Source organism: Panicum hallii, chromosome 1 (genome assembly GCF_002211085.1).
Source record: "Panicum hallii strain FIL2 chromosome 1, PHallii_v3.1, whole genome shotgun sequence".
NCBI lineage: Eukaryota > Viridiplantae > Streptophyta > Magnoliopsida > Poales > Poaceae > Panicum > Panicum hallii.
The window spans coordinates 19,640,901-19,785,079 of NC_038042.1; the positions used below are offsets into that span (position 1 = coordinate 19,640,901).

The window sequence follows — 144,179 nt, forward strand, 5'->3', positions numbered from 1 at the left end:
GGACCATATCGAGCCACGACCACACCTCATTGTCGAGCACCGCCATCGTTGACACTCGGTCGGGATCGTTGACACACCAAATCAAGAATGTCCTCCATGACTTGCTTCCACATCGCCTTCTCAAGAACCTCCACCCGCTCCTTCTCCATAGTAGGGCGCCCCCATGTCCAGCTATCCTTCCTTATGTGGCATGCCACCGTGAATGACGGGAGTGGGTTCCCCGCCGAGTTCCTGATGTAGAACCACTCTTCACGCCACCCCCCGTTCGAGTCCGTGGGGGTGTATGCCGGGTAGTCTCCTGACCGGTGAGCCCTCTTTTGAGGGCCGAAGCCCTCAACCAGCGTGAGCTCTGGGTCCCCCTTCGCCGACAGGGCTCGACCGTAGAAGAAGCCTCGAAATAGATTTGCGTGTGGATCTATTACGAGGAAATCCTCACAGAGCATGACGAAGCCCGTGATGTCCAGCACCCCATTTAGGTTGAGGTGATGCAGCTCCACCCCCCCCCCAACTCGTTAGCAGCCCGAGCAAGAACGGGTGTGCCAGGTACCCAAGACCGCCCTTTTGGAACGCGAGGAAGCTCTCGATCTCGTCGGCTTCAGGCTACAGCTCCTCGTGCTCTGTGCAGAGCGTAGCGCTAGGGACGGAACGTGACTGCCATACCGACTTATCGGCGCACGACCACCCCCCGACCGGCAAAGCACGACGCATAGGGACAACACAGGACAACCCCTCCGCGACATAGGAGTTGGGCGGTGGCCAACCAAGGACTCCGATGAACGGAGTTGGCGGTCCCGACTGACGAAGTTTGCGGCCCTGATCGACGGGGCAAGGAAACTCTCTCTCTATTTTTCTCTCTTTCTCTCGCTATACCAGTCCACCTATTAGGAGGGTGCCCCCTTGGACTATAAAAGGGAGGGTCATCCGCCTAGGAAAGGGAATAGAGATCCAAGAGATTCACTCTGCACTCGAAAGCTTATAACTTTCTAAACTCTCACGAGCACCCGGGCTTAACGAATACATCTGACCGACCCTCGACTGGAGGTAGGGCAAGATTGACTACATCAGTATAAATTGAGTTACTATATGATAGGTCATTTCCGATCACGACACGCGACATACATTTCGAGTAGATTTAGCTGCCGACTATTTCCGAAACCAATAAAACAAGACCGCAATTCAAAAGTTAAACCCAAACTTCAAGCATATGTCCATTCAAAATAAAGAATATTTGGAAGCATTCTGAAAAATCTGTGTGGCTTATTGCTCGGTCGAACAAACAGCCATGCACCCGTATGCTGTGTCCACACGATACTTTGTATTTCTGTAGCGTTAATCTAGGTCCACGAAGAACAAGTGCACGCTACACAACACAGACATGGCTGTAACCGACTCAAAAGCAAAGTACACAGCTGGAGCAGGGATAAGCGCAAGGACAGCGCATCACCGAAAATATCTGCCAATTCTCCCGCCAAAACGGAAGACAGCAGAGCACCAGAGGGGCATTTCCGTCACATTGAGCGATCTACTTGCGGGCCAAGAACCCCGGAGGCATTTCGGCCCGTTTGGACTTTGGACGTACGGGCACGGCACCGTCAGGAGCGCGCTCCGGCCATATAAACCACCCCACCACTCCGTTTTTCCGCAGCAGCCTTTTCCCAGTTGCCACCCACCCGACCGCTTCTCCTCGCCTCGCCTGGAGCCATGGCTGCTCCGGCGTTCCACCTCCTCCTCCCCCTCCCCGTCCTCCTCCTCGCCTCTCTGCTCCTCCCCACCGCAACCGCCGCCTCCCACAACAACAACGGCGCGCCGGCGACCCACGCCCACCTCCTCCACCACCACGGCCACGGCCATGCCCACCACCACCGCTCCCCGTCCACGATGACGGCCACCGCCCGCTTCGACACCGCGCCGTCCATGCACCAGAACCGCATCGAGTCGGAGGAGAACCGCCAGTCGCTGCGCGTCCTAGACCCCTTCTTCACCCCCGCGGCCGCCCAGGCGCCCTCCGGCGAGGAGGCCATGGCGGCGATGGGCGCGGCCGCGGCGGACGTGGACCCGGCGCCGATCGACCAGCCCCAGCCGCCCTCGCCGCCTCCTTCCTTCGTCGCCACTGCGGATCTGCCCCCACTCGCGCCGCAAGCGGAGGACGCGAGGTGGTCCGCGCCTGAGGCCACATCCGCTCCTCCACCCGTCGACGAGCCCATGGCCACCACCACCACGACCCTTCCGCTCCCCAGCCCGTACCGCGAGGTGGCGAGCCCTCCGCCTCCCGCCCACTCCGCAGCGGCGGGGATGGTGTCCTCGGACGACGACCTCGGCCTGCAGCAGCTCGCCAAGGTGCTCGCGTCGCTGGGGTACAACGAGATGGCGTCGGCGGCCACGCTCCTCGCCGACTCGCCGTCCCTCGCGACCTGGCCCGGCGCGATCACCGTCTTCGCGGCCCCCGACATCTTCCTCCAGGCCGCCTGCCCCGGGTGCTCTCGCCGCCACCTCCTCCTCGACCACATGGCCCTGGGCTACTTCCCCTACGCCGAGCTCACCGCCACGCCCACCGTGAAGCTCCCGTCGGCCTCAGTCGGCTTCTGCCTCGACGTCGCCGCAGAGCACGGGCCCTTCTCCGTCCACCACGCCAGGCTGTACGTCGACGGCGTCGAGATCTCGCACCCTGAGCTCTACGACGACGGGCGCTACGTCGTGCACGGCCTCCACGGCATCCTCCCGCCGCTCACCCACGCCTCCTGCATTGAGGGCGCGCACCACCACCAGGTCCATGTCCACCACCACAGCCGCCGCCACCACCACCTCAGCGCCAGATCGGCTGCCGCCTCCGCCGCAACTGCCGCCTCCGTCGTGCGCATCATGATCCGCGACGCCATATCCCGCCTGCGCGACAGCGGCTTTGGCTTCGTGGCGCTGGCCATGCGCGTCAAGTTCGCTGAGCTGGAGAAGCTGGCGAACCTGACGGTGTTCGCGCTCGACGACCAGGCCATCTTCACCGGCGGAGGGCACGGCTACGTCTCTGCGGTGCGCTTCCACATCGTCCCCGGGCACCGCCTCACCCGCGCCGAGCTCCTGCGCCTCCACCCCGGTGCCATCCTCCCCACCCTGGCCGGCGAGGACCAGAAGCTCGTCATCACCCGCGGCGCCGGCTCCGACACCGACGAGGTCCGGATCAACTACATACCCGTGAAGGAACCTGACGCGGTGATCAACTCGCGCGTCGCCGTGCACGGCATCTACGTCCCGTTCCCCCGTCTCCACCTCGTCAACCTCGCCGCCTCGGTGGCCGTCGCCTCCGCCATCCAGATGAACGGCACCTGCGACGTCGGGGGACCCTTCGGCGACTGCGCCTCCACAACGATGACCTCTGCAACGATCCCGGCTGCTCAGGGCTACGGCGAAGGGCAGTGATGCGTGAGCCCGTTCGTTTTCTTCTTCTGAGTTTCTAGTACTTCCAGTAACTAGTAGGATTTTCAGCTTGAAGTTTCGTTGTTAGATGAGAGATGGGTGTTTGGTGGTCTGGTCGATAGATGTTCATGTCGCGTGATGAAATGTACTGCACTCGGCACTTGTTCATGGTGAATGAACCTTGATGGAAATTCTGATGGTGGTGATGTTTTGCTTTGGAAAATTACCAAGTTCAGTTCTGCTCTCTTTCGCATCTGTTTGCTCTGTTCTGTGTTCTATGTCCTGTCATCGTTGCATGTGTGCTGTCTGCATGTCTAATGCTGCTAGCAGCCAGCTGATTTTGCAATCGTAATTGATGACTGTGAATTGATAGATATCAATTTGATCATGATTTTCGTGGAACATTCAAGTTCAAATAGTGAAGTGCTCATATCCTGAAGTATGTTTAGAAGTTAAATCAGTCATCATGTGATTTACCCTTTGCTATTTGCTGATTATGATTATACCTCAATTGTTTGTGGTTTGCTTGGATCTCCATAGTCCTTTGCTCGATGATAAAGTTTGCAGTGAGGTGTGTTGTTGGGATTTGGGGATTAGGATCAGGTAGTCCTACAAGGGTCGAGGTTCATGATGCATATGATGGTTCGTATACAATGTCGTGTTAGATGATTCTTTACTTGGGTCGAGTATTGCGTGATGAATGAAACCTTAGTTGAAATTCGAATTGTAATGCCGTTGTCTTTGTGAAATAACCATGATCTGAAGCGCTCATATTCATGAAGTATCTTCATCGTAAAATCAGTAATCATGTATGTGATTTATCCTTCACCATTACTGATTGTGAATGTATCTCAATTGATTGTGGTTTGCTTGGAGCATCCAGAGTCCTTTGCTCAAAGCCAAGTTCACAGCTTCGCTGCTGAATGAGAGGCCCGTTGTTCAGAATCGGGATCATTTAATCAGAAATAGGTGGATCTTCATGATCCATATGAGAGTTAATGTGAAATGCCATCTTAGAGCATTTCCAACAGATTACCAAAATTTGATCATCTAAATGGACATGTAAGATGATCTCCTATTATAAATAATACAGTTTTTAGCCATCTCTCCCAGCAGATTACCACCAATACTTCATACCCAATATTTTAACAGGTCAGCATCTCAGCCCATTTCACGGGTTCAGCCCATCTTACGAATTTGGCCCACCAAACCCAAACCAAATCTTGCCTTGTCCCTAACTGTTGGATTGGAACCGACGGTTTGGATGCACTGTGTGGCAGAACCAATCCGCTTAAATTATTCCGGCTAAAGTGCGCTAGTCATCACTTTACAAGCGATACTAACTCAACGTACTTCAAACAGAACAAATCATTGGTCTGTCGGGTCACTGCCCGATTCAACCACGGTTACACAGGATTAAGGTAGGTTTACCTCCCACGAAGGTGAGTTTACAATCACACCACAGCTCACCAACTTTTAATTCCTAGAAATATTAAACATTATTACAATCTATTTTAAACTGAAAGTAAACTTATACAACATTGTTTAAAACCACAAGCAAGCTTGTTTAGATTCACAGCGGAAGAAATTAACACGCCACTACACACGTCGCGAAAGTTGGCACCACGCTCAGCTCGAAACATGGCGTCATACCGGAGGGTCATTGCCAGCCGGGGACGGATCCCACTCCACGGACCAGCCAAACGGAACAGAAAATGGCCAGGCTGGACTATCCGTTTGGTTCTCACAGGCCATACCTGAAAGACAGACTAGCAAGACTGAGTATACTAATACTCAGCAAGACTTAATCGAGATTGGATATACTTAGCCGGAAGCTAGACCATGGAGGATCGAGGGGTTCTGGTTTTCTTTTTGCTGAAAAGCAACAAAGAGTATGATCTAACTTTCATATTTTAGCTTTCAGATTCTAATTTCATTAACCATTCTAGGTAAGCATCAGCAAGGTAGAGATTAGCATCCATCAAGATTATTCCAACAATAGTTACTGTTCTTACTCTATGTGGCAGAAGGAGCAAGCCGTCTCAATCTCCGCGAGAAACGGATGATTCTAAATCGAGTTTCATAACCTTACAAGAGATCCTAACTCACACGTTCAGAAACTTAACTTTCTGAATAACCATTCCCATCATATTCCGGGTTATGGATCAGGGCCACTACAAGCGACTGTAGGACCATACGCACATCCAATGTGCAGGACGTACGTATACAGCGCCACTGTATGACCGTACTCCTGTCTGCTATGCAGAACGTATTCCCACACGTTGGTGCGTGTGTGCAACAGAAACCAATATATCGAGTGGTGGGGATAAGTCCATTCACCGGGCAAATCAGGTAATAGGCTTACCGCGTACCATATTTACGGCATGTGGCTAGTACTTTCAAACACTTGACCACAGCTACCACACACTGCGATCTTATCAACTTATCAACATAGACGGGGTAACCTTTCAAGTCATGATACTGCATATGACCCCGTCCATCATCCTTATAGTGATTGCAGAATAGTAAACATTCAAATCCTATATCGCGCGAGTGACAAAAAATCACTCGACTTCTGCCGGTCCTATTAGCAGAGCATCTATTCGATAAGGACTCAGGCATAATATATAGGTTCCTAGGATCCATGCATCTAGGGTTTCATTTCAACTCCTAGACTTAATGCATAATATAGATATATAAGTATAAAACTATATAAGTGTAGTAATTTAAAATACTGGGTTATGCATCGGGGCTTACTTTCTTGAGCGAGGCTAGGGTCAAGGATGTCAAAGACTTCCGAACCTTGGTTCGGGGCTTCAGTTAAATCCTCAGCGACGTTCACCTGGTGTTCAGAAAATCCTTGCTCGGGCTCCTGGATTAGCTCGTAGACTCCGTCATCGAGTGTTGTTTACTCTACATGATATGCAGTGATTTGAATTAGGTGATTATTGAGTTAAGAACTTTACTTCACGATAAAGTTGCAATCTAACAAATTGATAAATACAACTTCATAAAATAAGAAAGTTGAATTCAAACCTACTATTTGTATCTTAATTCAATCATCATAATTAATGGGATTAATTGAATTAGGTTAACAAGTTTGATTTTTATTTTGAAATCCACAAAGGCTATAGACTTGAATTTTTGTGGGTAAGCTTACTTCTAACAGATGGGCTTACTATGAATTTTTCATAAATTTCTGAAAATAGAAACTAAAGCATTTGAATTAAGTTCAAATTTCAAGTTTAAATTCAAACCTTAGGCAAAACAGTGCCATAAATTCTTGAAAGATTTACTATGAACTACTCAATTATAGAACATCACATGGTAAAAAGATCTAAGCATGAAAACCTTAGTAACATGCTTGAATAAATTTAAACCATTTCAAGATTGATTTGCATAAGTTTAAATGAGTTCAAGATAGGGTTCAGCACTGCAGGTGAAACTTGCACACAAGCTCACTCATACCCTAAACAGGCTACACACCAAAAATCACAAGCAATAGAGCTAGCATGCAAAAGTTATACTCAAGATACCCTTTTGCTAAACTTTAAAATAACTCAAAAAACATTTGGTTTCAAATCAGACTCTAATAAACCAAGTTGTAGAGCTAAACTTCTGGAGTACAACAAACCGGTTTGACAATTTTTAGATTTTTCTACAAATTCCTATGGATTTTCAAAGTTGGCTGATTTGAAATGGGGGTACTAATTTTTCATAGAAAGGACCCTGAAAAGATTTGAATCCTTGCAATTGGGTCCTTGGCCGGGTTAAACAGAGAAGCCGATCGATGGTGATCAAATTCCGGCGAGGGGGCTCACCGGTGGTGAGGGGAAAGTGGGGAAAAAGGTTCAGGAGCTCACGGCGGTCACGGGGGTGGCCGGAGTTGAGGAAGAGAGGGGCTGAGGCGGCGAGTCGACAGTGAACAGAGGCGGGCGGCGGGGCTCCGAGGGGCGGCGACGGCGTTCTGGTGGCCAGAGGGGAAGTGACTAAAAAGCTTCCACACGATGACGTGGTGCTGGCAGTGTGCTTGGCTGGGGCTAAGAGGGGATGGAGCGTCGGGATGACGGCGAGACCGAGCGGCGACGGAGCTCGAGCTCACCGGCGCTGTGGTCCGGGCTGCTCGGGTGCGGGAAAGTGAAATTGGATGGGTCTGTGAGCCTCAGTGGGTTGCGGCGGTGCTACTAGAGCACTGGATCGTGGGTGGGAGGCAGCGGAGGCGGCTGACGACGGCGGGCAGGAGCTGCGGCGGAGCTCCGGCGAGGAGTAGCGCTCGGGAAGAAGGAAGATAGTGGAAATGTGAGTGCGTGAAGGCAAGAGTGAGTTCACTGGGATCTCAGGGATGTGCTTCAAGTCGAGGAGGAGGCACGATGAGCGAGAGCTGTTGCTAGCAAGCCGACGGCGTGCGTGGCGGCTCGGGCGGCGGCGGCGCGACGTGGAGGGGCAAGGAGAGGGCCAGCGCGGGTCGGGTGAGCGGCGGGCGCGGCGCTGGAGGGCACGTGGCGTGGAGAAGAGCGGTGCGGGGCAGCTGGGTCTCGGGAAAGTGGCCGGCGAAGGTGGCGGGGTCACGGGCACGAGGCAGAGCAGGAGGGACTGGAGGTAGACAAAGGAGGACTGGTTTAGAATTTTCCAAAAATGTAGGGACTCCACTGTAAAACAAAATTAACTTTCAAACCATAGCTCAAATGAAAATATGCCCAAAAGCAAAAATGTAGAGCTTAACAAGATCTACAACTTTGCTTTAAGGTTCAGTTTCAAAAGAGTTAAGGATTTGAATCTATTTTAAAACTTGGCAAAATTTTAAACTTCGGAGAAATCCTATTTAAAATCTACACTCCAATTGAATCCTTAGAGTAGTTTCACTTCTATCTGTGGTTTAAAAGTAAGTACTTGCTTCTTGCAAAACAACCCTTTACATATTTTGATTTTACCTACCATTCTCACACATTTTGCACCAAAGGACCTAAATTTTCCAGAATTACAAAAAGACCCTTTTGCCTTTGCATTAAAGTTTTTAACACACATACAAAAGATCAAACACACAAACTCATACTAGAATCTATTGTGTTTTAATCCCAAATACCTGAATATCACACACTGTCCACATATCTCGCCAGAGGAAAGGTAGTCTGTGCCGCCGTCGCCGTCCTCCTGCAGCTGCCCTCCCTTGCCTAGCCTCATGTCTGTTGCCTTCTCCACATGGAATCAACGACAACAGCCTCCCTCTCTGCCCTTTTTTCTCCAGGAATAGAAAAGGAAGCTATGCATTGGCGGACCTATAGGGTGGTCCAATATGTCGTGGCATACCGTAAGATCCAGCCCACCCTGGAATCGACCTGCGCAGCTGCCCCTTGGCCTCGGCCTACCTGGACACGGATCGCGTCGTCACCTCCTCAGCTCCTCACGCGAACACCGCTTCCGCCCCGAACTCCCTCTCCTCGGCTCTCGCATCTCGCCCAGCAGCACCGTTCGCCGTCCGCCGGATCCGGCCGGAGCCTGCTCGCCACGCTGGTCGCCTGGTCTGCCTGCTGGCTGCCGCAGTGCCGCCAGCACCGGCCCGCCCTCAGACCCTAGAGGAGGCTTCGCCTACTACTGGCCCGCCCCCAGCCCCCAAATCGGCCAAATCAAAGGTATATCCCCATTCCCCTCCTTAACCCTAGCCAGTAGATCAATAGATCAGTAAATGATAATTGATGTCACATGTACATTAATAGATGCAAGAATTGAAGAATGAGGATACATCATACATGGGTTGATTATTGATGTATTTCATTTTTTTATAGATTCCATGAACAATGAAGAGGGATAGGGATATTGAATCACTTTTTCAGAAGCATATGGCAAAGAAGCTTGCAACAGAGTTGGAAGAGAAAGTTCAAGAGCAAGAGAGAATAATTGAAGAAGATGTGAATCCTAGTCTTGTGGCATCTAGTGTGCTTTCAAAATCAATTGAAGTTGAATATGTCCTACCACCAATCCCACCACCAACTGAAGATGTTTTGCCACCCCGATCACCGATTTATGATATCAATCACCTTTCTCATGATCCAGGTAAAAGGTTCCCCTTTGCAAGTTATCCTTTTAACGCTCAAGATGCAATTAAAAGGTCATATATTCTTAAAGGTCCATTCCAACCTGTCGGTACATACAGACAGGGGTACCTCCTACTAGTGTGTCCAACCCGAGAGGCGCGAGATTATCCGTAACCTCGCACTAAGCTTCTGGGCGATAGGGTGTACGGCCCGGGCCTGATGACTGGGGGCATGGTCTCCGGACCTCCCCTCACGCACTAGCAGGTCCGGCGCCGCCATGTGCCTGCAAGGACAAAGTGCTTAGGAACAGCTACCATGGGCTCGGACCACCGCGGGATGGCCTTGGGCCCCCACGTGAGGAAGCCGGACCCCCAGGGGGCTTGAGCGCTTGGGACAGCTAGGGGGCCCGGACCTCCCATCCCACCGGGAAGGAGGTCTGGTGCCGCCACGTGCCCCTATGGAAGCGGCCGCTAAACCAGCACCGCCACGTGTACGGTGGATTCCAGCCTTCTACGAGAAGCCAGCCCAACTACCGCATTAAATGCGGGTGGTTGGGGTGCGCGTGCCTAAGACAGGGCATGGGCTGCCCTCTAACACGTTGGGCAGGTATGGCTGACATCACGATAAGCCCGCCAGTTACCGAGGCGGCGCATCACGTCACAGTGCTACGTGCGTAGGCGAGGGACGTATGGTCATATCGCAGTGCCGCGCGCATGGGCGAATGGTTATTATGACCTGCTACAGGAAGGCCACGGTGTGTGCTGCTATAGTGCCTAAGGCTACAGCACGACAGGTCAGTATAGCCCCTTCGCCTGTCAGCGGGAGCTGACTCTACAGCGACAGCAGGACTCCCTCTACGCATGTCAGCAGCAGCAGACCCTATGCTAACAAGACAGCACAAGACCATATCCAGACGGAGGATACACACGGAGGCTGATGAGGAAGATCTCAGGATCTGAGGCATTTAAGGCTCCAATGTGTACGTTATTTAATATATCGCCGGATCCACATGTCGGGATCCCGCTCAGTGTACGCGCTCCCCTTGAGCCTATAAAAGGGAGGGCGCGCACGTTAGAACACAAGTTCCACCAACACACAAGTTCACACACACACAAGCAATACAACACACAGTGGACATAGGGTTTTACGCTCCTGCGGCCTGAACCACTCTAAACCCTTGTGTGCTTCTCGTGTTCATACACCTCTAGATTGAGCATTCCTTGACTTGCCCCAAACTCATCCTAGCTAGGATTAGGCGGGTGCACTCCGCCACCCGGCTGGAGAAATCCTCCGACATTTGGCGCGCCAAGTAGGGGTAGGTTTGGTTTGCGCTTGATCAAGGCTCAAGACCACAATGCCACGGGTAGTTGAGCACCATGACCATCCGATGGGGGAGGAAGTGATATCATCCACGCCGCATGCCTCTCGCCATCCTCCATCGAAGGTTGTGGCGGCCAGGGAGCTTCTCTACAACCCGTCGGATGCGGTGGCCTCGCCCACGTGCTGAGGCAATTGCGAGACAACGTCGACTGCCTCCTCAACTTGGGGCAGGTCACCCCAGGCACATCGGGGGATCTGCGTCCAGGCAGCGCCGCTGTCAAGGCGGTGCATCCGGCTCTGTGCACTCCCCAACAGTGAGGAGTGCACGGACCGAAGACCTACGGGCCGAACTCAACCGCAGGCATGCAGGAGAGGACACCCGCGTCACCATGGAGCGGGCGCGTGAGCGCCGGCTCAACATCGAGGGTCAGAACCTCGAGGTCGAGCTCGACACGGGTGTACCAAAGCCGCAGGGACACGTCCAGGCCCCGGTGGCTGGGGTGGGCTGCGCAGCGCTCGCAGACCACCTCCGAGCGGTGGTCTGGCCATCCAAGTTTCGGCCCCACCTACTAGAAAAGTATGAAGGGTCCACCAACCTGTCAGAATTCCTACAAGTCTACATTACCGCTATCATGGCGGCAGGGGGTAATGACACCGTAATGGCAAGTTACTTCCACATAGCCTTGACGGGGCCAGCCCGGACTTGGCTCATGAACCTCACCCTGGGATCCATCCAATCCTGAGGAGAGCTCTGTGCGCTGCGAACTTCGCCAGCGCGTACCAGCAGCACGGCGTGGAGGCCCACCTCCACGCTGTGAGGCAGCAACCCGGGGAAACCCTCCGGGCATTCATCTCCTGCTTCACCAAGGTACTAGGAACCATTCCATGTATTTCCGATGCATCTATTATCACGGCTTTCCGACAGGGGGTCCGTGACGAGAAGATGCTGGAGAAGCTGGTGACCCATCAGGTGGAGACCGTCACCACCTTATTTGCCTAAGCGGACAAGTGCGCCAGGGCTGCTGAGGGCTGTGCATGGCACTCTGCCCCTCAAGGAGGGCCCACCCAGACGGGGGGCTCTAGTGTCGTTGCCCCTGGTGGTAGCAAGAAGAAGAACAAGAAGAACCACGGCGCAAACCACGGCGCAAACAAGCCGCACACTGGAGCTCCGGTCATTGTAGTGGCTGCGGCCGGGGGCCAGAACCCGCACGGCAAGCATCCACGCCAGCAGCGCAGCGACCGTGGGTCATGTCCTGTTCATCTTGGGGCCCGCCACAGCTCTCCAAATGTCGCGAGATCCTGAAACTCGCGGAGCGTGTCAGCAAGAGGCGCGAGCAGGCCTCCAAGGATGACTCCTCCCCGCCGCGGCAGTCCGGCAAGGAGAAGATCTCCGATGGCGATGCTGCCACGGCGGAGGAGTTGGGGTACCAAACCCCAAAGAAGGACCTTAAGGGTCTCTACCAGCAGTCTGACTCCGAGTCCGGGGGTGATGAGCGCCGCAAGAAGCTGTACGTCATGTACAGCGGTAGCTCGGAGCTCGTTTCCCAGGGAGACATCAAGACTCTTCGCCGGGAAGTTTTCTCGGTGAAGCCGGGGGCACCGAAAGCGGCGCCCCACCAATGATGGAGGAGCACCACAATCACCTTCGGGCCAATTGACTGCCCGGAGAACATGGCGGGGGCCGGGGTGCTACCACTTGTCACCGCCCCCACCATCGCCAACATCAAGCTCCACCACATGCTGATCGACGAAGGCGCCGGCCTCAACGTCATCAGCTATGCAGCGTTCAAGCAGCTGCAGATCCCGGAGTCCAAGCTGGACCCGTCTCGCCCATTCTCCGGAGTGGGCCCGCATCCCGTCTACCCGGTGGGGACCATCTCCCTGCCGGTCATGTTCGGGACCGAGGAAAACTTTCGTAGAGAGAACGTACAGTTCGATGTTGCGGAAGTCGACCTCCCATTCAATGCCATCATTGGCAGGCTAGCTCTGTACCGGTTCATGGCCGTTGCCCATAATGGGTATCTGGTCCTCAAGATGCCATCCCCGGTGTCAGACCCGCGGCTACGGGGCTATGTACATAATGTAGTTTAAACAGGGTTAAGAAATAAAGCCCGTCTTATCTCTTAATTATGTTGTTTTCTACTCGTTTGAGTAGGAGATAAAGCTAGTCGGTACAGAAGGAAACTACCCGAGTTATATCCGGGTACGATTCCTTGGCTAGTATTGACTAGATCCCTGTAACCCTGACCTCTCGGATATATAAGGGGGGGCAGGGACCCATTCGAAACACAACATCAACACCCAAGGGAATACAAACCACCATACAGGACGTAGGGTATTACACGCCTCGCGGCCCGAACCTGTCTAAAATCTTGTGTTCCTTGCACCTTCGAGTTCCTGATCTCGGCGTCTCCTCACCTAAACTTACCACCTCGGGTATACCCCTCGGTGGGCAGCCAGTAAAACACCGACAGCTGGCATGCCAGGTAGGGGAGCGCATTGAAGATCCACTGGCGAACTCGATGGCATCTTTCCAGTTCACCAGGTCAGTACCTTCTCAGGGTACAACGTTTATTTTTGGATCGAGGATTTGCATCGCAGATGGTGCGGGCAGTTTCCGTCGGTTCCTTGTTGACATGAAGCCAAAAACTCCTGCGGCGGGTTCTCATAGCGACCTCGACAAGTTCATCGATGATCTCAACGATTTGTCAATCCTTGGATCTGCTACGAGGACCGAGGAGGAGCCTGCTTCCAGCATGACTTCATCCAGCGTTGCAACAACCTTCCTTGGGTTGGACTCGTTCCAATCTGAGGGCTCGTGTAGCCGATCGTGACTCGGTCTACACAATTTGGCCACTGATCTCCTGGAGGCCAACATCTCTGAGTCTCTCTCCACATTGGAGGAAGACTTGGATACTCTACTCCAACTCGGAAAGCCCGAAGCCACCGCATGTCGGGGGGCTTTGGGTTGTTTCGGTGCCAATGGCCTGATGATTACCTCCACTCCGGAGGGGCGTTTCGTGCATTGGAAGGGCATGAAACTTTCCGATCTACTCGAGGCCGAAGACAGACTTGTGGCACACCTCGAGGCTTTGCCTTTTCAGGAGGGCATGCCATTAGCCACCATGGCGGAGGAGTCGACTGAGCTAGTCGACGTGAGCTCTGATGAGCTCATTTCACGCCAGGTGTTGGTGGCGGAAGAAGGCGAGGATGATGGCGACTTGCCCATCATCAAATTCGATACTGTATCCGAAGATGAGGCCACAGCCAACACCGGCGACGAAAACGACGCCGATCGTGAGGCACAGAGGACCTGGAACAGAGCTCGCATAGCTCGCCAAAGGAGGGTCAATGAGCGCATGCGATCCATGCATCGTGAGCTTGTCGCCGAATTCGCTGCCGTAAGCGAGCGAGGCTTCAGGACTCCGGTGGCCAACATCGCCAGGGTTACGGCCATACTTGAGCGCAGTAACGATCCGAACGTGCGTCAAGCACTTCGTTACATGCAGAGGGCCTGGATTCAGCTTGATCAGCAAAACCCGGTGTCTACCCTCAGGGAGGAGCACGTGGGCAAAACCGAAGCCAGGCTCACAGCCGAACGGCAGGCGGCCGTCCTCGACCTCAGCGCAGCAATAACAACAATGCTCACGGGAGTCAGGCCCCTGGCGGGAGGCAGCAGCCACCTCCAGGAGGTAACCCGCGACAGGCCAATCATCGGCCTCCTCTAGAAGACCTGCGCCAGCGCATCAATGAAGGCCGCGATGCGCGGTCCGTGATCGATTCCAGGCGCAAAGTGCGTGAAGAAGTCGAAACAGAAGGTACTGACTGCAGTGACCGTTTCCTAGCTTTCTCCGAATGGTTCAGCAGCTACAAGTACCCTAAGGGCTTCAAGTCGATCGGCATCACCAAGTATGATGGCAAGCAAGCTCCTCAGCAATGGCTACATTGCTACTCCACCGCCATTGAACTTGCAGGGGGCTCCAACATCACCAAGGTCGTCTACTTCCTGATGGCTTTGGACCCTGCGCCGCTCACGTGGTTGGAGAGCCTCAGCAACATCTCGATCGACTCTTGGGAGCAGCTCAAGAAGGTCTTCATCGACAACTTCCAGGGGGCGATAGCTTGTGCAGGTACTCATCACGATCTTGCTCAATGTAAATAGGAATGTAACGAGCTCCTACGATCCTATACACGTTGTTTCTTCGATGTCCGTGCCACCATTGCGAATATCTCGGAGGAGGACATCATCGACTACTTCTACAACGGCATCACCGATCCAGGCATCTCTAGAGACTTCAGGCGGAACAGGTCGAAGACTGTTGCGGGGCTTCACGACATGATGCACGACTAGTCCGAGCAGGAAAAGAAAATGCGGGAGCGGTTCCCGAGGCACAATGATAGCAATCTAAGGCGTCCTCATGACAACCTCAACTACAAGAGCTAGCGGGACTATTAGGGTCCATCCCGAAAATGCAAGCCAGATGATCTCATCGTGGCTGTGGATCGTCCCTCGCAAGGCAAGAAGTCGGTGACATAGGAGGAGTTCGAGAAGCTCCTGCAGAAGAAATGCCCATGGCATCCAGGTGGGAATTACGCGGCAATCGATTGCTACCATCTTCAGAGGACATTCAGCAATTCCAGTGGTGGCAAGAAGAACAAGAATCCAGTGGACAAAGAATCCGAAGACGACGACCAAGGGGACCAAAAGCGCAACGTGAAGTTCCAAGATACTTCAAAGACCGTCAACGTCATCTTCGGGGGAGATGGAGACTTCGGTTCCAGGCGGGAACAAAAACTGTTTCTCCGGGAGATCATGTCCGTCGAGCTGGTGGCACCATGACCACTCCGCTGGTCAGAGGTGCCCATCTCATTCTCCCGTGATGATCAGTGGACAAGCTTTTTGAAGCCCGGTAAGTTCCCCCTGGTTCTGGACCCGGTGGTGGCAGAAGTCAGGCTCACCAAGGTGCTCATCGACGGTGGGAGTGGTCTCAACCTCATCTTCGCCAGCACTTTGAGAAAGATGGGTCTGGACTTCACGGACATGCTGGTTCCAAGCAAATCTCCTTTCTACGGCATTGTCCCAAGTAATGCGGTGCACCCACTTGGCATGGTGGTTCTTCCAGTCACCTTCGGCACGAGGGAGAACTACCGCACCGAGTTCATTAAATTTGAAGTTGCTAACTTTGAATCTTCTTATCATGCCATACTGGGCCGTCTATGATGAGGACATGACTTGTATGGATACAAACATAATAAGAACATATTTGGGGAGAGACATGGATGATGAGTATGTGATATGCTTATGTACAACCATTCATGCTAAAGACAAGGTGAGCTTCTTCCTATGTTATTTATTTACTTATTTTGAGAATAGATTGCTACCTAAAAATATTATTATAATTAGGAATTATGGAGATAATGATGGAGTACTCAAAGATAGGCATGGAGGGGGAGAGGACCAGCAAGGGACGTCCAACCCAAGTTAGAGTCCTAAACAATATCAAATTCGAGTCCACCTTGGATTCCACAACCTTACTTCACCAAAACTGACACCCTGGCAACATACGGAGTCGGATTTGGACGTTCTATATATGGTTGGAACCAGAATTTCATAGATCTTCTAATGGCATTGGTCCCACCTCAAAATACCTTCTGAGTCGATGGGAATCGCCGATACAAGTGGGCATCCAGAATCTAACAGGGTGCTGTGTCACCATCTTTTGGGCCGTTGGCCCGTGTACCGTGTTGAATCCCATTAGGGTTGTGTCCAGGGGACTTGCACGCCATCTTAGGGTTTGGGTTTTGCTTAGATTCAATCTGTCATCGAACAGTGTCACCGTTCATCGGTTTGTGAGACTCCACCTCGTAATCAAGTCTGTTTGATTGCATCTCCTGTTCTTGCTTGTGTTCTTGATTGTACTTGCAGGGATAAGTCTTCGTGGCGAGGTCATTCGTGTGACACGGGTGATAACCAACGGAGCAGTGGTGTAGTGATTGCGGGGTTCTGTTTGTTCGGAGCCTTGGATCATCAACGTCGAGTTCTCCACCAATCAAGTTTACCGTACCTCTCGGAAGATCGGGATTCAACCTTCTATCAAGTAGTATCTGTTATCATGTTGCCCGTGAGGTATTATTGTGTATCCTTTAGATTGATTTTTATTCCTCATCCTAAAGTCCAAAAAATCCTAAAAAGATTTATTTCCCCATCCTACAACCATCGATTACCCTTTGCACTTTCGTTTTTAGAGTCTGCATAGTTGAATTTGTGCCCTAGTCATAGTTTTTTTTGCTAGTTTGGGTCGTGTTTCTGGTTTATTTTACGTTTTGCATGGTCGTATTTTGTCCGTTTCAATCTCGTCGTCGCGTCCAGATTAAATTTGTTTCTGTCTAGTTCGGTATTTTGATCATAACTCTGTCATACAAACACGGATTTGAGTGTTCTTATACTCTATCGAAAGCTTGTGAAATTATCTATAACTTTGTCAATAGTGATATTGTCCAGAAAAATTGATATCAGAGAGTAATATGCATAGGGACATAATCTGTTTGTGACCCAGAAATTGTTGATCAGTCTGTATTTCGGGGCCCATATCTCTAGCTTCCTTATTTCAAAATAGGTGTTCCATATACTGAAATTGAAGAGAAAAAGTAGATCTACAACTTTGGTATTATGCTTTTTGACATTTGAGTCTGTTAAGAAGGTCAGATAGTCTGTTGAATTTGAACCTGAAAATCTATGTTATCAGACGAGGGTTTTGTGATTGTCTTCAATTGTATCTTGTTCTTGCAGCACTTTTGAGAAAACAAGGATATTAAAAAAAAGGTAAGTGCAAAAAAAAAGAGCCGCATAAAAAAATAAGAAAAAAAATCAAAAGTGCTTGCATCCTTTGTGTCCCTTGTGATTCAGTATATGACCTGCTAGCTTGAACTATTCTAGAAATACGTTTAGGCTAGCAACTTTGACAAGTACTTGGGGCACTTATTCATCTTTGCTATCTGTTATCGAATTGTATTCCACCTCACCACTATATTTGGCCTCCAAAAGCTCCACATATATAATCTTCTCTAGACTAGAACAGGTACTTCTTTGCAATCACACCCACGCTCTACGTGTTATCACTCCTGCCACCGTTTGCCACTTGTAGTGCTGGTAAGAACCTTGTGTCAGACCCGGGGCCACGGGACTGTGTACGTAACGTAGTTTAAATAGGTTTAAGAGATTAAGTTCATCTTATCTCTTATTCATCTCATTTATCTCTTATTTATCCTATTTAAATAGGAGATAAAGCTAACCGATACAGAAGGAATCTACTCAAGATATGTTCTGGTACGATTCTTTGGCTAGTGTTGGTTAGGATTTTTGTAACTCTGACCTCCCGAATATATAAGGGGGGACAGGGACCCTCTTAAAACAGGATCATCAGATCATTCTACACCCAAGGCAATACAAACCACCATACAGGACGTAGGGTATTACGCACCTCGCAGCCCGAACCTGTCTAAGTTTTGTGTTCCTTGCACCTTCGAGTTCCTGATCTCGGCATCTCCTCACCTAAAACTTACCACCTTGGGCATATCCCTCGGTGGGCAGTCGGTAAAACACCGACACCTTGTAAGAGCGGGGTATGACACTTCATACTGTGTGATTTCACATCCACTCGCTTGAGTAGTCATAGCGGTCATATCATTGTTGTCTTCTTTTATTTTTACTAAAATGACAGGAACATCCCATCTGGAGCTCCGCGACATGATCAGAGCTCTGTGTGATGCATTCAACATGGGCACCGAAAAATTGAAGAGTGTTTCAGGACTTATTGAACGGATAGACACGATGGCGACTCGTCAACCACAGCCTACAACTTCTTCTGCAGATTATATACAGGATGTTGAGAGCGAGGATGCGAGAGACAACCCGTTGGAGAAGAAAGAACTTGTAAGCAAAGGTAATGATATTGGTGCTACAACTCGAGGTGAGCATAATTTTAATGCGCTAGATTTTCCCACAATTCATGCTACTGTAGAGCAATCTATAGTGAAACATTTTCTTAATTTGTCTTTGTCACAAGATGGTTGTCTTGATATTCCTTGTGATAAAGAAAAATTGTGTGATTATGCTTATGTTGTTTCAGTGCCACATTTTATGACACAGATTGATATTGTTGTTTCTAAAACAACCACATGTGCTGAAAATAATATTTTTGTTCCTATAACTAGTACGCATGATGAGCTCAAATTGTTATCTTCCTTAAATACTTTGGGTCATATTGAATTTGATATGTTGTGTAATCTGAATTATTTGGAGGATACACTTTTTGCATGTTCTAAATTGACACGTTTGCATAATCATACATATCATTTTATTGGAAGGTATAATTATAATGGACAATATATGGTACATCGAGTTTATATTTGTTCAGATCTAAAAGCATCTTTTGTTGAACACCAACAAGATCATATAGAGAGCTACAGTAACACCAATCCTATAATATCAAGTTCCTCTAGTTTAGTTTTTAAGAAACAGGTTCACTTCCAAGAAGGAAAGCATTGTTGGCTATTAAATAGGACCTCTTCAACACCTGCACTCAAACCGAGGACGGTTTGCTTTCAAGAAGGGGAGAATGATGAGGACATGACTCGTATGGATACAAACATAATAAGAACATATTTGGGGAGAGACATGGATGATGAGTATGTGATATGCTTATGTACAACCATTCGTGCTAAAGACAAGGTGAGCTTGTTCCTATGTTATTTATTTACTTATTTTGAGAATAGATTGCTACCTAAAAATATTATTATAATTAGAAATCATGGAGATGATGATGGAGTACTCAAAGATGGGCATGGAGGGGGAGAGGACCAGCAAGGGACGTCCAACCCAAGTTAGAGTCCTAAACAATATCAAATTCGAGTCCACCTCGGATTCCACAACCTTACTTCATCAAAACTGACGCCCTGGCCACATACGGAGTCGGATTTGGACGTTCTATATATGGTTGTGTAACACCCTAATGTAATTTTCTCAAATTTTAATGAATTTATTTGGGCTTAAATAAAATTTCCAGGGTTTTCTCTAATTTATCTTGCATTTAAAGTAATCTTATAATGCAAGTAATTAAAATTTATTATGGGATCAACTTGTTTGTGCATTCATGCTGGAGCATTGTTTAATTGTGTTGAGTTTATAGGATTTGAATTCAAATTTATTTGAATTCAAATAGGTTGTTTGAATGGTTTGAGTGTAGAAAAGAAAAAGGAAAAGAAGAAGGAAAGAAACCAGCTCAACCCTCTCTCAGCCCGGCCCACCTCCTTTCCCTCTCCCTCTCTCCCCTCGGGCCCTTTTCCCCTCCCCTCTCCCCTCCCCGCTTGGGCCGCGCCGGCCCAGCTCTCCCCGTTCCCAAGCCCAGGCGCGCCCCCTCTCCTCTCTCCCTCTGACCTGATGTCCCCACGCATCAGCGCCCCCTTCTCCTTCCTCCCTTTCTTCTCCGGCGCAACTCCCCCCCCCCCCCGAGATCCCCGGCGAGCTGCTTGCCCTGGGCCCGCACACCGAGGCCTTGACCCCCGCTTTTAATTGGCCCCGCAGACCCTCCCCACACCCTCTGCCTTACCCCGCCGCCACCCAAAACCCTAGCGCCGCCGTTCCCTCGCTCCGCCGCGCCAACCTCCTCGGCCTCACCGTGGTCCGGGCGCTCCGCCGTGCTTCGGACCACCACGACCCCCGCAAACGCTCCGCCTCGATCCCTAGAAGCTTCTCGAGCCGGCATTGGAGCCCTAGCCCCCGGCACCGCCGGAATTGAGCCACGACCTCGCCGCCGGTGATCTGCTCCGCCGCCTCAATTCTTCCCCTCCGTTGCGTCCCGGGCTCTCTTAACTTCTTGATCACCTGCGCAGGAGCTTCTTGAGTCGACCCAGAGTGATTAGAGCCCTGGAGTCCGCCTGTGGCCGTCGGACCGCGAGCACCCGATCATCTCCGCCGCCGGCCGTCGTCGTTTTCCCACTTCCGCGGCAGCTCCGGCCACCCCGAGCCCTTGGTGAGCCTCCCCTCCTTCCCCTGGTTCTTTTGCGCCGGATCTCGTAGTCTTTGGCAGCCTGTGGCCTCTGGAACGCCGCTCGCCGGTGATGTCCTCCACCCCGAGCCGCCCTCATCGTCGATTCGCCCTAGCCGTGCCCAAACTCGCCACCACAAGTGCCCAATTGGATTCGTCATGCCAAGCCCTAGCTCCTAGACCTGATCTCGTGCAAAACCGAGCCCGGACGGCCAAGATAGGCCAAGTCCGGTGAGTTGCAGCCGTGCACCGCCGCGGGACTCTCTTCTCCGGTGAACCTCGCCGCCGGCCGTGCCCCTTTGAACCTCAGCCACCCGATCTGCAACCAACGACGGAGATTAGATCGTGCACGCTTAGATCTGAGCCGTGAGATCGAGATCCAAAGGATCCAAATCGCGCATACCGGTTCGAGGTAGGGATGAATCGGAGCCGTCAGATCTGGGATAGGTGGTCTGGATTAGATCCGTTTGAATGTGGGCTCGGTCCGTTCGATCTAGATCCTGCGGCTGTTAGACGCGCATACCGCTTCACGATAAGGATTAGATCTGGGCCGTAGGTGTTAGATCCGGTGGCCCAGATTAAAGCGTACCGGTTCGGTCTGCCAGTTTTGCTAAAGAGTCCCTGCGTTTTTCAAGAATCAACCCGCGGTCCACCCTTAGTTCAAAAGTATTTGCGGTTAAGTCCTGTTTTACCCGTTTAGACCCCTGAGCTTTCCAGTTTTTTGAACCCGCCGTCCAAGCCCCAGGTTCTCACGTGCTAGCCCCTGTGTCTACCCTTTATTTGCATTTAGACCCTCGGTTTTTGCGCAGAACCCCTTAGAAACTCCAGTTTTCTTACAAATAGGTCCCTGGATCTTGTTTCAAGCGTAGATTTCGCGTTTTAGCTCCGTTTTAGGTGTTCTTTATGTCCACGCGATTGTTGTAACATGTAGAATAGTTCTAGGCCAGTTTTGTGTGCTGTTCTATTGTATTGGTGTACTATTTTCTTATAGTTTGCCATTGTCTGTGCATGTGTGTATGTGTGGACCATGCTTGATGATCGTGAGTAGACGCGGAGCCTTTGGACGAGTACCAGGAGCCACCATCTTCTGAAGCTTTTGAGCAGCAGCAGGAGAACTTTGAGGAAGGCAAGTATAACATGAACATCCTACCACTTTTAAATATAGATTTCATACTGCACTTTAATACTGTATGCCTATAAGGACTTTCCTAGCCACTTTATATCCTATATATATCCTTTGGGTTGCATTATGGTTAGTTGTGCTAGGTTGCTGCGCTATAACAAACCTCAGTCCTTTTAATTAATCTGATTAATGGTTATATGCAACTTAATTCTGAGAGTGGCCCTCTGTGCTGTGTGCTTGAGCGGTCCACGTCTCCTTAAAAGGTGCTTTTGTTAGAAACTTGCTTTAGGGGGCCAGCACGGTGCTTAGTGCTTGGTTGGCCACTCTCCATAAGGACCGGTTCATATAGCGACAACCTGAGACAACCGCGCAACCACAAGACTGGAATGGGACGGTCTTGACTTACTAATTAGGTCGCGTTGGTTCGGGAGTAACTTATTGTAACACCCAAAGGTAAAATATCGAGATTTATAATGAATTTAATTGGGCTCCAGTAATTCTTTTCTAAGGATTTATTTTGCCTAGCTGGCATTTATTTATAATTTAATTCACAAAGAATTAAAATTTATTTCTAGGTTCAACATGTTTGTGCATTCATGCTGGTGCATAATTTTTATTTGGTTGGGCGCATAGGAGTTGAATTCAAATTTGAGTTGAATTCAAATAGTTTTGAGTTGGTGCGGGAAAAGAAAAGGAAGGAAACGGAAAAGTAGGTCAGTCTTTCCTTCTTTTCTCTCAGTCATTCCTTATATTCTCAGTCATTCCTTATATCCTTAGTCATTCCTTATATCCTCAGTCATTCCTTATATTTTCAGTCATTCCTTATATTCTCAGTCATTCCTTATATTCTCAGTCATTCCTTATATTCTCAGTCATTTCCCCAGCTCGACCCCACCTGTCCGCCCCTCCTTCCTTCTTCCTCTACCGGCCGCGCAACGGCCCCCGAAACTTCCAGTGAGCTCTCTCGCTTCGGGCCCGCACGCCAATGTGTGCCGCTGCCCTACAAGAAGGTTCCGCGCCCTAGAACCCTAAACCTAGCCGCAGCAGCACCTCTGGAGACCCGCAGCGCCGCCGCCTCCTTCTTCCCTCCGCCGTGCAGACGCCTCGGCCTCACCGCCGACCGGCCGTTCCGCTGCACCCCGGACCACCACAACCCCCAGGTCCGCTTCCTCTCGCCATCCCGAAGCTCCGCGAGCCCAGCATCGAAGCCCTACGCCTCGGCATCGACCGAATTTCCCGAAGGAACCTTCGACGGTGAGCCGCTCCGCCGTCGGAATTCCTCATCGTCGTTGCATCCTGATCCGTCTTAACCCCCTGGTTACCTCCGCAGGGAGTTCCCCGACCGATCCGCGCGTCCAAGGGACTTCGAGCCCCTCTGCAGCAGCCTTCCCCACGAGCGCCGCCGTTTCCGCTGCTCGGACCTCGTCGCCGACCATCTTCCGCTGCCTCTCCAGCCCGTTCAGGCCCTCGGTGAGCATCAGCACGTTCCCCTCTCCCTCTTACGCTAGCAATCATGAACCGTAGGCCGCACCCGAAGTCGCGACGCCATCGCCGGTGTGCGCCGCCGTGCAGACCCGCCGTCCCTGCGAGCCCAACCAGATCGGACCAGTCCGATCCAGATCAGACCGTCCGAACCCCGCTGTTCAGATTGGACCGTCCGACCGGAATGCGTCCGAACCGTTCGATTTAGATCCAACCGCCCGGATTAGAGGCCGCGTACCCCCCCTTCAGCCGTGGCAGTTTTGTTAAAGAGCCCCTGCCCTTTTGAGGAATTAACCCGCCGTCCATCTCTAGTTCAAAAGTTTTCGCAGACAGGTCCTTTCCTTCCATTTTAACCCCTGAGCTTCCTGGAATTAGTGCCCGCAGTCCATGCCTTGCGTTTTCATGTGTTAGCCCCTGCGTCTAGCCTTTAATCACATTTAAGCCCCTGGTTTTTAGGCAGAAACCCCTGGAAGTTCTCTTTTTCTCGCAGATAGGTCCCTGAATCTTGTTTTAGCCCTAGATTTCGCGTCTTAGCTCCGTTTTAGGTGTTCTTTATGTTCACGCGATTGTTGTAACGCGTAGAATAGTTCTAGCATAGTTTTGTATGCGGTTTTGATGAAATGTTGTACTGTTTCTTATCCTTTGTCTTTGTATGCATGTATGTGTATGTGTTGGACCATGTTTTGGCGTTGCGATCGTGAGTAGACGCTTATCCTTTGGACCAGTACCAGGAGCCACCATCTTCTGAAGCTTTTGAGCAGTAGCAGGAGAACTTTGAGGAAGGCAAGTATAACATGAACATCCTATCACTTTTAAATACAATTTCATACTGCATTTTAATACTGTACGCCTATAAGGATTTCCTAGCCACTTTTATCCGGTATATTATACCCTGGGTTGCATTTTGGTTAGTTGTGCTAGGTTGCTGCGCTATAACAAACTTGGTCCTTTTTAATTAAATTTGATTAATGGTCTTATGCAACTTAATCCTGAGCGTGGCCCTCTGTGCTGTGTGCTTGAGTGGCTCACGTCTCCGTAAAAGATGTTTGGTTAGAAACTTGGTTTAGGGGGCCAGCACGGTGCTTAGTGCTTTTTTGGCCACTCTCCATAAGGACCGGTTCATAGAGCGACAACCTGGGACAACTGCGCAACCACAAGACTGGAATGGGACGGTCTTGACTTACTAATTAGGTCGTGTTGGTTTGGGAGTAACTTACCTGCGTGGGCAAGAGGGGTGGTAAGCTTCAATGGTCCCTGCTCCTCCGGCTTGGTCTGTGCTTTGTGTCTTGTACCCCCGGAGGTGGGCCCCATCGTTGCTGATCCAGAATCCTTAGCGGTTACACCTTACCAATGTGATCCTTTGTAACAGTCTCGTAGTGTGCTTGCTAGCCATCTCACCTAAGGAAGTGTGATGAACAACTAGCGTAGCCCACGACTTGTGGGTAAAGTTGTGCAACCTCTCGAGAGTGTAAAACTGATATATCAGCTGTGCTCACAGTCATGAGCGGCCCAGATCCTCCTTTTGATTAGTGGGGTTATCAACCTTTGATTAGGGAGATTTCCCCGGGTGGTTTTGGTTTGGTTGGTTTCTCAGTAGTTCTTAATTAATATTGATTAATTTCTTATGCAATATGGGTTCATGGTAATTCATCCACTTATAGTAAATAGTTTTAATAAAATTTGCCAAGATTAAAAGCTACTGCAGTTGAGTCAGCTAACCCTAGAGCCTCATACTCGTGTTATACTTGTTGAGTACAAGTTGTGTACTCACACTTGCCTTTTCCTCTCTTCTGTTCTCTTTGGGACATCTTCGACTGCTGCCCAGTACCAGGCGACGTGGAGGACTACTTCAGCGGACTCGACGATTTCTAGGCGTTGTCTCCCAGTTGACGTCCCTGTGGCGCCCTACTCTTCATGTATTTATTTTACGCTTCCGCATTCCTTGAACTGATTCTTGATTCAGTTGTAATAAAGATATTCATTTTATAATTTATACGCTTTTATTCGTGACATGTGTTGTGATATCTTGATAATCTGTTGTATATATGCGTGACTTATGTTCTTATAAATCGGGTGTGATAGATTGATATCAGAGCCGTGTTGACTGTAGGACGAAGCCTAGATAGAACTGGTCGAGTTTAGGACTTCTCTCCGCTTGCTCTGCTCCCGCAAAACCCAAACATTCGTTTCTGCTTCCATTCCTTGAGTTCTAAACCTCGTGTTTGCTAATCCTCCCCGCATTTTCCGAGGGTTAGTTTGATATATTCCATAGACGTTGGCCTGCATTCGCTTAACCCTCTAAGTTTAAGCTGTCCCGATGAAAATGCGCTAGAACGAGTGTGTTAGTCGAGTAGTGTGATAAACTCGACTAAGTTGTGAATATTGAATGTTTGTTATTGTGCCAATGTTTGATTTGGATTTTTGGTTGATTGCATAGTTAGAACCAAAACTTGTTCATGCAAAACGACCTTAATATGAACCTGAATTAAATAATCAAAAGCTGAGTTAGAACGTTGGGGGTAAAAACCGTACATTCCTTTCTCTCTATTTTATCCTGTCAGAGTCTTCTTTCCCGAAGTTATACCATACCTATCTCTTATAAATTTCGGTTGTTGCAATCAGATGGTGAACACCAGGAGCACCGGCACCGGTTCTGGCCAGCAGGGGCAGAACACCCAGAGCACTGACCAGCCGCTGCCGATGCCTCCACCCCTGACTCCGGAGCAGTTCTTCCAGCTCCAGATGCATATGATGGCCACCCTGAACAACACCATTCAGACGCTGCAGCAGATCCACGCTCAGCCGCCACCTCCTCCACGGCAGCAGCCCCGCGACCGGCTCGCGGACTTTCTGAGGGGTCACCCGCCGACGTTCTCTCATGCGGCTGATCCACTTCAGGCTGACGACTGGCTTCGTCAGGTGGAGCGCCAGTTGGATGTCGCTCAGTGCGACGACCGGGAGCGAGTCCTGTACGCAGCAGGACAGCTGCGAGGCTCAGCCCTCGATTGGTGGGAGTCCTACCCAGCTCGGGACCGCGACACTCTCACTTGGGCTCAGTTCCGGGAGCGTTTCAGGCACCACCACATCCCTGCTGGTGTGATGAAGATGAAGCACAAGGAGTTCCTTGCGCTTAAGCAGGGAGCTATGACGGTGACTGAGTACCGTGACCGCTTCCTCCAGCTCGCTCGCTACGCCCCCGCTGAGGTCGCCCATGATGGCGATAAGCAGGAGCGCTTCAGGGAGGGACTGGATGACCACCTGGAGTATGCGCTCATGAACCACCGCTTCGACAACTTCAACCAGCTGGTTGATGCTGCCCTCAACACCGAGCGCAAGCACCGGGAGATTGAGGATAAGAAGAGGAAGACGGCTCCTGTTGCATCGGGTAGCAACACTCGGCCTCGATACCAGTACCCGCAGCAGCAGCAGCAGCACCAGAGGCAGGTCCAGCAGTACCAGCAGCGTCAGCAGCAGTACCCACCTCGTTCTCAGCAGCAGCAGCAGGCGGGACCGGGCCAGAGGCTTCCAGCGCCTCCGTTACGCTCTGCTCCACCGGCTCCACCAGCTCCACGGCAGGGAGTACCTACTCCTCCTCCTGGGCAGCAGGCTGCTGCACTTCCTCGAGTGTGCTTCCACTGCGGCGAGCCGGGGCACTACGCCAACGTCTGTCCTCAGAAGGCGCAGGCAGGACAGCAAGGGCGTGCAGCACCGCCCAAGGCCCCAGCTCAGGGCAGGGTGAACCACGTGAGGGCCGAGTCAGCGGCCGAGGCTCCTAACATGGTGATTGGTACGTTCATGGTCAACACCCATCCTGCTACAGTGCTTTTTGATACTGGTGCTACGCATTCTTTCATCACCCAGTCTTTTGTTGAGCATCATGGTATTCATACTAGCACCTTAAAGAGGGGCATGTTAGTATCTTCACTGGGAGGGCAGTTGAGGTCTCATATCTTCTGTCCCAGAGTCAGTATTGTCATAAGGGGGGTAGATTTCAGTGCAAATCTGATGGTGCTGGACACCAAGGGTATTGATGTGATCCTAGGGATGGAGACTCTTGCTAAGTGGGGAGTCCGGATAGCTTGTGCTCAGAGGACGGTTCTTCTGTCAGCACCAGATGGTCAGGAGGTTACTGTGGGTGCCTCGGAGCCTTCTGGATTTCTTCATCAGATGGAGGCTAGACCCACGGATGGTATTCGCGTGGTGTCTGAATTCCCGGATGTCTTTCCAGATGATTTGCCAGGTATGCCGCCTGATCGCGACATTGAGTTTTCCATTGATCTCTTACCTGGCACAGCTCCTATTGCTAAGCGGCCCTATCGTATGGCTCCCGTCGAGCATGAAGAAGTTAAGAAGACAATCGACGGGTTGCTAGCCAAGGGTTATATCCATCACAGTTTCTCTCCTTGGGCCTTTCTTGTATTGCTTGTAGAGAAGAAGGATGGCGCGAAGAGAATGTGCATCGATTATCGGGATCTGAATGCAGTCACTATCAAGAACAAGCATCCATTGCCCCGTATTGAGAATCTTTTTGATCAGCTTCAGGGTGCTTGCGTATTCTCGAAGATTGATCTGCGTTCGGGTTATCATCAGCTGAAGATTCATCCTGAGGATATCCCGAAGACGGCATTCACCTACAAGTATGGGCTATACGAGTATACGGTCATGTCCTTTGGCTTGACCAATGCTCCTGCTTTCTTCATGCATCTTATGAACAAGGTTTTCATGGATTATCTGGACACCTTTGTGGTGATATTCATTGATGATATCCTGATATATTCCAAGTCAGAAGCAGAGCATGAGAAGCATCTGAGGCTTGTGTTGCAGAGGCTCAGAGAACACAAGCTGTATGCCAAGCTCAGCAAGTGCGAATTCTGGATTGACGAGGTTCCATTCCTCGGTCATGTTATCTCCAAGGGAGGTATTGCTATGGACCCCGGGAAGGTGAAGGATGTGCTTGACTGGGTGGTACCATAGACGGTGAAGGAAGTCCGCTCTTTCTTGGGCTTAGCTGGATATTATCGGAGGTTCATTGAGAATTTCTCCAAGATTGCGAAGCCTTTGACTTCTTTGCTAGAGAAGGGTGTGGATTTCTCTTGGACTGATGCGCGTCAGAAGGCCTTCGAGGAGCTGAAGAAGAGGTTAACTACGGCGCCAGTCCTTACTCTGCCAGACCAGAGCAAGAGGTTCACAGTGTATTGTGATGCTTCGAGGGATGGTCTTGGTTGTGTTTTGATGCAGGAAGGCAGAGTGATAGCTTATGCTTCACGGCAGTTGCGCCGGCACGAGCTGAATTATCCCACTCATGATCTGGAGTTAGCCGCAGTTGTGCATGCTCTGAAGATATGGAGGCATTACTTGTTTGGGCAGCAGTGTGACATTTACACTGATCACAAGAGCCTCAAGTATATTTTCACCCAGAATGAGCTGAACATGCGGCAGAGAAGATGGCTAGAGTTGGTCAAGGATTATGACCTGGAGATTCACTATCATCCGGGCAAGGCCAATGTTGTAGCAGATGCTCTGAGCAGGAAGAGCTATGTTAACATGGCCGTGGCTTTTTAGATGCCTCAGGAGTTATGCGAGGAGTTTGAGCAGTTGAGTCTGGGTTTCTTGCACCATACCTCAGGTACATCGTTCGAGGCAGAACCCACTCTAGAGGCAGAGATCAGGCAGCATTAGAAAGAAGATAAGAAGCTGCAGGAGATACGTGAATTGCTTAAGATTGGTAAAGCCCCTCATTTCAGAGAGGATAATCAGGGTACCTTGTGGTACAAGGGTCGGATATGTGTGCCGGATGTAGCGGATCTCAGGAAGTTGATTCTGAGTGAGGCTCATGATACGGCATATTCCATTCATCCAGGCAGCACGAAGATGTATTACGACCTAAAGGAACGATTCTGGTGGTATGGAATGAAGCGTTCCGTTGCGGAGTATGTGGCTATCTGCGACACTTGTCAGCGTGTCAAGGCAGAGCATCAGAGACCAGCAGGTTTATTGCAGCCGTTGAAAATTCCAGAGTGGAAATGGGAGGAGATCACTATGGACTTCATTGTGGGATTGCCTCGTACTCAGAAGGGGTACAACTCTATATGGGTAGTAGTGGATCGGTTGACGAAGGTTGCCCATTTCATTCCGGTGAACACTACTTACTTCGGCGCTAGACTCGCAGAGTTGTACATCTCCAGGATTTTTTGTCTGCATGGTGTTCCGAAGAAGATCATATCTGATCGAGGATCTCAGTTCACTTCACGGTTCTGGGAGCAGTTGCATGATTCGTTGGATACGAAGCTGCGTTTCAGTACCGCCTATCATCCTCAGACAGATGGGCAGACAGAAAGAACCAACCAAGTGTTGGAGGATATGCTTCGAGCCTGTGCTATTCAGTACGGTACCAGCTGGGATAAATGCCTGCCGTATGCAGAGTTTTCGTATAACAACAGCTATCAGGCCAGTCTGAAGAAGTCTCCTTTCGAGGCCTTGTATGGTCGCAAGTGCAGGACTCCGCTGTATTGGGATCAGATTGGCGAGAGGCAGGTATTCGGTCCGGATATTGTTGAGGAGGCAGAACAGTTGGTACAGCAGGTGCGAGAGAATCTGAGGGTCGCTCAGACTCGTCAGAAGAGCTACGCGGATGTTCGTCGTCGAGATCTGACCTTTGCAGTAGGTGATCATGTGTACCTGAAGGTCTCACCGATGAGAGGGATTCGCAGGTTTAATGTAAGAGGGAAGCTGGCCCCTCGATATGTTGGTCCGTTCAAGGTGCTGGAACGGAAAGGTGGGGTGGCAGATCGTTTGGAGTTGCCTCTCAGTCTCTCAGGAGTGCACGATGTGTTTCATGTATCTCAGCTGAAGAAGTGCTTGAGAGTGCCAGAAGAGCAAGCACCGCTGGAAGGGTTAGATGTGCAGGAAGATTTGATTTACATCGAGCATCCGGTGAAGATTCTGGAGACATCTGAGAGAGTTACACGGAACAAGAAAATCAAGATGTGCCGTGTTCAGTGGAGTCATCACACAGAGGATGAAGCTACCTGGGAGCGAGAAGATGAGCTGAGGAAGACATACCCCGATCTCTTTGCTAGCTAGCCTATTCGAATCTCGGGACGAGATTCCTGTAAGGGGGGTAGGTTTGTAACACCCAAAGGTAAAATATCGAGATTTATAATGAATTTAATTGGGCTCCAGTAATTCTTTTCTAAGGATTTATTTTGCCTAGCTGGCATTTATTTATAATTTAATTCACAAAGAATTAAAATTTATTTCTAGGTTCAACATGTTTGTGCATTCATGCTGGTGCATAAGTTTTATTTGGTTGGGCGCATAGGAGTTGAATTCAAATTTGAGTTGAATTCAAATAGTTTTGAGTTGGTGCGGAAAAGAAAAGGAAGGAAACGGAAAAGTAGGTCAGTCTTTCCTTCTTTTCTCTCAGTCATTCCTTATATTCTCAGTCATTCCTTATATCCTTAGTCATTCCTTATATCCTCAGTCATTCCTTATATTCTCAGTCATTCCTTATATTCTCAGTCATTTCCCCAGCTCGACCCCACCTGTCGGCCCCTCCTTCCTTCTTCCTCTACCGGCCGCGCAACGGCCCCCGAAACATCCGGCGAGCTCTCTCGCTTCGGGCCCGCACGCCAATGTGGGCCGCTGCCCTACAAGAAGGTTCCACACCGTAGAACCCTAAACCTAGCCGCAGCAGCACCTCTGGAGACCCGCAGCGCCGCCGCCTCCTTCTTCCCTCCGCCGCGCAGACGCCTCGGCCTCACCGCCGACCGGCCGTTCCGCTGCACCCCGGACCACCACAACCCCCGGGTCCGCTCCCTCTCACCATCCCAAAGCTCCGCGAGCCCAGCATCGAAGCCCTACGCCTCGGCATCGACCGAATTTCCCGAAGGAACCTTCGACGGTGAGCCGCTCCGCCGTCGGAATTCCTCATCGTCGTTGCATCCTGATCCGTCTTAACCCCCTGGTTACCTCCGCAGGGAGTTCCCCGACCGATCCGCGCGTCCAAGGGACTTCAAGCCCCTCTCCAGCAGCCTTCCCCACGAGCGCCGCCGTTTCCGCCGCTCGGACCTCGTCGCCGACCATCTTCCGCTGCCTCTCCGGCCCGTTCAGGCCCTCGGTGAGCATCAGCACGTTCCCCTCTCCCTCTTACGCTAGCAATCATGAACCGTAGGCCGCACACGAAGTCGTGACGCCATCACCGGCGTGCGCCGCCATGCAGACCCGCCGTCCCCGCGAGCCCAATCAGATCGGACCAGTCCGATCCAGATCGGACCGTCCGAACCCCGCTGTTCAGATCGGACCGTCCGACCGGAATGCGTCCGAACCGTTCGATTTAGATCCAACCGCCCGGATTAGAAGCCGCGTACCCCCCCTTCAGCCGTGGCAGTTTTGTTAAAGAGCCCCTGCCCTTTTGAGGAATTAACCCGCCGTCCATCTCTAGTTCAAAAGTTTTCGCAGACAGGTCCTTTCCTTCCATTTTAACCCCTGAGCTTCCTGGAATTAGTGCCTGCAGTCCATGCCTTGCGTTTTCAAGTGTTAGCCCCTACGTCTAGCCTTTAATCACGTTTAAGCCCCTGGTTTTTGCACAGAAACCCCTGGAAGTTCTGTTTTTCTCGCAGATAGGTCCCTGAATCTTGTTTTAGCCCTAGATTTCGCGTCTTAGCTCCGTTTTAGGTGTTCTTTATGTTCACGCGATCATTGTAACACGTAGAATTGTTCTAGCATAGTTTTGTATGCAGTTTTGATGAAATGTTGTACTGTTTCTTATCCTTTGTCTTTGTATGCATGTATGTGTATGTGTTGGACCATGTTTTGGCATTGCGATCGTGAGTAGACGCTGAGCCTTTGGACCAGTACCAGGAGCCACCATCTTCTGAAGCTTTTGAGCAGTAGCAGGAGAACTTTGAGGAAGGCAAGTATAACATGAACATCCTATCACTTTTAAATACAATTTCATACTGCATTTTAATACTGTATGCCTATAAGGATTTCCTAGCCACTTTTATCCGGTATATTATACCCTGGGTTGCATTTTGGTTAGTTGTGCTAGGTTGCTGCGCTATAACAAACTTGGTCCTTTTTAGTTAAATTTGATTAATGGTCTTATGCAACTTAATCCTGAGCGTGGCCCTCTACGATGTGTGCTTGAGTGGCTCACGTCTTCGTAAAAGATGTTTTGTTAGAAACTTGGTTTAGGGGCCAGCACGGTGCTTAGTGCTTGGTTGGCCACTCTCCATAAGGACTGGTTCATAGAGCGACAACCTGGGACAACCGCGCAACCACAAGACTGGAATGGGACGGTCTTGACTTACTAATTAGGTCGTGTTGGTTTGGGAGTAACTTACCTGCGTGGGCAAGAGGGGTGGTAAGCTTCAATGGCCCCTGCTCCTCCGGCTTGGTCTGTGCTGTGTGTCTTGTACCCCCGGAGGTGGGCCCCATCGTTGCTGATCCAGAATCCTTAGCGGTTACACCTTACCAACGTGATCCTTTGTAACAGTCTCGTAGTGTGCTTGCTAGCCATCTCACCTAAGGAAGTGTGATGAACAACTAGCGTAGCCCACGACTTGTGGGCAAAGTTGTGCAACCTCTCGAGAGTGTAAAACTGATATATTAGCTGTGCTCACAGTCATGAGCAGCCCAGATCCTCCTTTTGATTAGTGGGTTTATCAACCTTTGATTAGGGAGATTTCCCCGGGTGGTTTTGGTTTGGTTGGTTTCTCAATAGTTCTTAATTAATATCGATTAATTTCTTACGCAATATGGGTTCATGGTAATTCATCCACTTATAGTAAATAGTTTTAATAAAATTTGCCAAGATTAAAAGCTACTGCAGTTGAGTCAGCTAACCCTAGAGCCTCATACTCGTGTTATACTTGTTGAGTACAAGTTGTGTACTCATACTTGCCTTTTCCTCTCTTCTGTTCTCTTTGGGACATCTTCGACTGCTGCCCAGTACCAGGCGACGTGGAGGACTACTTCAGCGGACTCGACGATTTCTAGGCGTTGTCTCCCAGTTGACGTCCCTGTGGCGCCTTACTCTTCATGTATTTATTTTACGCTTCCGCATTCCTTGAACTGATTCTTGATTCAGTTGTAATAAAGATATTCATTTTATAATTTATACGCTTTTATTCGTGACATGTGTTGTGATATCTTGATAATCTGTTGTATATATGCGTGACTTGATCCTGGCGCATATATGATTGCTCGATTTATGTTCTTATAAATCGGGTGTGACACTTACCTGCGTGGGCAAGAGGGGTGGTAAGCTTCAATGGTCCCTGCTCCTCCGGCTTGGTCTGTGCTGTGTGTCTTGTACCCCCGGAGGTGGGCCCCATCGTCGCTGATCCAGAATGCTTAGCGGTTACACCTTACCAACGTGCTCCTTTGTAACGGTCTCGTAGTGTGCTTACTAGCCATCACACCTAGGAAGTGTGATGAACAACTAGCGTAGCCCACGACTTGTGGGTAAAGTTGTGCAACCTCTCGAGAGTGTAAAACTGATATATCAGCTGTGCTCACAGTCATGAGCGGCCCAGATCCTCCTTTTGATTAGTGGGGTTATCAACGTTTGGTTAGGGAGATTTCCCCGGGTGGTTTTGGTTTGGTTGGTTTCTCAGTAGTTCTTAACTAATATTGATTAATTTCTTATGCGATATGGGTTTATGGTAATTCATCCACTTATAGTAAATAGTTTTAATAAAATTTGCCAAGATTAAAAGCTACTGCAGTTGAGTCAGCTAACCCTAGAGCCTCATACTCGTGTTATACTTGTTGAGTACAAGTTGTGTACTCATACTTGCCTTTTCCTCTCTTCTGTTCTCTTTGGGACATCTTCGACTGCTGCCCAGTACCAGGCGACGTGGAGGACTACTTCAGCGGACTCGACGATTTCTAGGCGTTGTCTCCCAGTTGACGTCCCTGTGGCGCCTTACTCTTCATGTATTTATTTTACGCTTCCGCATTCCTTGAACTGATTCTTGATTCAGTTGTAATAAAGATATTCATTTTATAATTTATACGCTTTTATTCGTGACATGTGTTGTGATATCTTGATAATCTGTTGTATATATGCGTGACTTGATCCTGGCGCATATATGATTGCTCGATTTATGTTCTTATAAATCGGGTGTGACACTTACCTGCGTGGGCAAGAGGGGTGGTAAGCTTCAATGGTCCCTGCTCCTCCGGTTTGGTCTGTGCTGTGTGTCTTGTACCCCCAGAGGTGGGCCTCATCATCGCTGATCCAGAGTGCTTAGCGGTTACACCTTACCAACGTGCTCCTTTGTAACGGTCTCGTAGTGTGCTTGCTAGCCATCACACCTAGGAAGTGTGATGAACAACTAGCGTAGCCCACGACTTGTGGGTAAAGTTGTGCAACCTCTCGAGAGTGTAAAACTGATATATCAGCTGTGCTCACAGTCATGAGCGGCCCAGATCCTCCTTTTGATTAGTGGGGTTATCAACGTTTGGTTAGGGAGATTTCCCCGGGTGGTTTTGGTTTGGTTGGTTTCTCAGTAGTTCTTAACTAATATTGATTAATTTCTTATGCGATATGGGTTTATGGTAATTCATCCACTTATAGTAAATAGTTTTAATAAAATTTGCCAAGATTAAAAGCTACTGCAGTTGAGTCAGCTAACCCTAGAGCCTCATACTCGTGTTATACTTGTTGAGTACAAGTTGTGTACTCACACTTGCCTCTCTACTCTTCTGTTCTATTTCGGACATCTTCGACTGCTGCTCAGTACCAGGCGACGTGGAGGACTACATCGGCGGACTCGACGATTTCTAGGCGTTGTCTCCCAGTTGACGTCCCTGTGGCGCCCTACTCTTCATGTATTCATTTTACGCTTCCGCATTCCTTGAACTGATTCTTGATTCAGTTGTATATATGCGTGACTTGATCCTGGCGCATATATGATTACTCGATTTATGTTCTTATAAATCGGGTGTGACAGGTTGGAACCAGAATTACATAGAGCTTCCAATGATATTGGTCCCACCTCAAAATACCTTCTGAGTCGACAGGAATCGTCAACACAAGTGGGCATCAAGAATCTGACAGGGTGCTGTGTCACCGTCTTTTGGGCTGTTGGCCCATGTACCGTGTTGAAGCCCGTTAGGGTTGCATCCAGGGGACTTGCATGCCCCTAACTCCCTTTTATTCAGTAGCCATCGCCACCTTAGGGTTTGGATTTTGCTTAGATTCAATCTGTCATCAAACAGTGTCGCCGTTCATCGGTTTGTGAGACTCCACCTCGTAATCAAGTCTGTTTGATTGCATCTCCTGTTCTTGCTTGTGTTCTTGATTGCGCTTGCAGGGATAAGCCTTCGTGGCGAGGTCATTCATGTGACACAGGTGATAACCAACGGAGCAGTGGTGTTGTGATTGCAGGGTTCTATTTGTTCGGAGCCTTGGATCATCAACATCGAGTTCTCCACCAATGTAGTTTACTGTATCTCTCGGAAGATCAGGATTCAACCTCCTATCAGTCCGGCACTCGCCAAATTCATGGTGGTGCCGCATTATGTTTATCTACTTCTTAAGATGCCAGGACAAAGTGGAGTACCCACTCTCCGAGGTGACTTGAAGAAGTCATATGATTGCAACCAGGAGGCGATCCAATATGCTTCGACTACACGTGTGCCAGATGCTTCAGGGGAAGTACTCGCGGCCGTGCAATAGCTCTCCCAAGCCAGGCTGGAGATCCCTTCAAGAAAGGCCAGCAAGTCGAGCATCAAGTCGACTGGTGACGTGGCCCTCAAGTCGATCCAGCTCCAGGAGGCTGACTCATCTAAGACCGCCATCATCGGCGCGGGCTTAGATGAGAAACAGGAACTCGCGCTCGTCAGTTTCCTTTGGGCTAACCGAGATATATTCGCGTGGAAACCAGTGGATATGCCAGGGGTGCTCAGGGAACTGATCGAGCATAGTCTAAATGTACACCCACAGGCTATGCCCAAAAAGCAACGCTTTCAAAGATTTGCTCACGATAAGCGTGAGGCAATCAAACAGGAAATAGCTAAACTCCTCGCGGCTGGCTTCATTAAAGAAGTGATTCATCCAGAGTGGGTAGCCAATCCCATCCTTGTAAGGAAAAAGAATAATGAATGGAGAATGTGTGTCGACTACACCGATCTCAACAAGCATTGCCCAAAGGATCACTTCGGGGTACCGCGCATTGATCAAGTCGTCAACTCAACGGCGAGTTGTATACTCCTTTGCTTCCTTGATTGTTATTCAGTATATCACCAGATTGCACTCAAGGAGGAGGATCAAATCAAGACCGCGTTTATCACCCCGTTCGGGACTTACACCTACAAAACTATGTCTTTCGGTTTGAAAAATGCAGAAGCAACCTATCAGCGCGCTATTCAGATGTGCTTTGCTGATCAGCTGCATCGGAACATTGAAGCTTACGTGGATGATGTGGTCATCAAGACCAGGAATCCCGACGGCCTGATTGCAGACTTGGAAGAAACGTTCAGCAGACTACGCAGGTTTCAATGGAAGCTCAACCCAACTAAATGCGTTTTTGGAGTACCATCAGGAAAATTGCTCAGGTTCATCATCAGCAACCAGGGAATTGAAGCCAACCATGTGAAGATTTTAGCCATCATTGATATGGGGGCTCCGGCCACAATCAAAGATGTGCAGAAGCTAACAGGTTGTATGGCAGCCCTGAACAGGTTCATCTCCCGGCTCGGGGAGAGAGGACTACCCTTCTTCAAGCTCCTGAAGCGCCAAGACAAGTTCAGTGGATGGAGGAGGCCGAGAGAGCCTTACAAGACCTGAAGCATCACCTTCAGTCTCCTCCGGTCCTTACAGCACCATTGCCGGGAGAAGATCTACTACTCTACATTGCGGCAACAACTCATGTTGTCAGCAGTGCTATTGTAGTCGAGCGAAGCAAGGACGGCCATGCATTTGGAGTGCAGAGGACTGTGTATTTCATCATCGAGGTACTCTCCGAATCCAAAGTATGATACCCGGCAGTTCAGAAACTTTTATGCAATTCTGATTACATCAAGAAAGTTGCGCCATTACTTCGATGAGTATAGGATCACTGTGATTACGGATTCTCCGTTGGCGGATATTCTCCATAATCAAGATGCCACGGGATGTATATCAAAGTGGGCAGTGGAACTGGGGGCTTTGTCTATCGACTTCAAGCCACGCACTGCAATCAAGTCTCAAGCTCTAGTCGATTTTATGGCTGAGTGGAGGGAGAATCAAATTCCAACTCCAGTTGACAAGCCAGAGCACTGAACCATGTACTTGATGGGTCTCTTAAGCTCGATGGCGGCGGTGTTGGAGTTCTATTTATTTCTCCAAGAGGTGAACAATTGAAGTATGTCCTCCAGATCCTTTGGGAGATATCCAATAATGAATCCGAGTATGAAGCACTCCTTCACGGGCTACGTTTGACGATATCACTAGGCATCAAGCGACTTCTTGTATAAGGTGATTCACTTCTAGTCATTCAGCAAGTCAACAAAGAGTGGGACTGCAACAAGGAGATGATGGATGCTTATATACAAGAAGTGCGCAAGCTGGAAAACAAATTTTCTAGCCTGGAGGTTCATCATATGGTACGGGAGCATAATATTGGTGCAGATATACTATCCAAGCTGGGGTCTACTCGTGCATAGGTTCTAGCGGGAGTCTTTGTCCAGGAGTTAAAGCAGCCATCCATCAAGTCCTCACCTCAGATAACTACCGATGCGGGCCCCCAACAGCCTGATCGGGAGGTTATGATGCTGGGAGAGGACTGGAGAGAGGCTTATATCGATTTCATCCGAGATCACATACTACCAGCAGGGATGGATGCAAGAAGCATAGAGGCAGCTCGTGTCATGCGTAGAAGTAAGGGGTTCGTCCTAGTCGACAACAACCTCTACCGGCGTGGCGCTCGATCAGGTGTCCTCCTGAAGTGCGTCACGAAAGAAGATGGTTACGACATACTGCGGGAGATACATGAGGGCATTTACGGCAACCATGTAGCTTCACGAACGCTGGTGGGGAAAGCATACAGAGCTGGTTTCTGGTGGCCCACCGCAGTGTCCGATGCTGAGGACCTTGTGCAGAAATGCCAAAACTGCCAATTCTTTGGCAAGCAATCTCACATCCCAGCTCACAGTCTCATCACCATACCGCTATCCTGGCTGTTTGCTTGCTGGAGCCTTGATATGATTGGGCCCTTCTCAACGGCGCCAGGCAGTTTCACCCATGTATTGGTGGCTATCGACAAGTTTACCAAGTGGATCGAGTACAAGCCGATAGCCAAGCTCACACCAGATCGAGTTGTTGATTTCATCTCCGATATCTTGCATCACTTCGGCTTCCCGAATACCATCATCACGGACCTGGGATCAAACTTCACGGCCAACCAGTTCTGGGAGTTCTGTGGAAATGCGTGCATCAAGGTCAAATATGTCTCTGTCGCACACCCAAGGGCCAATGGTCAAGTTGAGAGGGCGAACGACATGATAATTGATGGCCTCAAGAAAAGACTCTACGATGAAAACAACAAGAAAGGAGGAAAGTGGATACACGAGTTGCCACATGTCGTCTGGGGGCTCCGGACTCAGCCGTCCAAAGCCACAGGACAAACACCATTCTTGCTCGTCTACGGCTTTGAAGCTATCTTGCCGGCCGACATCATGTGGAAATCCCCAAGGGTTGAAATGTACAATGAAGGCGAGGCAGACGAAACAAGGCAGTTAGAGCTCGATTCTGTCGAAGAGGCTCACTGCACCGCTCTTGTTCAGTCAGCTCGATACCTGCAGGGGTTCTGGCGATATCATGATCGCAATGTGAGGGAACGGTTGTTCAATATAGGTGATCTGGTCCTACGCCGCATCGAAGATGAGTCCGGCTTACACAAGCTCTACTCAAGGTGGGAAGGCCCGTTCGTCATCAAGCAGGTTACAAGACCGGGGTCGTATCGACTACAATACCCCGAGAGCCAAGATGTCCCAAATTCTTGGAACATTTAGAACCTGCACAAGTTCTACCCATGAGGAAGCGTGCGGGGATAGCTGTTCTCCGGACGCCTAGGCGGCCTTTTTCTTCCGAATCAATTTGGAGGCTACGTGTCACAAAATTCGGAATGTAAATTTTTCTGTTAACAGACGGAGGCTCCGGCCACGTTCATGTTTTACCGACTTCATGTTATAAGTTTTGGTAGAGGCTACGGCCACGTTCATGCTTTATATGAATTGACTTTCGCCGTGACCTTTGATGGTCGCTTGCAACGATGATCGCATTTTTCCCAACAAGTTCGATCCGTTCGATTGGTTTATGCCTAACTTGTTGGATGGGCTCGCATAAGGAGCTATGTCTACTATGTCCAGAGTCATTGCACTTGGGGTAATTTTGATTTCTTGCCAAAAGCACGGCAGTCACGCGACGATGCTCGCATTCTTTCCTAACAGGTTAGACCTGCTCGCTTGGGTTACTCCTAACTTGTTGGACGGGCTCACACGAGGAGCTATTTCGACTATGCCCAGAGTCGTTGCACTCGGGGTAGTTTCATTTTTCTTGCCATAAGCACGGTAGTCTCGCGACGATGCTCGCGTTCTTTCCTAACTGGTTAGACCTGCTCGATCGGGTTATATCTAACTTGTTGGATGGGTTCCTACCAGGAGCTCCTACGACTACTTCCAAGGTCGCTGCACCCGGGGTAGTCTCTACTACTTAGCCTTTAAATCTGAATGACAATTCGGTTAAGGCACATGCAAGTAGAGACATCAAATACAAATATATATATATATATATATATATATATACAAGGAAATGATTACTTGTTTTTACATCAATCCTATAGTACACTTTTTACTATTTGTTCTGCTACAGGTTGGGCTTCTTGGAGGTACTCGTTGAATTGTTCTTCGGAACACTCCGCAGCCACACCCTGCACGAACGTCTCTAGTCAAGCTTCCGGCCAAAAGGATTTCACAAAGCTAAGAGCGTGGCTGACACACGCGATCGGGGCTTCAGTGAGGAAATTGAGGACCTTCTGTGGCGCTCCGAGAAGTCGCTCCACCAATGGCCGCTCACCTGCTTCACCATCTTCTTGCAGGTCCACCATGTCCACCAGCTTCTTGGCGGCTCCCCTGAGGTCCTCCAGCTCTTTTTGCCGCTGCTCCTTCTCCTCGCCCAGCGTCTTGATCTGCTGAAGGCAATCGGCGAACTGTTGTTCAGTGTCGGCGATTACCATCTGCAGCTTCTCAATGTCATCTGTACGGTGATACAGCATATTCTTCACGTCAGTAAGCAGCTCTTCTTTATATGTTAAGATTTTCCTAACCTCTGCGGTGAAGATATTTTCAGAATCCAAGATAAATTGTTAAGTGGAAGTACTCGAGGGAAGTAAGGGCTTGCCTTGGTGCACCTTCTTTTGTTCCTTGAGTTGTTCCTCGAGATTGCACAAATCATTCTTGAGGAGCCATATCTCGCGAGTCCGCTCTTGCTTCAGCTTGTCACGTTCTCTCTGAAGATAGCAGTTCTTCGTCCGCTCTTCGGGTAGGCGTTTTTCCTTGGCAGCGAGCTCCTGGTGGCCACTCACGACTGCTTTCAGTTTCTCGGTCTTCTTTTGTGAGTGCTTGATCACATTCGGCATAAGGGGGGAGATTAAGACAAGCAACTCGACAATGTATACTGGCAGAAAAGTAATCATGTCTTACCAGGGTAAAATCGTACAACTCTTTGGAGGCCTTCTTGAAGGTTTTTATGTTGTCGTCCGTCAGCATTGGATCATCCACCAGATCTGTGGTGATGATGTTCTGGTATCCGTGTCCGTCCATCAGTAGGTCTTCAGGGCTCCTTGAGGTCCCTACGGTTTCTTCAGAAGGTGGTTGCTGGGCACCTGCGAGTCAAGATGCATTCAGTGCATACTGTCTATGGTCTAGGCAGCTAGCTGTGGGCGGTCAGACACTTACCTGTGCCATCTGCAAGAGCGGCTTTAGTGGCCTCGACTTGTTCCTCACCACCAGCCCTGGCTTCGGCTCGTTGGGGCTTAGGGGGTGGCAGGTCGGGTAGCGTTGTGTCCGCTTCGGGGGCTGGCTCCTTGGGCATGGGCTCCTCTGAGGCTGGTGGCTCGGGGGCTAGGGCAGTTGCGGTAGGTTTTGACTTGTGCCTCACCTCGCTCGCAGATCTAATGAAGCAGACTGTTATGTTATTGCACAAGTCGAGATGAACAGGGCGTTTATTGTGCAAGGAAAGATCTATACTTACAGCGAAGACTTCTTCATGACAGCCTTCTTCACTCTCAGAGCCTATGGCGTCTCAACCACGGTACTCGTTGCTGGCGGTGGGGTCACATCAGCTACTGGCGAAGTGCCCGCCACGGCAATGGTAACCGCTCCTATCGCAGAAGCTGATGGATCCGTTCCCACCTCTTGGCGCTCGGGCTCAGCAGGAGAAGCAGGTGGACTGCAGAAGGATAATGTCAGCATGCAACAATACCGATATATGACAACAAGGCAGGAAATTCATACCTGCAGGACTCGACTACTTGCGCTTTCCGTTTGCACACAGCCCGACGACCCTGCGGAACCGAAGGCAGAGTTTCGGTCAACTCCACGGATGGTCCGGGGGAGTTGTCCCTTCTCGCCTCCCCCTCGGCTTCCCTTTCCGCCAGGGGGCTCCCGCTTTCCGTGGTCTTGCAGCACGGCAGTGCCTCGGCTGCTCGAGCTCTCTTCGCTTCGGCTGCGGTACTGGGGAGAAGGTGGTCTGGTCGAGGGATGTCGGGTTGGGGAGGGTAGCTCCGGTACAACTCTGTGTGTCCCTGCAGAAGATTTTCAGTTTGCAGTGGCAGAACAAAACTTGTTTTCAACACAAAGTAGTCGAATACTTACCAATTTTGGAGGATTTTGTGCCGAAAATAGCTGCGGGACGTAGGGAACCGCATCCACGTCCAGCAGTACTCGCCTGACCCAGTTGAGTGCGGCGTCATCAGACAGTTCTTCTGCGCACATCCGAGAGGAATCTTCAGCGCCTATATACTCGAAGCCTAAGGTATGGCGTTGTTGGAGTGGCTGGATCCGGCGCTTGAAGAAAGAGAACATTACGGATGCTCCGGTCACCCCTATTTCTTTGTGAGCAGCTATGATGGCTAGCAACTCATCGACTTCGTCCAGCTCTACTCTGGGGAGCTCGGTGTTCCACTCTGGCCTCACGACTGGGGGTTTGCCGGATTTTTCAGGAAGTTGGGGAGCATGGTTTTCGATGTAGAACTAGTGGTTCTTTCATCCAGGAATGTTGGAGGGGAATTTATAGGAGAGGTACCTATCGCCGGCTTACTGTCTAAGCTGGATGCCGGTGCCTCCTACAATGGATAGATTTTTGGATGTGGGTTGTGGTTTTACCCGGAAAAGGAAGCGGAAAAGAACCCAATGGGGTTCAATTCTGAGGAAGGCTTCACAGAAATGGATGTAGATTGCGATATGGCAAATAGAATTTGGGTTGAGATGATGTAGTTCAAGCCTGTAGAAATAAAGAAGGCCACGGAAAAAAGAGCAAGAGAAATATGATGATTTCGTCTACATTCTCCATGAGGAAAGGTTCACAAAAAGAGGGGCGCCAGTTGACAAGACTCTTTTCTTGGACCAATCCCTCGGAAACAAGTTTATTGAGATCGTTGATGGAGCACTTACTGTGAGTCCACTCCCCGGCCGGCGGCTGCGCCTCCTTTTTCCTCCCATCCTTTTCAGGTCTCTTGGGTGCTATTTCCAGATCCACTCGCCACGAGTTGCTCAGGGGCTGCGGGGAAAGGGGCGGGGAGATTTTGGTTGGATTGGGGCTCTCCAAGAAGGTGAAGGTGGAGTGCGGCTCTGTTTGGGGAATTTGGGAAGTTCTTAGCGGACTGCACATTGGAAGCACAGTTTTTACTTGGCGTTACCGCGGGGTTAAATAACCAGCGGCTGGATACAGTTTTACTGTTTTGAAGTTGAAGAGTCGTTTCAGGTAATATTCGGAAGCTGAGGGGTCATTTGGTGGATTGTTTAGATAAAATATTCAATTAATCATTTTTTCAGGGTTAATTGTCCCGAAAAAAAGGGGTTTTTCGGATCCCAGATCTAACTTCCATCATTTAAACCATCACACCAGTTATTTTTCATGGGGATATTTTTTCACTACATGCCACGACTTTTGGATCCTTATTTCCAAACCTGAGAGATTTGGACTCAAGGCTCGGGGGTTGCAGGATATGTGGCATCGACTACTTATTTTTTTGAATTTATTTGAAAAGTAAGTAAGGAAGATTCAAGATTAATGTGACCCTCAGATTGATTTTCCGATTCAACCTGAGGCTCGAGGGCTACTACATATGGAGTGCAATTTTTCAATCGCACACCATATCAAAGAAGTAATTTGGGGCATGAGCACCTCATAGCTTCGATGCAGCCAAGAAAGTACTCGAAGAAGAACTTCAAGACGGAGCTTCAAGAGAAGCCGAAGATTGCTTCGAAAGTACTCTAGAAGCCTACAGTACTCAGCTACGAAGAGCTCGGAGGCTTGTCAGACCCGGGGCTATGGGGCTGTGTACATAACATAGTTTAAACAGGGTTAAGAGATAAAGCCCGTCTTATCTCTTATTTATGTTGTTTTCTACTCATTTGAGTAGGAGATAAAGCTAGTAGGTACAGAAGGAAACTACCCGAGTTATATCCGGGTACGATTCCTTGGCTAGTATTGACTAGATCCATGTAACCCTGACCTCATGGATATATAAGGGGGGGCAAGGACCTATTCAAAATACAACATCAACACCTAAGGGAATACAAACCACCATACAGGACGTAGGGTATTACGCGCCTCGGGGCCCGAACCAGTCTAAAATCTTGTGTTCCTTGCACCTTCAAATTCCTGATCTCGGTATCTCCTCACCTAAACTTACCACCTCGGGTATACCCCTCGGTGGGCAGCCGGTAAAACACCGACACCCGACAGGAGTCCTCATCGTACAGGGTGACCGGACCGCTGCTGTGGTGGCAGTTGAGAAGCTACATGCACTGGCAGTGGGCCTCGCCCCACCAGCTGGCGCGGAGGGGGCCAAGCCCTCATCCTCGCGCGCTAGGGCACCAGCCAGGGCGCCCAAAGTTCGCCCGTCTGATACAGGCGATGTCCCCGTGAAGACCATCCAGGTTGGAGCGGAGCCCTCCCAGACCACCCGCATCGGGGGGAATCTGGGATAGAAATAGGAAAGCGCGCTCATCGCCTTCCTCCGGGCAAATGTTGACGTGTTCGCCTGGGAGCCGTCGCAGATGCCCGGGATCCCTAGGGAGGTGATTGAACACCATCTGAAGATCCAACCCGACACCAGGCCGGTGCGACAAAAGCCACGAAAGCAGTCCATCGAGCGGCAGAACTTCATCCGTGAAGAGGTCTGCAAGCTGCTGCAAGCTAGCTTCATCGAAGAGGTCCACCACCCCGAGTGGTTGGCCAATCCGGTCATCGTCCCAAAAGCCAACGGGAAACTTCGGATGTGCATCGACTACACCAACCTCAACAAGGCATGGCCAAAAGATCCCTATCCACTTGCACATATAGATCAAATTGTAGATTCCACCTCCGGGTGTGACTTGCTATCCTTCATAGATGACTATTCTGGTTTTCATCAAATCAAAATGGCTAAGCCAGATAGGAAGCATATAGCTTTTGTAATAGTGGATGGTCTTTATTGTTATATTGTGATGCCATATGGACTGCTTAATGCCTTGCCCACCTTTGCTCACGCAATGAACATTAAATTAGGTGATTTGATTAGAGACATAGTTGAGGTTTATGTTGATGACATCGTAGTCAAGACTAGAGAAGCGAATTCCCTTCTAGAAAATTTAGCCCAGGTCTTCGACAAACTGCGCACGACGTGCATGAAGCTCAACCCCGAGAAATGTGTCTTTGGTGTTTTGGCGGGGAAGCTCCTCGGGTTCCTGGTGTCACACCGGGGGATCGAGGCAAACCCGGACAAGATCCGGGCAATCGAAGCAATGAGGCCCCCTGCCCGACTCAAGGACGTGCAGAAGTTAACGGGGTCACTTGCAGGCCTCAGCCGCTTCATCTCGAGGCTGGCAGAGAGAGCTCTCCCCTTCTTCAAGTTGATGAGGGGGTCCAGTCCATTCCCATGGACTGATAAGGCAGAGCAAGCCTTCCAAGAAATGAAGCAGTATCTCACCTCCCTGCCAGTACTGGTAGCTCCGGAGCCGGGTGAGATGCTGTTTCTGTATCTTGCAGTGATGACTCAGATGATCAGCATGGTGCTGGTCGTAGAGAGGTCTGAGCAGCTCATACAGGGGCCCCCCGAGGTCCCCCCTGTAGAAAGTGGAGGTCTGACCTTCACCGATGCGACAACCGACCCTACTTTGGGGGGTCCGGTCGGGTCCCGACCTGGGAAAGAGCCAGAAGACCTGGGGTCCGGAGAGTCCCCAGCTCAGGCAGAAGAGCTCAGTCCCGCAACTAAAGTCAAGACCATCCAAAAGCTGGTCTACTACGTCAGCGAGATCCTACATGAAGCAAAGGCCAGGTATTCCGAAATGCATAAGCTCCTATATGCTATACTTATTGCGTCCCGGAAGCTCTGCCATTATTTCCAGGCCCACAAAATTGTGGTGGTGACCTCTTATCCATTGAGGGCCATCCTCCACAATTCCAACACCACGGGCAACATCGCCAAAAGGGCTGCAGAGCTTGCTGGATTTCAACTTGACTTCCAGCCCTGCCACGCCATCAAGAGTCAGGTCCTTGCCGACTTCGTTGGAGAGTGGACTTCTACACCAAGCATTCTTGGGGGTCCGGATCACGGTTCGGGCCCCCCACTTCCAGAAGTCAGGGCTCCGGTGTTCACCGGACCCCACTGGAGGCTCTTCTTTGACGGGTCTGCACGCAACAAGAAGGCTGGAGCTGGTGTGGTCCTCATCGACCCAAATGGCGAACAAGTGAAATACATGGTGCTCCTTGACTTTGAGGCCACCAACAACATGGCGGAATACGAGGCCCTTATCTTCGGACTGACTGTGGCTCTATCCCTAGGGGTCCGGCAGCTCCTGGTCAAGGGAGACTCCCATCTCGTCATCAAGCAGGTCCGGGGGGAGTACAGTTGCAACAAACCCTAGCTCACAGCATACCTCATCCATGTGAGGAAGCTGGAGAAGGATTTCGACGTACTGGAACTGCAACATGTTCCACGTGAAGACAACTTGGCAGCAAATGCATTTTTCACAAGGGCATCAACTCAGGCATTCGTGCTAGAGGGCATCTTTCAAAGACGGCTGCTGAAGCCATCCGCCCAGCCTGCCGAACTGGGCGAAGGGGGTCAGTCTAGCACCTCGAAGCTAGCGGTCCCAGCGGCGCTCCATCCATGGGGTTCGCCAAGGATTGTGCGCACCTTCGAGAGTCCCGAAGACCTTGAGGAGCCGCATCCAAACTTCAGGGGGGTCCCGATGCATGGATCTTCAAGATCTGGGACTACGTGAAAGACAACATCCTTCCTGAAGACCATGCATTCGCGGAACGCATAGTGCGATTGGCTAAGCGATACGTGTGGCAGAACCGCCTGAATTTTTCCGGCTCAAGTGCGCTAGTCATCGCTGTCTAGCCGATACTAACTCAACGCACTTCAAACGAAACAATCCATTGGTCTGTCGGGTCTCCGTCCGATACAACCTCGGTTCAACAAGACCGAAGCAGGTTTACCTTGCACGAAGGCGAGTTTATAATCACAGCACAGCTCATTAGCTTTTAATTTACAGAAACATAAATATTATTACAAACCTTTTTCAAACTTAATGTAAATTTATACAAACAGTGTTTAACATGACAAGCTACTCAACTTGTCCAAGTTCACAGCGGAAGGAATATAAACACGCGACTACGCACGTCGCGAAGGTTGACACCGTACTCAGCCCAAAGCTTGGTGTCACTCAGGAGGGTCACTGCCAGCCGGGGACGGATCCCACTCCACGGACCAGCCATACGGAACAGAAGTTGGCCAAGCAGGGCTATTCGTGGGGTTCTCGAAGGTCATACCTGAAAAATTTACTAGCAAGACTGAGTATACTAATACTCAGCAAGACTTACCCGCTTCGTGGTATACTTAGCCAGGTAACTAGACTCATGAAGGCATTGCAAAGGTTCGGGGTTCATTTTCAGCTGAAAACCAAAAAAGAGTATGATCTATTTTCAAATTTTAGCTTTCAAGATTCTAGTTGATTATCCATTCTAGGTAAGCACCTACACTGAGCAAGCAAGGTAGAGATTATCATTCATCAAGATTATTCCATCAGTAGTTACACTTCTTACTCTATGTGGCAGAAGGAATAAGCAGTCTCAATTTCCGCGAGAGACGGACGATTCTGAATTGAGTTTCAACCTTGCAAGGTAAACCTAACTCACACGCTTGGAACATCCAAAGATCGTTCCAAAGCAACCGTTTCCCTCATTTTCTGGGTTATGGATCAGGGCCACCACAAGCGACTGCAGGACCGTACGCACACCAATTGTGCAGGACATACGCCTGTAGCGCGACTACATGACCGTACTCCTATCTACTATGCAGAACGTACTCCCACACGTCGGTGCGTGTGTACAACAGAAATTAAATAAACGAGTGGTGGAGACATGTCCATTTGCCGGGCCATTCAGGTACTAGGCTTACCGCTTTACCATATTTCGCGGCATGTGGCTAGTACTTTCAAAAGCTTAGACACCACTACCACATATTGCGACCTTAACAACTTTTATCAAAACAGATAGGGTAAACCTTCAGGTCATGATATCGCACATGACCCTGTCCATTATCCTTATAGTGATTGCAAAATAGTAAACATGCAACTCCTATATCGCGCGAGTGACAGGAAATCACTCGACTTTTACCGGTCCTATTTAGCAGAGCGTCTATGCGATAAGGACTCGGGTACAATACATTGGATTCCTAGGATTCATGCATCTAGCATTCCATTTCAACTCCTAGACTTAATGCAAGATATAATATATAAGTATAAGATTGCATAATATAGTAATTTGAAATACTGGGTTATGCACCAGGGCTTGCCTTCTTGAGTGGAGTTGGGGGCAGGGGTGTCAAAGACTTCCGAACTTTGATTCGGGGCTTCAGTTAGAGTCTCGGCGACGTTTATTGGGTCTTCAGAAAACCCTTGGTCTTGTTCCAAGACTAGCTCGTAATCTCCATCGTCGAGCGTTGTCGATTCTACATGGTATGCAATGATTTAAGTTAGATGGTGCTTGAGTTAAAGATTTTATTTTACGATAAAGTTGCAATCCAATAGTTAACACACATGAACTCATGAAACAAGGGGTTTAGTCTCAAATTACTATTCACACTTAAGTTATGGTTATAGCACTGAAATTACTGAAAATAGAAATCGAAACATTTGAATTTGAATTCAAACTTCAAGTTTAAATTCAAATCTTAGGTAAATAGAATTATAAAGTCTTGAAAATTTAATTATGAATTAATTAGCAACATATTAGATTATGATAAAAATATCTAAACAAATAAGCCTTAGGAAAATGTTTAGCTAAATTCAAACCCTCTTAAATTGAATTGCCCAAGTTCAAAAGAACTTAATCTACAAAATAATATTAAGCTTGAAATTTTTACACTGGCTTACCCATGACCTAAAGAAGCTACACACCAAAAATTACAAGGAAATAAGTTTATATCCACAAGTTATGCATAAGATACCCTTTTACTTTGAGTTTTAAATAGATCAAAATACATTTAGTTTCATACCAAACTCTATTAATAAAAGTTGTAGATCTTGATTTCTAGTTTCTAACAAAACCGGTTTGATAATTTTTGGAATTTTCTACAACTTTCTATCGATTTAATAAGCTAACTGCCTTGCTCACATAAAATAATAAGGACGTTTACACAGAGGCCCCTATTGGCACTATTCTACAGAGTCTTAAGCCTTGCAGATAGCCCCCTGGGCTTTTGCATCTTCCAGCCCGAGGTCCCTGACCGTGGTCAAAGGGGAAACGTGAGGGTTGACCGGCCAAGTCCGGCGTCGGCGATCGCCGGCGGCGAGGGGAAAGGGATGGGGAGGCATCAGTGAGTCTTTGCGCACCTGGAGACACTTGGGATCGTGTGGGGGCAACCTGTAGCAGCGGCGCGACAGAGACAGGCGGCCGGCGACAGAGGTGAATAGCGGGGGCGGCGCTCCGGTGGTCGGGGGTGGCGAGGAAGAGGCCGGGGAGCTTCAAGGCGCCAGCTCAATTGGGGTCGAGAAGGGTCGGGAGTAGGTGTTCCACGACGGGCAGGGGTGGCGGCGGGTGGAGATCGACGGTTACTGTTGAGAGGCTGGTGTGATGCACGGGGGGAACAATTAAGGGGTTGTAGAGCTCCACTGGGTCACAAGGAGTCTAGCTGTGGGGTCGTGGTGGTGTGGGGATGACCGAGGCGAGCTATCCATGGCGAGGCCGAGCAGCGGCGGGGCTCGAGCTGGCCGGAGCTGTGGAAGGTGAGGTTGGAGTGCGTGGGAACGAAATTGGATGGGCTGTAGAGCATCAGTGGGTCATGGCAGCGCTGCTGCTGCACTGGATTGGGGTCCGGGGGCGGTGTGAGGGGCTGTCGACGGTGGTCCGAGGTGACAGCGGAGGTCCGGTGAGGCACGGGATCGGAAAGAGAAAAATGACAGAGAAATGGTGGTGCAGGAGCAGAAGAAGAGGTGCATTTGGAGCTTACGACATGCCTTAAGCTACCAGAGAGGACACAGGTGTGAGAGACCAAGCCAGGGTCGACGGCGTGCATGGCGGCCCTGGGCACAGCTCGGGCAGAGGCGAGGGGGTGGCGTGGCGCGTGAAGAAGAAAGCAACGGGGAGAGCTGCAGCGGCGGCCGGCCGGGGAGTGACGCGTGGGACCGCCGGGAAGCAGGAGGTGGTGCGGGGTTGCTACGGCGGCAAGCAGCGGCGAGAGGCGTGGCTCGGGCAGACGGCGGGCGACGTGGCAAGGCGGGGAAAGGCCAGCGCGGGGTCGGGGAAAGCGGCAGCGAGGCAGGGGAGGGCACGTGGATGAGTGCAGGGCGGCGCTGGGATAGCGGGGGTGGCGCACATGGCCGGCAGAGCAGCGGCGGCGGCGCACACAGAGAAACAGAGGAGGAGGAGAGAGAGGTAGACGAAGGAGGACCCAAATGCGATTTGCAGAAAATATAGGGACCCTAGTGTAATGCTCTGATAACTTTCAAACGAGTGCTCAATTGGAGATGGGCCCAAAAGCAAAGATGTATGGTTTTTCAAAATGTACAACTTTTCTTTAAGGTTTGTCCTCAGAAGAGCTAAGGATTTGGAGTTAATTTAAGATTTAGCAAAGATTCTAAACTTTATACAAATCCTATTTAAAAACTACACTACAAATACATCCTATGTGTAGTTTCACCTATATTTGCGATTTAAACACAAGTTTTTGACTTTTGCCAAAACAACCTTTATGTATTTGAATTCCACTTCTCTTTCTCATCTATTTCACACTAAAGGGCCTTTATTAATTTATAATTATATAAACAACCATTTTTCCTTAGCATTTAAATTTTCAAACATACTTTCACCATATTTTGCACATAATATCACACTAAAATCTAGGGTGTGACAATGCCGAATACCTGAGTGTCACAGCCTTCCCCCCTAAAAAGAATCTCGTTCTGAGATTCCGGAACAGAATGAATTTGGTTGATCAAGTGCGGAGGTTGGTTTGAAACAAGTCTGGAAAATTATGCTGAAGATAAGATTCAGTTTCCCATGTGGCTTCTTCTTCCGTATCATGGTTCCACTGAATCTTGAACATCCTAATGGTTTCTCTTCTAGTGCTTCTTTCTTTGGTGTCAAATACTCTGATTGGATGTTCTGTATATGTTAGATCAGATTCGATTTCGAGAGTCTGAGGATCGATGATCTCGGTAGGAACCTTGACACATTTCCTAAGTTGAGATATATGGAAGATGTCATGGATGGCCGCTAATTGAGGAGGAAGTAGAAGACGGTAAGCTACCGGTCCACAGATTTCAAGGATTTCAAAGGGTCCAATGTATCGAGGAGCAAGTTTCCCTTTTACGCCGAACCTTTGAATACCTCGGGTAGGAGATACTCGAAGATATATGAAGTCTACGACTTGAAACTATAATGGTCTTCTTTGTATATCAGCGTAGCTTTTCTGTCGAGATTGGGCTGCCTTCAGATTTGTCTGTATAATCCTGTAACATTCCTGTAATTAGAATATAGACCCTAGGTATTAGTGTGTTGTATGTATATTAAGGTTTGTACAGAGAACTAGGGGTGTATTTGTAAATTATGAATTTTATAAGTCCTTATGTACAATTGTGTGAAAATGTTCTTAAATGTTAAATTCAAATGACTATAGAGAAGAAAAGTACAAATATTAAGTTAAAACCTAAGAGAAATAGACTTTGTATGAAACTAAGGATCTATGTGTAATTAACACAAATATAAGGGTTTACCTGTGAAATGGTTAAAAGATAAAAGTAAAACTCAGATTTACGTAAGGGCTAAAGTGTAAAAAGGACTAGTAATGATTACTGCAAGAAATCTTGCAAAAAGAACCTAAACATTAAAGCATTTTGTTTGAATTATAACACAAAGTTTATAATTTGAATTGTGTTCAAAAGTTAAAATAGAAACTGTATCCTATGAGATTTTGAACTTGAACCCTAAAGTATTATTGTAGGATTTGAAATTCTCTACAACTTTCATGTTGAGCGTTTTCTCATTTGACCTTTGTAGCAGTGAGAAATTTTGGTTTACAGAGAGGTCCCTGAACTTTTTGGGAATTGCAAACAAGCCCCCCTGACACCTCCCTGCTTCGTCTTCCTCTGGCACCACCGCTTCCCCTCTGCTCCGCTCTGCCTCCGCCGCTGACCGCCGGCACAGGACCCCGAGCTCCACCTCCAGTTTCTGCACGTGCCCACGTGTCGCCCCTTGCTTTCCCCGCCGCTGTTCCCCTCCCTTCCTGGCCTCGCGTGCGCGCGCCACGACGACCCCGAGCCTCCGCTAGCCGCCACCTCCTCGTCGCCGTGGACAGCCCACCGCCGTGCCTTAACTCTCGGTCTCTCGCGCGCAGCAGCACCACTTCAACGCCTACATCCTGTTCTGCTACTCCCAGTGCCCAATTCCGAGCATCCGAGCCACATCCCTCCGCCGCCGTCCTCTTCCGCTCCGGCCACGCACGGCACGCCCGTGGACAGCCAACACCAGACCTCCTCCGCCCCAATCCATCCTCGTGCAAGCTTTCCCATTGCTTACTCATGCTCGACGACCCTCTGTTGCCTCCCAATTCCCATTGGAACATCGCCTCCGACGAGCGCCGCCATCGCCGCCTTCGGCCCCCACCGTGGGCAGCTCGCTCCGGGCCCTCCCACGCCATAACAACCCTCTAGCTAGCACTACATCATCTCTGTGAAGCTCCCCGACCCATCCATTAGCTCTCTAGTCCACCACCGCGCCTCCCCGACGCTCGCCGGCGTTCTTCTTCGCCGCCGCCGCTACTGTCTCTGTCGGTCACTTCAAATCCGACACGAATCCTTCCAATTGGTTGTACCTACACGTTCCCCGTGACTCACTGGTTCTCGTGCGCAGGTCCTTTGCCGACGTTGATCGCCGGAACCTCGCCGTCGACGGAGACCTCGCCGCCACCATATCGGGTCCTCGTCGAGTCCTACTATTCCGGCCACCCCAGCCCTCGACAAGTGGCGCAACAGGACCACCGTAAGCCCCTAAGTCTTCCCCTGCCCTTGGACCTCGTCGCCGGTGACCGCCGTCGCCGGAACACTGCCGCCCCCGCCTTGCTCTGCTTCGGTCCCCAGCCTAAGGACCACGGGTTAGAAGACTTGAAAACCCAGGGGGTTTTCTGTAAGGCTATAGACTCAACTGAATAGTACCGAAGGACCCCCTTGTGTAAATAATGCTGTCAACTTAGAAATTCTGTATCAATTCGAGGAAAAATCATAAAAATGCAAACTAAATTTGTTGGAATCCTTAAGTAAAACTCGACTACTTTTATTTAGGAAGTTTGAGCTGAAGGTGTATATTTTCTGATGTAGATTAAATATTAGAAAATAAGTGTTTTAATTATATCTCATGTTGTAGACATGGGTTATAGCTGAAATTTGGAACTTAGACTGTATGTGCTATGTATAGCTCTGTGTAAAAAGTTCGAGTACTTTACTGTTCATTTGCTTAGATTTCGAGTACTTTTTGTTATATGTTGATAAAAGTTACTTAATTTAATTCCAAATGTATTCCTTCATATTTAGGGCTGAAAAATTTATTTTAGCTTTGTTACAACAGAAGTAATCTAAGATAAAAATTTGAAAGTCAGAGGCCTAATGTAACCTCAGCCATGAATTTAAGTTTAGATTCAAAGAAAAATTCATGACCCATAGTTCTAGTTCATAAAAATTTATGAATAAATTAAATGCTCTAAAATCAAGAAATTATTTTTCTAATACTGTTTTATAATAGTGTAGTTTATTACCAAATTTCCAACTTAAGATTAGGTGGAAAACAACTAAAACAAATTGAACATGTTATAATAGTATATAATTTAGTATCAATATGGACTTCATATAAATCAATAATACAAGCATTAGATAAAAGGATTTAACTTAGTTATTGGGCACCACCCCAACCTGTTGTTATATGCCACTAGTTAGATATTTAGTAAAGTTAACTTAGTTATTTAATGTATCTAGATAAGATACTTAATACTCAATAAATGACTGCCCAGTACAAGATAGTTAGGTTGATTGTCGAAATGTAATGTTCCTTTATTTGGATTGCAACTTTATCGTGAATTGAAATGAAAGTGTATACATTCATTAAACTCCATCTTGCATATCATATAGATTCGACCACTCTCGCCGACGGAGATTATCAGTTGATTCCGGAACCAGAAGGAGTTTATTCTGAAGACCCCGAGAATCTCGTCGCGGATTTCTCTGAAGCCCCGAACCAAGGTTCGGAAGATATTAATTTGACTAACCCCAACCCCACCAGCGAAGGCAAGCCCCGGACATAACCTACTATTTTTATTACACTGCACTCTATATTTATTTATGTATTCTATGCATTAAGTTTATAGGAATTGTTTGAAACCCTAGATGCATGAATCCTAGGAATCAATGTATTGAATAATAGTACTTGAGTCCGAGTAGCTGCTATGCTAATAGGACCGGTAGAAGTCGAGTGATTTCCTGTCACTCGCGCGATATAGGAATTGTGATGTTTACTTTCATGTTATCACTATAAGGATGACAGACGGGAGTTTTATTCGGTATCATGGTTGAGGTGATACCCCGTCTGTGTTGTTGAACTGGATAAGGCCGTAGTGTGTGGTAGCGGTGGTTAAGCGTTTGAAAGTACTAGCCACATGCCGTGAAATATGGTAAGCGGTAAGCCTAGTAACCAATCGGCCCGAGGAGTGGACATACCCCCCACCACATGTATTTGCTTCTCTTGGTTACTTAGTTCGACGTGTGGGAATACGTGTTGCTGGGCAACCAGGAGTACAGGTTTTGTAGTCGCGCTACAGACGTACGTCCTGCACTTTGGAAGTGCGTATGGTCCTGCAGTCGCTTGTGGTGGCCCTGATCCACGAGTCGGAATGAAAGGCAAACGGTTGCTTAGGAACGACCCTTTGGTGTTCCAAGCGTGTGTGTTAGGTTTATCCTTGCAAGGTTTGAATCTCGATTCAGGAATCGTCCGCCTCTCACAATGAATGAGACTGCTTACCCCCTTTGCCACATTGAGTAACAAGAGCAACTATGTGGTTACCAAAGATGATGTTTGATTAAAGATTCTACCATGTTTGAGTAGTTATAAGTGCTTACCTAGAATGGATAATCAACTAGAACCTGAAAACTAAAAGTTGAAATTGAGGATCTACTCTTTGTTGCTTTTCAGCTAAAAATCTTACCCAAAGCCTAAAAAGCCTGCATAAGTCTAGATACATGGCTAAGTATACCATGAGCGGGTAAGTCTTGCTGAGTATTAGAATACTCAGCCTTGCTTTTGTTGAATTACTTCAGGTAATCTCCTTGATGAGCCAGCTTTCATTACACCGTGGCCCTATCCCTTGCCTGATGGTTGGTCCGTGGAGTGGGATCCATCCCCGGCCAACACAGATTCCGCCGAGTGATATTATGCCAGGGCTAGCATAATATCTGTAATAACGACGTGTACAATGTTTACGCTTTTAAACTCCGCTGCTTGACTTATAACTTAAACCTGTTTTGTAATAATCTCCCCTCAGTGGGAGCTACTGATGCTTTGTAAAAATTTTTGTATTATATCTGCCTGTGGTGTAAAATGTATTGGCATTTATATCTCTGGACTGACCTTCGTATGAGGTACCTTGTTGGATCCTGCGTTCGGTGGTTTATCGGGACGTTACCCGATAGGCCAATAGGATTATACCGTTTGAAGCACGAGGTAGCCCTCCAGAGAGGACTCGCGTACTTGTGCCGGTGTAATTCAGGTTGGTTCTGCCACAGCTGGTATCAGAGCTAACAAGTGTACCCTGGAGGTATAATTAGCCCTAAAAGTAATTTATAGTATAAAATTTGATTAATCAAGTAGTTGCGAACTACGTTGGATTCGTTAAGGTTTATGTATAGTACGTAAAGCCCTAGGGTAATGTTATTAAGAGGATTAGAGGTGGCTGTACTATATATATATAAATCTAACCTCCAGCATTACTTTTCTGTTGAAACTTAAATTTATGCACAACCCAACCTTACTTTCTGTAACGACATCTTCGATCGTGAGGTAAGAAGGTAAGGATCCTCAGCCAACTGAGGGAGCTTGGCCTTCCTGTCGGTGATGCGAACCGAACGCTGTTTCTCAAGCAGTGGCCTACTTTAGATGCTGCCAATGTACCAACTTCGGTTGACTACATTGGGAGTATATGGTTCAGCACAGGGTATGGCGATCGCTGTTCATACCCCCGCATTTTTGCGGTACCCCCGTGAATACGTTGTTTCAATAACGTATGTTAACGTTGTCTGTACGGCGGTAATTGTACAGATGCTGTTTCTATAGTGAGCAGTAATGAATGGGGACGCTTTCATGACATGCTGGCATGAAAGGTTCATTGGATATATATGTGTGTATTGTGGTTTTCTGCAGGTACACTAACCACGATTACGAAACTAGGACGGATAGAACTTATCGACTAGTTAATAGAGAGAGACGTATTTATATTGTGCCACCGTAACTAACCACGTAAGACCAAGGTTACTTGGCAGTTATTTTTGTTTGTGAGATCGAATAGTGCATGACACTGTTATTGAGTTCCTACAGGCACAAATTCATGATCCGATACTTATGGCTGATGATGCCCAGGCTCACATTAAGGAACTGCAGCAGCAACCGATACATCCCACTATACCCATAATGCCTGAAGAAGAAGAAGAAGACCCAGAAGAGATTGAGGGTGTTTCAGAGATTGACTCTGAGCATGGGGATCCTGTTCTTAGTCCCTATCATTCTTCCTCTGGCAGTCAGTCGTCTATAGGCGACTTCGACGATTTCTAGTGTCGTAAATCGTCGACTAGCTAGATGTAACATATGGGAGTGTAATAACCTAGGTAGTGTGTAACTTAGCTAGATCTCATGCCATTTGTTGTAACATAGATGGCCTGCGTAGGGATCTTTCGGATGTGTGAGGTGGAGAACGATCAGGATCAGTGTTGTAATATAAGTTTCCTGTTTTATCATCTTGTTCACAATCTTTATGATTCTGTAATGAGATGATTGAATGGAGTATGTTTATTGTTTATCTAAGTCATATATCTTCTGAAATTGGGAGTAAGGCTATATGGTTAATGATGGACATCTCCTTTGTTTCAGATGGTTGGAGCCACGCGCGGAACCCCGGAAGGTTTCCGAGCAGATCAGGCTAGCGGTTCCCAACAACCGCCACCGCCACCTCCTAACCTTGCCGAGGTTATGGCTCGGCAAACTGAACTGCTCAACTTGCTGGTTCAAGCACAACAGAATCAGCAACATCAACAGTTCCGCGGAGGTCGTGATGACCGCAATCCTCCTGTGGCTAGTTACCAGGATTTCATCAGTACACAGCCTCCATTCTTCAGTAAAGCTGAAGAACCCTTGGATGCCGATGCTTGGCTCCATATCATTGAATCGAAGTTCGCTCTATTGACAATACCTTGCGTGGACTCAAGCAAAGCTTCCTTTGCCGCCCAGCAACTCCGAGGTGCTGCTCGGATCTGGTGGGACAATTTCTATGCCATGCAACCTGCAGGGCATGATATCACCTGGGATGAGTTTCGGGCAGCCTTTAGGGCACATTATATTCCTGAAGGATTGCTGGAGCGAAAATTGAATGAATTCTTGGCACTTACTCAAGGCACCAATACAGTCCTGCAGTATGCACAGAACTTCAATCATCTGTGTCAATATGCGGGATATCATGTGGATAATGATGCCAAGAAACAAGATCGTTTCCGTCGAGGCTTTAATACCAAGCTCAAGGAACGCCTGAATCTTGTGAAGGCTAATACTTTCAGCGAGCTGGTTAATATGGCTTTAACTCAAGAAGATTGCATCGTGGCACATCATGCCGAGAAGAAATGGAAGACTCCTACTGGACCCTCGAGTGCTCAATCACCGAGGTATCGGATTGTTCCCAATACATCGTTCAGAGCACCGCAGCGGAATGCCCCAACTGGTAGATTGGTTTTCAGGCCGCCCCAACAGCAGGGAAGGTATAGACCTCCCATTCCTCAGCAACAATCACAACCATCTGGCCTACGGCCAAATGTTCAACAAGTGCCACAGAGAGGCAGTAATTATCGCTGTTTCAATTGCGGGAGTGCGGACCATTTTATCCGAGATTGTCCGCGGCCTAAGAAACCTAATCAAGGGCAAGGCTCTACTCAGGGTAACCAGAACAAGGGCAAGAAGCCGGTGATGCAAGTCCGGCAAGGACGAATTAACTTCACCACTCTGGCAGAACTTCCAGATGGAGCTCCCATCATGTCGGGTACATTTTCTATTCACCATAAACCAGTTGTTACTTTATTTGATTCCGGAGCAACACATAGCTTTATTAGTAACAACTGTGGTACCCGGATAGGACTTGATCCTTGTTTCACTCAAGGGGCATATATGATCTCTACCCCTGGAGGAAAAATCACCTCCAACCAAATGAGTAGAAAAGTGCCACTTCAGTTAGGTAGTAAAGAGATCAAAACTGATTTGGTTTTACTTAGTTTAGAGGGTATTGATGTTATACTTGGGACCGACTGGATGACTAAACATCAAGTACGGCTAGATATTTCTTCCCGAGTTGTTGAAATTGATTCACCATACTATGGGATCACCACCCTTTATCTGCCGCAGCCAGAATGTCTGCATCCTTGCACTTATACCATCACAAATATCCAAGTCAAGGATATCCCTATAGTATGTGAATACCCCGATATCTTTCCAGATGACTTGCCTGGAATGCCACCAGATAGAGACATCGAGTTTATCATTGAACTTCAACCGGGCACTGCTCCTATTTCGAAGAGGCCGTATCGCATGCCTCCAAATGAATTAGCCGAACTAAAAATCCAGCTCCAGGATCTTCTTGATAAGGGATATATACGTCCAAGTGCCTCACCTTGGGGTTGTTCTGCTCTCTTTGTCAAGAAGAAAGACGATAGCCTAAGGCTATGTGTCGATTACCGTCCACTCAATGCGGTTACCATCAAAAATAAGTACCCTCTTCCCCGCATTGACATTTTGTTTGATCAGCTAGCCGGGGCTAAGGTCTTCTCTAAGATTGACTTATGCTCTGGTTATCATCAGATCAAGATTAGGCCTTGTGATATTCCAAAAACGGCCTTCTCGACCAGATATGGACTTTACGAATATCTGGTTATGTCATTTGGACTTACTAATGCACCGGCATATTTCATGTATCTCATGAATTCAGTATTCATGCCGGAACTCGACAAATTCGTCGTGGTCTTCATTGATGACATTCTAATATACTCCAAAACCAAAGAAGACCATGCTAATCATTTACGTGTTGTTCTTCAACGACTACGTGATCATCGCCTTTATGCCAAATTTTCGAAATGTGAATTTTGGCTGGATAGTGTGAAATTCTTGGGGCATACTATTTCAAGTGAAGGCATATCGGTTGATCCAACCAAAGTCCAAGAGGTTATGGACTGGAAACCTCCAACTTCAGTCCATCAAATCCGAAGTTTCCTTGGATTGGCGGGATATTATCGCCGATTCATTCCGGATTTCTCCAAGATAGCCAAACCAATGACTGAGCTACTTAAGAAAGAAGTTAAGTTCCGTTGGGATGATAGGTGTGAGGAAGCATTTCACACCTTGAGACAACTTCTGACGACTGCTCCTGTATTAGCTCAGCCAGATAATACTCAGCCTTTTGATGTCTATTGTGATGCTTCTGGAACTGGCCTTGGTTGTGTTCTTATGCAAAACAACCGGGTTATTGCTTATGCATCCCGAGCACTTTGGACTCATGAGCAAAATTATCCTACACATGATCTTGAATTGGCAGCAGTTATCCATGCTCTCAAGATTTGGAGACATCATCTTATGGATGCTAAGTGTAATATCTACACTGACCATAAGAGCCTCAAGTATATCTTCACTCAAGCTGACCTAAATATGAGGCAAAGGCGTTGGTTAGAATTGATTAAAGACTATGACCTTGAGGTCCACTACCATCCGGGTAAGGCTAATGTGGTTGCGGATGCCCTTAGCCGTAAAGCACATTGTCACTGTTTATCCGTAGCAACTTTCAGTGACACTCTCTGCCATCAGATAAGAAAACTCAATTTAGAGATCATTCCTCAAGGTAGTCTGAATCTGCTATCTATTGAGTCTAATCTTCGAGATAAAATCATCATGTCCCAACTTCATGATGAGGGTGTCAAAATTATCAAATCCAAGCTATCTCTAGGAGAAGCCAAATATAAATGTTTTCGCACTGACCATCAAGGAATCCTGTGGTTCAACAATCGCATTGTTGTACCTAAAGATCATCAACTTCGCAAGCAAATCCTTGATGAAGCACATTTATCCAAGTTCTCTATTCATCCTGGTAGCACCAAGATGTACCAAGATCTACGGCAACATTTTTGGTGGACCAGAATGAAAAGAGAAATTGCTAAATATGTATCTGAGTGCGATACGTGCCAGAGAGTCAAAGCCAGTCATCTTAAGGCATCTGGTACACTTCAGCCATTACCCATTCCGTCATGGAAATGGGAAGATATTAGCATGGATTTTATTGTCGGTCTTCCCAACACATCTCAAAAGCATGACTCCATATGGGTAATCATTGATAGACTCACAAAAACAGCTCATTTTCTTCCTGTGCATACCACTTACTCTGCTAAGAAGTATGCCGAAGTCTATCTGGATCAAATCGTTCGATTACATGGGGTTCCAAAAACCATCATCTCTGATCGAGGGCCCCAATTTATTGCACGATTTTGGGAGCAATTACAACTAGCTCTAGGAACCAAGTTGATTTGAAGCTCTGCGTATCATCCCCAGACGGATGGACAGACTGAGCGAGTTAATCAAATTCTTGAAGACATGCTCCGAGCTTGTATTATTCAGTATGGTACAAGTTGGGACAAGTGCCTTGCTCTAGCTGAATTTGCTTACAACAATAGTTATCAAGCTAGTCTTCAAATGGCTCCTTTTGAAGCGTTATATGGTCGCAGATGCCGAACTCCTTTGAGTTGGTCAGAGACCGGTGAACGCAAAATCTTTGGACCAGACCTAGTCGTTGAAGCCGAAGATAAGGTTAAGATTATTCAATCCAACCTTAAAGCCGCTCAGTCCAGACAGAAAAGCTACGCAGATAAGAGGAGGAAACCTCTGCAATTTCAAACAGGAGATTTTGTTTATCTTCGAGTATCTCCTACCAAAGGTGTCCAACGTTTCGGCATAAAAGGGAAATTAGCACCCCGGTATGTCGGACCCTTTGAAATTCTTAATGTTTGTGGCTCAGTGGCTTACGAACTTCGCCTTCCGTCTCAATTGGCTGCCATTCATGATGTCTTCCATGTTTCTCAACTTAAGAAGTGTGTTAAAATACCCACGGAAATCGTTGAGACATGTGCCATTGAGATTGAACCCGATCTATTGTACATCGAACAACCTCTTCAAATCTTGGATACCAAGGAAAGGCTCACCAGAAGAAGGGCAGTTAAGATGTACAAAATCTTATGGGATCATCACACCGAGGAAGAAGCGACTTGGGAAACTGAGCCTTATCTTCAACGGAATTTTCCAGATTTCCTTCAAGCCAATCCCCAAAACTAATCATTCGATTCTGTTCAGCTTCGGAATCTTGGGACGAGATTCTTTTTAAGGGGGGAAGGCTGTAACATTCCTGTAATTAGAATATAGACCCTAGGTATTAGTGTGTTGTATGTATATTAAGGTTTGTACAGAGAACTAGGGGTGTATTTGTAAATTATGAATTTTATAAGTCCTTATGTACAATTGTGTGAAAATGTTCTTAAATGTTAAATTCAAATGACTATAGAGAAGAAAAGTACAAATATTAAGTTAAAACCTAAGAGAAATAGAGTTTGTATGAAACTAAGGATCTATGTGTAATTAACACAAATATAAGGGTTTACCTGTGAAATGGTTAAAAGATAAAAGTAAAACTCAGATTTACGTAAGGGCTAAAGTGTAAAAAGGACTAGTAATGATTACTGCAAGAAATCTTGCAAAAAGAACCTAAACATTAAAGCATTTTGTTTCAATTATAACACAAAGTTTATAATTTGAATTGTGTTCAAAAGTTAAAATAGAAACTGTATCCTATGAGATTTTGAACTTGAACCCTAAAGCATTATTGTAGGATTTGAAATTCTCTACAACTTTCATGTTGAGCGTTTTCTCATTTGACCTTTGTAGCAGTGAGAAATTTTGGTTTACAGAGAGGTCCCTAAACTTTTTGGGAATTGCAAACAAGCCCCCCTGACATCTCCCTGCTTCGTCTTCCTCTGGCACCACCGCTTCCCCTCTGCTCCACTCTGCCTTCGCCGCTGACCGCCGGCACAGGACCCCGAGCTCCACCTCCAGTTTCTGCACGTGCCCACGTGTCGCCCCTTGCTTTCCCCGCCGCTGTTCCCCTCCCTTCCTGGCCTCGTGCGCGCGCGCCACGACGACCCCGAGCCTCCGCCAGCCACCACCTCCTCGTCGCCGTGGACAGCCCACCGCCGCGCCTTAACTCGCGCGCAGCAGCACCACTTCAACGCCTACATCCTGTTCTGCTACTCCCAGTGCCCAATTCCGAGCATCCGAGCCACATCCCTCCGCCGCCGTCCTCTTCCGCTCCGGCCACGCACGGCACGCCCGTGGACAGCCAACACCAGACCTCCTCCGCCCCAATCCATCCTCGTGCAAGCTTTCCCATTGCTTGCTCGTGCTCGACGACCCTCTGTTGCCTCCCAATTCCCACTGGAACATCGCCTCCGACGAGCGCCGCCGTCGCCGCCTTCGGCCCCCACCGTGGGCAGCTCGCTCCGGGCCCTCCCACGCCATAACAACCCTCTAGCTAGCACTACATCATCTCTGTGAAGCTCCCCGACCCATCCATTAGCTCTCTAGTCCACCACCGCGCCTCCCCGACGCTCGCCGGCGTTCTTCTTCTTCGCCGCCGCTACTATCTCCGTCGGTCACTTCAAATCCGACACGAATCCTTCCAATTGGTTGTACCTACACGTTCCCCGTGACTCACTGGTTCTCGTGCGCAGGTCCTTTGCCGACGTTGATCGCCAGAACCTCGCCGTCGACGGAGACCTCGCCGCCACCATCTCGGGTCCTCGTCGAGTCCTACTATTTCGGCCACCCCAGCCCTCGACAAGTGGCGCAACAGGACCACCGTAAGCCCCTGAGTCTTCCCCTGCCCTTGGACCTCGCCGCCGGTGACCGCCGTCGCCGGAACACCGCCGCCCCCGCCTTGCTCTGCTTCGGTCCCCAGCCTAAGGACCACGGGTTAGAAGACTTGAAAACCCAGGGGGTTTTCTGTAAGGCTATAGACTCAGCTGAATAGTACCGAAGGACCCCCTTGTGTAAATAATGCTATCAACTTAGAAATTCTGTATCAATTCGAGAAAAAATCATAAAAATGCAAACTAAATTTTGTTGGAATCCTTAAGTAAAACTCGACTACTTTTATTTAGGAAGTTTGAGCTGAAGGTGTATATTTTCTGATGTAGATTAAATATTAGAAAATAAGTGTTTTAATTATATCTCATGTTGTAGACATGTGTTATAGCTGAAATTTGGAACTTAGACTGTATGTGCTATGTATAGCTCCGTGTAAAAAGTTCGAGTACTTTACTGTTCATTTGCTTAGATTTCGAGTACTTTTTGTTATATGTTGATAAAAGTTACTTATTTTAATTCCAAATGTATTCCTTTATATTTAGGGCTGAAAAATTTATTTTAGCTTTGTTACAACAGAAGTAATCTAAGATAAAAATTTGAAAGTCAGAGGCCTAATGTAACCTCATCCATGAATTTAAGTTTAGATTCAAAGAAAAATTCATGACCCATAGTTCTAGTTCATAAAAATTTATGAATAAATTAAATGCTCTAAAATCAAGAAATTATTTTTCTAATACTGTTTTATAATAGTGTAGTTTATTACCAAATTTCCAACTTAAGATTAGGTGGAAAACAACTAAAACAAATTGAACATGTTATAATAGTACATAATTTAGTATCAATATGGACTTCATATAAATCAATAATACAAGCATTAGATAAAAGGATTTAACTTAGTTATTGGGCACCACCCCAACCTGTTGCTCTATGCCACTAGTTAGATATTTAGTAAAGTTAACTTAGTTATTTAATGTATCTAGATAAGATACTTAATACTCAATAAATGACTGCCCAGTACAAGATAGTTAGGTTGATTGTCGAAATGTAATGTTCCTTTATTTGGATTGCAACTTTATCGTGAATTGAAATGAAAGTGTATACATTCATTAAACTCCATCTTGCATATCATATAGATTCGACTGTCGGTGTTTAACCCGCTGACCACCGAGGGATATACCCAAGGTGGTAAGTTTTGGGTGAGGGAACGCCGGGATCAGGAACTCGAAGGTGCAAGGAACACAAGACTTAGACAGGTTCGGGCCGCACGGAGCGTAACACCCTACGTCCTGTATGGTGGTTTGTATTCCCTTTGGTGTAGAATGACCTAATGATCCCTTTTGAGGGGGGTCCCTGACCTCCCTTATATATCCGAGAGGCCAGAGTTACAAAGATGCTAACCAACCCCCACCGAGGGATCACACCAGAACTGATCTCGAGTAGATCCTTCCCGTGTTGGTTAGCCCTATCTCCTATTTAAACGGGATAAACAAGAGATAAATAAAATGAATAAGAGATAAGACGGGCTTAATCTCTTAAACTTCGCGACATGCCCAGCCCGGTGACCCCGGGTCTGACAAGCCCCCGAGCTCTTCGTAGTTGAGCACTGCAGGCTTATCGAGTACTTTCGAAGCGGTCTTCGACTTCTTCTGAAGCTTCATCTTGAAACCCTGCTTCGAGTACTTCCTTAGCCGCATCGAAGCTATGAGGTGCTCATGCCCCGAATTTTAGTTCTGTTATGGCGTGCGATTGAAAAATCGCACTCCATATGGAGTAGCCCCCGAGCCTCAGATTGAATTGGAGAATCAGGCTGGGGGTCCCATTAATTTGTAATCCTCCTTATCCTTCAAAGAAACTTGAACAATAAGTAGTCGATGCCACGTACCCCGCAGCCCCTGAGCCTTGAATCCAAATCCCACGAAACTGGAGATAAGGGTCCAAAAAATCGTGGCATACAGGCTAAACAATGACACTGTAAGGGGAGACCAAAGTGATGGTACAAATGATGCAATTAGACCAAAGATTCGAAAAACCCCTTCTTTCGGGCTAATTGGCCCTGAAAAAATGATTAATCAAATATTCAATCTAATCAGACCACCAAGTGACCCCTCACCTTCGGAATATTCCACAAAACGACTCTTGGTCTTCTGAACAGTAACTTTTCCCCATCCCGCAGGTTACTTAACCCCGCACCCATAGGAGGGAAAAATGTGCTTTCAGTCCGCATTCCACCAAAAACCACCAAAACCCCAATCTGAGCCGAACGCCGCCGCCACTGCCCAAGGAGATCCCCCCACTCCAACTCCCCCGCCCCTCTCCCTGCAGCCCCCGAGCATCTCGTGGCGTAGCGCACTGGAGATGGTGCCTAAGAAGTCGGAGATCGAGGGGAAGAAGAAAGCGGCAGAACCATCGACCGAGGAATGGTCACACAGTAAGTGCTCCCTTAACAATCTGAACAAACTGGTTTCCGAGGGGTTGCTCCAAGAGAAAAACCTTGTTAACTGGCGCCCCTCTTTCCGTGAACCTTTCCCCATGGAGAATGTCGACGAAATCGTCACATTCTTCCATTTTGCCGAACGGGGATTGGCCCTCCCCACTTGTTCTTTCTTCCGCGGCCTTCTTTACTACTACGGGCTTGAGCTCCATCACCTCAACCCGAATTCCATCTGCCACATCTCCATTTTCATCCACTTTTGTGAAGCATTTCTCGGAGTTGAGCCCCACTGGGATCTATTCCGCTTCCTCTTCCGCGTGAAACCCCAGCCAACCACGAAAAAACTCGCCGTAGTAGGGGGCGCCGGCATCCAACTGCGACAGCAGGCCGGCGAGAGATACCTTGCATATAGATTCCCCTCCAACCTTCCTGGGTGGAAAAACCTCTGGTTTTACATCGAAAACCATGCTCCCCCCTGCCGACGAAGTCGAGCAAACCGCCCGTGGTGAGGGGGGAGTGGAACCTTGAACCCTCCGGCATGGAAATGATTCAAGTCAAGGAGCTGCTGGAGGCCATCGAAGCACTGAAGAAGGAGGGGGTGACCGGCGCCTTCGTCATGTTCTCCTTTTACAAGCGCCGCGTCCAACCCATCCAGCAGCGCTGCAATCTGGGCTTCGAGTACACCGGCCCCACTGACCCTTCTCGTATGTGCACAGAAGAGGTACCCGACGAAGTCGCGCTCCAGCGAGTTCAGCGGGTGCTGGTGGACGTGAACGCCGTGCCATACGTGCCCACTCTGTTCTCCGCGCAAAATCTGCCCCCGCCGGTGAGTGTTCGACTTCTTTTACTGAAGAAATCTGTTACTGCGCCGATGTTGTACTGAAAAACTTTTCTACAGGGGCACTCGGAGTTGTACTGCAGCTACCCGCCGCAACCGGACCTCCCCCGAGCATATCACCTCCTCCCCTCTGCGGCCGCAGCCGCCAAGAAGGCTCGCCTTGCTGCGGCTCAAAGCTGCAACGAGTCCGCCGAGAGCGCGGGCCCGCGGGCGGGGGAAGACGCCGGAGAAGGACCGCGCCCGGCTGCCGCCGTTGCCACCAAGGCAACTCGCCCTGCTACGGTTCGAGGCAGCGGCGAGTCCTCCGAGTGCGTGGACTCGCCGGCGAGTGAAGGAACCGAGGGGGGAGCGCGCCGGGAGAGCTCCTCCGACCAGAGCTTGGAGTTGGCCGGCGTTCTGCCACCGGTGCCGAAAGGTCAGCGGCAGATGCGCAAACGCAAGGCCGAAGAAGTCGAGTCCTCCAGGTACGGAGTTGTTGTTTGGGCCAGTTACCAAGTTCCAATGATGCCGAACACTAACGGCACCCCCTTGCAGTCTTCCTGCTCCACCACCCGGGTCTGAACCCAAAAGGGTGGGGACAGGCCCCTCCGACGTCGCGGCGGTGACAATTGCCGTGGCGGGAACCCCTCCATCGGCCGGCCAAGCCTCGCCATCAGCGACGAGCGTTCCTCGGCGGGCCTGGCGGGTGAAGAAGGCTGCCAAGAAGAAGTCGACACTGTAAGTTTTGCTTCGATCGCTTGAAAAGCTTGACCGCGCCTGCGTGGATAACCATGTTGTCGATGTCGCCAGGGCTGCGAGTGCGGTGCAACTCCAGCTGGAACCGGGCAGGGCTGCGGCGCCTGCCTCGGCTGCAGCAGCCCCCGAGCCCTCGGCGCCTGGGGGGCCTGTACCCGCAGAGGTGGCCCCTGAAGCAGATGCGGGGCTCCCCGACTTGCCGCCTCCCGAGTCCCAACAAGAAGGAGCCGGACCCGGTGGCGATGAACAAGTCGTGGCCCCGGCAGCGGGTGCGGGGCTCCCCGACTTGCCGCCTCCCGGGTCCGGGCAAGAGGGAGCCGGGCCTAGTGGCAGGGAACAAGTCGTGGCCCCTGGTGCCGCTCCTACCAGTGGTACAGGTACGCGCTTACCCACCCGTGGCTTGATGCCAGGGTCCGAGGACAATATGGTGACTACTTCATATGCTTGCAGGTGTCCAGCCGCCGCCGTCCGGGGATGCCGCCGGGCCCTCGGAGAGTCCCCGTGAGGTGCTGAGGACCGGGCCAGGGTACCAGAACATCATCACCACCGACCTGGTGGATGATCTTCTGCTAACGGCCGAGAACCTAGAGACCTTCAAGAGCACCTTCAAGGAGTTATACAACTTCTCCATGGTAGTACTCGCGTAAAGTTCCGGGTGTGTGCATTGGTGAGTTGTTTAGTACTCATTCTCCTCCTTTGGCGCAGCATGTGATTACCAAATCCCAGAAGAAGTCGGAGAAACTCCGCGCGGTTGTGAGTGACGCGCGGGAGTTAGGTGCCCTGCACAAGCGCATTTCCGAGGAGAAGACGAAGAACTGCTCCCTGCAGCGCGAGCTTGATATGCTGAAGCAGGAAAGGACTCGAGAGACCTGGCTGCTCAAGAATGACCTGAAGAACCTTGAAGAGGCCAACTCCGAGCTCCAACAACAGGTCAAGGAGCAACAAGCGGAGTACCAGGAGCAGCTCAAGGCTGAAAAGAAGGCGCACCAAGGTAGGCCCCCGTTTCCCTCGAGTACTTTTGCTTAGTGATTTCACTTGCTTGCTGAAACATCTTCACCACAGAGCTTAGGAAAGTAATAAAACACAAAGAGGAGCTGCTTACTAACGTGAAGAATGTGCTGTATCGTCGTACAGATGAAGTCGAAAGGCTACGGAAGGTGATCGACGACACTGAACGTCAGTTCGTCGACTGCCTTCAGCAAGTCAAAGCGCTGGGCGAGAAGGACGAGCAGCGGCGCAAGGAGCTGGAGGACCTCCAGGGAGCCGCCCAGGAACTGGTCGACATGGTGGACCCGCCAGAAGAAGGCGAGGCAGGCCCGCGGCCCCTGCTGGGACGGCTCCGTGAAGCCCCGAAGAAAATGCTCAAGTTTTTATCCGAAGCTCCAGTCGCTTGCGTGAGCAACGCCCTTGCATATGTAAAGTCCTTCGTGCCCAATGCGCAGTTAGACATTTTTGCGCAGGGGATGGCGACAGACTGCTCAGACGAGCGTTTTGAAGAGTACCTGCGTGAAGCCCAACCTGTAGCAGAACAAATTGTACACAGTGTACTGCAGGATTAGGGTATGAGGAACAAGTACTCGTTCTCTTGTATATATGTTTATGTCGTTGTCTCTACTTGTGTGTGTGTGTGCCTATGCTGAGCGAATGTCCAGGCTTACAAGGCGCAAGTAGCAGACACTACCCCGGGGTGCAACGACCCTGAAGGTAGCCGTAGTTCCGTGTAGGAACTCGTCTAACAAGTGGCCCACAACCCGAAATTGTAGGCCTAGACTCGTTAGGAAGGAACGCGAGCATCGTCGCGGGTTTGCCGTGCGTAGGGCAAAAAATTAGGACTAGCTCGAGTGCGGCGACTCTGAGTGTAGTCGAAAATCGCTCCTGCTTATGAGCGTGCTCCGTAAGCTGTGTGAGACCTGGGCGGACGGATCGGGCTTATTAGGAGCAGGTGCGGTCGTTGCCGCATTTTGGCCATTCTTTTGGCAAAAACATGACTATTCTGAGTGCCGCCACTCAGGATGTAGTCGAGGTAGCTCTTCATGCGAGCCCGTCCAACGTGCTGTTTTTGAGCCAGTCGAGCGGATCAACTGAGTTGGACAAGGTGCGACTTCGGTCGCGTGCGACCACCCAAGGTCGCGGCGGAACTCGATATATCGAGGAGTTGTAGCCGGAGCAGATGGTTCGACAAAAAGTAAAGTCGATAAGTTGTGAATGTAGTCACAACTTTATTCACGACGAGCGGCCAGTCTACACGAGTGTTGGTTCGTGGCCGTGGCCGTCGTGCGCCGGAGAATGAATGTTCAACCTGAATATTGTGGCTCATAGCCTCCAATATGCATCAAAAAAAGGAGATCGTCCAAGCCCTTGAGGAATTCGGATATCACCAGGTATTTGCTTATGGGTAGAACTTGCGCAGGTGTTGGACGTTCCAGGAGTTTGGGATGTCCTGGCCCTCGGGGCATTGTAGTCGATACGATCCTGGCCGTGTGACCTGCTTGACGACGAACGGGCCCTCCCACCTTGGATTGAGTTTGTGTAGGCCAGATTCGTCCTGGATACGACGTAAAACCAGGTCGCCAACGCTGAATGACCGCTCCTTGACGTTGCGATCATGGTATCGGCGGATCCCCTGCAGGTACCTGGCTGACTGGACAAGGGCGGTGCAACGAGCTTCTTCCACAGAATCGAGCTCTAACTGCCTCGCCTCGTCCGCCTCGCCTTCATTGTACATTTCAACCCTTGGGGACTTCCACATGATATCGGCTGGTAAAATGGCTTCAGATCCATATACGAGGAAGAAAGGTGTTTGGCCTGTGGCTTTGGACGGCTGAGTCCGAAGCCCCCAGACTACATGCGGCAGCTCGTGTACCCATTTGCCTCCCTTCTTGCTGTTTTCATCGTATAGTCGCTTCTTGAGACCGTCGATTATCAAGCCGTTCGCCCGTTCGACTTGTCCATTGGCCCGCGGGTGTGCAACTGAGACATATTTGACTTCGATGCAAGCGTTCTCGCAGAATTCCCAGAAATGGTTGGCCGTGAAGTTTGACCCCAAGTCCGTGATGATAGTGTTGGGGAAGCCGAACCGGTGCAAAATATCCGAGATGAAGTCAACAACCCGGTCTGGCGTGAGCTTGGCGATTTGCTTGTACTCGATCCACTTCGTAAACTTGTCGATAGCCACCAGAACATGAGTAAAACCGCCTGGCACCGTCGTGAAGGGCCCGATCATGTCGAGACTCCAACAAGCAAAAGGCCACGATGGTGGTATAGTGATGAGGCTATGAGCAGGAACATGGGTCTGTTTGCCGAAGAATTGGCAGTTTTGACACCTGCGCACGAGATCCTCCGCGTCGGTTACTGCAGTGGGCCACCAGAAGCCGGCCCTGTATGCTTTCCCAACCAGCGTTCTTGACGCCGCATGGTTGCCGCAGACGCCTTCGTGGATCTCTCGTAGTATGTCGTACCCATCTTCCTTCGTGACGCACTTCATAAGAACTCCTGACCGAGCGCCACGCCTGTAGAGCTTGCCGTTGACCAGGACGAAGCCCTTGCTTCGTCTTAAGACGCGCGCCGCTTCCGCGCTCTTAGCGTCAATTCCCGCTGGTAGCCGTTGGTCTTGAATGAAGTCGATGAAAGCCGCTCGCCAGTCCTCCCCCAGCATCAGAACCTCTCGATCGGGTTGTTGGGAACCCGAGTCGATGGTTACTTGCGGAGAAGGTTTGATGGATGGCTGATCAAGCTCCTGGACGAAGACTCCCGGCGGGACTTGAGCGCGTGTTGACCCTAACTTGGACAGGATATCCGCGCCAACGTTGTGCTCCCGTAGCACATGGTGAACCTCCAAGCCAGAAAACTTGCCTTCCAGCTTGCGCACTTCCTGGACGTATGCCTCCATTGTTTCCTTGTTGCAGTCCTACTCCTTATTGACCTGCTGAACGACAAGAAGAGAATCGCCATACACAAGTAATCGCTTGATCCCTAGTGATATCGCCAAACGAAGCCCGTGAAGCAAGGCTTCATACTCGGCTTCATTATTAGATACCTTCCATAAGATCTGAAGGACGTACTTCAATTGTTCGCCTCGTGGGGAGATGAGCAAGACACCAGCGCCTCCGCCGTCGAGCTTGAGGGACCCATCAAAATACATGGTCCAGTGCTCTGGCTTGTCTACTGGGGTTGGGACTTGATTCTCCCTCCATTCAGCCATGAAGTCGACTAGAGCTTGTGACTTGATGGCAGTGCGTGGCTTGAAGTCAATTGACAAAGCCCCCAGTTCCACTGCCCACTTAGATATGCGTCCCGTGGCATCTTGATTATGGAGAATATCCGCCAGCGGGAAGTCCGTAATCACAGTGATCTTGTACTCGTCGAAGTAATGGCGCAACTTTCTTGATGTGATCAAAATTGCATATAAGAGCTTTTGAACAGCTGGGTACCGTACTTTTGACTCGGAGAGGACTTCGCTGACGAAATAGACGGGCCTCTGCACTCCGAACGCATGGCCTTCTTCGCCTCGCTCGACTACAATAGCGTTGCTGACAACATGGGTTGTTGCCGCAATGTAGAGTAGTAGATCCTCTTCCGGTAGCGGAGCGGTAAGGATTGGAGGCGACTGGAGGTGAGTTTTCAAGTCTTGTAGAGCTCGCTCGGCCTCCTCCGTCCATTGAAACTTGTCTTGGCGTTTTAGGAGCTTGAAGAAAGGTAGTCCTCTCTCCCCGAGTCGGGAGATGAACCTGTTCAGGGCCGCCATACAACCTGTCAGCTTCTGCACATCCTTGATTGTGGCCGGAGCCTCCATATCAGTGATGGCCATGATCTTGACAGGGTTGGCCTCGATGCCGCGGTTGCTGACGATGAACCCAAGCAATTTCCCAGAAGGTACTCCAAAGACGCACTTGGTGGGATTGAGTTTCCACCGATATCTGTGTAGACTACTAAATGTTTCTTCCAAATCTTCGATCAGGCTATCGGAATCCCTGGTCTTGATGACCACATCGTCCACATAAGCCTCAACATTCCGGTGCAGCTGATCCGCGAAACACATCTGTATCGCGCGTTGGTATGTTGCTTCTGCATTCTTCAACCCAAAAGACATTGTTTTGTATGCATAAGTCCCGTATGGGGTGATGAATGCAGTCTTGATTTGGTCCTCCTCCTTGAGCGCAATTGTGATATCCAGGTAGTTAGACAACTAGATACTAAGTTTGGGTATATTATATGTAAATAGGATAATGTATACAAGTTGTACAAAGCATAAGGGTATATTTGTAAATTATAAGTTTTATAAATTCTCATGAGCAAATGTGTGACAATGTTCTTAATGTCAAATTTCAGATGGCTATAACTAATAAAAGATCAAAAGTTAAATAAACACTAAGGGGAATGGACTCTATATGAAATTAAGGACCTTTATGTAATTAATACAAACATATAAGGACTTACATGTGAAATGGTAAAAAGATAAAAGTAAAACTTAGTTTTACCTAAGGACTAAAGTGTAAAAAGAGCTAGTCATGATTACTGCAGAAAGAATTACATAAAGGACCCCAAACATTAGGGCATTTTGTTTTAATTAACACATAAAGGTTAAAATTTGAATTGTGTTCAAATTCTCAAAATAAAACTGTACCCTTTAAGATTTCAAACCCAAGCCTTAAAGCAAAGATGTAGAGTTTGAAAAACTCTACAACTTTCATGTTGAGCACTTTTTCATTTGACCTTTGTAGCAGTGGGAAAACTTTAGTTTACAGAGGGGTCCCTGAATTCTTTAGAAATGGCGAACAGGTCCTCCTGACAGCTCTCTGCTTCTTCCTCCTCTGGCCGCGCCGCTTCCCCCTTCTGCGCCGCTCCTGCCACCGCCGCTCGCCGCCGATGCCACGCCCCGAGCGCCACCTCCAGCTGCAGAACTCATCCACGCGTCATTTCCTTTTGATCCCGACCCCTTTCCTCTCCCCTGGTGGCTTCTCCCACGCGCGCCACGACGTTCCCGAGCCGTCGCCGGCCGCCACCTCCTGGTCGCCGTGGACAGGCCACCCCGGTGCATTAACCCTCTCTCTCTCGCGCGCAGTAGCACTACATCCACTCCCACCTGCTGTTCTGTTACTTCCCGCGTCCAATTTCCCGTAACCAAGCCACATTCCGCCGCCGCCGCCCCTTTCTTCTCCGGCCGTGCACCATCCGCCCGTGGGCAGCTCCCACCGGACCTCCTCCACCTCAGCCAACGCTCGCACCAGCTTCCCCGTGACTTGCTCGTGCTCGCCGACCCCCTGATCCTCCCCAATTTCCACTGGAGCCCGGTCCTCGACGAGCGCCGCCGCCGTCGCCTTCGGCCTCCACCGTGGGCAGCTCGTTGCAGGTACTCCCGAGCCACCACATCACCCTTAACAGAACCACATCATCCCCCTGAAGCTGTCCGACCCATCCATTGACCCTCTGGTGCACCACAGCGCCTTCTCGACGCTCGCCGGCGATCTTCCTCACCGCCGCCGCATCGGTCTCCGTCGAGTTCTCTCGATCCAGCGTGTTTTCATCCAATTGTTGACACGTGCACGTTCCTCATGACTCACTGGTTCTCGTGCGCAGGATCTTGGCCCCCGTTCATCGCCGGAGCACCCTCGTCGCTGTCGACCTCTCCGCCGTCACCTCGGGTTCAAGTTGAATCTTACTGTTCCGGCCATCCCCGTCCACGACACGTAGCACAACAAGACCACAGTAAGCTCCTGACCCGATTCCGGCACTTGGACCTCACCGCCGGCGACCACCGTCGCCGGAACACGGCCATCTCGATCTCACTCTGTTCGGGTTCACGGCCAGGGACCTCGGGTTAGAAGGAAAAGAAATCCAGGGGGTTAAGTGTAAAGCCATAGACTCAGAGGAATAGTGCCCAGGGACTTACTTAAGTAATTTTGGCTGTCAACTTAGAAATACCATATCTCTTCAAAGAAAATTCATAAAATAGTAAACTAAATTTTGTTAGAAACTTTAGACAAGAATCTGTAACTTTGCTTTAAGAGTCAACTTTAGTTTTTGAATATTTGATGACCTAATTTAAATATCAAAGTTAATTGCTTGTAGACTTAAGAATTACATAGTAATTCATAGAAAAATGATAAATTAGTAAAACCAGTGCCAATAATTTTCTTTTAACATGTAGAATTGAAGAAAAATAATTAATCTTGTACTCTAGTAACATTTTCTTATTGTATAGATTTTGGTTAGAAATAATGTGTAGTTTACATAATATAATTGATAAACACACTTTCATATATTCAAAAAAATCATGAAAAATATATTAATGTTCTGTTTTGTATTAGTACAACATATTATTAAATTTTCAACTAAGAATTAGATGTTAACTCATAAAGATAATATGTTTGGTTTATAAGGTAATGGTAGCTTAAAATTCAAATAAATTGTGAAATCAATATATAAAGCTCTTTAGTATAAATGTTAATAGGAACCACACCACCTGTTGCCCCATGATACTAATTGAATACTTAACCTAGCTAAATTTGTTGTTTAATGAATCTAAGTAAACTTATTAATGCTCAATAAATGACTGCCCAGTACAGGGTAATTAGGAAATGCATCCAAATAAAATGTTATTTATATTGGATTGCAACTTTTTCGGGAAGTAAAATAAAAGTAAGGGCATCCCATAACTTGTAATTTTGCATCTCATATAGATTCGACCACGCTCGCTGACGGGGATTATCAACTGATCCCGGAACAAGAAGAAGTTTATTCGGAAGACCCCGGGACTCTTGTTACGGATTTCTCTGAAGCCCCGAACCAAGGTTCGGAAGAAAATATTTTGACTAACCCCAACCCCACCAGCGAAGGCAAGCCCCGGACATAACCCCTACTTTACTACACTGCAACCTATATTATTTATATATATCTCTTTATGCATTACGTTCTTAAGAGTTGTTTGAAAACTTAGTTGCATTATTCCAGAAACCAATGTATTGAACACTAGAACTGGAGTCCGACTAGCTGCTCTGCTTATAGGACCGGTAGAAGTCGAGTGATTTCCTGTCACTCGCGCGATATAGGAATTGTGATGTTTACTTTCATGTTATCACTATAAGGATGCCGGACGGGAGTTTTATGAGGTATCATGGTCAAGATGATACCCCGTCTGTGTTGTGAAATTTGATAAGGTCGCAGTGTGTGGTAGCGGTGGCTAAGCGTTTGAAAGTACTAGCCACATGCCGTGAAATATGGTAAGCGGTAAGCCTAGTAACCGATCGGCCCGAGGAGTGGACATACCACCCACCACATGTATTTGCTTCTTTTGGTTACTTAGTTCGACGTGTAGGCATATGTGTTGCTGGGCAACCAGGAGTACGGGTTTTGTAGTCGCGCTACAGACGTACGTCCTGCACTTTTGTAGTGCATATGACCTGCAGTCGCTTGTGGTGGCACTGATCCACGAGTCGGAATGAAAGGCAAACGGTTGCTTCGGAACAACCCTGTGGTGTTCCAAGCGTGTGTGTTAGGTTTACCTTGCAAGGGTTGAATCTCGATTCAGAATCGTCCGCCTCTCACGATGTATGAGACTGCTTATCCCCTTTATCACATAGAGTAACAAGAGCAATTATGTGATTATTAAAGATGATGTTTGAGTAAAGATTCTACCATGTTTGGATAGCTATAGGTGCTTACCTAGAATGGTTAAACAACTAGAACCTGAAAGCTAAAAATTGAAAATAAGGATCTACTCTTTGTTGCTTTTCAGCTGAAAACCCTACCCAAAGCTAAAAGCCATCATGAGTCTAGTTATGGGCTAAGATATACCCAATTCCGGGTAAGTCTTGCTGAGTATTAGTATACTCAGCCTTGCTTTGTTGATTTAATTCAGGTAACCCTTCTGAGGAGCCCGCATTCATTACACCATGGCCTTACCCTTTGCCTGATGGTTGGTCCGTGGAATGGGATCCGTCCCCGGCCAACACAGACTCCGCCGAGTGATATTATGCCAGGGCTAGCATAATATCTGTAATGACGTCGTGTATATTAACTACGCTTTTCAAACTCCACTGCTTTAACCAGAAACTTGAACTTGTGTTGTAATAAACTCTCCTCAGTGAGAACAAATGTTATTTTGTATATTTTTGTAATATAATTGCCTGTGGTGTAAATTATTTTGGCATTGTATCTCTGGACTCACCTTCGTGTGAGGTACCTTGTTGGATCCTGCGTTCGGTGGTTCATCGGGACGTTACCCGACAGACCAATAGTTTTATACCGTTTGAAGTGCGAGGTAGCCCTTCATTGAGGACTCGCGTACTTGAGCCGGTATAATTCAGGTTGGTTCTGCCACAGCTGGTATCAAAGCTAACAAGTGTACCCTGGAGATATAATTAGCCTTAAAAAGTAATTTTTAATATAAAATTTCATTAATCAAGTATTTGCGAACTACGTTGGTTCGTTAAGAATTATGTATAGTACGTAAGCCCTAGGGTAATACTATTATGGGAATTAAAGGTGGCTGTGATATATATATATATGACTAACTTCCAGCATTACTTTTCTGTTGAAACTTAAATTTATGCACAACCCAACCTTACTTTCTGTAACGACATCTTCGATCGTGAGGTAAGAAGGTAAGGATCCTCAGCCAACTGAGGGAGCTTGGCCTTCCTGTCGGTGATGCGAACCGAACGCTGTTTCTCAAGCAGTGGCCTACTTGAGATGCTGCCAATGTATCAATTTCGATTGATTACATTGGGAGTATATGGTTCGGCGCAGGGTATGGCGATCGCTGTTCATACCCCCGCATTTTGCGGTACCCCCGTGAATACGTTATTCAAATAACGTATATTAACGTTGTCTGTACGGCGGTAATTGTACAGATACTGTTTCTATAGTGAGCAGTAATGAATGGGGACGCTTTCATGACATGCTGGCATGAAAGGTTCATTGGATATATATATATGCATTGTGGTTTTCTGCAGGTACACTAACCACGATTCCGAAACTAGGACGGATAGGGTTTATCGACTAGTTAATAGTGAGAGACGTATTTATATTATGCCACCGTCACTAACCACGTAAGACCAAGATTACTTGGCAGTTAATTTTTGTTTGTGAGATCGATTAGTACGTGCATGCATAATCCATTAATCAACTAAATTGAATGTTTAAACTGATGCTTCCTAAGAAATAGACAACATGTTGGTATTTCTTAATTTGGGTAAGTAAAAAAAAAAATTCTTAGTTGGGTATCTTAGGCATCCATCTGATTTCCAGCCTTTGCTGTTATCAGAATTGGCTATCTTAATCCATTTTACCTTGTACACTTTCTCGACAGGGTAAAAATATCTTACCATTTGCATTGTTATCGCAGATGGCTGCTCCTACTAGTACCTTTTGGGATCAGGAGGGGCATTTTCACACCAATGGTTTACATTGGGAAGGGTTTCCTCGTCTTTTGTGGGAATCCTTGAGTATGTTTCATTATACCGAGCCTCCTATGTATGATGGGATAGAGTATCTTGAAGAAGGAGTTTTCCGCTGCAGGGTTAAGATGATAATTCCTCAACACCCTTTCCGCTCCTTATGGCCTCCCATAGAAGTGGAAGTGGTTGGATATCGTCTAGTGGATACTCTTGAAACTGCTGCTTTAGAAGGAATCAAACTCTTCTGCAATCAACATCCGATTGAAGTTGCTGCATATCCTATTGGGTTATTTCCTACCATAGACCCGAGTAATTCGGACTGGGATGTTCGGACAGACCATTTTGGTCATTTGTTAGGAGACGTAGCTGAAGAAACCGTCCGTATTATTACCAGGTTTATGGATGTGCAATACCGTTACTAGATGCTACTGCGTCACGGGGTAAATCAGATAACCGGTGTGGCTCAAGGCCACTATCGGAATGCTGATCACCGAGTGACCCAAATAGAAGAGTTACAAGCTTTGGTAACCCAAAAGGATGAAATCATTGCAGCTAGGGATGAAACAATTCTTCACCGCGAAGATCAGATCATGGAGAGTGATCATCTTATCACCCAACGTGATGCTGTTATAGAATTTCTACAAGAGCATATTCATGATCTGATGCTCGAAGCGGATGATGCCCAGGCTCATATTGAAGAATTGCAGCAGCAACCCATCCTTCCTGCTATACCCATAGTACCTGAAGAAGAAGAAGAAGACCCAGAGGAAATTGAGGGTATTTCAGAGATTGATTCTGAGCATGGGGATCCTGTTATTAGTCCCCATCACTCTCTTTCTGGCAGTCAGTCTTCTATAGGAAATTTTGACGATTTTTAGTAAATCGTCAACTTTCAAGATGTAATCTAAGGGAATGTAATAGTTTAAGTAGTCAAACCTCGCGCTATTTGATGTAATATAGATGGCCTATGTAGTGAACTTTCAACACGCGATGTGAGAACTATCTGAGTAAGCAATGTAATATAATTTCCGGTTTCATCATCTTGTTCATTATCTTTAAATTATGAGACGAGATGATTGTGCGGAATATATGCATTGATTATGTCTTCTGAGATTGGGAATAAGGATATATAGTTAATAATGGACATCTCCTTTATTTCAGATGGTTGGAGCTACAAGAGGAACCCCGGAGGGTTTCAGGGCTGATCAAGCCAGTAGTTCTCAGCAACCACCACCACCTCCTCCCAACCTTGCCGAAGTCATGGCTCGGCAAACGGAATTACTTAATATGTTGGTTCAAGCCCAACTGAATCAGCAGCAACAATTCCGAGGAGGCCGGGATGATCGTAATCCTCCTGTGGCTAGCTACCAGGATTTCCTCAGTACCCAACCGCCTTTCTTCAGTAAGGCCGAGGAACCATTGGATGCTGATGCCTGGCTCCACATCATTGAGTCGAAGTTCGCTCTCTTGACCATACCATGTGCGGATTCTAGCAAGGCTTCTTTTGCTGCTCAACAACTTCGTGGTGCTGCTAGAATCTGGTGGGATAATTTTTATGCCATACAACCTGCAGGGCATGTCATCACATGGGATGAATTCCGGGTTGCCTTCCGAGCACATTACATACCCGCGGGATTATTGGAGCGAAAGCTTAACGAGTTCCTGGCTCTTACCCAAGGTGCCAATACAGTTTTGCAGTACGCACAGAATTTCAATCATCTGTGCCAGTATGCAGGGTATCATGCAGATAATGATACCAAGAAACAAGACCGTTTTCGCCGGGGCCTGAACACCAAACTCAAGGAACGCCTGAATCTTGTGAAGGCGAATACTTTCAGTGAGTTGGTCAACATGGCCTTAACTCAGGAAGACTGCATTGTGGCGCATTCTGCCGAGAAGAAGCGGAAGAACCCTGCTGGACCCTCGAGTGCTCAACCACCGAGGTATCGGGTTGTTTCCAATACGCAGCCCAGAGCACCACAACGCAATGCCCCTACGGGAAGGTTGGTTTTTAGGCCGCCTCAGCAGCAAGGAAGGTTCAGACCTCCTGTGCCACCGCAACAAGCACCACAATCTGGCCAACGGCCGAATATTCCGCAAGTGCCACAGAAAGGCAATAACTATCGCTGCTACAATTGCGGAAGTGCGGATCATCTCATCCGAGATTGCCCGCGGCCTAAGAAATCCAATCAAGGGCAGAGCTCCACTCAGGGAAACCAGAATAAGGGAAAGAAGCCGGTGATGCAGGTCCGACAAGGACGGATTAACTTCACTACTCTGGCGGAACTTCCAGATGGAGCTCCTGTCATGTCGGGTACATTTTCTATTCACCACCAACCAGTTGTTACTTTATTCGACTCTGGGGCAACACATAGCTTTATTAGTAACAACTGTGAAACCCGACTAGGACTTGAATCTTGTCCTATCCAGGGGTCATATATGATCACTACCCCTGGAGGAAATGTTACTTCCAACCGAATAAGTAGATATGTGCCAATTCAGTTAGGTAGTAAAGAGATTAAAACTGATTTGGTTTTACTCAATTTAGAGGGTATCGATATCATACTTGGGACAAACTGGATGGCTGAACATCGAGTTCAGTTAGATATATCTTCCCGAGTTATCGAAATTAATTCACCATATTGTGGAGCCATTACTCTTGTTCTGCCTCCGCCAGAATGTCCACACCCTTGCACATATGCTATCACAAATATCAAAGTTAAGGATATTCCAATAGTATGTGAATTTCCCGATGTCTTTCCCGACGATCTGCCTGGAATGCCACCAGATCGAGACATCGAGTTCATCATTGAACTTCAACCTGGCACTGCTCCAATTTCAAAAAGGCCGTATCGCATGCCTTCAAATGAGTTGGCAGAATTGAAAATCCAGCTCCAAGATCTTCTTGATAAGGGTTATATACGCCCCAGTGCTTCACCTTGGGGTTGTTCTGCTCTCTTTGTCAAGAAGAAAGACGATAGTCTAAGACTATGTGTCGACTACCGTCCACTCAATGCGGTTACTATTAAAAATAAGTATCCTCTTCCCCGCATTGATATCTTGTTTGATCAACTAGCTGGAGCAAAGGTCTTTTCCAAGATTGATTTACGCTCTGGTTATCATCAAATCAAGATCAGGCCTAGTGACATTCCAAAAACGGCCTTCTCAACCAGATATGGACTTTATGAATATCTGGTCATGTCATTTGGACTTACAAATGCGCCGGCATATTTCATGTATCTCATGAATTCCGTATTTATGCCGGAGCTTGATAAATTTGTTGTGGTCTTCATTGATGATATTCTGATCTACTCTAGAACCAAAGAAGACCATGCTAACCATTTACGTGTCGTTCTTCAACGATTACGAGATCATCGCCTTTATGCAAAATTTTCCAAATGTGAATTCTGGCTAGATAGTGTGAAATTTTTGGGACATACTATTTCTAGTCAAGGCATATCGGTTGATCCAACCAAAGTTCAAGAAGTTATGGACTGGACTCCTCCTACTTCAGTCCATCAAATACGAAGTTTCCTTGGATTGGCAGGCTATTATCGCCGATTCATTCCAGACTTCTCCAAGATAGCCAAACCCATGACCGAGCTACTCAAGAAAGAAGCTAAATTCCATTGGGATGATGGGTGTGAGGAAGCATTTCACGCCTTAAGAAAACTTCTGACGACAGCCCCAGTGCTAGCTCAGCCAGATAGTACCCAGCGTTTTGATGTCTACTGTGACGCTTCTGGAATTGGCCTTGGTTGTGTTCTTATGCAAAACAACCGGGTTATTGCTTATGCATCCCGAGCACTTCGGACTCATGAGCAAAATTATCCAACACATGATCTTGAATTAGCAGCAGTTATTCATGCTCTCAAGATCTGGAGACATCATCTTATGGGCGCTAAGTGTAACATTTACACTGACCATAAGAGCCTCAAGTATATTTTCACTCAGGCTGATTTAAATATGAGGCAAAGGCGTTGGTTGGAGTTAATCAAGGATTATGACCTTGAGGTACATTATCATCCGGGCAAAGCTAATGTGGTTGCGGATGCACTTAGCCGCAAGACACATTATCACTGTTTGACCATATCCACTTTTAATGACACTCTTTGCCATCAACTGCGGAGACTCAATCTGGAGATTATTCCTCAAGGTAGTTTAAACTTGATCTCCATTGAGTCTACTTTGCAGGAAAAGATCGTCATGTCGCAACTACATGATGAGGGTGTCAAAATTATTAAATCCAAGCTATCCCAGGGAGAAGCTAAGTATCGGTGTTTTCACACTGATCGTCAAGGAGTCCTATGGTTCAACGATCGACTTGTTGTGCCCAAGGATCATCAACTCCGTAAGCAAATCCTCGACGAAGCACATTTGTCCAAATTCTCTATTCATCCTGGTAGCACCAAGATGTATCACGATCTTCGGCAACATTTTTGGTGGACCAGAATGAAGAGAGAAATTGCCAAATATGTGTCTGAGTGCGATACATGCCAGAGAGTCAAAGCCAGTCATCTCAAGGCTTCTGGTACACTTCAGCCACTACCCATTCCGTCATGGAAATGGGAAGACATTAGTATGGATTTCATTGTCGGTCTTCCCAACACATCTCAAAAAACATGACTCTATATGGGTAATCATCGATAGACTTACAAAAACAGCTCATTTTCTTCCGGTGCATACCACTTACTCTGCTAAGAAGTATGCCGAAGTCTATCTGGAACAAATCATTCGATTGCATGGGGTTCCGAAAACTATCATATCTGATCGTGGGCCCCAATTTATTGCACGGTACTGGGAGCAGCTACAATCAGCTCTAGGAACCAAATTGATTCGAAGCTCTGCATATCACCCCCAGACTGATGGGCAGACTGAGCGAGTTAACCAAATTCTTGAAGACATGCTCCGAGCTTGTATTATTCATTATGGTACAAGTTGGGACAAGTGCCTTGCTCTAGCTGAATTTGCCTACAACAACAGTTATCAAGCTAGTCTTCAAATGGCTCCTTTCGAAGCGTTATATGGTCGCAGATGCCGAACTCCTTTGAGTTGGTCAGAGACCGGTGAACGCAAAATCTTTGGACCAGACCTAGTTGTTGAAGCCGAAGATAAGGTTAAGGTTATTCAATTTAATCTTAAAACCGCTCAGTCCAGACAAAAGAGTTATGCAGATAAGAGGAGAAAACCTCTGCAATTCCAGATAGGAGATTTTGTCTATCTCCGAGTATCACCAACCAAAGGTGTCCAACGCTTTGGCATAAAGGGGAAGTTAGCACCTCGGTATGTCGGACCCTTTGAAATTCTTGATGTTTGTGGCCCAGTGGCTTACAGACTTCGTCTTCCATCTCAATGGACGGCTATTCACGATGTCTTTCACATCTCTCAACTTAAGAAGTGTGTCAAAGTACCCACAGAAATCGTTGAGACAGGTGCCCTTGAGATTGAACCTGATTTGTCGTACATCGAACAACCTCTTCGAATTCTGGATACTAAGGAAAGATTCACCAGAAGAAGAGCAGTTAAGATGTACAAGATCTTATGGGATCATCACACCGAAGAAGAAGCGACTTGGGAGACTGAGTCTTATCTTCAACGGAGTTTTCCAGACTTCCTGCAAGCCAATCCCCAAATCTAATTATTCAATTCTATTCAGCTTCGGAATCTCGGACGAGATTCTTTTTAAGGGGGGAAGGCTGTGATATCCAGGTAGTTAGACAACTAGATACTAAGTTTGGGTATATTATATGTAAATAGGATAATGTATACAAGTTGTACAAAGCATAAGGGATATTTGTAAATTATAAGTTTTATAAATTCTCATGAGCAAATGTGTGACAATGTTCTTAATGTCAAATTTCAGATGGCTATAACTAATAAAAGATCAAAAGTTAAATAAACACTAAGGGAATGGGACTCTATATGAAATTAAGGACCTTTAGTAATTAATACAAACATATAAGGACTTACATGTGAAATGGTAAAAAGATAAAAGTAAAACTTAGTTTTACCTAAGGACTAAAGTGTAAAAAGAGCTAGTCATGATTACTGCAGAAAGAATTACATAAAGGACCCCAAACATTAGGGCATTTTGTTTTAATTAACACATAAAGGTTAAAATTTGAATTGTGTTCAAATTCTCAAAATAAAACTGTACCCTTTAAGATTTCAAACCCAAGCCTTAAAGCAAAGATGTAGAGTTTGAAAAACTCTACAACTTTCATGTTGAGCACTTTTCATTTGACCTTTGTAGCAGTGGGAAAACTTTAGTTTACAGAGGGGTCCCTGAATTCTTTAGAAATGGCGAACAGGTCCTCCTGACAGCTCTCTGCTTCTTCCTCCCTCTGGCCGCGCCGCTTCCCCCTTCTGCGCCGCTCCTGCCACCGCCGCTCGCCGCCGATGCCCGCCCCGAGCGCCACCTCCAGCTGCAGAACTCATCCACGCGTCATTTCCTTTTGATCCCGACCCCTTTCCTCTCCCCTGGTGGCTTCTCCCACGCGCGCCACGACGTTCCCGAGCCGTCGCCGGCCGCCACCTCCTGGTCGCCGTGGACAGGCCACCCCGGTGCATTAACCCTCTCTCTCTCGCGCGCAGTAGCACTACATCCACTCCCACCTGCTGTTCTGTTACTTCCCGCGTCCAATTTCCCGTAACCAAGCCACATTCCGCCGCCGCCGTCCCTTTCTTCTCCGGCCGTGCACCATCCGCCCGTGGGCAGCTCCCACCGGACCTCCTCCGCCTCAGCCAACGCTCGCACCAGCTTCCCCGTGACTTGCTCGTGCTCGCCGACCCCCTGATCCTCCCCAATTTCCACTGGAGCCCGGTCCTCGACGAGCGCCGCCGCCGTCGCCTTCGGCCTCCACCGTGGGCAGCTCGTTGCAGGTACTCCCGAGCCACCACATCACCCTTAACAGAACCACATCATCCCCTGAAGCTGTCCGACCCATCCATTGACCCTCTGGTGCACCACAGCGCCTTCTCGACGCTCGCCGGCGATCTTCCTCGCCGCCGCCGCATCGGTCTCCGTCGAGTTCTCTCGATCCAGCGTGTTTTCATCCAATTGTTGACACGTGCACGTTCCTCATGACTCACTGGTTCTCGTGCGCAGGATCTTGGCCCCCGTTCATCGCCGGAGCACCCTCGTCGCCGTCGACCTCTCCGCCGTCACCTCGGGTTCAAGTTGAATCTTACTGTTCCGGCCATCCCCGTCCACGACACGTAGCACAACAAGACCACAGTAAGCTCCTGACCCGATTCCGGCACTTGGACCTCACCGCCGGCGACCACCGTCGCCGGAACACGGCCGTCTCGATCTCACTCTGTTCGGGTTCACGGCCAGGGACCTCGGGTTAGAAGGAAAAGAAATCCAGGGGTTAAGTGTAAAGCCATAGACTCAGAGGAATAGTGCCCAGGGACTTACTTAAGTAATTTTGGCTGTCAACTTAGAAATACCATATCTCTTCAAAGAAAATTCATAAAATAGTAAACTAAATTTTGTTAGAAACTTTAGACAAGAATCTGTAACTTTGCTTTAAGAGTCAACTTTAGTTTTTGAATATTTGATGACCTAATTTAAATATCAAAGTTAATTGCTTGTAGACTTAAGAATTACATAGTAATTCATAGAAAAATGATAAATTAGTAAAACCAGTGCCAATAATTTCTTTTAACATGTAGAATTGAAGAAAAATAATTAATCTTGTACTCTAGTAACATTTTCTTATTGTATAGATTTTGTTAGAAATAATGTGTAGTTTACATAATATAATTGATAAACACACTTTCATATATTCAAAAAAAATCATGAAAAATATATTAATGTTCTGTTTTGTATTAGTACAACATATTATTAAATTTTCAACTAAGAATTAGATGTTAACTCATAAAGATAATATGTTTGGTTTATAAGGTAATGGTAGCTTAAAATTCAAATAAATTGTGAAATCAATATATAAAGCTCTTTAGTATAAATGTTAATAGGAACCACACCACCTGTTGCCCCATGATACTAATTGAATACTTAACCTAGCTAAATTTGTTGTTTAATGAATCTAAGTAAACTTATTAATGCTCAATAAATGACTGCCCAGTACAGGGTAATTAGGAAATGCATCCAAATAAAATGTTATTTATATTGGATTGCAACTTTTTCGGGAAGTAAAATAAAAGTAAGGGCATCCCATAACTTGTAATTTTGCATCTCATATAGATTCGACCACGCTCGCTGACGGGGATTATCAACTGATCCCGGAACAAGAAGAAGTTTATTCGGAAGACCCCGGGACTCTTGTTACGGATTTCTCTGAAGCCCCGAACCAAGGTTCGGAAGAAAATATTTTGACTAACCCCAACCCCACCAGCGAAGGCAAGCCCCGGACATAACCCCTACTTTACTACACTGCAACCTATATTATTTATATATATCTCTTTATGCATTACGTTCTTAAGAGTTGTTTGAAAACTTAGTTGCATTATTCCAGAAACCAATGTATTGAACACTAGAACTGGAGTCCGACTAGCTGCTCTGCTTATAGGACCGGTAGAAGTCGAGTGATTTCCTGTCACTCGCGCGATATAGGAATTGTAATGTTTTATTCCTGCTATCACTATAAGGATGCCGGACGGGAGTTTTATGAGGTATCATGGTCAAGATGATACCCCGTCTGTGTTGTGAAATTTGATAAGGTCGCAGTGTGTGGTAGCGGTGGCTAAGCGTTTGAAAGTACTAGCCACATGCCGTGAAATATGGTAAGCGGTAAGCCTAGTAACCGATCGGCCCGAGGAGTGGACATACCACCCACCACATGTATTTGCTTCTTTTGGTTACTTAGTTCGACGTGTAGGCATATGTGTTGCTGGGCAACCAGGAGTACGGGTTTTGTAGTCGCGCTACAGACGTACGTCCTGCACTTTTGTAGTGCATATGACCTGCAGTCGCTTGTGGTGGCACTGATCCACGAGTCGGAATGAAAGGCAAACGGTTGCTTCGGAACAACCCTGTGGTGTTCCAAGCGTGTGTGTTAGGTTTACCTTGCAAGGGTTGAATCTCGATTCAGAATCGTCCGCCTCTCACGATGTATGAGACTGCTTATCCCCTTTATCACATAGAGTAACAAGAGCAATTATGTGATTATTAAAGATGATGTTTGAGTAAAGATTCTACCATGTTTGGATAGCTATAGGTGCTTACCTAGAATGGTTAAACAACTAGAACCTGAAAGCTAAAAATTGAAAATAAGGATCTACTCTTTGTTGCTTTTCAGCTGAAAACCCTACCCAAAGCTAAAAGCCATCATGAGTCTAGTTATGGGCTAAGATATACCCAATTCCGGGTAAGTCTTGCTGAGTATTAGTATACTCAGCCTTGCTTTGTTGATTTAATTCAGGTAACCCTTCTGAGGAGCCCGCATTCATTACACCATGGCCTTACCCTTTGCCTGATGGTTGGTCCGTGGAATGGGATCCGTCCCCGGCCAACACAGACTCCGCCGAGTGATATTATGCCAGGGCTAGCATAATATCTGTAATGACGTCGTGTATATTAACTACGCTTTTCAAACTCCACTGCTTTAACCAGAAACTTGAACTTGTGTTGTAATAAACTCTCCTCAGTGAGAACAAATGTTATTTTGTATATTTTTGTAATATAATTGCCTGTGGTGTAAATTATTTTGGCATTGTATCTCTGGACTCACCTTCGTGTGAGGTATCTTGTTGGATCCTGCGTTCGGTGGTTCATCGGGACGTTACCCGACAGACCAATAGTTTTATACCGTTTGAAGTGCGAGGTAGCCCTTCATTGAGGACTCGCGTACTTGAGCCGGTATAATTCAGGTTGGTTCTGCCACAGCAATCTGATGATACCCTGAGTAGCAATCAAGAAAACAAAGAAGTACACACCCAGCCGTCGAATCGACGACTTGGTCAATGCGCGGCAGCCCAAAATGATCTTTTGGGCAATGCTTGTTGAGATCGGTGTAGTCGACACACATTCTCCATTCATTGTTCTTTTTCTTTACAAGCACGGGATTCGCTACCCACTCTGGATGAATTACTTCTTTAATGAATCCAGCCGCGAGGAGTTTAGCGATCTCTCGTTTAATGGCCTCACGCTTGTCTTGAGCAAACCTCCGGAGGCGTTGCTTTTTGGGCATGGCCTTCGGGTCTACATTCAAAGCATGCTCGATCAACTCCCTGGGCACCCCTGGCATGTCCGCAGGTTTCCATGCGAATATGTCTCGGTTAGCCCGAAGAAAGCTGACGAGCGCGAGTTCCTATTTGTCGCCTAAGCCCGCGCCAATGACGGCGGTCTTAGATGGATCTCCCTCCTAGAGCTGGATCGTCTTGAGGGCCGCGCCATCAGTCGACTGGATGCTCGACTTGCTGGCCTTCTTGGAGGGAATTTCCAGCCCAGACTGGGAAAGCTGCTGCGCGGCCGCGAGTACTTCTCCCGAAGCATCTGGCACACGAGTAGTCGAAGCATATTGGATCGCCTCCTGGTTGCAGTCGTATGACTTCTTCAAGTCGCCACGGAGGGTGAGCACTCCACCGAGTCCTGGCATCTTAAGAAGCAGATAAACATAGTGCGGCACTGCCATGAACTTAGCTAGTGCCGGACGACCCAATATTGCATGGTAAGAGGAATCAAAAGTAGCCACCTCAAACTTGATGAACTCGGTACAATAGTTCTCCCGCGTACCAAAGGTGACTGGGAGGACCACCGTGCCAAGCGGATGCGCCGCATTACCTAGGACGATCCCGTAAAAGGGAGACTTGCTGGGCATCAGCATATCCTTGAAATCCAGGCCCATCTTCTTCAAAGTACTGACGAAGATGAGATTGAGCCCGCTTCCGCCATCGATGAGGACCTTGGTAAGCTTGACCTCTGCCACCACAGGATCCAGGACCAATGGGAACTTACCGGGCTCCGAGAAGCTCGTCCACTGATCGTCGCGAGAGAACGAGATGGGGACCTCCGACCAACGGAGCGGCCGTGGTACCGCCGGCTCGACGGACAAGATCTCCCGAAGAAGCAGCTTCTGGTCCCTCCTGGAACCGAAATCCTCATCACCGCCGAAGATAACGTTGACGACCTTCGAGGCATCCTGAAACTTCGGGTTACGCCCCTGGTCATCGTGATCGTCATCCTCGGGTTCTTTGTCAGCAGGCTTCTTATTCTTCTTTCCACCACCGGTGTTGCTGAACGTCCTCCGGAGGTGGTAGCAGTCAATGGCGGCATGGCTGGCGCCCGGATGCCATGGGCACTTCTTCTGTAGGAGTTTCTCGAATTCCTCCTGCGTCGTCGACTTCTTGCCCCGCGAAGGACGATCGATAGTCGCGATGACATCATCTGGCTTTCGTTTCCGGGGTGGCCCGGAAAAGTCCCGCTGGCCTTTGTCGCTGCGGTTGTCGTTTGGGTGCCGCAGATTGCTATCATGGCGCCGCGGGAACCGCTCCCGCATCTTCTCCTCCTGCTCGGACCAATCGTGCATCATATCACGAAGGCCCGCAACGGTCTTCGGCCTGTTCCGCCCGAAATCTCTGTATATGCTCGGGTCGGTGATGCCGTTGTAAAAGCAGTCGATGATGTCCTCCTCCGAGATGTTCGCGATGGTGGCGCGGACGTCGAAGAAGCGACGCGTGTAGGACCGTAGAAGCTCGTTACGTTCCTGCTTGCACTGGGCAAGATCGTGTCGAGTACCTGCACGGGTAATTGCTCCCTGGAAATTATCGATGAAGACCTTCTTAAGTCGTTCCCAGGAGTCGATTGTGTTGCTGCCAAGGCTCTCCAGCCAAGTGAGCGGCGCAGGGTCCAAAGCCATCGGGAAGTAGACGACTTTGGTGATATTTGAGCCCCCCGCGATGTCAATGGCCATGGAGTAGCAACGAAGCCACTGCTGGGGAGCCTGCTTGCCGTCGTACTTGGTGATGCCGCTCGGTTTGAAGCCCTCCGGGTACTTGTAGCTGCTGAAACGAGCAGAAAAAGCAGGAAATCGATCGCTGCAGTCAGTACCTTCATTCTCGACTTCTTCACGGGTCTTGCGCCTGGAAGAAATCACGGTGCGCGCATCGCGGCCTTCATTGATGTGTTGGCGCAGATCCTCCGGAGCGAGTCAATGATGGGCTTGTCGTGGCTGACCCCCTTGCGGTGGCTGCTGCCTCCTGCCAGGGGTCTGGCTCCCGCAAGCGTTGTCGTTGCTGGGTTGACGTCGAGGATGGCCGCCAGCCGTTCGGCTGTGGGCCTGACTTCGACTCTCTCCCACACGCTCCTCCCTGATGGTAGGCGCCGGGTTGTGTTGATCCAACTGGATCCAAGCCCTCTGCGCGTACAAGAGTGCTTGACGTACCTCCGGGTCATGGCTGCGCTTGAGGATGGCCGTAACCCTAGCGATGTTGGCCACCGGAGTCCGAAACCCCCGCTCGCTGACGGCGGCGAACTCAGGATCAAGCTCGCGATGCATAGATCGCCTACGCTCGTTGGCCCTCCTCCGCCGGATTGTGCGGGCCCTGTTTCTAGCCCTCCGCGCTTCACGATCGGCGTCGTTCTCGTCACCAACATTGGCCGTGATCTCATCCTCGGAGATCGCTTCAAAATTGTCGATGAGAAAATCCCCACCGTCCTCGCCTTCTTCGGCCATCAGCACCTGGCGGGAGGAAAGCTCGTGAGAACCTTCGTCAACTAGTTCAGTCGTCCCCTCCGCCGCGGTGGCCAACGGCCTGCCTTCCTGAAAAGGCAAGGGCTCGAGGTGAGCCACGAGTCGATCCTCTGCTTCGAGTGGTTTGGGGAGCGTTACGCCCCTCCAGTGCACCACGTGCCCCCCCGGCAAGGAGGTGACCACCAGATCACCGGCACCGGAACAACCCGAAGCCCCCGACACGCGGTGGCTTCAAGTTTTCCGATCTGGAGTAACAAGTTCAGGTCCTTCTCAAACATGGAGAGGGACCCAAAGGCGTCGGCCTCCTGAAGACCAGTGGCCGATTCGCACAAACCGAGCTGAGATCGGCTAAGCGAATCCCTAGATTGGAACAAGTCCAAACCAGGGAGAGTTGCCGCAACACCAGAAGAAGTCGAGGCTGAAGCGGACTCCACCTTGTCCTGTGCTGCGGGAGCGTGGAGCGGCAAGTTGTCGAGGTCGTCGACAAACTTGTCGAGGTCGCTGCGGAAATCCGTAGCGGAGGTCCTTGGTTTCATGTCGACAAGGAATCGCCGGAAACTGCCCGCACCATCTGCGATGCAGACCCATGAACCAAAAACAAACGTCGTGCCCTGAGAGGGAACCGACCTGACGAATCTGAACGAAGCCATCGAGCTCGCCGGTGGATCTTCGACGCGCTCCCCTACCTGGCGCGCCAGCTGTCGGTGTTTAACCGGCTGCCCACCGAGGGATATACCCAAGGTGGTAAGTTTTGGGTGAGGGAACGCCGGGATCAGGAACTCGAAGGTGCAAGGAACACAAGACTTAGACAGGTTCGGGCCGCACGGAGCATAACACCCTACGTCCTGTATGGTGGTTTGTATTCCCTTTGGTGTAGAATGACCTAATGATCCCTTTTGAGGGGGGTCCCTGACCTCCATTATATATCCGAGAGGCCAGAGTTACAAAGATGCTAACCAACCCCCACCGAGGGATCACACCAGAACTGATCTCGAGTAGATCCTTCCCGTGTTGGTTAGCCCTATCTCCTATTTAAACGGGATAAACAAGAGATAAACAAAATGAATAAGAGATAAGACGGGCTTAATCTCTTAAACTTCGCGACATGCCCAGCCCGGTGACCCCGGGTCTGACATCGACCACTCTCGCCGACGGAGATTATCAGTTGATTCCGGAACCAGAAGGAGTTTATTCTGAAGACCCCGAGAATCTCGTCGCGGATTTCTCTGAAGCCCCGAACCAAGGTTCGGAAGATATTAATTTGACTAACCCCAACCCCACCAGCGAAGGCAAGCCCCGGACATAACCTACTATTTTTATTACACTGCACTCTATATTTATTTATGTATTCTATGCATTAAGTTTATAGGAATTGTTTGAAACCCTAGATGCATGAATCCTAGGAATCAATGTATTGAATAATAGTACTTGAGTCCGAGTAGCTGCTATGCTAATAGGACCGGTAGAAGTCGAGTGATTTCCTGTCACTCGCGCGATATAGGAATTGTGATGTTTACTTTCATGTTATCACTATAAGGATGACAGACGGGAGTTTTATTCGGTATCATGGTTGAGGTGATACCCCGTCTGTGTTGTTGAACTGGATAAGGCCGCAGTGTGTGGTAGCGGTGGTTAAGCGTTTGAAAGTACTAGCCACATGCCGTGAAATATGGTAAGCGGTAAGCCTAGTAACCAATCGGCCCGAGGAGTGGACATACCCCCCACCACATGTATTTGCTTCTTTTGATTACTTAGTTCGACGTGTGGGAATACGTGTTGCTGGGCAACCAGGAGTACGGGTTTTGTAGTCGCGCTACAGACGTACGTCCTGCACTTTGGAAGTGCGTATGGTCCTGCAGTCGCTTGTGGTGGCCCTGATCCACGAGTCGGAATGAAAGGCAAACGGTTGCTTAGGAACGACCCTTTGGTGTTCCAAGCGTGTGTGTTAGATTTATCCTTGCAAGGTTTGAATCTCGATTCAGGAATCGTCCGCCTCTCACGATGAATGAGACTGCTTACCCCCTTTGCCACATTGAGTAACAAGAGCAACTATGTGGTTACCAAAGATGATGTTTGATTAAAGATTCTACCATGTTTGAGTAGTTATAAGTGCTTACCTAGAATGGATAATCAACTAGAACTTGAAAACTAAAAGTTGAAATTAAGGATCTACTCTTTGTTGCTTTTTAGCTAAAAACCTTACCCAAAGCCTAAAAAGCCTGCATAAGTCTAGATACATGGCTAAGTATACCATGAGCGGGTAAGTCTTGCTGAGTATTAGAATACTCAGCCTTGCTTTTGTTGAATTACTTCAGGTAATCTCCCTGATGAGCCAGCTTTCATTACACCGTGGCCCTATCCCTTGCCTGATGGTTGGTCCGTGGAGTGGGATCCGTCCCCGGCCAACACAGATTCCGCCGAGTGATATTATGCCAGGGCTAGCATAATATCTGTAATAACGACGTGTACAATGTTTACGCTTTTAAACTCCGCTGCTTGACTTATAACTTAAACCTGTTTTGTAATAATCTCCCCTCAGTGGGAGCTACTGATGCTTTGTAAAATTTTTGTATTGTATCTGCCTGTGGTGTAAAATGTATTGGCATTTATATCTCTGTACTCACCTTCGTGTGAGGTACCTTGTTGGATCCTGCGTTCGGTGGTTTATCGGGACGTTACCCGACAGGCCAATAGGATTATACCGTTTGAAGCACGAGGTAGCATTCCAGAGAGGACTCGCGTACTTGAGCCGGTGTAATTCAGGTTGGTTCTGCCACAGCTGGTATCAGAGCTAACAAGTGTACCCTGGAGATATAATTAGCCCTAAAAGTAATTTATAGTATAAAATTTGATTAATCAAGTAGCTGCGAACTATGTTGGATTCGTTAAGGTTTATGTATAGTACGTAAAGCCCTAGGGTAATGTTATTAAGGGGATTAGAGGTGGCTGTACTATATATATATAAATCTAACCTCCAGCATTACTTTTTTGTTGAAACTTAAATTTATGCACAACCCAACCTTACTTTCTGTAACGACATCTTCGATCGTGAGGTAAGAAGGTAAGGATCCTCAGCCAACTGAGGGAGTTTGGCCTTCCTGTCGGTGATGCTAACCGAATGCTGTTTCTCAAGCAGTGGCCTACTTGAGATGCTGCCAATGTACCAACTTCGGTTGACTACATTGGGAGTATATGGTTCGGCGCAGGGTATGGCGATCGCTGTTCATACCCCCGCATTTTTGCGGTACCCCCGTGAATACGTTGTTTCAATAACGTATGTTAACGTTGTCTGTACGGTGGTAATTGTACAGATGCTATTTCTATAGTGAGCAGTAATGAATGGGGACGCTTTCATGACATGCTGGCATGAAAGGTTCATTGGATATATATATGTGTATTGTGGTTTTCTGCAGGTACACTAACCACGATTATGAAACTAGGGGTTGAAGAATACCAGCAGTTTTCAGATGACTGGCTTTAACTCTTTGGCAGATATCACATTCTGAGACATACTTAGCAATTTCTCGTTTCATACGAGTCCACCAGAAGTTTTGTTTCAAATCCTGCTACATCTTCATACTGCCAGGGTGCATAGAGAATTTTGATAGGTGGGCTTCATCCAATATCTATTTACGGAGCTTATGGTCCTTAGGTACAACGATACGTTCGTTAAACCATAAAACTCCTTCTGGATCTACTCGGAAGCATTTATACTTCACTTCTCCTTGTGTTATCTTCTGCTTAATGATTTTGACCCCTTTATTGCGCTATTGTGCTAGAATAATACTATCCCTAAGCGTGGCTTCAACTGAGAGATGGTTCAAGTCACCTTGGGGAATGATTTCTAGATTAAGCTTTCTCATTTCCCAGCAAAGAATCTCATTGAAAGCTTCTACAGATAAGCAAGAGCAATGTGCCTTGCGACTGAGTGCATCTGCAACAACGTTGGCCTTACCTGGATGATAATGTACTTCCAAGTCATAGTCTTTGATAAGTTCTAACCAGCGTCTTTGCCTCATATTCAGGTCTGCTTGTGTGAAAATGTACTTGAGGCTTTTGTGGTCAGTATAGATATGGTACTTGGTACCCATCAGATGATGTCTCCAGATTTTGAGTGCATGGATGACAGCTGCAAGTTCAAGATCATGGGTAGGGTAGTTCTGTTCATGAACCCTGAGTGCTCGTGATGCATATGCAATTACTCGGTTGTCTTGCATAAGCACACAACCAAGTCCGGTTCCTGAAGCATCACAATAGATGTCGAAGGGTTTTGACACATCTAGTTGAGCTAAGACTGGAGTAGTCTAAGATGGTCTCGGAGAGTGTGGAATGCATCTTCGCATTTTTGATCCCAAGAGAATTTAACACCCTTCTTTAGTAGTTCGGTCATAGGTTTGGCTATTCTGGAGAAGTCAGGAATGAAGCAACGATAATAGCCAGCTAGACCAAGAAAACTACGAATCTGATGGACTGATGTTGGAGGTTTCCAACCCATCACTTCTTGTACTTTACTGGGGTCAACGGATATACCGTCACCGGAGATAGAATGACCCAGAAATTTCACAGTATCTAACCAGAACTCGCACTTGGAGAATTTGGCGTACAGGTGGTGGTCTCTTAATCGCTGAAAAATAATATGAAAATGTTTTGCATGATCTTCTGGATTTTTAGAGTAGATCAGAATGTCATCAATAAAGACCACAACAAATTTGTCGAGTTCTTGCATGAAGACAGAATTCATGAGATACATGAAATATGCTGAGGCATTGGTAAGACCAAATGACATGACTAAGTATTCATATAAGCCATACCGAGTGGAGAAGGCCGTTTTTGGAATGTCACTTGGCCGGATCTTAATTTGATGATAGCCGGAATGAAGATCAATTTTGGAAAATACTTTGGCTCCGGCTAGCTGATCGAAGAGAATATCAATGCGGGGTAGGGGATATTTGTTTTTGATAGTCATCGCATTGAGAGGACGATAATCTACACATAGCCTCAAGCTATTATCTTTCTTTTTCACGAATAGAGCTGGACAACCCTGTGGTGATGCACTCGGACGAATGAAACCCTTATCAAGGAGGTCTTGGAGTTGGATTTTTAACTCAGCTAATTCGTTAGGAGGCATACGATAACATCTCTTAGAGATAGGGGTTGTGCCAGGTTGAAGTTCTATGATAAACTCGATATCCCGGTCCGGGGGTATTCCAGGTAAATCGTCTGGGAAGACATCTGGGTATTCACAGACGATAGGGATATCCTTTAACTTGATCCCGGTTGCAGCATAGGTGCAAGAATTGATGTACTCCCGTTGTGGAAGATAGAGAATGGTAGGTTCGTGCTCAGGCGAATCTATCTCCACGGTTCGGGAGGAGATATCCAAGGACACATGGTGCAGGGTCATCCAATTCATACCAAAAAGCACATCCATTCCTTCTAGATCCAGTAATAGTAAATCTGTCTTCATCAAATTTTTGAATTGGCACGCTTCTACAAACTTGGTTTGAGGAGGTTTTACCACCAGGAGTTGCTATCATATATACCCCACTAATAGGATAAAGGTCCAAGCCTAATTTAGTCCCACATTTTGTACTAACAAAGCTATGGGTGGCACCAGAGTCAAAAAGAACAATTACGGGTTGATGGTTGATAGAAAAAGTACCCGTCATTATTGGTGTCCCTTCGGGGAGTTCGGAGAAAGTGGTGAGGTTCACCCTTCCCTGGCGAACTTGAACTACTTGCTTCTTGCCCTAGCCCTTGCTGGTTGGACTAGATGTTTGCCCTTGGAAGGATTTCCTAGGTTGAGGGCAATCCTTGATGAAGTGGGACGGGCTTCCGCAGTTGAAACAATGATAGTTGTTGTTTCCTTGGTTGGCTGGCGAAAAGCTCGGCCGCGGACCCTGTTGCTGTTGCTGGGGTTGTGGTGTCGGTGGTCGATTGAATTGAGCCTGCTGGGGTGGTCTGGCTACCCATCTGCCAGGCAAGTTGCTTCGAGGCGGGGCCCAAGGAGCGGTGCTCGGGACCAACTGATACCTTGACGGTTGCGTAGTTGTAGGCCCTGTAGGTGTTTTCCTTTTCTTTTCTGCTCTATGGCCTGAGATACAGTCTTCCTGAGTGATGGCCATGTTGACCAACTCATTAAAATTATCGGCCCTTACCAAATTTAGTCGCTCTTTAAGTTTGGTGTTCAGGCCTCGGCGAAAACGATCCCGCTTGCGGGCATCATTGTCCGCATGGTATCCCGCATACTGGCACAAGTGGTTGAAAATTTGTGCATATTACACAACGGTGCGGGTTCCCTAAGTCAGATTCAGAAATTCATTGAGCTTTCGCTCAATGAGTCCTTCGGGGATGTGGTGCGCTCGAAAAGCGGTCCGAAACTCGTCCCACGTGACGACATGACCGGCAGGCTGCATGGCATGAAAATGATCCCACCAGATGCGGGCAGTGCCACGGAGTTGCTGGGCTGCAAAGAGCGCTTTGTTCTCCTCTGAACATGGGGCAGACAATAAGGCGAACTTGGATTCGATAGTACGAAGCCAAGCGTTAGCGTCTAAGGGCTCATCCGCCTTATGGAATAGTGGAGGCTGGGTACTGAGGAAATCTTAATAACTGGCCGATGAAGGTTCATCTCGGCCTCGGGACTGGTGGTTGAATTGGCCCATTTGAGCCTGCACAAGTTGATTGAGGAGTTCTGTTTATCGGGCCATGACCTCGGCCAGATTTGGAGGTGGTGGTAGCGGTTGCTGAGAACCGCTGGCCTGATCGGACCGAAAACCTTCTGGAGTTCCGCGAGTAACTCTAACCATCTGAAACAAGGGAGATATCCATTATCAACCATATTCTTACTCCTATTTTCAGATGGTATACTGCTAGTAGATATGTGGTTCACATGATCCGTTCAACCAGCTCATTTCGGATACGAAGATATTGAACAAGATGGCAGGATACAAGACTGAGATTACATCGCAGATACTGGTAGTCCTTAACGTCTTACATCATGGTGGTTTGACTGCCACGGGTCAAACTATATGTACATATGTTACATATACTACAACAAGTGGCTCTAGATCTAGGTAATCTACTCACGACCTATGTCACACCACTATTTACAACTAAGATATCGACGATTTTGATAACAGCAAAGGCTGGAAATCAGATTGATATTTAGAATACTTGACCAACACTACCACAAGACCCTTACTGATACTATGCTAAAGATAACCACCCGCTATACGTCCTTAAACAAACAACACATACATTGCATTTGTGTATTTAAGGATGGATTATGCATGCACGTACTATTTGACCTCACAACCAAAACAACTGCCGAATATCTTCGGACTTACGCAGTTAATTTTGATGGCATTACCCATACGTCTCTCACTAATAACTAGTCGATAAGTCCTATCCGTCTTAACCTATTAATCGTGGTTAGTGTACCTGTAGAAGACCACATATAAATAACATGAACCTTTCATGGCAGCACGACATGAAAGCGTTCCCAAACAGTACTGTTCACTATAGAAATAGCATCTGTACAATTACCGCCGTACAGACAACGTTGACATACGTCGTTAAACAACGTATTCACGGGAGTACCACAAAATGCGGGGGTATGAACAGCGATCGCCATACCCTGCGCCGAACCATATACTCCCAATATAACCAACCTGAGTTGATATATTGGCAGCACCTCAAGTAGGCCACGGCTTGAGAAACAGCGTTCGGTTCGCATCACCGACGGGAAGGCTAACTCCCTAGTTAGCTGAGGATCCTTACCTTCTTACCTCACCATCGAAGATGTCGTTACAAAGGTAAACTTGGGTTGTGCGTGAATTTAAGTTTTGAAAGAAAGTAGTGCTGCAAGTTAGAGTTATCTATACACATATATATATATATACCAATAGCCACCTGATCGTTCCCATATAAGTCCCTAGGGCTTTACGATCTAAGCACAACCTTAACGGATACAACATACGTTGTAAATTCATTTGTTGGGCAAGTTTCATCCTGAAAACATTTTTAAGAGCTGTTACAGATGTAAAAGTAAACATACAGCTCTGCTACCAGCTGTGGCAGAACCGCCTGAATTATTTCGGCTCAAGTGCGCTAGTCATCGCTGTCCAGCCGATACTAACTCAACGCACTTCAAACGGAACAATCCATTGGTCTGTCGGGTCTCCGCCTGATACAACCACGGTTCAACAGGATCGAAGCAGGTTTACCTTGCACGAAGGCGAGTTTACATTCACAGCACAGCTCATTAGCTTTTAATTTACAGAAACATATATATTATTACAAACCTTTTTCAAAATTAATGTAAATTTATACAAACAGTGTTTAACATGACAAGCTACTCAGCTTATCCAAGTTCACAGCGGAAGGAATATAAACATGCGACTACGCATGTCGTGAAGGTTGACACCATACTCAGCCCAAAGCTTGGTGTCACTCAGGAGGGTCACTGCCAGCCGGGAACGGATCCCACTCCACGGACCAGCCATACGGAACAGAAGTTGGCCAAGCAGGGCTATCCATAGGGTTCTCGAAGGTCATACCTGAAAAATTTACTAGCAAGACTGAGTATACTAATACTCAGCAAGACTTACCCGCTTCGTGGTATATTTAGCCAGGTAACTAGACTCATGAAGGCATTGCAAAGGTTCGGGGTTCATTTTCAGCTGAAAAGCAACAAAGAGTATGATCTATTTTCAAATTTTAGCTTTCAAGATTCTAGTTGATTATCCATTCTAGGTAAGCACCTACACTGAGCAAGCAAGGTAGAGATTGTCATTCATCAAGATTATTCCATCAATAGTTACACTTCTTACTCTATGTGGCAGAAGGAATAAGCAGTCTCAATTTCCGCGAGAGACGGACGATTCTGAATCGAGTTTCAACCTTGCAAGATAAACCTAACTCACACGCTTGGAATATCCAAAGATCGTTCCAAAGCAACCGTTTCCCTCATTTTCCGGGTTATGGATTAGCGGCACCACAAGCGACTGCAGGACCGTACGCACACCAATTGTGCAGGACATCCGCCTGTAGCGCGACTACATGACCGTACTCCTGTCTGCTATGCAGAACGTACTCCCACACGTCGGTGCGTGTGTACAACAGAAATTAAATAATCGAGTGGTGGAGACATGTCCATTTGCCGGGCCATTCTGGTACTAGGCTTACTGCTTTACCATATTTCGTGGCATGTGGCTAGTACTTTCAAACGCTTAGCCGCCACTATCACATATTGTGACCTTAACAACTTTTATCAAAACAGACAGGGTAAACCTTCAGGTCATGATATTGCACATGACTCTATCCATTATCCTTATAGTGATTGCAGAATAGTAAACATGCAACTCCTATATCACGCGAGTGACATGAAATCACTTGACTTTTACCGGTCCTATTTAGCAGAGCGTCTATGCGATAAGGACTCGGGTACAATACATTGGATTCCTAGGATTCATGCATCAAGGGTTCCATTTCAACTCCGAGACTTAATGCAAGATATAATATATAAGTATAAGATTGCAATGATCTAAGTGAGATGGTGCTTGAGTTAAAGATTTTATTTTATGATAAAGTTGCAATCCAATAGTTAACACACATGAACTCATGAAACAAGAGATTTAGTCTCAAATTACTATTCACACTTAAGTTATGGTTATAGCACTGAAATTACTGAAAATAGAAATCAAAACATTTGAATTTGAATTCAAACTTCAAGTTTAAATTCAAATCTAAGGTAAATAGAATTATAAAGTCTTGAAAATTTAACTATGAATTAATGAGCAACATATTAGATTATGATAAAAAGATCTAAACAAATAAGCCTTAGAAAATGTTTAGCTAATTTCAAACCCTCTTAAATTGAATTGCCCAAGTTCGAAAGAACTTAATCTACAAAATATTATTAAGCTTGAAATTTTTACACTGGCTTACCCATGACCTAAAGAAGCTACACACCAAAAATTACAAGGAAATAAGTTTATATGCACAAGTTATGCATAAGATACCCTTTTACTTTGAGTTTTAAATAGATCAAAATACATTTAGTTTCATACCAAACTCTATTAATAAAAGTTGTAGATCTTGATTTCTAGTTTCTAACAAAACCAGTTTGATAATTTTTGGAATTTTCTACAATTTTCTATTGATTTAACAAGCTAACTGCCTTGCTCACATAAAATAATAAGGACGTTTACACAGAGGCCCCTATTGGCACTATTCCACAGAGTCTTAAGCCTTGCAGATAGCCCCCTAGGCTTTTGCATCTTCCAGCCTGAGGTCCCTGACCGTGGTCAGAGGGGAAACGCGAAAGTTGACCAGCCCAGTCCGGCGTCAGCGATCGCCGTTGGCGATCGCCGGCGGCGATCGCCGGCGGCGAGGGGAAAGGGATGGGGAGGCATCAGTGAGTCTTTGCGCACCTGGAGACACTTGGGATCGTGTGGGGGCAACCTGTAGCAGCGGCGCGACAGAGACAGGCGGCCGGCGGCGGAGGTGAATAGCGGGGGCGGTGCTCCGGTGGTCGGGGGTGGCGAGAAAGAGGCCGGGGAGCTTCAAGGCGACGTGGAGAAGCTAGAGACGAGCTCAATTGGGGTCGAGAAGGGTCAGGAGTAGGTGTTCCATGACGGGCAGGGGTGGCGGCGGGTGGAGATCGACGGTGACCGTCGAGAGGCCGGTGTGATGCACGGGGGGGAACAATTAAGGGGTCGTAGAGCTTCACTGGGTCACAAGGAGTCTAGCTGTGGGGTCGTGGTGGTGTGGGGACAACCAAGGCGAGCTGTCCACGGCGAGGCCGAGCGGCGACGGGGCTCGAGCTGGCCGGAGCTATGGAAGGTGAGGTTGGAGTGCGTGGGAACGAAATTGGATGGGCTGTAGAGCATCAGTGGGTCACGGCGGCGCTGCTGCTGCACTGGATTGGGGTCCGGGGGCAGTGTGAGGGGCTGTCGACGATGGCCCGAGGTGACAACGGAGGTCCGATGAGGCACGGGATCGGAAAGAGAAAAATGACAGAGAAATGGTGGTGCAGGAGCAGAAGAAGAGGTGCATTTGGAGCTTACGACATGCTTTAAGCTACCAGAGAGGACACAGGGGCGAGAGACCAAGCCGGGGTCGACGGCGTGCATGGCGGCCACAGGCACAGCTCGGGCAGAGGCGAGGGGGTGGCGTGGCGCGCGAAGAAGAAAGCAGCGGGGAGAGCTGCGGCAGGGGCCGGCCGGGGAGTGACGCGTGGGACTGCCGGGAAGCAGGAGGTGGCACGGGGTTGCTACGGCAGCGAGCAGCGGCGAGAGGCGCGGCTCGGGCAGATGGCGGGTGATGTGGCAAGGCGGGGAAAGGCCAGCGCGGGGTCGGGGAAATCGGTAGCGAGGCAGGGGAGGGCACGTGGATGAGTGCAGGGCGGCGCTGGGATAGCAAGGGTGGCACACATGGCTAGCAGAGTGGCGGCGGCGGCGCACACAGAGAAATAGAGGAGGAGGAGAGAGAGGTAGACGAAGGCGGACCCAAATGCGATTTGCAGAAAATATAGGGACCCTCTCTGATAACTTTCAAACCAGTGCTCAATTGGAGATGGGCCCAAAAGCAAAGATGTATGGTTTTTCAAAATGTACAACTTTGCTTTAAGGTTCATCCTTAGAAGAGCTAAGGATTTGGAGTTAATTTAAGATTTAGCAAAGATTGTAAACTTTATACAAATCCTATTTAAAAACTACACTACAAATACATCCTATGTGTAGTTTCACCTATATTTGCGATTTAAACACAAGTTTTTGACTTTTGCCAAAATAACCTTTATGTATTTGAATTCCACTTCTCTTTCTCATCTATTTCACACTAAAGGGCCTTTATTAATTTATAATTATATAAACAACCATTTTTCCTTAGCATTTAAATTTTCAAACATACTTTCACCATATTTTGCACATAATATCACACTAAAATCTAGGGTGTGACAATGCCGAATACCTGAGTGTCACAATACGTGGTGGTAGAAGGGGATCTCTACTATCATGGCGCAAATGGCATCCTCATGCGGTGCATCACCCAGGAAGAGGGCTGCGACTTGCTCGCAGAGATCCATGGAGGCGAGTGCGAAAGTCATTCTTCATCCCGCACGCTGGTCGGTAAGGCCTTCTGGCATGGCTTTTACTGGCCGACAGCGCTCCAGGATGCAGCTGCGCTGGTAAAGTCCTGCAAAGCGTGCCAGTTCTATGCAAAGCAGATACACACTCCGGCTCAGGCTCTGCAAATAATTCCACCCTCTTGGCCTTTCGCTGTATAGGGGTTGGATATCTTGGGGCCTTTCCCTAGGGCCGTCGGCGGGTACCCGTACCTGTACGTTGCCATCGACAAGTTCACCAAGTGGCCGGAAGCTACCCCTATGGTCAACATCACCAAGGCATCTGCTATCGCGTTCCCCAAGTCAATTGTGTGCCGGTTTGGAGTCCCGAACTGAATCATCACCGACAATGGGACCCAATTCAAGAGCCAGCACTTTCAAGAATACTATGAGGACATCGGCATCCAGCTCTGCTTCGCTTCTGTGGCACATTCTAGAAGCAATGGCCAAGTAGAGCGGGCTAATGCTGAGATACTCACGGGGCTCAAGATTCGCACCTACAATGATCTCGAAAAACATGGTGCGAAATGGGTTGACCAGCTTCCGAGCATACTATGGGGGAACCGAACCACACCTAGCCGAGCGATCGAGGAGACCCCTTTCTTCCTGGTCTATGGGGCCGAAGCATGCCATCCCCCAGAGATCACTATGGGCTCGCTACGAGTCCAAGCCTTCGATGAGGGATTGCAGGAGCGGCAGCACTGTCAAGATGTAGACCTCGTCGACGAGTGAAGATGGTGAGCAGTGGTCCGAAATGCACGGTATAACCAAGCGCTGTGGTGTTACCATCAACAGTTCGTACATAGTAGAGAGCTCCGGGTCGGGGACCTAGTCCTGCAGTGAATCCTAAACCGTGAGGGGCTCCACAAGCTCTCCCCCAGCTGGGAGGGCCCCTTCAAGGTGTCAAAGGTGTGCCGACCCGGTTCAGTTCGCTTAGCTACGGAGGAGAGCGTGCAACTACCCAACCCATGCAACATTGAGCACCTCCGTAAGTTTTATTCTTAGGGGCCTAGCCAAGAATAAATTTTCCTTTATAATACGGTAGCACCTCCATGAGGACCAAGGCGGTGGAGGTCCGCCCTCGTAAACCCAGCCCCTGACATTCATCGCACATTCTATCTGTACCAATTTATCAAGAAAAAATTTATTCTCAGTCTGTCTTTGAGGTTGATGCAATTCAGTTCTTTTTCTTGCCTCCCGCTTACCCTAACCCCCATGTGGTCCCTTATTACTGTGCTTGAGGCCCGAATTGAGTTGCTGGGTTGTGTCTCCACCCAAGATCCCTCCTTCGCAGGAAGGAGGGGTCCCGTCTTCTGGGGACCACCTTCGAGGAAGTGTACTTGTCCTCGGGGGAGGCCCGGAGTCATGTAGCTACTTAGCCTGGTTCCGTACCCTAAGCCTGCATGCTCTACCTCCCTAGGATAGGCACCTACTACCTAGAACTGCGGATCCAGAAGTCCGGATCCCTTCAATCCTAAAGGCTGGGTCCTGGTGCTCTGATTCAATAAGCCTCGTTTTACATCTCAAAGGACTCTTGCCAGCGAGATCCGGGACCCTGTGGGAATATTGCTAAGCACTGATCCTAAGTCATGTGTAGGTCTAAACCTCGTTTTTGTGGTAGCTAGCCCCAATACCTTGCGACTACCTCCCAGGGGGCCAAGGGACCTCCGGGCCAGGGGGCACATGACAGAAGGTGTAACACCCTAATGTAAAATTTCATATTTTATAATTAGTTAAATTGGCTTTAATAAAGTTGCTAAGGTTTTTCTTTGTTTAGCTTGCATATAATTATAATTTATTTCACAGAGGATTAAAATTTCCTTTTAGGTTCAACATGTTTGTGCATTCATGCTGGTGCATAGGTTTTATTTGAATGAGTGCATAGGGTTTGAATTCAAATAGATTTGAGTTTCAAAAGAACCAGAAAAAGAAAAGAAAAGAAATAGGAAAGCAAACCTAGCTTTAAGCCCAGCCCGGCCTGCCCCTCTCTTCCCCCTCGGGCCGGCTCCCTTCCCCGCGGCCCATTCCCCTTTCCTTCCCCGCGGCCCGTTTTCCTTTTCCTCTCAGCCGCAGCCCAACTCCTCTTTCTCCTCGCCTCCCTCAGCCCAGCAACCCGAGCCGCTCGCTCTCTCTGCCACCCCGACCCCACTTGTCGGCCCCTTCTTCCTCCTCGCTCCACCGGCCGCGCAATGACCCGCCCGAGATCTCCGGCGAGCCTCTGCGCCGGGCCCGCACGCTGAGGATGCCCCACCGCCCCACAAATAGGATCCCCAACCCCCTGCGCCCTTATCCCCTACCCCGTGGCAGAAGCCCCAAACCCTAGCGCCACTCCCGCCTTGCTCCACCGCGTAGATCCCTGCACCGCCGTGGTCTCGCTGCACCGCTGCACCCCAGTCCCGGCCAAACCCCGCAGTGGCTCCGCCTCAACCCCGGGAAGCTTCTCGAGCCCTGCAATCGAGCCCCCAACCCGTGCCTCACCGGAATTCCGCCCGGAACCTGCCGCTGGTGAGTAGCCCCGCCCATCCAATTCCTCGCCGCCGGTAATGCTCTGGCCTCCCTGACCCCTGTTGCACCATCACAGAAGCACCCTGAGTTGACTCGTGGAGTCCAGGAGCCCGGAGACGCCCTGCATCGCCCCCCTCCGCAAGCTCCATGCCAACCCGCCGCTCAGACCTCGCCACCGGCCACCCTGCGCTGCTTCTCCGGCCAATTCGAGCCCTCGGTGAGCACCAGCGCCCTCTCCTGCCCCTTTTGCGCTAGATGTCGTAGACCATAGCCCGCTCCTGCAGCCGGAACACTGCACGCCGGTGACCTTCGCCGCGCAAACCCGCTGCCGCCACCGCTCTCGCCGCCCTGAGCCTTGCCGGACCTTGTTGTAGACCAGGTGGACTACGCATGATGCGCTGATCCTCCCTGACCAAATCCCCGTTCGAATCCCAGCCCAAAGTACCGAGTTCGGTGCACTCCAGTGACGCCCCGCCGTGGGAAGTCGCCCCGGTGACCCAGCGCCGCCATCCCTCACCCGCGTCAGCCCTGAACCGTCCGATCCACCGCGATCAGATCGGACCGTCCGACCTACCGTTCAGATCGGACCGTCCGAACCCCCGCCGCTAGATCGGACTGTCCGATCCAGATTGGGTCCGAATCGTCGGATCCAGATCTGATGGTACAGATAAGAAGATACCGCTTCAGCTATGCAGATTTGCTAAAGAGCCCCTGAGCTTTCCCGAAACCAACCCGCAGTCCACATTAGTTCAAAAGTAATTTCATTTAAGTCCTGTTTTTAGCGTCTAGGCCCCTGAGCTTCTTAGATATAGAACCCGCCATCTAGCCCCTATGTTTTTGCATGTTAGACCCTAGATCTAACCTTTAATTATGTTTAAGTCCCTAGTTTTTGCGCAGAACCCCCTGGAAACTTCAGTTTTCTCGCAGTTAAGCCCCTAGACCCTGTTTTAGCACTAGTTTTCGCGTCTTAACTCCGTTTTAAGTGGTTTTCGCACTCACGCGATCATTGTAACGTGTAGAATAGCTTTAGCTCAGTTTTATGTACTGTTTTATTGTATTGTTGTACTATTTCTTATCTTTTTCCATTATTTGCATGTATGTGCCTGTGTGGACCATGCTTTGACGTTACGATCGTGAGTAGACGTTGAGCCACCGGAGGAGTACCAGGAGCCACCTTCTTCAGACGCGTTTGAGCAGCAGCCAGGAGAGTTTGAGGAAGGCAAGTATAACATGAACATCCTATCACTTTTAAATACAATTCCATACTGCATTTTGATACTGTGTGCCTATAAGGATTTCCTAGCCACTTTTATCCTTTATATAAATACCTTGGGTTGCATTTTGGTTAAGTTGTGCTAGGTGTTGCGCTCTCACACATTATGGTCCTTTTTAATTAAATTTGATTAATGGTATATGCAACTTGATTCTGAGAGTGGCCCTCTATGCTGTGTGCTTGAGCGGCTCACGTCTCGTTAAAATATGTTTTTATAGAAACATGGTTTAGGGGGCCAGCACGGTGCTTAGTGCTTGGTTGGCCACTCTCCATAAGGACCGGTTCATAGAGCGACAACCTAGGACAACCGCGCAACCACAAGACTGGAATGGGACGGTCTTGGCTTACTAATTAGGTCATTTTGGTTTGGGAGTAACTTACCTGCGGGGCGAGAGGAATGGTAAGCTTCTATGGGCCTCGCGCTACGAGGCTGTGCTATGTGCTTGTACCCCCTTGAGGCTTGCTCCATAGTTGCTGATCCAGAATCCTTAGCGGTTACACCTTACCAACGTGTTCTTTGTAACGGCCTCGTAGTGTGCTTACTAGTCATCTCACCTAAGGAAGTGCGATGAACAACTAGCGTAGCTCACGACTTGTGGGTAAAGATGTGCAACCTCTCGAGAGTGTAAAACTGGTATACTAGCCGTGCTCACGGTTATGAGCAGCCCAGATCCTCCGTCTGATTAGTGGGGTTTATCTTTAGTGGTTTGTCTTGGATTTCGGTAGACTTATGAGTAATTTTAATTAATTATTCAGTAACTTGGGTTATGGTAATTCATCCACTTGTAGTAAATAGCTTTAATAAAATTTTGCCCAGATTAAAAGCTAACGCAGTTGAGTCAGCTAACCGTAGAGACTCATAGTTTGTGTTATACTTGTTGAGTACAAGTTGTGTACTCACACTTGCCTTCTCTACTCTTCTGTTCTCTTTGGGATATCTTCGACTGCTGCTCAGTACCAGGCGACGTGGAGGACTACATCAGCGGACTCGACGATTTCTAGGCATTTGTCTCCCAGCTGACATCCCTGTGGCGCCCTGTTCTTCATGTATTCATTTTACGCTTCCACACTCCTTGAACCGATTCTTGATTCGGTTGTAATAAAGAATTCATTTACAATTTATATGCTTTTATTTCGTGATATGTGTTGTGATATCTTGATAATTCTGTTGTATATATATGCGTGACTTGATCCTGGTGCATATATAATTGCTCGGTTTATGTCTTTGTAAATTGGGTGTGACAGAATTGGTATCAGAGCCATGTCGACTGTAGGACGAAGACTAGTTAGAAATGGTCGAGTTTAAGGATTCCTTTCCTCTTGTCTTGCTTCCGCAAAATCTAAAATCATCTCTGCTTCTATTCCTTGAGTCCTAAACTTCAATTTGCTAGCTCTCTCTCTTGTCCTTTCCGACAAATAGTTTGATCTTTTCTGTAGACGTTCACCTGTAATTTTCTGTCTGTCCTCATCAGCCTAGGATGCCTTTGCAAAAATACGCTAGAGCGTCTGTTTGTTTTAGTCGAGTGGTGTGATAAACTTGGCTACAGTGTGGTATTGAGTGCTTGTGATTGTGCAAAATGTTTGATTTGGATTTTTGGTTGACTGCATAGTTTAGAAGTTAAACTTGCTCATGCAAATCGACTTTAACGCAAACTTGAATTAAGTAATAAAACTGAGATAGATCATTGGGGGTAAAACCGTACACTCTTTACTCTCTACCTTATCCTGCCAAAGTTTTCTTTCCAGAGTTGTACAATATCGATCTCTTACAAATTTCGTTCTACTGCAATCAGATGCTGAACACCAGGAGCACCGATTCCGGTTCTGGCCAGCAGGGGCAGAAAAACCAGGGTACCGGCCAGCCGACGTCCCTGTGGCGCCCTGTTCTTCATGTATTCGTTTTACGCTTCCGCACTCCTTGAACCGATTCTTGATTCGGTTGTAATAAAGAATTCATTTACATCTATACACTTTTATTTCGTGATATGTGTTGTGATATCTTGATAATTCTGTTGTATATATGTGTGACTTGATCCTGGCGCATATATGATTGCTCGGTTTATGTCCTTGTAAATCGGGTGTGACAGAAGGAGAACAAGCAAATGAAAAGCAGCTAAGTTTTTATATTGAATACCATACACAGAATATTACATTACTCATAATGTGTACAAAAATAATTTATATTACATATTGTACATAAAATTTTACATAACGTACAATATGTACAAAAATAACAAAAACTACTCCTAGTCTTTCGGCAGTCTAGAGGGGCCTTCTCCTTTTACAGGTCCGGCCCCACGTTGTGCTCTAAGCGGGAGGCCACGATCTCCACCGCCTCTTGTACTCCCTCCAGGGCGGTGGCCTCCGCTTCTGGTACGGGGCCCTCCAGGACTGGAGTTAAGAAGATGGCAGGGTCATGGCTCCGGAACCAAGTCAGGAAGTGGTCTACCACCATTCGAGCAAGCTCCTACCCTTCAGCCTTGAGGCGCACAACAAGTGTGGACTCCAGGCGCTGCAGATGCTCGGCGGCGGAGTCTAGCGCTGGAAGTACAGAGCCGATGGAGCAAGGGGCTTCTACAACCTGGATGGGACTTAGCCCAAGGGGTTCCAAGGCGGTACATGCTTCACCAACCCACTTCGCAATCTGCTTGGCCCCAGCACGCTGCTCTACCAAGAGCCCCTCCACCTCAGCCTCCCGGTGCTTGAGGGCCTCGAGCTGTTGGGAGAGGGATCGGCTCTCCTCTTCCTGGCTGTGACATTCAGGAACTTAGGATTAAAACACACTAGATTCTAGTATAAAGTGTGTATGTTTGATCTTTTGTATGTGTGCGAAAACTTTAATGCAAAAGTAAAAGGATCTTTTTATAATTCTGGAAAATTTAGGTCCTTTGGTGCAAAATGGGTGAGAATGGGAGGTAAAATCAAAACATATGAAGGTTGTTTTGCAAAAAGTCAAGAACTTACTTTTAAACCGCAAATAGAGGTGAAACTACCCAAAGGATGCAAGTGTAGTGTAGATTTTAAATAGGATTTCTTTCAAGTTTAAAACTTTGCCAAGTTTTAGGTTAAATTCAAATCCTTAACTCTTTTGAAACTGAACCTTAAAGGAAAGTTGTAGATCTTGTTGAACTCTACACTTTTGCCTTTGGGCACATTTCCATTTGAGCTATGGTTTGAAAGTTAACTAGGCTTTACAGTGGAGTCCCTGCATTTTTGCAAAATCATGGATTAGTCCCTGTCTTCAACCTCCAGCTCCCCCTGCTCTGTTTCTGCTCGCGCCCGAGACTCCACCGCTGCCGGCCGTTTCCCGAGCTGCTCGCCGACCCCGCGCCGCTCTCCTCCACCCCACGTGGCTCCTTGCTAGCCCGCCCGCCGCTCGTGCAGCTGCTGCTGGCTCTCCCCCACCCCGCCACGTTGGGCCGCCGGTGCCGAGGCCACCACGCGGCCGAGGGTGCCCGATGGGGCACGGCGACGGCGCCATCAGTCTGTGGTTGGCCGCGCGCCTACTCTCTCCCTCTCTGCTGCACGACACCACTCTATAAAACCTCGACCGAAGCTTCCCTCGCTCACCTCCCCTTTCTTCTTCCTCACGAGCGCCAAGCCGAGCACCGAGCCGTCCGCCGGAATTCCTCGCCGCCCCGCCCTACCCCTTCTCAATTCCAGCGCCCCAAAGCTTTCTCACCACCCTTGCTTGCCCCTCGACCCACCCTAGCCGAGCTTTGTCCTCTCCTTGATCGGAATTGGGTGAATCCCGTGCCGCCTTCGCCGCCGGAGAAACCCGAGCCACCTCCATGCCAACGACCCCCTTCGCTCCACCTCCGGCCGAAACAGGTACCGAAATCGCATCCCCACGACTCCACGATGCTTGTGCGCACTCCATCTTTCTACGTTCACCGGCCCCTCACCGGGAACACGGGCGCGCCGCCACGGCCGCCGCCATTCCTCGTCGTCGACCATGCTCCGCCGCCTTTCTTTGTGCCCACCACCCACCAATGTGTGCACCTCCTCCTATAGATCGTGTAGGACCAGTTTCCCCTCGGCCAAAACCTCGCCGCTGGCGAGAACACGCCGGTCAGGCCGCCACGGCCGCTATCTTGGCTTGGCAAGGGCCACATTGCAATTTAAGTTTTAATTCTAGGGTCCCCAATGCAAAACCCGAGGGCCTCTCTGCAAGTTTCTCTTTTAGTTTTGTTTGCAAAAGCTGTCAACTTGTAAAATGGATAGAAATTTGTACAAAAATCTAAAAATTGTCAAACAAATTTTGTTATACTCCTGAAGTTTAGATCAACAACTTTGATTAATAGAGTATGGTTTGAAACCCAATGCTTGTTAAGTTATTCTAAAGTTTAGCAAAAGGGTGTATTGTGTGTAACTTTTGCACATTAGCTTCTTTTCATGTGATTTTAGGGGTACAGCATGTTTAAAGTGTATGCAAGTTTGTGTAAAAATTTCACCTTAATCTCTGCACTCTATCTTGAACTAATTTGAACTTAGGCAAATCAAGCTTGAAATGATTTAAATTTATTCAAGCATGTTACTAAGGTTTTCACGCTTAGATCTTTTTACCATGTGATGTTCTGCAATAGAATAGTTCATAGTAAATCTTTCAAAAATTTATAACACTATTTTGCTTAAGATTTGAATTTAAACTTGACATTTGAATTAAATTCAAATGCTTTAGTGTTTGTTTTTAGAAAATTATGAAAAATTCATAGTAAGCTCATCCATTAGGAATAAGCTTACTCACAAAAATACAAAACCATAGCCTTTATGGATTTCAAGAAAAAAATCGAACTTGTTAACTAATTCAATTAAATCAATTAATTTGATAATTGAATCAAAGTACACATGGTGGGTTTGAATTCAAACTTCCTGCTTTATGAAAATATGTTTATCAATTGGTTGGATTGCAACTTTATCGTGAAGTAAAATTCTTAACTCAAGAACCATCTAAATTAAATCATTGCATATCATGTAGAGTCAACGACACTTGACGACGGAGACTAGGAGTTAGTCCTAGAACACGAGCAAGGATTTTCTGAAGGATCCTGAGAATGTTGCCGAGGTTATAACTGAAGCCCCAAACCAAGGTTCGAAAGTTATTGATATCCCTGACCCCAACACCACTCAAGAAGGCAAGCCCCGATGCATAACCCAGTATTTTAAATTACTACACTTATACAGTTTTATCCTTATATGTCTATATTATGCATTAAGTCTAGGAGTTGAAATGGAGCCCTAGATGCATAAATCCTAGGAACCTTTGTATTGTGCCTGAGTCCGTATCGAATAGATGCTTTGCTAATAGGACCGGCAGAAGTCGGGTGATTTCCTGTCACTCGCGCGATATAGGAATTGAATGTTTACTATACTGCAATCACTATAAGGATGATGGACGGGGTCATGTGCAGTATCATGACCTGGAAGGTTACCCCGTCTGTGTTGATAAAAGTTGATAAGATCGTAGTGTGTGGTAGCTGTGGTTAAGCGTTTGAAAGTACTAGCCACATGCTACGACATATGGAAAGCGGTAAGCCTAGTAACCAATCGGCCCGAGGAGTGGACATACCTCCCACCACTCGTAATTTGGTTTTTCACACGCACCGACATGCGGGAGTACGTTCCGCGCAGCGGACAGGAGTACGGTCATATAGTCGCGCTACAGACGTATGTCCTGCACATTGGTGTGCGTATGGTCCTACAGTCGCTTGTGGTGGCCCTGATCCACGAGTCGGAATGAAAGGCAAACGGTTGCTCCGAACGATCATTGCATGTTCCAAGCGTGTGAGTTAGGTTTACCCTTGCAAGGTTATGAAACTCGATTCAAAATCGTCCGTTTCTCGCGGAGATTGAGACTGCTTATTCCTTCTTCCACATAGAGTAAGAACAGTAACTCTTGTTGGAATAATCTTGATGGATGCTAATTTCTATCTTGCTTGTCTAGTATAGGTGCTTACCTAGAATAGTTAATGCAACTAGAAGCTGAAAGCTAAAACATGAAAGTTAGATCATACTCTTACAAGCCTTACAAGCCAAAGTATACCATAAAACGGGTAAGTCTTGCTGAGTATTAGCATACTCAGTCTTCCTAGTCTATCTTTTAGGTATGGCCGGTGTGAACCAAACGGATAGTCCAGCCTGGCCTTTCTCTATTCCGTTTGGCTGGTCCCTAGAGTGGGATCTATCCCCGGCTGGCAATGACCCTCCAGAATGACCCATGTTTAGGGCGAAGCATGGTGCCAACCTTTGCGACGTGTAGTCGCGATGTTAATAACTTTCTTCCGCTGTGACTCTGGACAAGCTGTTTAGCTTGTTGTTTGAAACAATGTCGGTAGGAGTTACTTCCATCTACAAAACAGTTTTTAATAATGTTTAATATTACTGTAAATTAAAAGTTGATGAGCTTTGGTGTGATTGTAAACTCGCCTTCATGCGAGGTAAACCTACCTCGATCCTGTGTAACCGTGGTTGAATCAGGCAGTGACCCGACAGACCACTAGGTTGTTCTATTTGAAGTGCGTTGAGTTAGTATCGCCTGTATAAGTGATAACTAGTGCATTTGAGCCGGAATAATTCAGGCGGTTCTGTCACAGCTGGTATCAGAGCTGTAGGTTTACTTTTACCATCGACACTAAAACTGTAGTAGCTTTTAAAAATATTTTTAGGATAAAATTGGCTTAACCAAAGAATTTGCAAAGTGTGTTGGATTCGTTAAGGTTGGTGCTTAGATCATAAAGCCCTCGGGTTCATACGGGAATAATCAGGTGGCTACTAGTATATATGTATGTATAGTTCAGCTCTAACTTGCAGCACTACTTTCTGCCAAAACTTATTTTCGAGCACAACCAAACCTAGATATCTATTTGTATTGTCCGTTCTTCAATGTTGAAACAAGAAGGTAAGAAGGTAAGGATCCTCAGCCAACTGAGGGAGATTGGCCTTCCCGTCGGAGATGCGAACCGAACGCTGTTTCTCAAGCAGTGGCTTACTGCCAATATATCAACGATTAGTTGATCATATTGGGAGTATATGGTTCGGCACAGGGTATGGTGATCGCTGTTCATACCCTCGTTTTATATGGTACCCCCGTGAATACATTGCAGATGTAACGTATGCTAACATCGTCCGTATGGTGGAAATTGTACGGATACTGTTTCTATAGTGAACAGTACTGTTTGGGGACGCTTTCATGTCATGCTGCCATGAAAGGTTCAGACTATATAAATGTGGTCTTCTGCAGGTATACTAACCATGGTTAAGAGGTTAAGACGGATAGGATTTATTGACTAGTTATTAGAGAGAGACGTATGTGTTATGCCACCGAAATTAACCACGTAAGTCCGAAGATATTCAGCAATTGTTTTGGTTGTGAGGTCGAATAGTACGTGCATACAAAATCCATCATTAAGCAAAGTGAGTATATTGAATGTGTTGTTTTTTTAAGGACATATAGAGTGTTATCTATCTCTAGTGTGGTTTCAATAGGATTCTTGTGGTAGCCTTAGTTGAGTTTTCGATATCCTTCAAAAATCTCACCATTTGAATTCTTGCTTCAAATGGCGGCTCCTTCAAACATCTTTTAGGATCACGCAGGGCATCTTCATACCAATGCCTTGCACTGGGACGGTTTTCCCCGTCTCTTATGGGAATCACTTAGGCTATTCTTCTACACCGAGCCTCCACAGTATGATGGAGTGGAATATAGGGAGGAAAGTGATCCTTGGTGCAGAGTTAAGATGACCATTCCTCAGCATCCTTTTCGCTCTCAGTGGCAGCCCATCGAGGTCAATGTGGTTGGCTATCGTCTCGTCGACACCATTGAGACCGCAGCTCTTGAGGCCATCCACATTTTCTGCAACCAGCATCCCATGGAAGTTGCAGGGCATCCTATTAGCCTATTCCCTGCAATAGATTCCAGTGATCCCGAGTGGAATTTTCGGATAGCTCATTATGGCCACATGCTGGGAGATTTAGCCGAAGAGACGCTCCGTGGTACTATCAGATTCATGAATGTTCAGCGCCACTATCAGATTTTGCTGCGCCGCGGTATGAGTCAGTTGACTAGTATAGCTCAAGGTCACTACAGAAATGCTGGTTGACAGGTTACTTAGATCGAAGAGCTTCAAGCCTTGGTTACGGAGAAGGAGGAAATTATTGCAGAACGGGATGAGACCATCATCCACCGGGAGGATCAGATTAATGAGAGTGATGCAATAATCACTCAACATAACACGATTATCGAGTTCCTCCAGGAGCAAATCCACGACCTTATCCTTGAGGTTGACGACGCCCATGCTCACATCGATGAACTACAGCAACAGCTAGTACCTCCTGCTGTACCTGAAGCACCTAAAGGCAAAGAGGAAGAACCGGAGGAAATCGAAGGACTTTCTGATCTCGACTCCGAGCATGGAAACCCAGAGCCTAACTCTCAGCCAGATCACTCCTCTTCCGGCAGCCAGTCCTCCGTAGGCGACCTCGACGATTTCTAGTCCCTCCAAATCATTGATCTTTCTGATGTAACTAGTGTAGGATGTTGTGACATAGATAGTGAGTAGTCAACCTGGACCCAGGGCCATTTGTTGTAATGTATATATGGCCTATGTATGTATGGCTAGGGTATTAGCCAACAGACCACTCTGGTGTAACATAATAAGGATAATCAGTTTTTGCTTGAAGTCTAAGCTTAGAATCCTGTTGTTTATAGAGATATCTTTGCCTATGAATGAGTTGGTTGAACAGAATATGTGACTTACATATCTGTTTAGCGATAGTATATCATCTGAAAATGGGAGCGAGAATGTGTTGATAATAATGGACATCTCCTTTGTTTCAGATGGTTGGAGCTACACGTGGAACCCCGAAAGGTTTCTGGCCAGACCAAGCTAGCGGTTCCCAACAACCGCCACCAGCCCCACCAAATCTATCAGAAGTTATGGCACGACAGATGGAACTTCTGAATCAGCTAGTACAGGCTCAAATGGGCCAATTTCATCACCAGTCCCGAGGTCGTGATGAACATCCATCGGCTTGTTACCAAGATTTTCTCAGCACTCAGCCCCCATTGTTCCATAAAGCAGATGAGCCCCTTGACGTAACGCATGGCTCCGCACTATGGAGTCCAAGTTTGCATTGTTATCTGCATCATGCTCAGACGAGAACAAGGCACTCTTCGCAGCTCAACAACTTCACGGCACCGCCAGCATATGGTGGGACCATTACTACGCCATGCAGCCAGCTGGTCATGTTGTCACATGGGATAAATTTCGGACCGCTTTCAGAGGGACTCATTGAGCAAAAACTCAATGAATTCCTAACCTTGACCCAGGGAACCCGCACTGTTATGCAGTATGCACAGGCCTTCAATCACCTGTGCTAGTACGCGGGTTATCATGCGGACACTAACGCCCGTAAACGGGATCGTTTCCACCGTGGCCTGAATACAAAGCTTAAGAAACGGCTGAATCTGGTAAGGGCCGACAACTTCAATGAACTGGTCAATATGGCCATTACTCAAGAGGATTGCATCTCAGCCCACCGGGCAGAAAAGAAACAGAAGACACCCACGGGACCCTCAAATGCGCAACCGTCAAGGTATCGGTTGGTCCAGAACACCGCTACCCGAGCACCGCCCCGAAATAATCTACCAGGCAGATGGGTAGCCAGGCCTCCCCATCAGGCTCGATTCAATCGACTGCGGACGCCACAACCCCAGCAGCAGCAGCAGCAAGGTCCGTGGCCGAGCTTTCCGCCATCCAATCAAGAAATCAACAACAATCGTTGTTTCAACTGCGGCAGCCCGTCCCATTTCATTAAGGATTGCCCTCAACCCAGAAGATCTTTCCAAGGGCAAACATCCAGTTTAAACAACAAGGGCAACGGCAAGAAGCAGGTGGTACAATGTCACACCCGATTTATAAGAACATAAATCGAGCAACCATATATGCGCCAGGATCAAGTCACGCATATATACAACAGCTTATCAAGATATCACAACACATGTCACGAATAATATTAACATAAATCGTAAATGAATCATAAATGAATTATTTTATTACAACCGAATCAAGAATCGGTTCAAGAGTTGCGGAAGCGTAAAAGAGATACACGGAGAGCTGGGCGCCACAGGGACGTCGACTGGGAGACAAACACCTAGAAGTCGTCGAAGCCGCTGACGTAGTCCTCCACGTTGCCGGGCACTGAGCAGCAGTCGAAGATATCCAAAATAGAACAGAAGAGTGGAGAGGCAAGTGTGAGTACAAACTAGTACTCAACAAGTATAACACGAGCATGAGGCTCTAAGGTTAGCTGACTCAACTGCATTAGCTTTTAGTCTTGGCAAATTTTATTAAAGCTAATTATTACAAGTGGATGAATTACCATAAACCCCATTGCATAATAAATTAATCAGTATTAATCAAGAACTACTGAGAACTATCCAAACCAAAACCACCCGGGGAATCGCCCTCGTCAAAGGTTGATAACCCCACTAATCAGACGGAGGATCTGGGCCGCTCATGACTGTGAGCACAGCTGATATATCAGTTTTACACTCTCGAGAAGTTGCACAACTTTACCCACAAGTCGTGGGCTACGCTAGTGGTTCATCACACTTCCTTAGGTGAGATGGCTAGCAAGCACACTACGAGACCGTTACAAAGGATCACGTTGGTAAGGTGTAACCGCTAAGGATTCTGGATCAGCGACGATGGGGCCCACCTCCGGGGGTACAAGACACACAGCACAAACCAAGCCGGAGGAGCAGGGACCATTGAAGCTTACCACCCCTCTTGCCCACGCAGGTAAGTTACTCCCGAACCAACACGACCTAATTAGTAAGTCAAGACCGTCCCATTCCAGTCTTGTGGTTGCGCGGTTGTCCCAGGTTGTCGCTCTATGAACCGGTCCTTATGGAGAGTGGCCAACCAAGCACTAAGCACCGTGCTGGCCCCCTAAACCATGTTTCTAACAAAAACATCTTTTAAGGACGCACAAACCACTCAAGCACACAGCACAGAGGGTCGGCTCCAGAATTAAGTTGCATATAACCATTAACAAATTAATTAAAAAGGACCAAGTGTGTTATAGCGCAGCAACCTAGCACAACTAACCACAATGCAACCCAAAGGATGTATATATAGGATATAAAGTGGCTAGGAAATCCTTATAGGCATACAGAATTTAAATGCAGTATGAAATTGTATTTAAAAGTGATAGGAGGTTCGTGCTATACTTGCCTTCCTCGTACTCTCCCGGCTGCTGCTCGAACTGCTCGGAAGACGGCTGCTCCTGGTATTGCTCCGGTGGCTCGACGTCTACTCACGATCGTAACGCCAAAACATAGTCCAGCACATACACATACATGCAAACAAGGACAAAAATATAAGAAACAGTACAACATTACATAGAAACAGCACTTAAAACTAGTCTAAAGCTATTCTACGCGTTACAACGATTGCGTGGATATAAAGAACGCTTAAAACGGAGCTAAAACGCGAAAACTGCGCTCAAAACAGGGTCCAGGGGCTTATTTGTAAGAAAAACAGAGAAATCAGGGGCTTCTGGGCAAAACCCGGGGACTTAAACGTAATTAAAGCCTAGATCTAGGGGCTAGCACGAGAAAACTCAAGAGATGGACTGCGGGTGCAATTTCTAGGAAAGATAGGGGCTTAAACGGGAATAAAAGGACCCTTCTGTAAATACTTTTGACTAAGGCTGGACGGCGGGTTGATTCCCCGAAAAGGCGAGGGCTCTTTAGCAAAAAGACAGGGCCGAAGCGGTAAGATCTGTTCTGGGCCCTTAGATCCAGATCGGGCGACTGAGATTAAACTCTTAAAGCGAAGGGGTATCTGTGGATCTGGACGCTTGGATTTGGATCTGACGGCGCGAGCGAAACGGTACGCGGGTTCTGATCTGATCCGTTGGTCGCGGATCGGACGGCCAGGACCAAAGGGGGAGGGAAACAGGGGTCGGCGGCGGCTATTGCTCGCCGGCGCTGCGTTCCCGCGATGGGGGCTCACCGGACTTGGTCAAATCCGGTCGTTCGGGGGTCGATTCGACCCAGGCTTGGGTCTAAGATGGACTACACGCCATGCGCAATCCTCACGGGGCATCAACTGGGCTTGGCGGCCCTCTGGACAGCGGGAACGGTGGCAGCGGCGGGTCTGTGCGGCAGAGGCCGCCGGCGATGCGCGTGCCTCCGTGGTTTTGGCACCTGAGCCCTAGTAAACAGTCGTGTGTGTGTGCCTGGCTCATAAGCAGGGTAGAACGGGGATTGGTTCGGGTTGTGCTGGGCTGCAGGGGTGAGGCCATGGCGGAGTGGCGGCGGGGACACGCCGGCGTTGGCGTTCTGTCCTCGAAGACGGCCTACAGCCTACCAAATTTAGCGCAAAAGAAAAGGGGAGGTGCCGTAGTGCTCACCGAGAGTTCAAATCGGCTAGCGCGGTACACAGAGACGTCGATGGCGAGCTCCGGCGGTGGTCACGGGTGGCGCTTCGAAGGAGGGGTCGATGCGGCGATACTCCGAGCGTCTGGGTTCCGTGATTCGTCGCGTGGAGCCCCTGTGAAGGTGCTACGGGGGTCAAGACGAGCCAAGGGCCACCGGCGGCGAGACAAACGAGCGGCGGAGCTTCTCACTGGCGTCGGCTCCTGGTGAAATTCCGATGCGGATACGGGGCAGGGGTCGGGAACACGAGGTTGGCGACGACCTTGGTGACCAGGCGAAGCTAAAGCGGAGAATTGCAGGGGTGTAGCTGCAACGAGGCGGCCGGTCGACGGCGGAGCAGCAACTCAGCGCGGCGGAGGGAACCGTGGCGGCGGCGCTAGGGTTTGGGCGGCTGAGGGGTAGGGGATGAGGCGCAGAAGAGTCGCGGGGGGGTGGTTTTAAGGGAAAAACGGAAGCCTCGGGGACGCTCGGGAGAACTGCCAGCGGAGATCACGGCGAGCTGGGCGCGGCCGGTAGCGAGGGGAGGAAGAAGGGGGGAAACCGGCGCTGACGGGTAGGACCCAACGGTCAGAGAGAGAGAGGAGGTGGGAGGGGCGCGATCGGGCTGGGGGCAGGGGAAATGGACCGGGGCTCGGCCCACGCGGAAGAAAGGAACGAGGGGAGAGTTGCTGGGCCTCGGGTGGCCCATGCGGGAGTGAGGAGAGGAAAAGAGCCCGAGGGGGAAAGAGAGAGAGGGAAGTGGGCCGGGCTGAGAGAGAGATGACTGGTTTCTTTCCTCCTTCTTTCATTTTTTTCTACACTCAACTCATTCAAACCATTCAATTTGAATTCAAATAATTTTGAATTCAACCCACACAAATAAAACCATGCACCAGCATGAATGCACAAGCAATTTAATCCTATGATAAATTTTAATTACTTGCGTTATAAAATTACTTTAAATACGAGATAATTTAGAGAAGACCCTGGAAAATCTATTTAAGCCCAAATAAATTCATTAAAAATTAAATAATTTACCTTAGGGTGTTACAAACCTACCCCCTTACAGGAATCTCGTCCCGAGATTCGGATAGGCTAGCTAGCAAAGAGATCGGGATATGTCTTTCTCAGCTCGTCTTCTCGCTCCCAAGTAGCCTCATCCTCCGTGTGATGACTCCACTGAACACGGCACATCTTGATCTTCTTGTTTCTAGTAATTCTCTCAGATGTCTCCAGAATCTTTACCGGATGCTCAACATAGGTCAGATCCTCCTGCACATCCAACCCGTCTATCGGTGCTTGCTCTTCTGGCACTCTCAAGCACTTCTTCAACTGAGACACGTGGAATACATCGTGCACTCCCGAGAGATTGAGGGGCAACTCCAAACGATATGCCACCTCACCTTTCCGTTCCAACACCTTGAACGGACCAATGTACCGAGGAGCTAGCTTCCCTCATACATTAAACCTGCGGATTCCTCTCATCGGCGAGACCTTCAGATATACATGATCACCCACTGCAAAGGTCAAATCTCGACGACGCACATCTGCATAGCTTTTCTGACGAGTCTGAGCGACCCTCAGATTCTCTCGCACCTGTTGTACCAGCTGTTCTGCCTCTTCAACAATATCTGGACCAAATACCTGCCTCTCGCCAATCTGATCCCAATACAGCGGAGTTCTGCACTTCCGTCCGTACAAAGCCTCGAAAGGGGATTTCTTCAGACTAGCCTGATAACTGTTGTTATACGAGAATTCTGCATACGGCAGGCATTTATCCCAGCTGGTACCATACTGAATAGCGCAGGCTCGAAGCATATCCTCCAACACTTGGTTGGTTCTCTCTGTCTGCCCATCTGTCTGAGGATGATAAGCAGTACTGAAGCGCAGCTTCGTATCCAACGAATCATGCAACTGCTCCCAGAACCGTGAAGTGAACTGAGATCCTCGATCAGATATAATCTTCTTAGGAACACCATGCAGACATACAATCCTGGAGATGTACAACTCTGCGAGTCTAGCACCGGAGTAAGTAGTGTTCACCGGAATAAAATGAGCAACCTTCGTCAACCGGTCCACTACTACCCATATGGAGTTGTACCCTTTCTGAGTACGAGGCAAGCCAACAATGAAGTCCATAGTGATTTCCTCCCATTTCCACTCTGGAATCTTCAACGGCTGCAATAATCCTGCTGGCCTCTGATGCTCTGCCTTGACTCGCTGACAAGTGTCGCAGATAGCCACGTACTCCGCAACGGAACGCTTCATTCCATACCACCAGAATCGTTCCTTCAGATCGTAATACATCTTCGTGCTGCCTAGGTGGATAGAATATGCTGTATCATGAGCCTCACTCAGAATCAACTTCCTGAGATCTGCTACATCCGGCACACATATACGACCCTTGTACCACAAGGTACCCTGATCATCCTCCCTGAAATGTGGAGCCTTGCCAATCTTGAGCAACTCACGAATCTCCTGCAGCTTCTGATCCTCCTTCTGATGCTGCCTGATCTCAGCCTCTAGAGTGGGTTCCGCCTCGAACGATGTACCCGAGGTATGATGCAAGAAACCCAAACTAAACTGCTCAAACTCCTCGCTTAACTCCTGAGGCATCTGGAAAGCCACGGCCATGTTAACATAGCTCTTCCTGCTCAGAGCATCTGCTACAACATTGGCCTTGCCCGGATGATAGTGAATCTCCAGGTCATAATCCTTGACCAACTCTAGCCATCTTCTCTGCCGCATATTCAGCTCATTCTGAGTGAAAATATACTTGAGGCTCTTGTGGTCGGTGTAAATATCACACCTCTGCCCAAACAAGTAATGCCTCCATATCTTCAGGGCATGCACAACTGCGGCTAACTCCAGATCATGAGTGGGATAATTCAGCTCATGCCGGCGTAACTGCCGCGAGGCATAAGCTATCACTTTGCCTTCCTGCATCAGAACGCAACCAAGACCATCTCTCGAAGCATCACAATACACTGTGAACCTCTTGCTCTGGTCTGGCAGAGTAAGGACTGGCGCCGTAGTCAGCCTCTTCTTCAGCTCCTCGAAAGCCTTCTGACGCTCATCAGTCCAAGAGAAATCCACACCCTTCTCCAGCAAGGAAGTCAAAGGCTTCGCAATCTTGGAGAAATTCTCAATGAACCTCCGATAATAACCTGCTAAGCCCAGAAAAGAGCGGACTTCCTTCACCGTCTGTGGTACTACCCAGTCAAGCACATCCTTCACCTTTCCGGGGTCCACAGCAATACCTCCCTTGGAGATAACATGACCTAGGAATGGAACCTCGTCAATCCAGAACTCGCACTTGCTGAGCTTGGCATACAGCTTGTGCTCTCTGAGCCTCTGCAACACAAGCCTCAGATGCTTCTCATGCTCCGCTTCTGACTTGGAATATATCAGGATATCATCAATAAATATCACCACAAAGGTGTCCAGATAATCCATGAAAACCTTGTTCATCAGATGCATGAAGAAAGCCGGAGCATTAGTCAAGCCAAAGGACATGACCGTATACTCATAGAGCCCATACTTGCAGGTGAATGCCGTCTTCGGAATATCCTCAGAACGAATCTTCAGCTGGTGATAACCCGAACGCAGATCAATCTTCGAGAATACAAAAGCACCCTGAAGCTGATCAAAAAGATCCTCAATACGGGGCAATGGATGCTTGTTCTTGATAGTGACTGCATTCAGATCCCGATAATCGACGCACATTCTCTTCGCGCCATCCTTCTTCTCTACAAGCAATACAGGAAAAGCTCAAGGAGAGAAACTGCGACGGATATAACCCTTAGCTAGCAACTCATCGACAGTCTTCTTAACCTCCTCATGCTCGACAGGAGCCATACGATAGGGCCTCTTAGCAATAGGAGCTGTGCCAGGCAAGAGATCAATAGAAAACTCAATGTCGCGATCAGGTGGCATACCTGGCAAATCATCCGAAAAGACATCCGGGAATTCAGACACCACGCGAATACCATCCGTGGGTCTAGCCTCCATCTGATGAAGAAATCCAGAAGGCTCTGTGGCACCAACAGTGACTTCCTGACCATCCGGTGCTGACAGAAGAACAGTCCTCTGAGCACAATCGATCCGGACTCCCCACTTAGCAAGGGTCTCCATTCCGAGGATCACATCAATGCCCTTGGCGTCTAGCACCATCAGATTTGCACTGAAATCTACCCCCCTTATGGCCACACTGACTCTGGGACAGAAGACATGAGACCTCAACTGCCCTCCCGGTGAAGATACTAACATGCACCTCTTTAACGTGCTAGTAGGGATGCCATGATGCTCAACAAAAGACTGGGTGATGAAAGAATGCGTAGCACCAGTATCAAAAAGCACTGTAGCAGGATGGGCATTAACCATGAACGTACCAATAACCACGTTAGGAGCCTCGGCTGCTGACTCAGCCGTCACGTGGTTCACCCTGCCCTGAGCTGGGGCCTTGGGCGGTGCTGCACGGCCCTGCTGTCCTGCCTGTGCCTTCCGAGGGCAGACGTTGGCATAGTGCCCCGGCTCGCCACAGTGGAAGCACACTCGAGGAAATGCAGCGGCCTGCTGCCCAGGAGGAGGAGTGGGCGCTCCCTGCCTCTGAGCTGGTGGAGCCGGAGGTGCCGGAAGCCTCTGACCCTGTCCCGCCTGCTGCTGCTGCTGAGGACGAGGCGGAAGCTGCTGCCGCTGCTGGTACTGCTGGGGCGGCCTCTGCTGCTGCTGTGGTGGATGCTGATAGCGGGGACGAGTGTTGCTGCCCGAAGAGGATGGAGCCATCTTCCTCTTCTTATCCTCAATCTCCCGGCGCTTACGCTCGGTGTTGAGGGCAGCATCAACCAGCTGGTTGAAGTTGTCGAAGCGATGGTTCAGCAGCGCATACTGGATGTGATCATCCAGTCCCTCCTTGAAGTACTCCTGCTTGTCGCTATCACGAGCGACGTCAGCAGGGGCGTAGCGGGCAAGCTGAAGGAAGCGGTCACGGTACTCCGTCACCGTCATAGATCCCTGAAATAACGTACACAGATAACAAGGATAGAAATCGCTCAATTGGTCAGGTTTTACGAAAGAAATCAAGGATAGATCAAGCTCAAAAGAAATGGTAGGGAATTTTCGTTAAATTTTACCTGCTTAAGGGCACGGAACTCCTTCTGCTTCATCTTCATGATGCCCTCAGGAATGTGATGGTTCCTGAAACGCTCACGGAACTGGTCCCACGTGAGAGCATCACGATCCCGAGCTGGGTAGGACTCCCACCAGTCAAGAGCGGAGCCTCGCAGCTGCCCTGCTGCGTACAGAACTCGCTCCCGGTCGTCGCACTGCGCAACAACCAACTGGCGCTCCACCGAGCGAAGCCAGTCGTCTGCCTGGAGTGGGTCCGTGGCGTGAGAGAAGGTCGGAGGGTGACCTCTCAGAAAATCCGCACGCCTGTCACGGGGCTGAGGCGGCGGAGGAGGCGGTGGCTGAGCATGGATCTGCTGCAGAGCCTGAACGGTGTTGTTCAGGGTAGCCATCATCTGCATCTGGAGCTGGAAGAACTGCTCCGGAGTCAGTGGTGGCGGCATCGGCAGCGGCTGACCGGTACTCTGGTTGTTCTGCTCCTGCTGGTCAGAACCGGAACCGGTGCGCCTGGTGTTCACCATCTGATTGCAACAACGAAATTTTTTATGAGAGTAAGATATCGTGCAGCTGCGGAAATGAACTTCGATAGGATATGGCAGGAAGAAGGGAATACATGTTTTACCCCCAACGATCTAACTCAAATTTTTATTATTTAGTTCAAGTTGGGTTAGGGTCGAATTGCATGAACAAATTTAACTACCAAACTATGCAATCAACCAAAAATCCAAATCAAACATTTGCACAATAACAAACATTCAATATTCACAACTTAGTCGAGTTTTCCACACTACTCGACTAACACACTCGTTCTAGCGTATTTTCATCGGGACAATCCAAACTTATAAATTACAGGATTAGGCGACTTAGGCCAACGTCTACGGAAGACTCAAGCTTTTTCTCAGAAAAGACAGGAGAAATAGCAGATCAAGGACTTAAGGCTCAAGGAATAGAAGCAGAAAAAATGATGGTTGAAGATTTGCGGAAGCAAGGCAAGCGAAAAGAAGTCCTAAACTCGACCAGTTCTATCTAGGCTTCGTCCTACAGTCGACATGGCTCTGATACCAATCTGTCACACCCGATTTATAAGAACATAAATCGAGCAACCATATATGCGCCAGGATCAAGTCACGCATATATACAACAGATTATCAAGATATCACAACACATGTCACGAATAACATTAACATAAATCGTAAATGAATCATAAATGAATTATTTTATTACAACCGAATCAAGAATCGGTTCAAGAGTTGCGGAAGCGTAAAAGAGATACACGGAGAGCTGGGCGCCACAGGGACGTCGACTGGGAGACAAACACCTAGAAGTCGTCGAAGCCGCTGACGTAGTCCTCCACGTTGCCGGGCACTGAGCAGCAGTCGAAGATATCCAAAATAGAACAGAAGAGTGGAGAGGCAAGTGTGAGTACAAACTAGTACTCAACAAGTAAAACACGAGCATGAGGCTCTAAGGTTAGCTGACTCAACTGCATTAGCTTTTAGTCTTGGCAAATTTTATTAAAGCTAATTATTACAAGTGGATGAATTACCATAAACCCCATTGCATAATAAATTAATCAGTATTAATCAAGAACTACTGAGAACTATCCAAACCAAAACCACCCGGGGAATCGCCCTCGTCAAAGGTTGATAACCCCACTAATCAGACGGAGGATCTGAGCCGCTCATGACTGTGAGCACAGCTGATATATCAGTTTTACACTCTCGAGAGGTTGCACAACTTTACCCACAAGTCGTGGGCTACGCTAGTGGTTCATCACACTTCCTTAGGTGAGATGGCTAGCAAGCACACTACGAGACCGTTACAAAGGATCACGTTGGTAAGGTGTAACCGCTAAGGATTCTGGATCAGCGACGATGGGGCCCACCTCCGGGGGTACAAGACACACAGCACAGACCAAGCCGGAGGAGCAGGGACCATTGAAGCTTACCACCCCTCTTGCCCACGCAGGTAAGTTACTCCCGAACCAACACGACCTAATTAGTAAGTCAAGACCGTCCCATTCCAGTCTTGTGGTTGCGCGGTTGTCCCAGGTTGTCGCTCTATGAACCGGTCCTTATGGAGAGTGGCCAACCAAGCACTAAGCACCGTGCTGGCCCCCTAAACCATGTTTCTAACAAAAACATCTTTTAAGGACGCACAAACCACTCAAGCACACAGCACAGAGGGTCGGCTCCAGAATTAAGTTGCATATAACCATTAACAAATTAATTAAAAAGGACCAAGTGTGTTATAGCGCAGCAACCTAGCACAACTAACCACAATGCAACCCAAAGGATGTATATATAGGATATAAAGTGGCTAGGAAATCCTTATAGGCATACAGAATTTAAATGCAGTATGAAATTGTATTTAAAAGTGATAGGAGGTTCATGCTATACTTGCCTTCCTCGTACTCTCCCGGCTGCTGCTCGAACTGCTCGGAAGACGGCTGCTCCTGGTATTGCTCCGGTGGCTCGACGTCTACTCACGATCGTAACGCCAAAACATAGTCCAGCACATACACATACATGCAAACAAGGACAAAAATATAAGAAATAGTACAACATTACATAGAAACAGCACTTAAAACTAGTCTAAAGCTATTCTACGCGTTACAACGATCGCGTGGATATAAAGAACGCTTAAAACGGAGCTAAAACGCGAAAACTGCGCTCAAAACAGGGTCCAGGGGCTTATTTGTAAGAAAAACAGAGAAATCAGGGGCTTCTGGGCAAAACCCGGGGACTTAAACGTAATTAAAGCCTAGATCTAGGGGCTAGCACGAGAAAACTCAAGAGATGGACTGCGGGTGCAATTTCTAGGAAAGACAGGGGCTTAAACGGGAATAAAAGGACCCTTCTGTAAATACTTTTGACTAAGGCTGGACGGCGGGTTGATTCCCCGAAAAGGCGAGGGCTCTTTAGCAAAAAGACAGGGCCGAAGCGGTAAGATCTGTTCTGGGCCCTTAGATCCAGATCGGGCGACTGAGATTAAACTCTTAAAGCGAAGGGGTATCTGTGGATCTGGACGCTTGGATTTGGATCTGACGGCGCGAGCGAAACGGTACGCGGGTTCTGATCTGATCCGTTGGTCGCGGATCGGACGGCCAGGACCAAAGGGGGAGGGAAACAGGGGTCGGCGGCGGCTATTGCTCGCCGGCGCTGCGTTCCCGCGACGGGGGCTCACCGGACTTGGTCAAATCCGGTCGTTCGGGGGTCGATTCGACCCAGGCTTGGGTCTAAGATGGACTACACGCCATGCGCAATCCTCACGGGGCATCAACTGGGCTTGGCGGCCCTCTGGACAGCGGGAACGGTGGCAGCGGCGGGTCTGTGCGGCAGAGGCCGCCGGCGATGCGCGTGCCTCCGCGGTTTTGGCACCTGAGCCCTAGTAAACAGTCGTGTGTGTGTGCCTGGCTCATAAGCAGGGTAGAACGGGGATTGGTTCGGGTTGTGCTGGGCTGCAGGGGTGAGGCCATGGCGGAGTGGCGGCGGGGACACGCCGGCGTTGGCGTTCTGTCCTCGAAGACGGCCTACAGCCTACCAAATTTAGCGCAAAAGAAAAGGGGAGGTGCCGTAGTGCTCACCGAGAGTTCAAATCGGCTAGCGCGGTACACAGAGACGTCGATGGCGAGCTCCGGCGGTGGTCACGGGCGGCGCTTCGAAGGAGGGGTCGATGCGGCGATACTCCGAGCGTCTGGGTTCCGTGATTCGTCGCATGGAGCCCCTGTGAAGGTGCTACGGGGGTCAAGACGAGCCAAGGGCCACCGGCGGCGAGACAAACGAGCGGCGGAGCTTCTCACCGGCGTCGGCTCCTGGTGAAATTCCGATGCGGATACGGGGCAGGGGTCGGGAACACGAGGTTGGCGACGACCTTGGTGACCAGGCGAAGCTAAAGCGGAGAATTGCAGGGGTGTAGCTGCAACGAGGCGGCCGGTCGACGGCGGAGCAGCAACTCAGCGCGGCGGAGGGAACCGTGGCGGCGGCGCTAGGGTTTGGGCGGCTGAGGGGTAGGGGATGAGGCGCAGAAGAGTCGCGGGGGGGTGGTTTTAAGGGAAAAACGGAAGCCTCGGGGACGCTCGGGAGAACTGCCAGCGGAGATCACGGCGAGCTGGGCGCGGCCGGTAGCGAGGGGAGGAAGAAGGGGGGAAACCGGCGCTGACGGGTAGGACCCAACGGTCAGAGAGAGAGAGGAGGTGGGAGGGGCGCGATCGGGCTGGGGGCAGGGGAAATGGACCGGGGCTCGGCCCACGCGGAAGAAAGGAACGAGGGGAGAGTTGCTGGGCCTCGGGTGGCCCATGCGGGAGTGAGGAGAGGAAAAGAGCCCGAGGGGGAAAGAGAGAGAGGGAAGTGGGCCGGGCTGAGAGAGAGATGACTGGTTTCTTTCCTCCTTCTTTCATTTTTTTTCTACACTCAACTCATTCAAACCATTCAATTTGAATTCAAATAATTTTGAATTCAACCCACACAAATAAAACCATGCACCAGCATGAATGCACAAGCAATTTAATCCTATGATAAATTTTAATTACTTGCGTTATAAAATTACTTTAAATACGAGATAATTTAGAGAAGACCCTGGAAAATCTATTTAAGCCCAAATAAATTCATTAAAAATTAAATAATTTACCTTAGGGTGTTACATACAAGTCCGCCAAGGGAGGGTGAACTTCACAACTCTCTCCGAACTCCCCGAGGGTGCGCCAATAATGACGGGTACTTTCTCCATAAACCATCAACCCATGATTATACTTTTTGATTCTGGTGCAACCCATAGTTTTATCAGTTCAAAATGTGGAACAGAAGTAGGCCTGGATATCTATCCTACTATGGGAGCCTATATGATAGCAACCCCTGGCGGTAAAATTTCATCAAATCAAATCTATAGAAAGGTGCCAATTCAGTTGGGTAGCAATCTGATAAAAATAGATTTACTGTTATTGGACCTAGAAGGAATGGATGTTCTCCTAGGCATGGATTGGATGACTAGGCACCGAGTATCATTGGATATCTCTTCCCGAGCCGTGGGGATAGATTCACCCAACCAGGACACTACTATTCTCTATCTTCCACAAGGGAGTGCATCAACTCTTGTGCCTATGCTGTAGAAGGGATCAAGTTAAAGGACATCCCTATTGTTTGCGAATACCCAGATGTTTTTCCAGATGATTTGCCTGGAATACCCCCGGATAGGGATATTGAGTTTATCATAGAACCACAACCCGGCACAGCCCCCATCTCAAAAAGGCCCTATTGTATGCCACCCAATGAGCTGGCAGAGTTAAAAATCCAACTCCAAGACCTCCTTGATAAGGGTTTCATTCGTTTGAGTGCTTCACCATGGGGTTGTCCAGCCCTATTCGTGAAAAAAGAAAGACAATAGCTTAAGGCTATGTGTAGATTATTGTCCTCTCAATGCGGTAACCATCAAAAACAAGTATCCTCTGCCCCGCATTGACATTCTTTTTGATCAGTTAGCCGGAGCTAAAGTATTCTCTAAGATTGACCTTTGTTCCGGCTATCATTAGATCAAGATCAGGTCTAGTGACATTCCAAAAACAGCCTTTTCTATCACATATAGGCTCTACGAATATCTGGGCATGTCGTTTGGTCTTACCAATGCACCAGCATACTTCATGTATCTCATGAACTCTGTCTTCATGCAAGAACTCGACAAATTTATTGTGGTCTTCATTGATGACATTCTGATTTATTCCAAAAATTTAGAATATCATGCGAACCATCTCCATATTGTTCTTCAGATATTAAGGGACCACCACTTGTACGCCAAATTCTCTAAATGCGAGTTTTGGCTGAATACCGTTAAATTTTTGGGTCACACTATCTCCAGTGACGGTATATCCGTTGATCCCAGTAAAGTTCAAGAAGTGCTAGACTGGAAACCTCCTACGTCAGTCCATCAAATTGGTAGTTTTCTTGGTCTAGCTGGCTATTATCATCGTTTCATTCCTGACTTCTCAAGAATAGCCAAGCCTATGACAGAATTACTAAAGAAAGGAGTTAAATTCTCCTGGGATCATAAATGTGAAGATGCATTTCACACCCTCAGAGCACATCTTACTACTGCCCTAGTCCTGGCTCAACCGGATGTTTCAAAACCTTTTGACATCTATCGTGATGCTTCGGGAATCGGACTTGATTGTGTGCTTATGCAAGACAACCGAGTGATTGCTTATGCATCGCGAGCACTCAGGACTCATGAACAGAACTATCCCACCCATGATCTTGAACTCGCAGCTGTCATCCATGCACTTAAGATTTGGAGACATCATCTGATGGGTACAAAGTGTCACATCTATACTGACCATAAAAGCCTCAAGTACATCTTCACGCAAGCAGATTTAAATATGAGGCAAAGACGCTGGCTAGAGCTTATCAAGGATTATGATCTAGAAGTACACCATCATCCAAGCAAGGCCAATGTCGTTGCGAATGCACTTAGCCGGAAGGCGCATTGCTCTTGCTTATCTGTTGAGACTTTCAATGAGACTCTTTGTTGGGAGATGAGAAAGCTCAATCTAGAGATCATTCCCCAAGGTAGCTTGAACCATCTCTTAATTGAAGCTACACTTAGGGATAACATTGTCCTAGCACAACAGCATGACAAAGGGGTTAGAATCATCAAATTGAAGTTAGCACAAAGAGAAGAAAAGTACAAGTGCTTTCGAGTAGATCACGAAGGGATTCTATGGTTCAACGAACGTATCGTTGTACCCAAGAACCATAAACTTCTTAAGCAAATATTGGACGAGGCCCATCTATCCAAATTCTCTATGCACCCTGGCAGTACCAAGATGTACCAAGATTTGAAACAGAACTTTTGGTAGACTCGTATGAAGCGAGAGATTGCAAAATATATCTTGGAGTGTGATATCTACCAAAGAATTAAAGCCAGTCATCTCAAAACTGCTAGTATTCTTCAACATCTACCCATTCCCTCTTGGAAGTGGGAGGATATCAGCATGGATTTCATCGTTGGCTTACCCAACACCCCCCAAAGGCATGACTCTATTTGGGTAATCGTTGATCGATTAACCAAAACCGCCCATTTTCTTCCAGTGCATACTACTTACAACGCCAAAAAGTATGCTGAAATCTATCTAGATCAAATCGTTCATCTCCATGGAGTGCCTAAAATGATCATTTCTGATCGTGGAGCACAATTCATCGCTCGGTTCTGGGAGCAACTTCAATATGCTCTTGGAACTAAACTAATCCGAAGCTCCGCATATCATCCATAGACACACGGGCAAATAGAAAGGATAAACCAGATTCTAGAAGATATGCTTAGAGCCTGCGTTCTTCAGTACGACAAAAATTGGGATAAATGCTTGTCACTGACAGAATTTTCCTACAACAGTAGTTATCAGACAAGTCTCAAGATGGCCCCGTTTGAAGCGTTATACGGTCGCCGATGCCGAACTCCTTTGAGTTGGTCACAAACCGGCGAGCGTAAAATCTTTGGACCCAACCTTGTTACTGAAGCAAAGGAAAAAGAGAAGACTATTCAGAATAATCTAAAAGCAGCCCAATCTCGATAAAAAGGCTACACTAACATACGAAGAAGATCATTACAGTTCCAAGTTGGAGACTTCGTATATCTTCGAGTATCTCCTACTCGAGGTGTTCAATGGTTTGGCAAAAAAGGGAAGCTAGCCCCTCGATACATTGGATCCTTTGAAGTCATCGAAGTTTGTGGACCCGTAGCTTATTGTCTTCAACTTCCTCCTCAACTAGCGGCCATTCATGATATCTTCCATGTATCTCAACTTAGGAAGTGCGTCAAAATTCCTACCAAGATCATTGATCCCCAAGCCATTGAAATCGAATCTGATTTAACTTATACCGAGCATCCGATCAAAGTACTAGACACCAAAGAGAGAAGTACTAGAAGAGAAACCATCAAAACGTTCAAAATTCAGTGGGACCATCACACAAAAGAAGAAGCAACTTGGGAAACCGAGTCATATCTTCAGCGGATTTTTCCAGATTTCCTTCAAGCCAACTCCCAAATCTGATCGTCCAATTCCATCCTGTTCCGAAATCTCGGGACAAGATACTTTTTAGGGGGAAGGCTGTGACATTCAAGAACTTAGGATTAAAACACACTAGATTCTAGTATAAAGTGTGTATGTTTGATCTTTTGTATGTGTGCGAAAACTTTAATGCAAAAGCAAAAGGATCTTTTTATAATTCTGGAAAATTTAGGTCCTTTGGTGCAAAATGGGTGAGAATGGGAGGTAAAATCAAAACATATGAAGGTCGTTTTGCAAAAAGTCAAGAACTTACTTTTAAACCGCAAATAGAGGTGAAACTACCCAAAGCATGCAAGTGTAGTGTAGATTTTAAATAGGATTTCTTTAAAGTTTAAAACTTTGCCAAGTTTTAGGTTAAATTCAAATCCTTAACTCTTTTGAAACTGAACCTTAAAGGAAAGTTGTAGATCTTGTTGAACTCTACACTTTTGCCTTTGGGCACATTTCCATTTGAGCTATGGTTTGAAAGTTAACTAGGCTTTACAGTGGAGTCCCTGCATTTTTGCAAAATCATGGATTAGTCCCTGTCTTCAACCTCCAGCTCCCCCTGCTCTGTTTCTGCTCGCGCCCGAGACTCCACCGCTGCCGGCCGTTTCCCGAGCTGCTCGCCGACCCCGCGCCGCTCTCCTCCACCCCACGTGGCTCCTTGCTAGCCCGCCCGCCGCTCGTGCAGCTGCTGCTGGCTCTCCCCCACCCCGCCACGTTGGGCCGCCGGTGCCGAGGCCACCACGCGGCCGAGGGTGCCCGATGGGGCACGGCGACGGCGCCATCGGTCTGTGGTTGGCCGCGCGCCTACTCTCTCCCTCTCTGCTGCACGACACCACTCTATAAAACCTCGACCGAAGCTTCCCTCGCTCACCTCCCCTTTCTTCTTCCTCACGAGCGCCAAGCCGAGCACCGAGCCGTCCGCCGAAATTCCTCGCCGCCCCGCCCTACCCCTTCTCAATTCCAGCGCCCCAAAGCTTTCTCACCACACTTGCTTGCCCCTCGACCCACCCTAGCCGAGCTTTGTCCTCTCCTTGATCGGAATCGGGTGAATCCTGTGCCGCCTTTGCCGCCGGAGAAACCCGAGCCACCTCCACGCCGACGACCCCCTTCGCTCCACCTCCGGCCGAAACAGGTACCGAAATCGCATCCCCATGACTCCACGATGCTTGTGCGCACTCCATCTTTCTATGTTCACCAGCCCCTCACCGGGAACACAAGCGCCGCCACGGCCGCCGCCATTCCTCGCCGTCGACCATGCTCCGCCGCCTTTCTTTGTGCCCACCACCCACCAATGTGTGCACCTCCTCCTATAGATCGTGTAGGACAAGTTTCCCCTCGGCCAAAACCTCGCCGCTGGCGAGAACACGCCGGTCAGGCCGCCACGGCCGCTATCTTGGCTTGGCAAGGGCCACATTGCAATTTAAGTTTTAATTCTAGGGTCCCCCATGCAAAACCCGAGGGCCTCTCTGCAAGTTTCTCTTTTAGTTTTGTTTGCAAAAGCTGTCAACTTGTAAAATGGATAGAAATTTGTACAAAAATCCAAAAATTGTCAAACAAATTTTGTTATACTCCTGAAGTTTAGATCAACAACTTTGATTAATAGAGTATGGTTTGAAACCCAATTCTTGTTAAGTTATTCTAAAGTTTAGCAAAAGGGTGTATTGTGTGTAACTTTTGCACATTAGTTTCTTTTCATGTGATTTTTGGGGTACTGCATGTTTAAAGTGTATGCAAGTTTGTGTAAAAATTTCACCTTAATCTCCGCACTCTATCTTGAACTAATTTGAACTTAGGCAAATCAAGCTTGAAATGATTTAAATTTATTCAAGCATGTTACTAAGGTTTTCATGCTTAGATCTTTTTACCATGTGATATTCTACAATAGAATAGTTCATAGTAAATCTTTCAAAAATTTATAACACTGTTTTGCTTAAGATTTGAATTTAAACTTGACATTTGAATTAAATTCAAATGCTTTAGTGTTTGTTTTTAGAAAATTATGAAAAATTCATAGTAAGCTCATCCATTAGGAATAAGCTTACTCACAAAAATACAAGACCATAGCCTTTATGGATTTCAAGATAAAAATCGAACTTGTTAACTTAATTTAATTAAATCAATTAATTTGATAATTGAATCAAAGTACACATGGTGGGTTTGAATTCAAACTTCCTGCTTTATGAAAATATGTTTATCAATTGGTTGGATTGCAACTTTATCATGAAGTAAAATTCTTAACTCAAGAACCATCTAAATTAAATCATTGCATATCATGTAGAGTCAACGACACTCGACGACGGAGACTACGAGTTAGTCCTGGAACACGAGCAAGGATTTTCTGAAGATCCTGCGAACATCGCCGAGGTTATAACTGAAGTGCCAAACCAAGGTTCGAAAGTTATTGACATCCCTGACCCCAACCCCACTCAAGAAGGCAAGCCCCGATGCATAACCCAGTATTTTAAATTACTACACTTATACAGTTTTATCCTTATATGTCTATATTATGCATTAAGTATAGGAGTTGAAATGGAGCTCTAGATGCATAAATCCTAGGAACCTTTGTATTGTGCCTGAGTCTGTATCGAATAGATGCTTTGCTAATAGGACCAGCAAAAGTCGGGTGATTTCCTGTCACTCGCGCGATATAGGAATTGAATGTTTACTATACTGCAATCACTATAAGCATGATGGACGGGGTCATGTGCAGTATCATGACCTGGAAGGTTACCCCGCCTGTGTTTATAAAAGTTGATAAGGTCACAGTGTGTGGTAGCTGTGGTTAAGCGTTTGAAAGTACTAGCCACATGCCACGACATATGGAAAGCGGTAAGCCTAGTAACAATCGGCCCGAGGAGTGGATATACCTCCCACCACTCGTAATTTGGTTTTTCACACGCACCGACATGCGGGAGTATGTTCCACGCAGTGGATAGGAGTACGGTCATTTAGTCGCGCTACAGATGTATCTCCTGCACATTGGTGTGCATATGGTCCTACAGTCGCTTGTGGTGGCCCTGATCCACGAGTCCGAATGAAAGGCAAACGGTTGCTCCGGAATGATCATTGGATGTTCCAAGCGTGTGAGTTAGGTTTACCCTTGCAAGGTTACGAAACATGATTCAGAATCGTCCGTTTCTCGTGGAGATTGAGACTGCTTATTCCTTCTGCCACATAGAGTAAAAACAGTAACTCTCGTTGGAATAATCTTGATGGATGCTAATCTCTACCTTGCTTGTCTAGTATCGGTGCTTACCTAGAATAGTTAATGCAACTAGAAGCTGAAAGCTAAAACATGAAAGTTAGATCATACTCTTTGTTGCTTTTCAGCTGAAATTAAACCCAGAACCATTACAAGCCTTCATAAGTCTAGTTACATGGCAAAGTATACCATAAAACGGATAAGTCTTGCTGAGTATTAGTATACTCAGTCTTGCTAGTCTATCTTTCAGGTATGGCCGGTGTGAACCAAACGGATAGTCCAGCCTGGCCTTTCTCTGTTCTGTTTGGCTGGTTCGTGGAGTGGGATCCATCCCCGGCTGGCAATGACCCTCCGGAATGACCCATGTTTAGGGCGAAGCATGGTGCCAACCTTTGCGATGTGTAGTCGCGATGTTAATAACTTTCTTTCGCTGTGACTCTGGACAAGCTGTTTAGCTTGTTGTTTGAAACAATATCGGTATGAGTTACTTCCAGCTACAAAACAGTTTGTAATAATGTTTAATATTACTGTAAATTAAAAGTTGATGAGCTGTGGTGTGATTGTAAACTCGCCTTCGTGCGAGGTAGACCTACCTCGATCCTGTGTAACCGTGGTTGAATCGGGCGGTGACCCGACAGACCAATGGGTTGTTCAATTTGAAGTGCGTTGGGTTAGTATCGCCTATATAAGTGATAACTAGCGCACTTGAGCCGGAATAATTCAGGCGGTTCTGCCACACTGGAGTAATCGCTGGCTCTCGAGGGCTCGGGTCCGGGCCTCCAGGTCTGTCTAGAGGGTGGAGAGGCGGTCCTCCTCCTGCTTGGCTGCTGCCTCCCGGAGGGTCAGGTCCTGCTCCCGATGGTTGAGGGCGGCCTGCTCGTCATCGATCGTCTTTGCCATAGCCTTGGCAGTGTCAATAGTATGGCAAGCCGCTCGCTCCTTCAGCTCCACCTCCTTCTCCTTCCGGGCCATCGCCTTCTCTTGGGAGGCGACCACGACCTCCCGGTCAAAGGTCCTACAAACCTTCTCATGGAGGGCCTCGCGCTCCTGCGCGAGCTGGGCCTGTTCCTCGGCAGCGCGGGAGGCTACCACCTGGATGCGGTCCCCCAGATGGCACTCCCAGTCGGAGAGCCGAAGACGCTCCGCCTCCAGCTTTTCCCACTCCCGCCAGAAGCCCGCTTCCGCCTCCTCCATCGCCCGCTGAGCCTTGACCAGGAGGCGAGGAAGAGGGACCTCCACCGGGCTTGGGAGGAGGCGCCTCCCATGCACCACCTCCGGCTCATCCCCCTGCATGGGCTGCGGGCCGGAGCTAGGGGCGCTTGTAACTTCTGCTGCGGCTGCCCCCGCAGTTGACACCTCCGTTGGCGTCTTCGCCGCGACCTCCTCCGCAGCCGGCTCTGCAGAGAGTGCCCCGCCGTGGCTCCCGATGCGACCGTCGGTGCAGCCTCTCCGTCCGCTGTGGCTGGAGGGGCCGCCTCCATTTGTGGTGCGGCCTCAGCCACCGGAGCTCAGACCCGGACCTCCGCGGCCGTGGGCAGGGCTGGAGGTGCTGTCGACGATGCTGCCGGCCCCCAGCGGTGGTGGAAGAAGCCTGCTGGGGGCCAGACCTCCCATCCGAGGAGTCGCCGGAGGAAGCAGAAGTTGAGGCAGGGCAAGTAGTGCTGGCAAGCATCATCAAGATAAGAATTCAAAAAATAAATAAATAAAGAGGACAAGGGGAGTTAACCACTCATGTGGAGCTCCGCACCCCCCATCCTACCTGGAAGACTAGGGATTACCTCCTCTCTGTGGCTGGCGCCCCGGGCGACCGGCAGGGCTGCTCCGCCGTAGGCGTCTCCGGTGGTGGTGGTGGGGCCTGCTGTGGCGGTGGTGGTGGTGGGGCCTGCTGCTGCCGCTGGGTCGGTGGCGGTGGTGGCACCTGGCACTACTGTGGAGGCTGAGGCGATGGCCGTGGCGGTCGCTGCTGTGGAGGAAACCACCGCGACTCCTCAGGCCTCCCCTGCAGCTGCTGTTGGCGATGGGGCGGCGGCGGCGAAGCCCGGGAGCTACTCTGCCCCCTGACTCCGATGTCCTCTGGCGCTTGGGGGCCGGCTCCCCCATGAAGGATCTGTCACCGCGGCCAAGCCTCCACGACCTGTCCTCCTTGCAGTCTCGGCTGCCCCGCGAGCTGGCCGCCTCCGACTCCTTCCCTTTGCCGGAGGGTGCCGGAGCTCCGTGGCTTGACCCGTCGGGGCTTGGGTCGGTGCACCGGGGGTTGTCGGGCGAGGCGCCAGGAATCTGGATGCCGCAGTTGGGGTCACCCCCCACCTGCCAGATCGCCAGGCCACCGTTGTCGAGGGTAGGCAGTGACGCCAGGACCGCCGTCCGCATCCCCTGATCGTCACACAGTGCCTTGATCCCTCTCAGGAGCACCAGCAACTCCGGGGCATACGCCTCACCGGTCATCCCCCCGGATCAGGACCTCCAGCACCACGTCGGTCAAATCTGTGCCGGCCCCGCGCTCGATCCTGCTGCAGTCATTCACTCCGGTGAACATGCAGGCCAACCTGGATCGTTGTTGCAGGGGAGCGATGCGGTGCCTCAGGAAGTCACCCAGCACCATCATGGATGTAAGACCACCCCTTGCCAGAACCTTGACCCGGTGCAGTACTAGGTCGAGCTCTGCTGGAAGGGATGGCCTGGCTTTCCAGCTGCTACGATCGATGAGGGGCCCTTCGGTCGGCAGCTCGAGGTGGTCGTTGGCGTCGGTCATGGCGATGACCCAGTCTGTGTGCCAGTCCTCCCACTTGGGGCTGGAGAAGGCGCTAATGTAGGAGTTGGATATCCCATGCCGCAGCTGGAAGTAGTAGGTGCCGATGGCGCACCTACTCCTCCCAGACCCGACCAGGGCGTAGAAGTGCTTGAAGATGGTGACGCAGGGGCGGACTCCCACGAACATCTCCATGAAGTGGACGAACACGGACACGAGGAGGATGGAGTGGGGGTGAGGTGCTATAGCTGAAGCCTCCAGGAGAAAAAGGAAGAAGGAGGAGATTGGAGGGGCTAGCCCGCAGGAGATGTACGAGTTGAAGAGGACAAATTCCCCCACGACCAGGTCCTTGAGGGAGCTCGAACCTGCCCAGATCTTCCCGGCAAGCTCCGGCGTGGTCCAACCCAAGAAGCGGCGCACCAAGTCAAGCTGCTCCTGACGCTGGAAATGGTGAGGATGGCTAAGAGGGGACATGGTGAAGATTGCCGCGGATGCGAGGGAAGGGATCGCGCAGAAGCAGGAAGGGAAAAGGCGCCGGGCAAAAAGAGCAAATCGCAAAAGTGCGAGAGAAGATGAAAGGGCGCTGTAGTGTCTGGAGAAGGCAAGTGCGATAAGGTAGCCAATCCCTGCGGCAAATGCCTTTAAACAAGGCTATTCCCCCTTTGAACTCCACGGCGACCGAGGGGAATCCGAAGAGTCGATCGCACCAAGCGCCCGCCTCTTACCCCCTATGACCGGTGGGCCCGGGCCCACCAGTCATAGATGTGGCCGCTGGAGGCGGGAGGCAAAGGTGGAATTTGAACCGCCAGTACAGCAGGACGTGTACGGATAAGACGGAAGCTGGACCGTCAGGTGCGCCGAACACGGGTAGTGGATGACGCCTCGAAGATCTCGCCGGAGGGGAATGTCCTTCTTGCCCCTTCGCAATAGGAGCAAGTTGTCCACCCAGCGCAACACAAGATTATGGCCCCACCTGCGGGTTCGTACCTCACCCGAGGTGGGCCCGGGGGCCTCTGTCGGTACAAATAAATAGGGGTACCTCCTACTAGTGTGTCCAGCCCGAGGGGCGCGAGGTTATCCATAACCTCGCACTAAGCTTCTGGGCGATAGGGCGTACGGCCCGGGCTTGATGACTGGGGGTACGATCTCCGGACCTCCCCCCACACACTAGCAGGTCCGGCGCCACCACATACCCTCAAGGACAAAGTGCTCAGGAACAGCCACCACGGGCCCAGACCACCGCGGGATGGCCATGGGCTCCCACGTGAGGAAGCCGGACCCCCAGGGGGCTGAGCGCCTGGGCTAGCCAGGGGGCCCGGACCTCCCATCCCACCAGGTAGGAGGTCCGGTGCCGCCACGTGCCCCTGAGGAAGCGGCCGCTAAACCAGCACGGCCACGTGTACGGTGGATTCCAGCCTTCTGCGAGAAGCCAGCCCAACTACCGCATTAAATGCGGGTGGTTGGGGTGCGCGTGCCTGAGACAGCGCATGGGCTGCCCTCTGACACGTTGGGCAGTGTAACACCCTAATGTAAAATTCCGAGATTTATAATGAATTTAAATTGGCTCCAGTAATTTTCTAAGGATTTATCTTGCCTAGCTTGCATTTAATTTAATTAAATTCCATAAAGAATTAAAATTTATTTTAGTTCAACATGTTTGTGCATCCATGCTGGTGCATAAGTTTTATTTGAGTGAGTGCATAGGAGTTTGAATCCAACTTTGATTTGAATTCAAATAGATTTGGGATGGTTGAAAAGGAAAAAGGGAAGGAAATAGGAAGGCAACCCTAGCTCCCAGCCCAGCCCGGCCTGCTTTCCCTCTCTTCCCCTCAGCCCGGCCTCCTTCCCCGCGGCCCACCTTTCCTCCTCCCCGCGAGCAGCCTAGCTCGGCGCAGCTCGCACGGCCGCCTCCTCCGTGCGCTCTCCCTCTCTCTCTCTCTTCCACTGACGCCCCGACCCCACCTGTCGGCACCCCGTCTTCCTCCTTCCTTTCTTCCTCCTCGCTCCACCGCCCGCGCAACGGCCGCCGTGATCCTCGCCTGCCTTCCCCGAACGCGCCCCCCCCCGAGATCCCTACCTTCCCCTTTAAATGTGCCCGCAAACCCCCTACGCCCTTATCCCCTACCCCGCGGCCGCCACCCGAACCCTAAGCCTCTGCCCGCTCGCTCTGCCGCGCAGAGCTCCCTACCTCACCGTGGACCGGCCGCCCTGCTGCGCCCCAGCCCCGGCCAACCCCCGCATCAGCTTTGCCTCACCGCCAGGAAGCTCCCCAAGCTCTTCCCTCATGACCCCGACCCGTGTAGCACCGGAATTTCACTCGAGGATCGCCGCCGGTGAGTTGCTCCGCACCCTCGATTCCTCACCACCGGTGGCTCCCCGACCTTCTTAACCCCCATAGCATCTCCACAGGAGCTTCACGAGCCGACCCGTGGAGTCCAGCAGCTCGGAGACGCCCTGCATCGACCCTCTCCACGAGCGCCGCCCCGACTCCGCCGCCGGACCCTGACGTCGACCACCCTACACGGTGTTTCAGCCCGGACCAAGCCCTCGGTGAGCACCACGTGGTCCTGCTCTTCCTGATGCGCTAGGTCCTGTAGCACCTAGGTCACCGCAGGGACTGGAACAACGCACGCTGGCGTTTCCCCGCCGTGCAGCTCCGCCCCGTTCACGGTTCCGCCTCCACCGATCTTCCCGAGCCCAGCCTAGGCCACCAGTAGATCACGCGTGGCGCGCTGGTCACCCTAGATCCAGGCACGAGTCGATTTGACCCCCGAAGCATCAATTCTGATGAACTCCAGTGAGCCCCGAGCCGTGCTCCACCGCGGAACAAGGTCGCCGGTGAGTACCACCGCCGGCCACAGCCCTTTTAACCCTAGCCATTCGATCTACAGCGATCAGATCGGACCGTCCGTTTCCCCGTGCACATCGGACCGTCCGAACCGGAACTCGTCCAAACCGTCCGATCCAGATCTGACGGCCCACATCAGAAGGTACCGCTTCAGCCATGCAGTTTTGCTAAAGAGCCCCTGAGTTTCCTTGAAATCAACCCGCAGTCCACGTTAGTTCAAAAGTAATTCCAGTTGAGCCCCTGTTTTTGCACCGAAGCCCCTGAGCTTTCTAGATTTTGGGTCCGCCGTCCAGCCCTATAGTTTTTGCACGTTAGACCCTGCGTCTATAGTTTAATTGTGTATAAGTCCCTAGTTTTCGCGCAGAACCCCCTGGAACTTCTTATTTCCTCACAGTTAAGTCCCTGGATCTTGTTTTAGCCCTAGTTTTCGCGTCTTAGCTCCGTTTTAGGTGGTATTCGCGCTCACGCGATCGTTGTAATGCTTTAGCTCAGTTTTGTGTGCTATTTTATTGTATTGTTGTACTATTTCTTATCTTCTTCGTTCTTTGCATGTATGTGCATGTGTGGGCTATGTTTTAGCGTTGCGATCGTGAGTAGACGTTGAGCCACCGGAGGAGTACCAGGAGCCACCTTCTTCAGAGCCCTTTGAGCAGCAGCAGGAGAACTTTGAGGAAGGCAAGTATAACATGAACATCCTATCACTTTTAAATACAATTTCATACTGCATTTTAATACTGTATGCCTATAAGAATTTTCCTAGCCACTGTTATCCTTTACATATACCTTGGGTTGCATTATGGTTAAGTTGTGCTAGGTGCTGCGCTCTCACACAATATGGTCCTTTTTAATTAAATTTGATTAATGATATATGCAACTTATCACTGGGAGTGGCTCTCTGTGCTGTGTGCTTGAGTGGCTCACGTCTCGTTAAAATATATTTTTCTAGAAACCTGGTTTAGGGGCCAGCACGGTGCTTAGTGCTTGGTTGGCCACTCTCCATAAGGATCGGTTCATAGAGTGATAACCTGGGACAACCGCGCAACCACAAGACTGGAATGGGACGGTCTTGACTTACTAATTAGGTCATTTTGGTTTGGGAGTAACTTACCTGCGGGGCAAGAGGGGTGGTAAGCTTCAATGGTCCCTGCTCCTCCGGCTTGGTCTGTGCTGTGTGCTTGTACCCCCATGAGGTGGGCCCCATCGTCGCTGATCCAGAAACCTTAGCGGTTACACCTTACTAACGTGATTCTTTGTACCGGTCTCGTAGTGCGCTTGCTAGTCATCTCACCTAAAAAAGTGTGATGAACAATTAGCGTAGCTCACGACTTGTGGGAAAAGTTGTGCAACCTCTCGAGAGTGTAAAACTGGTATACTAGCCGTGCTTACGGTTATGAGCGGCCCAGATCCTCCGTCTGATTAGTGGGGTTTGTCTTTGGTGGTTGGCTTGGATTTCGGTAGACTCATGAGTAATTTTGATTATTTATTTATGCAACTTGGGTTATGGTAATTTATCCACTTGTAGAAAATAGGTTTAATAAAATTTGCCAAGATTAAAGCTAATGCATTTGAGTCAGCTAACTGTAGAGCCTCATAATTCGTGTTATACTTGTTGAGTACAAGTTGTGTACTCACACTTGCTTTCTCCACTCTTTTGTTCTCTTTGGGATATCTTCGACTGCTGCTCAGTACCAGGCGACGTGGAGAACTACATCGGTGGACTTGACTATTTCTAGGCGTTTATCTCCCAGCCGACGTCCCTGTGGCGCCCTGTTCTTCATGTATTTACTTTTCGCTTCCGCACTACTTGAACCGATTCTTGATTCGGTTGTAATAAAGAATTCATTTACAATTATACGCTTTTAATTCCTGATATGTGTTGTGATATCTTGATAATTCTGTTGTATATATGCGTGACTTGATCCTATCGCATATATGATTGCTCGGTTTATGTCCTTATAAATCGGGTGTGACAGGCAGGTATGGCTGACATCACGGTAAGCCCGCCAGTTACCAAGGCGGCGCGTCATGCCACAGCGCCGCGTGCGTGGGCGAGGGACGTATGGTCACATCGCAGCGCCGCGCGCATGGGCGAAGGGTTATTATGACCTGCTACAGGAAAGCCACGGTGTGTGCTGCTACAGTGCCCGAAGGCTACAGCATGGCAGGTCAGTATAGCCCCTTCGCCTGTCAGCAGAGCTGACTCTATAGCGACAGCACGACTCCCTCTACGCATGTCAACGGCAGCAGACCCTATGCTAACAAGACGGCACAAGACCATATCCAGACGGAGGATATACACGGAGGCTGATGAGGAAGATCTCAGGATCCGAGGCATTTAAGACTCCGATGTGTACATTATTTAATATATCGCCGGGTCCACTTGTCGGGACCCTGCTCAGTGTACGCGCTCCCCTTGAGACTATAAAAGGGAGGGCGCGCACGTTAGAACACAAGTTCCACCAACACACAAGTTCACACACACACAAGCAATACAACACACAGTGGACGTAGGGTTTTACGCTCCAGCGGCCTGAACCACTCTAAACCCTTGTGTGCTTCTCGTGTTCATACATCTCTGGATCGAGCATTTCTTGACTTGCCCCAAACTCATCCTAAGCTAGGATTAGGCGGGTGCACTCCACCACCCGGCTGGAGAAATCCTCCGACACAACCTTATGCACATGAATTTCAACCTTATTCCACCACAATCACGTAGGCTTGCTGATTTCTACCTTAATTACTTTGTTGTCTCGGATTTGATCAAACTTGAATTGCAACTTGACAATTAGGTTGATGAAATTAGACATGAGGATAGCTTCAATGGTCTTACCAATCTTGTTGACCTCTCACTTAATCTAGTTGAAACTGGGAGGCATAAGATTTATGATATGGTTTATAATCTTCTCAAATTGGTCTTGCTTCTACCGGTGGCAACAACAAGTGTTGAAAGGGTCTTCTCTACATTGACTTTTGTGAAAACTAAGTTGAGAAATAAGAGGAGAGATAGTCTTTTGGATGATTGTCTACTCGCATTCATCGAGCGAGATATCTTCTTTCAAGTGGATTGAGATGATATAATTAATACTTTCATGGACTTTAGGAAGCGTAGGCCTCATAAGAAATAAGGTAATCTCTTTGAACTATTGTAGGTTTTTAAGCTTATTTTATGCATTCTAAGACTTAATGTGCTTCTACTCTTTATATTGTAATCTATGCAAGTATTGAACCTACTTACATATCGAACTGCTCGTGAAATTTTTTTGCTGTGTACCGAATTTTGTTTAGATTGTACCGAATACCGAATTGTATGTTGAAATTTTGGCATGGCATACCCTAAGTTCCAATCGTAGGTCCGCCACTGAAGCTACATGCTGCTTCATTGGGAGGTGATGCAGCAAGAGAGGAAGGAGTAGAGCGGAGCCCGAGATTGAAGAGGAGCTGGCGTTCGTGTTGGAAT

At 48.5% G+C, this 144,179-nt stretch overlaps 2 protein-coding genes across 2 annotated transcripts; both read left to right on the forward strand.

Annotated features, from left to right (window-relative positions):
* Nucleotides 1–1,661: 1,661 nt before the first annotated feature.
* On the forward strand, nucleotides 1,662–3,631 carry LOC112902680. The gene has a single exon (XM_025971850.1). The coding sequence runs from the start codon at nucleotides 1,702–1,704 to the stop codon at nucleotides 3,409–3,411; it is 1,710 nt and encodes a 569-aa protein (XP_025827635.1). The 5' UTR covers nucleotides 1,662–1,701; the 3' UTR covers nucleotides 3,412–3,631.
* An 8,800-nt stretch (nucleotides 3,632–12,431) lies between these two features.
* Nucleotides 12,432–103,282, forward strand: LOC112896438. The gene is made up of 3 exons (XM_025964407.1): nucleotides 12,432–12,544; nucleotides 102,742–102,867; nucleotides 102,988–103,282. The coding sequence occupies exons 1-3, from the start codon at nucleotides 12,432–12,434 to the stop codon at nucleotides 103,280–103,282; spliced, it is 534 nt and encodes a 177-aa protein (XP_025820192.1).
* The last annotated feature ends 40,897 nt before the right edge of the window (nucleotides 103,283–144,179 follow it).

Excerpts from the sequence above, each read along its gene's own strand:
- LOC112902680 (XM_025971850.1), top strand. The coding sequence starts at position 1,702 with ATGGCTGCTCCGGCGTTCCACCTCCTCCTCCCCCTCCCCGTCCTCCTC.
- LOC112896438 (XM_025964407.1), top strand. The coding sequence starts at position 12,432 with ATGGCGGGGGCCGGGGTGCTACCACTTGTCACCGCCCCCACCATCGCC. Across the intron at positions 12,545-102,741 it reads AACGTCATCAGCTATGCAGC|GGCCGTCGGCGGGTACCCGT; the intron begins GTTCAAGCAGCT and ends GCCTTTCCCTAG. Across the intron at positions 102,868-102,987 it reads CCCAAGTCAATTGTGTGCCG|AAGCAATGGCCAAGTAGAGC; the intron begins GTTTGGAGTCCC and ends GGCACATTCTAG.